Genomic DNA, 144,179 nt, shown 5'->3' with positions numbered 1-144,179 from the left:
GTTGAGGATCACAACCAACGAGATGAGATGAAAATGCAGAGGTGCAGTAATAGGAAAAGATAATGAGAAAAACGTGCCCCTAGGTCCAAGGCTTATGAAACTCCCAAACAATGCATGGATACATTAAAGGGCCCCTATCTCGGTGTGAAAATGTGAGCAAAGCGATAAGAAAGAAAGGCTATAATACGCATGTGAGGCTCAATGGGCTAGCAACGAACTATGTATCACAAAGGAATAACAAGGTAATGACTAACCGAAATGATGGCCACCCATCCTGCGACCATGGTCTCAAACATAGTACCTCTTTAGCTGATCCACATTGGTTGGCTCTGAGAATCGGTTTCCATCTAGATCCATCAACCATGGAGCGCCCTCTAGGGTCAACTCCCTGATGAAATAAGGTACGCTCTAGTTGGGTCTGAACTTCCCTCTAGGATCTCTGATCAATCCCTCGATGACTTTCAGAACCAAGTCACCTATCCGTAATGGCCTAGGCTTGACCCGCTTTTTGAAAACATAGGCCATCTTCCTCTGATATGCACGAACATGGTCGGCTGCTCTCAATCTCCTCTCATCTAGGAGATTGAGCTGATCAAATCGAGCCTGAGCCCAATCTGCCTCAGGAATCTATTGCTCTAGTGCTATTCTCAACGAACCCATCTCAATCTCAACGGGTAGCACCGCCTCCATGCCATATACCAATGAGTAGGGTGTGGCTCCTGTAGAGGTGCGGAAAGAAGTCCGATAAGCCCACAATGCAAATAGGAGCTTCTCTGACCAATCTCGAGAAGTCTCGACCATCCTCCGTAATATCCTCTTGATATTCTTATTCGCGGCCTCTATTGCCCCGTTCGTCTACGGCCTGTACGCAGACAACCTATGATGCCGGATGCTATATCACTGCACCAAGGTGTCAACCTCTGCCCTGAAATGTACCCCTCTATCCGAAATCAACTCATGAGGGACTCCATAGCGACAAATAATGTGTGATCTGATGAAACTAGCGACTCCAGATGATGTCAATCTCGTATACGAAGCGGCCTCCACCCACTTGGTGAAGTAATCGATGGCGACCAAGATGAACTCATGACCACTGGAAGATTTGGGATAAATCTTCCCGATGATGTCGATACCCCATACTGAAAACGGCTAAGGTGAAGTCAGTGCGTGGAACTCTGAAGGTGGCACGTGAATGAGGTCCCCATGTATCTGATACTCGGGACATCTCTGGACAAACTGGCAGCAATCTGTCTCCATGGTCAACCAGAAGTAACCGGTCCTCATGATCTTACGGGCCAACATATGTCCTCCCATATGTGGTCCGCAGACTCCCACATGAACCTCTCTCATCACCTTATCGGCAGAGACTCTGTCCAAGCACAATAATAACATCCCATCAGCTGATCGTCTATATAATGTCTCACCACAAATCATGAATCGGGTGGCTAACTGTCTCAGTGCTTTCCTATCCTTGGCCGTGGTAGCCTCGGGATACACGCCAAGTCTCAGGAAGTGATATATGTCATGGTACCAGGGCAGACCATCGTCTATCTCCGTATCCTCAATCAAACAACAGTACGCAGGAGTAGATCTCGACTCGATCAAAAATGGGCGAACAATGGCATCAACAGGAATGTCAATCATTGAAGCCAGAGTAGCTAAGGCATCATCAAACTGGTTCTGTGCTCTAGGCAGATGGGTATATCTCAAATCATCGAATCTCCCGACCAGTAGCTCAAAATACGCATGGTAAGGTCTAAGCTTCACATCTTTAGTCTTCCACTCGCCCTGAATCTGTCTCAATACCAGATTAGAGTCACCAAACACCTCCATCTGTCTAATCCCGAGCTCGAGGGCTGTCTCTAATCCCAAGATACAAGCCTCATACTCAACAATGTTGTTCATGGCAGGATGTCGATCCGAGAATGCCAAACGAACAGATATGGGAATGTGATCACCATGAGGGGATATCAACAGGATGCCTATCCCGTATCCAGAATGGTTGGCTGCACCATCAAAGTTCATGCGCCAACCTGATAGACTAGTCACATCAGCGACATCCTCGTCCGGGAAGTCATCATCAATGGCTCTACCGTTGGAAACCGGTAAAGAAGCTAGATGATCTGCGACAATGCTCCCTCTGATGGACTTCTGAGTGACATAATGAATGTCAAACTCAGTCAGAAATACCAACCATCTCATGAGGCGACCGACCAGGGCGAGCCTATCAAACAAATATCTCAGAGGATCTAGATGGGATATCAAGTGCACTGAATACTCGGTCATGTAATGTCTCAGTCGGCGAGTGGCCCAAACCAAAGCCAAGCAATAGCGCTCAATCATAACATATCTCGTCTCGTAGTCTAGCATCCTCTTACTCAGATAATAAATGGCTCGATCCTTGCCCGAATCATCAAGCTGAGCCAACATGCACCCCAACGCCACATCGGAAACTGATAGATATAGGAGTAAAGGACGACTTGGTGTAGGAGGCGCCAAGACTAGGGGTGACAATAATTACTCTCAGATTCTCTCGAATGCACACTGACACTGATCATCCCAAACAGTGGGTTGACTCTTCCTCAAGAGTCGGAAAATGGGCTCACAGATGTCTGTCAATCTGGCGATGAATCTGCTGATGTACTGAAGTCTACCCAAGAAGCCTCTGACCTCTCTCTTTGTCCTCGGTGCAGGCATGTCCAGGATAGCTCTGATCTTATCTGGATCTACCTCTATGCCTCTCTCACTAACCATATACCCCAAGAGTTTCCCAGAAGTCACTCCGAAAGTGCACTTCTTGGGATTCAATCTCAATTTGAACTGTCGGATCCTCTCAGAGAACCTCTCCAAAGTTGCTAGGTGATCTGATCTGTCTATGGATTTCACAATCATGTCGTTTACATAAACCTCGACATCCCGATGCATCATATCATGGAAAAAAGTGGTCACCGCTCACTGATAGGTGGCTCTTGCGTTCTTCAATCCGAATGACATGACTCTGTAGCAATAAGTACCCCACTCGGTAATGAAGGACGTCTTCTCCATGTCCTCTGGAGCCATCAAGACCTGACTGTACCCGGAAAATCCGTTCATAAAGGACAACATCGAATGACTTGCCGTACTGTCAACTAGCATGTCAATGTGTGAAAGAGGAAAATCATCCTTAGGACTGGCCTTGTTGAGATCTCGAAAATCAACACAGACTCTCACATTGTCGTCTTTTTTGGGAATAGGGACGACATTGGCCAGCCACTCCGGGTACTCGACCACTGATAAGAATCCTACACTGAGCTGCTTTTTGAATCTCCTCCTTGACCTGAAAGCTCCAACGAGGATGCAATCGTCTCAACTTCTGCTTAACCGGTCTGGCATGAGGCAGAAGTGACAAACGATGTTGGACGATAGATGGATCAAGGCCTGGCATGTCCTCATAGGACCATGCGAAAACGTCCAAGTATGCTTTGAGCAACTGGATCAGGCTATCCCTCTCATCAACAGATAAATCTGACCCGATCCTCAACTCCCTAGGCTGATCTGCTATGCCGAAATCAACAATCTCCGTGTCCCCTATAGCAAGTGAAACTCTCTCATTAACGGGACCCGAATCGGAAGCAGAAGATGAGTCATCGTCTGAATCGTGCTGTGCAATCTCATTATCAATGTCAAAAATCTGTGATGTGGGTGAAGATGGTGCAGATAAATCAATAACATGAGAGACAGGCAAATACTCAAAGATGCTCAAATCCATAGATGAAAAGTCAGATACATAGTCATGACGGGAGACAAATCCCGATAAAACATCAAAGGAAAGAGGTGGGTCCACAAGGTCGGGCGCTCCCTCAACTAGGCCAACAGGGCCATCAAACAAACCATCAGCAACCATAATATCCTCGATGATATCCGAAGTAGGAGCGAACTGAATCCCCTCTACGATCTCGAGGACGGACACGTCGAAGAGATCAAATGGTGAAGCGAGCTCAGGCGGGGCTATCTCATCGATCTGGCTCAAGCTCATCGCGAGCATCTCATCAACGTACTCATCACGTGGCACGACTCTGTCCACTATGTCTCCGATCTCGGAAAAAGTCCCTTGCTCATCGATCTCATCCGGGAAGCAAAGCGTCATAAGACTCGTGCAATCTGGGGAGGGAGGAGCGATCAACGCAGAAGTCGAAGGGCCAGGGGCTCCGTTACTCAACTGTAACTGCTGGACGAGGCGCTGAAGCTCGGCCTCCTGGGTGGTGCTGAGTCCTCTGATGATCCGATCAGATGGTGCATGTGGCTCCGATGCCCTCACAAAGTAATCAGCTAGGCTCATGGTGTATGGGCGAACAGGATAATAAAAGGGCGTACGAGTCAAGTGAGCCCTCACCCTCTCCCTACGCAGTCACATCATATAACGATAGTCGGCCTCAGTGGGAATGAATCCAAGCTCGAATGGTACGTCGCGGTCCGGAAAGGTCATGAACTCACTAGACCCATGCTGATGCCACCCCAGACCCATACCGGGAAGATAAGACATGCTCCGCATAGTATCGAGCACCACCGTGCTGCTGTGCTGGTCGAAGGACATGGCTACAAAGTCTCGACAGAAATTCTCCATCTCCAGAGTCTGCACCTCGTCAAAGGTGAATCTGGTCAGAAAAAGATCATCATCAGCGTGACTAATCTCGAGTACAGGCTCAGTCGAAATGATCATATCCCCTACCGACTGCACCACGACGACCCCGCCATCATGAATAAACTTCACCTTCTGATGAAGGGAAGAAGGAATGACCCCAGCTCTATGGATCCATGGTTGGCCCAGAAGCAGGTTAAAAGACGTAGGAATCCTCAAAACCTGAAACACGGTGACAAAAGTGGCCGGACCAATCAGTAGCTCAATCTCTAGTGTACCCATGACCTCCCTCCGAGTGCTATCATATGCGCGAACGGTCTGAGTGGAGGGACCGAAGTCAGAAGGAGCATATCCGAGGGCAATGGCAGTGGCAAGAGGACATACGTTCAGGGCCGAGCCATTGTCCAGAAGGACAGATGAGACTCGACGGCTTGAACAACCAACAAATATGTATAGAGGGCGTGTGTGGTCCGAGCCCTCCGGTGGCAAATCGTCATCGGAAAACACGATACAAGAGGCTCTGCCAGCCGTCGTCATGTGAATAAGTCCCTCGGGAGTGGTCGTAGTGCTGACCCTGATCTGGCTCAAAACTCAAGTCAGTGCATCACGGTGAGTGCTCGAGGATGCCAACAGGCTCCAGATGGAAATACGAGCCTGAGTGTTCTATAGCTGTCTCAAGATCTCATCGTCCTCTGCTCTGACCTCCTTGGGAGCAGATATACCCTCAACTGGCCTAGCTGCCGCGAGGGGTGGCTGTCGCATCACTCTACCTCCTCGGAGAATATACTGAATGTCTGGAGTATGAGAATCATCAATGTGTGAAGCCTGAACCTCCTCAACATCTAGGACCAAGACGAATGGTGTCCGAACACTGTAGCGAGTAAAAGTTGGAAGATCAACAATGGTCGTCTGTAATGATGCCTCCTCAGGAACCAGCCTAAATGAAGTGGGCATCTGAGGCCTCAAGGTCATGCTGCTCATCTCATAAATATCTTCCAACTCTATGGGCTCCGGCTCTGTGTCATCCTAGCTTAACATGCAGATGTGGTCGCCTAAATCAGCAAAATCCAGGAAATGAATACCACCAGCCGGTGGAGGAACTGCATGCGTGGTGTGGGCAGGTAATGGGTTTTAGGTTACACTCGACTGACCCAAGTGAACCAAACCCCGATCGATCAAATCTTGGATGGCGTGCCTTAATGCGGTACACCTATCAGTCTCATGCCCAGGCCCCTGATGGTAGGCGCAATGTAAGTCCATCCTAAACTGAGGGGGAAGAGGCTGAGATGGTGGTCTCGGAGTGAGAGAGGCCAATAATCCGGTCTCTGTGAGCTTCCGAAGAGCCTGGCTCAACGACATGCCTATTTGGGAGAACTGTCTCTTCGTCCTCAAAGCAAATGGAGCAGAGGTCTGCTGAGCTCTAGGTTTGGGGTAAGAAGTAGCGGGTCTCGCAATGAACTGTGCAGCGTAGCATGGCTGTCCAGTAGTTGTATAAGAAATAGGAGGCCTCTCGATGCTCTGAGTAGCATAATAAGGCAAAGCCAATGACTGAGGCTGATATGTCTGATCATAAGTCGGGTGAGGTGCCCGTGGCCTTTACTGTTGAGGCGTGTAAGATGGACGAGCCTCGAGAAGCTGTGGGACAGGCTGATGATGCCTGAGAGGCCTCTGATTGGAGGAACTAATGGCACTCACATCTGTCGATCTCTGTCCTCCGAAGGGTTTCTTCCCCTTAACATCACTAGGGGAAGAATTTGCCCACAAACCTCTCGAAATGCCGTCCTCGACATCATGCAAAGCCAAAACCAGAGATCCAAAATCTGTAAAAGGTACCCCGACCACATGCCTGGCAATCCTCGACTGTAGGCTCCTCAAAATCATCTGAATCTGATCTCTCTCTGACGGTCTATCCACTATCTCGGCAATCTTCCCACGCCAGCGGGAGATGAATGAAGAAACTGACTCGTCTGATCTCTGCCTAAGAGCCTCGAGCTCCCTCCTCGATACGTCAACGATAGTATTAAATGCATACTGTCTCAAGAACTCTTGGCCCAGATCATCCCAAGTCCGACGACGTGATACATCCAAAGAAGCAAACCAACGCTGTGCAGCGCCACCCAAAGACATGGGGAAAAACATGATCATTTGAGCCCCGTCCAATCCATGAGCCTTCATGATCGTACTGTAAAGCCTCAAATGGATACGGGGGCACCCAATCCCCGTGTATCGCTCGATCTCTGGCATCCTGAACTTGGCCGGTAAACTGGCCACTGACACTCCATCAAAATCCTTTCAAGTAATGGCTCTGTCGGAAGTCCTCAACTGCCTCAACCCCTGCTCAAGCCTATCCATGCGAGCATGTGGGTCCTCTGAGGTCGGGGTAGGCACGGTGACGGGAGGCGGAGCAACCTCGGTCTGACTATGTAGGGTGAACGGCATGACCTGTGGTGCTGACTGATTGGGTGGTGGCACTGTATGGTCATACTGGGCACCATCTTGGGGCGGGACCTGCTGGGCCTACTGCCCATCTATCCTCCGGTCGAGGCTAGCTATAGCCTCCTGAATCGAAGCCATGGCCTCAGTAAACTGATCGACGGTGACTATCTATGAATCCATATCTCTCTGTTCTGACCTCTGGTTTGATTGGTCCGATACCTTGATCAATCTACCCTCAACTCTGATCCAAGAAGTCGAACCCAGACTGAATGTATCAATACTCCTACAACAGTGGAAATACTAGATAAGATACGGGGTAAGGGAAACTTCATAAAGAATGTCTATCTAATGTGTCGAAAGGTAGCCTGGAGGCAATCAAACTGATATCCAATCCTGAGCAGACATATAAGAGACTACTGCGAAGGTAACTAAACTTGTCACTACTGAATCGGCTCTGAAGGCTTACAGATGCACCCACGTGTTCGGGAAGGAAAATTCTAATTGAAATGTCTAAGGCTCAAACTACGTGGTCAAGGTGGCTCTAAAAGGAGATAGATGGACTTCAAAAGATCCCTAGCAGAAGTGACCGTACCCTCCGATGGTACGCAACCCTCTGCACGCCTCCGAAGAGGCGGGACGCTTCCATGCAAGGTGGTCATCACCTCCACACATGCACTACCTCGACATCCCAGGGGGTTTCCTATGGTGAAACCTCTCAGACTCTCAACACTCAATGGTCAACTAGAGTGCACAATGAACTGTGTGGGTGCATCCGATAACCCTAAGAAGCTAAAATGGGAAAAGAAACACACTGGTCACACAAATATCCATGAAACCTAGCTCCGGGCTATACAGGTCTTCAATGATCGGACTCCAATCGACATCGAAGTGCCGCTCTTCTCCAGAATGCTCCCGTGCATCGATATAGCCCGTTGCTAGACCTTACTCCTAATCTCTAGCTCGGTCAAAGAGCAATCACATAGAAGGTCTCACACTTGCAATAGTGAGAACCGGGACGAAAGGAATGACCGAAACCAAGAGAGTTGGAGGTAAGGGGATATATATGCGGCCCATAGAGATAGGCGACATGCAATCACACAGAAGGAGGGCAGTCATGCAACATGCAATCAAGCAGAGTACAAGATATATCAATCATGTCCACTCAAAAAGCTATGACTATCAGGATGAATAACGATACAAACATCATGCTCAAAAGACAATCAAGATAGTATGCAAGCTAGAGAAAACAACACAACAAGTCAAACGATATATAATAGTGAGCCTATGCATGTGAAGTGAGGAGTAGAAAGAAACAGAATCACTATACCAAGCAAAACAAGATGAACAATCTATGATAATCGACATGTCAATGTACCAAACCTATATAACAATGAAGCACAAAAGAAGCGACATCCTAAGTCTCAATCAAGATATTCAATCATATCAATGTCTCAGCACAATATCCAAGCATGCATCGAAACTCCCAATGTGCAATCAAGGGATAGGTACTCACTGATCGACTCGTCAAATGCCATGTTTGCTTCATCTTAAGTTTAAGTTTGACCCTCTGTCATCCCCAGCGGAGTCGCCATTTTATGGACCCCGCATTTCGGCTCATGCGCTTCCCACTCGATGGCTGACTCGATTTTTATTTGAAAAATTGATTTGTTGATTAAAAATGACTTGGAGTCGTCACTTATTTTTGTATTATTTTTAAAAGAGTAAACAAAATAAGAAATAAAACCCTAAGTATGACTCCTTATTTTTGGAAAAGGTGGTCTGTGAAAAACCGGATCGGGCTCGAGGGTCATGTTACTTATCAGGAAGGTACAGTATGGATCGTAGTACCTCTCTAAGTCCTTAAAGTCGGGTCTCTACTAATAGAACGAAGCCGACATGGCAATTAATGAGAAAATCAATGGATACCTAAGTCAAATCATGCATATGAGAATCGGAACATGCGTAGAGAATGATCAGGATGAAAGTGCATGCGTACCTGGGCCACGAGCCAAAATGCGCTATCAAGAAACAAGATTAGTACACAATTAATGAATACAAAATACAGTTCATGCATATCGGAGTGCAAAACGAAGATCAAGCAAAATACATTAAGCACAACAGTTGACAATCGAAAGAGATCAAACATAGGGCCCCCACCAAAGCCTAATTTATTACTCATGAACTAGTCTCACAAATTCCGTGTTTTAGAATTATGAAGAATTCACTAATGCTTATGTAAAATCAAGAAGAACAGAGGATTATTTAGGAACCGAAATGGAATTAAAACTATTCGAGTGAAAATTGGATTCTTGGAGCTTATTGGAAAATTGGAGTCTTGGGAATTAAATTTAAAAGATTAGAGCTTCGGTAATTAAAATGAAATTTGTCAGAGAAAATAAGAAATGAACTTTAGGGAATTAAACTGCAAGGATATAGATTTTGAAAGTTGAATTTGTAATAATAATAATAACAAGGAATGAACTTTGGGAAATTGAACTGCGAGAATATAGATTTTTAATAATAATAATAATAACAATAATATTAATAGTAATAATAATAATAATAAATGAATTTCAGGAAATTGAACTACTAGAATATAGATTTTTAATAATAATAAGAAATGAACTTTAGGAAATTAAATTGCGAGGATATAGATTTTTAATAATAACAACAATAATAATGATAATAATAATATTAGGAAATTGAACTGAGAGAGAGTATAGATTTTTAATAATAATACTAATAATAATGATAATAATAATAATAATAATAATAATAATAATAATAATAATAATAATAATAATAATAATAATAATAATAATAACAATAAATGATCATAATAATATGGATAAACAAAAGGGATTAAAAGGGCTTTGGAATTAGAAGGGCCTAAGGTGAGAAGGGCTTTGGAAATGGGTTTGGGACATTAGAAACGAATTGGGCTTTGGAATTAGAAGGGCTTAGGGTAAGAAGGCCTTTGGAAATGGGCTTGAGACATTAGAAACGAATTGGGCTTTGGAATTAGAAGGGCCTAGGGTGATAATAATAATGATAATAATAATAATAATAACAATGAGGTTTTGAAATAATAATAATAATAATAATGATAACAAGATTTTGAGAGTTGAATTAATAATAATAATAATAATAATAAGAATATTTTAAAAGTTGAATTAATAATAATAATAATAATCATAATATTTTAAAAGTTGAATTAATAATAATCATAATAATAATAATAACAATAAGATTTTTGAAATAATAATAATAATAATAAGGTTTTGAAAGTTGAATTAATAATAATAATAATAATAATAATATTTTAAAAGTTGAATTAATAATAATAATAATAATAATAATAAAAGGAATTAAAAGGGCTTTGAACATTGGGAGTTAGAAAGTTTCAACCAAATGGGCCAGCTTTAGAATGAGGCTTTTCTTTCCTTCCATTTTTTTTATATTCACGTTTGGGCTTGGGCTTCATCACAAGCCCAAAACCACTAGCTAAATCAACTAAACCCCCAAGCCCATTAGCAATCACAGGCACTTCCCATGTAACACTGCCACCTACCCTCCTCCTCGTTGCTGCCAGTGAAGAGCACCAGTTCAACGTCACTAGTGGGGGTCGCCTCCGCCTCCTTTCGCCTCGTAGCTGCTACGCATGGTCTAAAGAAGATGACATCGAACCACCGCCGCCATTAGCGCCATCATCACCAAGAACAATGTCACCGACATGGGTATCGGTGATGGGAAGAAAAAAATGGGTTTGCTGAAGGTAGCGGGTGCGAGTGAACGTCATGTGGGGTGTGTAATGAAAGGTGGTATTCATGTGCATGAGATTGGTAAGGTTGGGTGGTATAGGTTGGCAAGAAAAGGGGATGCATGACGAATATGTGGTGTAGGGAGAGGAAGGTGACGACATGCATGGAGGCATAGAAACTGACCATGGGTACACAACTCTCATAAACGTTAGCAAAGAATGGGTATGGGTAGCGTGAAATGGATACGACATGGAGATATATGAGAGACGGTGAGTATCGTTGCGGGTTTGGTGAGTTTGGGTGCATGGAGAGGCTACAAATCGATTACAAACAAGAACAAGCAACAAAAAAAATGAAAGCATTCCATAATCTCTTAATAACAACAAATGACAACAGAAGAAGCAAAGCATTCAATAATCTCTAAATACCTTGTAATGAGCGTGATAAAAAAAAAAAAAAAAAACTCACCGATTGACAGATCAAAATCCAAAAAAAAAAAAAAACCAACAATCGGGACTCCCCTCCAGCTCCAGTTTTCGCCCCTCTCTCTGCCAGAATATCCATTCTCAGTGTAGCTTTTCCTTCATTTCTCTGAAATCCCTTTTCCCGGCAATGTCCCCCCCTTTGTAACTCATTTTTTTTTTCTTTTTATTTTCCTGCCCCCTGTTCTCTGCCACCCTTGCTGCCACCAACAACCCCACCTCAATTCTTTCCCATCTCACCCACTCTCATAAAAATAAAAATAAAAATTCATACTAAATGGCACAATGCGAGCCCGGTTAAGGCCTTAGGCACCTAGCGTGGAGGGAAGACCATGTATAGCAACAACCCAAGAGGCCTATCCTAGTCTCTTGACTGTAGTGGTCATGCCAAAATGACTTCCCCATCCATCAACACAACAACAAGCAAGGGCTTTAACAGATTGAGGTCCGCTCAGCTCTATTAATTGATGACTGGATGACATGCTCTCCACACCCTTTTGCCCTTACATCATCAACTATGAGTCTCCAAGAAGGTTCATTGTATCGAAATTCACCACATATGACAGAACAAGTGATTCGTTCGATCACATCATGCATTACTGGCAGCTTATCACCCTTGATATATGGAGTAACGCGCTGTTATGCAAAGTCTTTCCAGCTAGCCTGCACAACCAGACTCTTTCGTGGTTCCACTACCTCCCAATGAATTCCGTGAATAATTTCTGAGATTTGTCTAAAGCCTTTGTGGGACACTACCTATGTTCGACACGACACGAACATAACATAAGTACCCTGAAAATTCTTAAAATGCAGGAAAATGAATCCTTGAGAGAGTTTGTGAAACGGTTCGGACATGCTGTGTTCCAAGTAGAGTCTTGTAGCATGGACGTTATCTTACAAATCTTCAAAAGAAGCATCTGTTTGGCAACAATGTTCTTCGAGTCTCTCACTAAGAAGTCACCATTAACAATGGACGACCTGTTCAAATGAGCAAACAAGTATTCCATGTTCGAAGACGACGTTCGCGCGGCTACACAACAGGTCCTGGTCACCGGTCGACTTACCAGAAACAACCATGCTAGAAGTTCTAAACCCTCAGTTCAACTAAGGCAAGCCGGCAAGGGGCGGGATGGTTAGCAGCAGCCAAGCCAAGCGGGCCTAACCCCCTTCAACATCTTGTATGACAAGTTTCTTCCTATGATTCGTGATCTGTTTGATTTCAGGTGGTTGGAATCGATTAAGACAAATCCGATGAAGCGGGACCGAAGTCGGAAATGTACCTATCACAAAAATCATGGCCACACCACGGAACAATGTAGAAGTCTCCATTACTTAGTGGAAAGACTAATTAGGGCTGGGCACCTAAAACAGTATGTTCGCACAATCGGAGGTCATTGGGAAACAACTCGAGATTTGGTTGCCTAAGCCCCTATAACTTCCGCAGCTCCTAAAGCTGTCATCAACTACATTCATGGAGGCCTCGTTGATGAGAAATACAGTTCCAACGAAAGAGGCAAAGACTAATGAGAGCGGCCTCTGTGAGGGAGTAGGTTTGCTCCGTCCAACACAATTTGCTGGGTGGGGGTGCATGCCCAATGGACAAGATAATCACCTTCTCTCCAATAGACCTCAACCGGGTCCTACAGCCACACGAAGATGTCCTGATCTTGACACCAGGGATGAGTAGTTTTGATGTAAGAAGAGTTTTGATCGATTTGGGTAACTCATTTGACCTTTTGCACATGTCGACATGCAGTCAAATGAGACTCCTACCATCTGCCTTGGAGAACCGTGAACGGATATTATCTGGATTCAATGGAGCCTCGACAACTTCCTTGGAAGACGTCATATTGCCCGTACAAGCTGGTCCGATCACCCAAAATGTGAGATTCTTGGTAGTAGAGGATTTGTCCCATTTCAACACCATCATGGGATGCATATGACTTCACAGTATGAAGGTCATTCCTTTTACATATCATCAAATGGTTATCTACCTCACTGAGGACAGGCATATCGACCTTTTTGGCAGTCAAGTGGCTACGTGCTAGTATTATCAAGTGGCGCTAGAGTCCAAACTCAGTGAGCCACGCTCGGAACCATTGAATACGGAGAGATAATAACAATTACGAAGCCCAACAGAAAAATATCTGCTGGTAGTTGACCCACTCCAATCCTTGCATCTCTTAGATAGTAGTGATCGTGTTACATATGCCAGTTCCCTCATAGCACCAAAAGAGTTAAAAGTACTCAAATGCGTGCTTCGACAGAACAAATATGTCTTCGCATGGACTCACTCTGATATGCCCGAAATCCATCCATCTATAGCCTCACATCGGCTCAACATCATACCTTTCTCACGACCCGTCCTCCAGAAGGTCCGACGCTTCCACCTAGATAGGCAAATGATCATCTAGTTCGAGGTGGACAAATTTTTGACAACATGGTTTATCATGGGAGTGGAATATTTGGATTGGTTGGCTAACGTAGTGGTTGTTCCAAATAAAGAAGGGAAGTGGCGAGTTTGTGTTGATTACACCAACCTGAACGACGCTTGTTTGAAGGATAACTTCCCCGCTGCCCTGAATAGATCAGATAGTTGACTCCACTACCGGACATGTGATGCTCTCTTTCATAGATGCATTCTCTGGGTACCATCAAGTTCCCATGTTCCAACCAGACGAAAAGAAGACAACCTTCATGATGCCACATGGGCTGTACTGCTATAGGGTCATGCTGTTTGAACTCAAGAATGCTGGCGCTACTTACTAAAGGCTGATGACATAGATCTTCAAACCCCTGATCGGTAGGACCATGGAGGTCTACATCGACGATATTATGGTAAAAAGAAAAACCTAAGGCAAACACTCCCAACACTTTGAAGAAGCATTTCACTTGTTGAGGGTGTACAACCTAAAACTCAACTTGGCAAAAATGCACATTTGGTGTTAACGCAGACAAATTTATGGGGTTTATGGTAACGCAAATGGGAATTGAAGTCAACCCAAACCAAGTAAGAGCCATCCTGGAGACGCCTACCCTGAGTAGCAAGAAGGAATTGTAGCACTTCATTGGCCTTCTAGTTGCACTAGGGTGCTTCATAGCCTGTTTCACAGACAAACTAAGACCATTCTTTCTCACATTAAGGGTGATTCATCCCCAATTGGTGTTCCTTTGATTCAATCCTCAGACGGGAGTTATCAACAAAATTTATAAACCTAATTCACCATATACTAGGGTAGCATAGCTAGCACAGCATAGTGGTTCTAGGATCGTCCACAGAGATGGGTTTTCATTTCACACCTGATATTAGTTTAAAGAATTGGATTGGTGCTTTTTCTTTTACAAGTTAGTTTTAAAAGAAAACATAATCTTTGGTTTGAAAAAGGTTGGTTTTAAGCTAACCAAAAATATAATCACTGATGGATTTTCAGGTCACTAGGTTCAAGTTCCTTATACAAAAGAGAAGATTCCGGATCTTTTCCTCGCATCGGGGATTTAACCTATAGTTATCCTCCCAACCGGTGTGTTACAGTTGCTTCCCATTAATGGTTTCAACGCTAAATCATTCTCACAATACATCTTGCAATGGCTCGTACCTTTCACCTAGCATTTGTCATTTAAGGTGATCCTTAACCTTGGATTACCCTTTAAAAGCTCGCAGGAAATAACTAATGGATGTCTCCAAGGAGTCCAAAAGCTTACCAAGTGTTGGCTATTCTAAGTAATCCTACCTTTAAACCACCTCCCAGAGGCTCGCAAGAGATAACTAATGGATCTCTATGGACTGAGTCCGAAAAGCTTACCAAGTGTTGGCCCAGGTGATTATAAGGGATTTTAAGTTAACTAAAAATATAAAAACCATTAACGGGTCACAACTTCCTTTTCATTAAAAACTGAAACAAGGAAAACTTCTACTTTTGTATCTGGGTCCCTTACCTAGCTTCCTTCCGTCAAAGAAATGAAAAGCCTAGCCACTCATCCTCTGAGAAAACATCATCAGAGGTTGTTTGGTTAGAAAGAAAAATACAATCAAAGTGAGTAGGTAAAACAGAGCAAAGCTCTATATATTTCTTACTAAAAATGTACAAGTGATCCCTAAGAATTTATTCCGAGATTCTGAGATAGATATTACAAAGAGATATCTTAAGATATATAAAGAAAGATATTTTCAACCCCTCAATTAGATATCCTAAATATCTTAAAAGATCTTCAGCTAATTACAAGGAGAGAATAGATAATTACACAAAATATCTTAAGGTAAAATCTAACGGAGTCGGTGCAAAATATCTGAAGATTACATGAAGGTTTCGCAAGTGAGAAATGGAGCTGCGAAAATTTCGCAAAAGGAAAAGGAGATGCGAAATTTTCGCAATGCTGAAAAGGAGATGTGAAAATTTCACATGTGGTGAAAGGTAATGTGAAATTTTCGCAAGTGAAAAAGGTGGCTGTGAAAATTTCGCAAGTGGTGAAAGATGATGCGAAATTTTCGCAAGTGAAAAAGGTTGCTGCTAAATTTTCACAAATGGTGAAAGGTGATGCGAAATTTTTCAGTGTTAGATTCCTCCTCTGATTCTCTTCCTTGCACACTTGATTGATTTGGCAAAGACTTTAAAGCTCTATGTGGATTCTTCATGTAATTTAGCTTCAATCTTGCTTTGCCATGGATTACACCAAGTTCTCCCTCATTATTGTCTTGTTTTAATGATAAAAAAGCTATCAAAAACATCAAAACTTGCCAAAAACTGATTAGTAACACTTGCAAGGGTCCTTAATGTGTCAATTGAGTTAAAATGTAATAAATACTATTCAAAAGTGTTTAAAAGAGTTTATAAGAATTTATGAAAGAGCACTTTTTGTGTAGTAATCAAAGAGGGGCAAACACGAACGGTTGGATGGACGAATGCGAATGGGCACTCGACGAGGTCAAACGTTACCTTGCCCAACCACCCATTCTGAGTAGCTCGCAAACTGGCGAACAACTCTACATGTATTTAGCCGTGTCAGACTATGGGGTCAGTGCTGTTTTGTTTCGCCAAGAAAAGATAAAGAACAGAGGTTCGTCTACTATGTAAGCAAAGCGATGGTTGACACGGAAACTTGGTACTCTAAGATGGAGTAAACGACCTTAGCCTTGAAAAACGTTGCCCAAAAGCTCCGCCCATACTTTCAAGCCTATGAGGTGATTGTACTTACGAATCAACCACTCAGAAGCATCTTGCATAAACCAGACCTATCCGGAAGAATGCTAAAGTGGGCCATAGAGTTGAGTGAGTGCATAATCAAATATTAGCCTAGACTGGCGTTGAAGGGGCAAGTCATGGCTGAGCTCTCCCAAAATCCATCCCACCTAACAAACTCCTTTGAAGAAGGGTGGTGGACGCTTCATGTGGATGGAACATCTAGGGCCTCTAGTCCCAAGGTAGGCCTAGTTTTACAATCACTAATCGAGAAGCTACTAGAACAGGCTATTCGGCTCGGGTTTCCTATATTTAATAACGAAGTTGAATATGAGACAATTTTGGCCGAACTGGACCTTGCCTTTGCCTTAGTAGTGGATAAATTGAGAATATACAACGATTCTCAACTAGTCATCGAGCATATCCAGAAAGAATATGAAGCTAAGGACGAATGCATGGGTCGCTATCTCATACTAGTACAAGCTGACTTAGCAAAACTAAGTGAATGGGTCGTTGAAAGAGTGCCCTGAATAGAAAACTTAATGGCTAATGTACTAGTCAAAATTGCTGCTACTCTTCCTGTAAAGGAAGCCATGTTACTGCCCATCTACCTCCAGACCACATCCTCTATTGCGACTACGTCAATATGTAGTACTGTTGAGTCCAACGTTGGCTGGATGCACGACATCGTGAGGTATCTTCGGACAGGAGAAATACCTGAAGAAAAAAAACAAGTGCACAAGGTTCGGGTGCAAGCTACTCACTTCACTCTTATCGGAGACTGCCTTTACAGGCGATCTTTTGGGAGACCGTACCTCAAGTGTTTGGGTGATTCAAAAGCATAGTACGTTCTAGCCGAGCTTCATTAGGGCGTATGCGGTAATTATGCAGGTAAACGTACCTTAGCACACTGCGGTCACACGTAGGGGTATTATTGGCCCACCATGAAGAGAGATGTTGAAAACTATGTAAGAAGGCATGATAGGTGCTAGAGGTACGCTCCCATTCCTCGTATTCCATTTGAAGTTCTCAATCTGAACACTAGTCCTTGGTCGTTTGCATTGTAGGGGATGGATATAGTTGGCCCCTTACCAATTGTAACTACGTATAAAAAATTTATGCTTGCAACCATTGATTATCTCAGCAAATGATGCCATTTTTCTTCATGCAATACTGATAGCCGAATAAGAACATGTCGTCTACCTGCCTCTAATACTTCCTCTTCAACTCCTCCTTCTGAGCAGCAAACCTCGCTTGAAGATCCTCAATTTTCTTCTTTAGTAGCTCATTCTTCTACTCAACTTTCTTACATTTAGCCTCATCCGCCTTCCTCTTCTCTCTCAGACGACATGCCTCAACATTGGCCGCCTCTCTCTCATTCTTTGCTTTCTTTAGCGACTCGGCCCTGACGACAATAGCCTCCCGAGTGGCAGCAAGCTCGCTCTTTGCCTGTTCTATCTTGGAACGAAGTTCTTCGCTTCCGTCCATTTATTGGGCGAGGAATGCCCTCATAGCCTCGACAACTTCCAACCGCTTGAAGAGTAGAGCGTGCTGTTGCATTAGATTGCAGATGTCGACCACCACTTAAAACGACAGAAGGAAAATGTTAAACAATCAGAAGCTAGGACATCATAAACTAAAGGGAGACAAAACTTATCACTTTGGCCATCTCAACAGTTGTGTAATCCTGCATAGTCCGGATATGGGAAACGACAAATTCTAGAGTACCTTATGGAAGTCAGGTTGCATAGGAGATAGAAGGATTGTCGTCTAGATCCACCGTGACCTGCTTAGTGAGCGGGAAAAAGTCCCCCATATTGGTCACAGGAGGCTCAACCTCAGTGAAAAAAAAAACCTGCTTCAACAATTCGACCATTTCCTCCCAATTAGGAGCGTGAGGTGCCTGAGGGCGTGGAGAAGCATAAACGTCTTTTCCATCAAGATCATCGTTGATTGGGACCAGACCAATGGAAGCCCTGCCTCACTCAGGGCGGGCATCTTTCCCAATAGAAGACCTCGCGACCGACAGACGACTGGGCCCTATAGCATTAGCAAAGGGCCTTGGTGGTGGGAGAATGTCTGGAAAGGGCGCCGCGCGGGGTACCTCCACACAGGACTTCTTGGCAAGGGGATGGGAAATTGCAATGGATTCAGAGGTGCTTGCGCTGCCTTTCTTTGAAGCCGGTTCGTAGGTTCGCTGCCATGTCTTCCTCTTCATTTGTCTCACAGATGATACGATACACTACTTGTTCAACCTCTATCTCCAGTGTAGACCCTCCATTTTATCATCTTAGCAAATGTGACATTAGGTGTCTTCCCATACTTCTCTCTTGACTCGTTGTCATCCCTTGATGGCCTGTTGACACTTATATTAGTTTCATTTTCTAAGCCACCTTTAGGGACCCTCTGTTGAGGGACTCATTCGAACCCACATTGTGACCTTAACTACCATAGACCCTCCATTTTGTCCTATTAGCACATGTCCTATTACGTGTTCACTTGGTATTTTACAACAATTCCCTAGTGGCCCATTACTACTCATGTAGCTTATCATTTCTAAGCCACCTTGGAGACTTTGGTTGAGGGACTCATCTGACCCCATTCTAATTCTAGGCAGCCTTAATTGAGACTTAGGTTTTTTCCTTGTTAGGCCCATTTAGGTACACTTGGCCCATTAGGCCCCACCTTAGGTCCATTTAGGTATACTTGGCCCATTAGGCACCACCTTAGGCCCATCTAAGTTCACTTAGACCCACTTAAACACACTTGGCCCACTTCGTTTGCCCTAGCACACTAGGACACACCCTAGGTCACCTGTAGACATTTTTGCATGGTTTGCATGGTTGCATGATTCGTATTTTCGCATAGTTGCATGACTCGTATTTTTGCATGGTTGCATGACTCATATTTTTTGTGGTTACATGGCATGTATGGCTTGCATGTGGTTGATTTTTATTTTCATTTTTTTAGGTGCATGAGTTAAATTTCTTTTGATTTTCAATTTCATGATATTTATTGATTTTAATCTTTATTTTATTTTATCTTTATTTTATCTTTATTTTTATTTTTACCTTTATTTTATTTCTTGCATGAGGAAACGGTTGCCAGTTTTTTGGAAAGAGGATCACCAAGATTTTTGACAAAAGAAAGTCCAAGGCTGTATATGAGGTGCAAATATATATTAAGGATATTCACGCGTCAAAGGGATTCTAGTTCTAAAAGGAAAAAAGATTTAGAGGGAAAAATGGAACTCTCCAGATTTGTGGCCGCCCATAAGGTAAGAAGGGGTATCATTCACTCAATATGGGAGGTTCAGATTTAAGTGGAAACATTAGAAAGGACTCACCATGAGTGGTGCGGCCAGAAGAATACATGGTTATATTGACTTTTGGATATGAAAAGGAATTGGAAGTTGAGTGGAGTTTGATGGAAGGTGTGGCATTGATGTTTGGATATGGGAAAGAGACTTACACGTCACCTAGGAAAAAGATAGAGATCATGGGAGATTTTTTTTTGGGACGCTAACTGAGGCTTCAAGCCTACAACTTAAAAAACAGAAGATGAAGAAAATGTGGTGAGACATTGAATCCTAAAAATCCTTTAGAATGCATTGGAGGGTTCAATATCCAAAAAACCATGCTTGAAAATCTTCTAGGATGTATTCGAGGCTAGCATTTTCTCTTGCTTGCCTCCTCATTCAAACCAAGGCTTTCATGCCCGCCTACTCTTTCTTTCCTCTCTTCTCTCCCCTCTCCTTCTTCTTTCATTTGCCGTCGGGGACTTTGCGGATATGCCGCCAAGCAATTCTCTGATGATCAGTACGACTGCGATTTTGAGAGCCATAAGGCATCATCCTCAGTGGCAAACATTGATGAGTGGAAGTGGAAACTCAGCCTGCTATCACGCAACGAACAAGATCAAGAGATTGTGTCCAAAGATAAAAAAGATAGGAGAGACTATGAACAGATTTCTAATCTTGCCAACAGGACGGGTCTTTACAGTGAGATATATGGAAAAGTGGTGGTTGTGAGCAAGGTTCCACTACCCAACTACAGACCAGATCTCGATGATAAACGACCATAGAGGGAGGTAGTTATCCTACTAAGCTTGTAGAGGAGAGTAGAGGGTTTACTTCAGGAGCATCTTGATAAAATGCAGTTGAGTTCTGGAAAAGTCGGTGACTGTTCTGATGATGCCAAAGACAATGGTGGGTTTGAAGATGTGAATCCTGAAGATAAACCAAACTCTCTCCTAGATGGGTCTGTTATGGAAAAGATAAAATGAGAAGAATAACATAATAGTAAAAGAACATACAATAAATGAATACTAATAATAATAACACTAATAATAATAATAATAATAACACTAATAATAATAATAATAATAATAATAAATAATAATAATAATACTAGTAATAATAATAATAATAATAATAATAAGATAAGATCCCTAAGCACATGCAATTTTCTGAAAATAAATAAGTAGATGAATAAATAGATAAAGCAAGAAAAATAAATAAATACCAAATGCACGTAAACAATAATCTAAATATTAAACTAAAACACAAATAAAAAATAAAAATAAAAATAAAAAACCAAAAATATCAAATTAAATCAAAATCAAGCCAAATACTCTCCTAATCTCAAAAATCAAGCAATAAAGAAATCAATCTAAGGGAATTAAGCCAAAAAAAAAAAAAAACATTTAAGTAACCTAGGTGAAAAAGTGCCTAAGTGGAAAATGTCAAGATGAACTAGGAGTGTACCTAATGGGCCAAATGCATCTAAATGGGCTTAGGGTGCCAAAGTGGGCTTAAGGTGGTGCTTAATGGGTCACTAGAGAATTATTGTAAAGTTTCAAACGAACACGTAATAGAACATGTGCTAGTAGGACAAAATGGAGGGTCTACACTCTGGGTGAATCAGTTGGCTATAAAGTTCGATAGGAGGGAATGAAATGAAAAAAATACCCATATACTTTTCTGTACCAGTGGTATTTTACTTCGACAGTTGTTAAGCGACCCCAACCTGAATGGTATAACCCATGATTTTTTGTTGATGAAATTCATGAACGAGGCATGAATGAAGATTTCCTATTGATTGTGGTGAAGGACCTTCTCCCATGTCTTCGGGATTTGAGATTGATTTTAATGAGTGCTACTCTTAATGCTGAGCTCTTTTCTAATTTTTATGTGGAGCACCAACAATTCACATTTCGGGCTTTACATATCCAATGAAAGCCCACTTTTTGGAAGATGTGTTAGAAATGATAGGATATAAATTGACTTCATTCAACCAAATTGATGATTATGGCTAAGAGAAAATGAGGAAGACTCAGAAGCAGCTAGTACCAAGAAAAATGAAAAACAAGATCACTACTCTTGTTGAGGGTGCTCTTACTAAGTCAAGCTTTGAGAATTATAGCTCTGGAGTACGTGATTCGCTGACATGTTGGACGCTTGATTGCATGAGATTTAATCTTATTGAGGCAGTTTTATGCCACATATGTCGGAAAGAACGACCAGATGCAGTGTTAGTATTCATGATAGGTTGGGAGGACATTAGTTGTTTGAGGGATCAAATTAGAGCTCATCCCCTCCTAAGGGATCCTAATAAAGTTCTGCTGCTTACGTGCCATGGTTCAATGGCAACTTTTGAACATAACTCATATTTGAAAGTACCGCCGTAGTCGTCAGGGGGCACCAACAAGCCGTGCAAGGTCGACGTGGTGGTGTCTGATCAGTTTCCGGCGGGTCTTAGGGTTCTTGTTGTCGATGATGACGTCACTTGTTTGAGGATCCTGGAGCAGATGCTTCGATGGTGCTTGTATCATGTTACAACTTGCTCCCAAGCCACTATTGCTTTAAATATACTTCGGGAGAAGAAAGATTGTTTTGATATTGTGTTGAGTGATGCTCGTATGCCTGATATGATCGGCTATAAACTTCTTGAACATGTTGGGCTGGAAATGGACCTCCCTATTATTATGATGTCTGCTGATGGAAGAACAAGCGCTGTGATGAGAGATTGTATGCGATTATTTGATTAAGTTTGTTCGAATTGAGACACAAAAGAACATATGGTAGTATGTGGTTAGGAAGAAGACGCTCTAAGAGGATTTTCTGATTAACGCGCACAAGAGCCACGCATTCGGGAGGGGTATCAACGACACGAGGTAGGTAAGTTCTCGTTTTAATTTTGATTTAATTTAGTTTTAATATATATATATATATTTTTTTAATTTGGATGTGTTTGTGATTTTAATTAATTAATTTTGTTATATAAAGTTCACTTTTAATTCAGTTTTAGTTTAGTTTTAATTTATTTTTTAAATTTGGATATATTTGAGATTTTGATTTGTAAGTTTTATTAATCTTGTTAGATAAAGTACATATTTTTAATTTCGATTTAATTTAGTTACAATTTATTCTCTTAATTTAAGTGTGTTTGTGATGTTAATTCCTTAGTTTAAATATTCCTTATAGATAAAGTTCACATTTTTTTAATCCCAAATTAGTTTATTTTTAATTTATCTATTAGTTTAAATATGTTTGTGATTTTAATTCATTACTTTAAATAATTGCGTTAGATAAGATTTATATTCTGAATTAATTTAGTTTTAACCTACCTTTTTGTTTGAGTGTGTTTGTGGTTTTAATTCCTTGGTTTAAATAATCCTATTAGATAAAGTTTATATTTTTAATTCTGAATTAGTTTAATTTTAATTTATGTTTTAGTTTAAATGTGTTATTGATTTTAATTCATTAGTTTAAATAATTTTATTAGATAAAGTTCATGTTTTTAATTATGATTTAGTTTTGTTATAATTTATTTTTTAGTTTGGATGTATTTGTAGTTGTAATTTATTAGTTTAATTAATCTTGTTAAATAAAACTCATTTTTTTAATTATAACTTAGTTTAGATTTAATTTGGTTTTTTTTTTTTTACTTTGAGTATGTTTATGATTTTAATCCAATAGTTTATTTAATCCCATCACATAAAGTTTATGTTTTTAATTCTAATCAAGTATAGTTTCAATTTTTTTAGTTTAGGTGTACTTGTGTGTTTAGCCAATCTTATGTTAATTCTTGATTGTTATGCTCAATTTATGTACTTCTTGAATACTGGTCATTAATTTTTGGTGAATGTCTCATTAGCTTATTTTGATCTAAGTTTGAATAGTTTATTACTCTGATAGTCTCTTGCCAAATTCACTTTTCAAAGGCCATTGGACAATGGTAAAGATTGACCGCCATTCTTACCACTTTAGTTTGCTTGGTTGTCAAAAATTTCACTTTGTGAATTCGTTTTCTTCTGTTTTGCTTGGTATTTTATTTCTTATGTTTTTTTTTTTTTTCAAATTAATTCCTTTTATTTTAAAATCAAATACTTTTCTCAAAAGACCTCTTTGAAAATTCTATTTTAAAAATAATTCATTTAGAGTCCTTAGAATCAAAATCTCATTTTCTTAAATAATATGCATCCATGTTTTGATCGGTTCACATCTTTATCTGTTTTCAATAAAAACTACGGTTTTGAGTAAGACACGAATCCAAGCTAGTGATCTTAAATAAATGGGATAATCCTAGGCTAAATTCGTGTATATCAATTAGGGAATTGGTGAAACCCCTACATAAAATTTTTTTTTTCAAAACTCATCTTTTCTGTCACATTTTCTATTTGTTGTAATCATATTTATTTATATTTTTTTTTTTAGGAATTATACACCAGATATAAGTGATAATTAATGATTTCGTATACTCTTGATCATTTTTGCTATGTTATTTAGATACTGAACATGCTAGGATTCTTTCTTTTACTAATCATTATTATAACTTTGATCTAACCCTCATGTCTTGAGGAAGCCCACTATATGTTATCTATGCTATCTAGGTACGCCCTTTATCACCCACTTTCTAAATTCCGTGAATATGTTTGTCGTTGTGAACTACGCCTATGTTTGATAGTGCTTGGGTGTATTGATATTTGTTTCATTTTTCACTATTTTTGATAAAGTGCATGTTGGATGATATACTATTTGAACTAACTTTAATGTTTTGTGACAGCGCTTAAGAAGCAGTCCAGGTACACTAACTCTAGCAAATACTATTAATCTTCCCCCCTAGCAACAATAGTCTCCCCTAGGAAGAACATCAAAACCCCACTTTCTAGACCTCGTAGCATCCATTTTGTACCCAAAAAACCACAAACTCCAAAAACAGTCCTAATACAACAAACAAACCAACAAAGCAAGAAAAAGAGGGGCAAGGATGCAGAAAAAAGATAACTCACCAAAACTGGCAAGAATAACCTTTAGTGAAGGAAGAGTTCGCCTGAAGAAGGCCTAAGAAGTAGCAATAGTGACGCGACGGAGGGAAGACAGCGATCGGAGTTGCAGTAGAGAAAATGTAGAAGGATAGAAGAAGAAGAATAACTCCAAAAGTGAGAATATCCAAAAAGTAACCCAAAGGGTCTGGAATCCCCTATTTATAGGGGACCAAAACCTTAGGGATCCCAAAAGATAAGCCGCCTAGAAGCGCAACCCGAAGTGACGCACCGCTTGACAACGACCTCGGTGAAATCGACCCTCATTAAAACCCTTAAGCGACACATGTCCCACAAACATTGAGGTAATTCAAAGAGACATTTTTAACCCGTCCACCTCTGTTTGGATAGAGGTGCACGGGTTAAAGGGGGCATTGTGGGGGCCTTCCATGTGTTAGTCCATGTATCACCCCTCTCAGCACTGTTCGGATAACTGAAACAGAGCCCGGAACCTTCTATCTAGACCACATAGGCATGTGGCAAATGACACCAAACTCCTTAAGCGGGCAATGTCTTCCAGCCAACCTTCAAGTCCCCCTCGCTGCATATAATTATTCCCTTCTAACATTAATGTGGCCGATGGGACCTTCCTCAATCCTACGTCCAAATCAGTGGATTATCACACACTGCCTCATATTTCCAACAAATTGAAATGACGGGCAACTACATCATGACGCACCATCTGACAATACCTACTAGCCGCCCTAAACTATGATGATTGTCTTGCCACCTACAGGAAAGTCATCATTACAGTAAAGGTCAAAGTGCCTACTTAGCACTACAATAACTTCCTCCTGAGCACTATAAAAAGCACTTTTGAAGCATAACCTAGGTATGCACGCTTAAGTTGACTTGTTCATTCTCTTCTCTAAATGTTTTAACCTATCTGTGTTTGACTTAACTTTCGGAGGAGCATGCCCGGACCATCTATCCAGACATCATTCGTGTAGGGAAGAAGCTTACTTAGTCTCCCATTGCTGGGTAGAAGCTCTCAGTGACACAACTTGAGGAGAATCAAACTCTAGTGGACCTTATGTCAACATTTAAGGCATTTTGTAATTAGTTTCCATATAATTGAACAATTTACCTTTTAAAATGATTTAATAGTATAACTTAATTTTTGTAAAAAAAAAAATTACAAATATAAAATAAAAGAATATTTCGTTGTTTTAATTCTTTTAAATGTCAAAGATTAGAAACATGGTTTACACACTTACGTGAATATAATTTATACATGCATATGAAATTTGCACCATTGGATAAGGATATTACACTAATTTTACAAAGCAAATATATTAATTATACAAAAGGTGTATAAAACTATTCTTTGTAAGCGATTTTAATCGATTTTGAACAATTATGATTTTTTCATGTCATCTAAGGACTGCATACTCTCGTGTCATACATTCCTTCATCACACATTCATCTTATATATTTTAGTTAATTTTGACAATTTAAATACTTATCTAATTAATGATATTTAGGAAAAAAATTTGGTTTTACATCTTCCACCATTTTCTTAATTAAACCGTCTGAAATAAGACACTGAAGCAATCACCCAAGCACGCCACATTCTGCCACGCCCATATATCATATCAACATATTCAATTAGACCTCGTGTCATTGTTCGCTTAGAGGTGAGCCGTTTTGCCACTACACAACTTGGAGTGCTTTAACGACCATAGCCTTGGTTTGATTTTACCTATTCTTCAACATTCTACAATTTTTTCTAGACAAAATAATCCATATGAAAGCTACGAAAAATTCCCCCTTCCAAAACTCAAGCGAGTGGGAGACAGTTAACCAAGCCTACTTTTGATACCTGATAGAGAGAGAGAGAGAGAGGAGACAGTTAACCAAGCCGAGTCCCCCATAGCCTTTGAGATGAACTAAAGGCCTCTTTAGTTAATCCCAAACTAGAAAAAATAATTTTGACACCTGATAGAGAGAGAGAGAGAGAGAGAGAGAGAGAGAGAGAGTAGCAACATGGAAAACAAGCCTGGATCAAAGGGATTGCCCCCAGAATGATCACCCATCACGATGCCCGACCATCTCAACAACTGGATCTCAAAATTACATTGAACGTCTCTGAAGAAAGTTCTAGGTTCCAAAAGAGGCCCTTCCCACTTTCACGAATTACAATATCAGCCAGCAGTTTACAAGGCTTCCCTCATAGCTTTTACCCTTACAATACCTGTATCACTTCTGGCATACCTTTTGCAGACACTGGGATTAAAAGCAGCACCTCTGATATGGTATTCCTATAATGATTTCCAGCCTCTGTTTTCAATGTCAGATGATTTAAAACACCGGAGGTTCTTTCTAAAGAATTCATGTCTTGGATAGGAAAGTTATATGAGATACAAGCAGTAATCAACGTAGTGGAAAACAACTTGAAACTTCTCCCCCTTTTGCGATGCAAGTGATTTCTGACCAGTACTAGAAAGAACCAATTCGGGTATTCCTATTGACAGCTTAATAGTAGCCAAGATGCTCTTCAAGGGGAATTGTCTCCAAATGCTTGCCATGTTTTGCATCCCCAATTAGGAAAATCTTTCCTTAGGAAGATTGGAAAACTTCTGCCCTGCGCACAAAGAACATGTAGCACCATAATTCTTGATATTGGAAGCCACTATTATATCTTGTCTTCTTACCAAGAAATTGACTGACATCCCTTCCACAAGACAGAAAAGAGACCATCACAAAGATCCCAAAAAGTGATATTCCTCACAAAAGGTAAAAAGACAGCACTTGCGCAAGTAACTTTAATGGAATACCTCTGATACTTCCAGAATAGGCCACCTTAGCCTTTTCCAATAATAAGTTCTGCACTGCTGCTAGTTATCAATTTAACAGTTGGGGAATCTATATAATATTCAGCACAAAGCTAAATACAGGATCATTCTTCCATGTACTTGATTACAAAACACTGATCCACAAAAGGATTGGTAGCTTTAATGATCCATAAAATTATTTGAAGATTGAAATTAGGGTACACACACTAGGTTAGACCCAGAATGATGAACACTGAACTTAACTATTCTCTCGTTCTTCATGTATAGATAGGGATGAACTAATACAGATAGAAACAAACTAACCCAGGTTCAGCGGCTGCCTCATCAAAGAGAATTATGGATCAAGGAGACACAAGAAGTTCCTGTTCTTATACAGGAGCAGGCTCTGCAATTCGCTTGGCTTCAAGAGTCTTCTCATACTCTTCAATGGATTTGAAAAGTTGCCTTTCCCAAATCCTCCACACCCAACCTTCTAGGATACCACCTTCCCTTCATCATCCTTCTCCATACACCCTAATCTCTGAATTATCTCAATAAATATTGTGGGCCTGCACAAAAGATACAAGCAAAACCAATTAATCCAGCAATATAATGCAACTCCAGAAATATGAGTTTTTTTCTCCAGTTCTTGCCATAGCTATCTTCAAAATGGGGCAGACAGCCTCAAAACACTAGGTATCCAAAAGGGGTGATCAATTATCAACTTAAGATTAGTTCTAAAAAAACAAAATGACAGAGATAAAAGAGACAAAAGATCAACTTTTTAGGGTCTCCCTTGTGCATTAGATTTAGATTTCTTTCCTCCTGAATGATGTTACTGTATCAGTTTAGAGGCTCCTCTCCCATCCTCTGTTTCTACCCATTTATTCCATTTCATCTCTCTGTTGTTGCCCCTTTTACTTTAACAAAAAAAAAAAAAAAAAAATGAAGGAGAAGAAGAAAGGGGAAAATGGTAAAGCCTAGATCCCCTGCATCACCACTCTTCCAACACAAGGATTTAATCAGAATTTCCTGAAACAATAAATATCATTTAATTGGAAAAGAAAACAAAAAGAAAAAACAAAAAAGGTGAATAACAACATATATGGGTTACGGGCATACCTATCACCCAAAGGGTTGGTGAAAGTCTGGAGCAAGGTACCTTGATCATCCTTATCCACCAAAATCCCCAAGTCCTCACAATCTTTAATTTGATCATCTGTCGGCACATCCCTAGCCCTCTTCTTCATATTACGGTAGTAAGTTGGTGGTGGCGAGGGCATGAACTCGAAGCGCCCAACCCCGCTGCGCCGCCTCATCTCCCGCAGTGTCCTGCAAATATCGTCGCTCATCAGCGCCAAATGCTGCACTCCAGCCCCCTCATTGTGCTCCAAATTACGTCTGTATCTGACTCTTTCTCTTTGTTCCAAACACCGGCTCATTCAACCGCAGCATCTCATTGTTGCTGGCTAACACCACCGAGTTCAGCCTACTCTCGCTAGTTCCCACGTCCTCCGCCGTGAACTCTGCCAACTCGTGATATCCATTTAATTGCTTCAAGTACGCGACCACCGGCGCCAGCTCTGGCACGTTACCCACAGTGTGGTCCACCCGCCGGAGCCCCAAGTCCACGGGAAACGACGATCCTTCGTCCACCCATAGAGATGGACCTTGGAGATCACGAAGGAGCCACCCATCGTGACCGGAGGCGACATCGGCCTCGCGCTGTGAGCGACGCTGGTATGGAATGCGCCCTCAGCGTCATTGAAGTCGATGGCCTCGGCGTTTTCTAGATCTCCGGCGATGGATGGAGAATAAGGTGCGGTAAAGAGGAAGTTAAGGTCGCCGGAGTGAGTAAGATAGGAAGCATGGATAACGTTTCCAGTGGAGTTATCGGACTTGACAACAATGGGCATGCCCAAACCCCAGGAGAAGCGGCGGGCTAGATTGGTGGCGTCGGTGGACCAGAACTCGATATGGTGGAACCGCTTGACACTGAAACGATCGGACATGGGGTTGGTGTGCACGAAGTTGGAGAAGCCCGCCAGCTTGAACCTACGCCGTTGTCGCTTGTTTTTCCCATTTCAGTGGCGAAGAAAGCAGTCGCGCGTTGGTCGAAGGCAGGTGTGGACCTGTGGCATAAGAGGGTGGATATTATAGGAATGAAGGAGTCCAGGGAAGGAAGGGAACTTCTGGGCACGTGTTATCAGTGGACTGGTTTAGCCTGTTTGATGTTTCAATAGCTTATGCTTTTCTCAATTACGACGATTCAACTTTTTAAGTACATAACAATGCTGTCAAAAATACAAAACATAATGTTTTTGAAAACATGTTTTAATTTCCTAAGAATTATTGTAAAATATTTTCAGAATTTTTTTAAAACGAAAATTGTTTTGTGAAAAATTGACAAAAAAGAAGAAGCAGCAGCATACGGTATAAAATAGCTTAGTAAATATTATAAATATAAAAAATACTAATATAAGTAAATTATTATTATTTATATCTTTGAAATGAAATATAACGTATGATGTAATGACCCACACCCAACCATCTAGATATTGTCCGTTTGATTCAAAGGCTTTAAGGACTTGCACCCATCAATCAACTATGTAGATATGTTCAAAGGTTTTAAACTGCATGTTTACATAATTAAGGATTAGCACCCAACAGTGTAGATGTTGTCTAGTCTAGAAGGACTCTTATGACTTTAAAATTCATCTACTTTAATTAAGAAGAGTTCATACTAATATAATACCAATAACTTCCTCCCTTATTCGATGTTGAATATCACAAACATTCACCATGTAGACATAATGTCCTCGTTGTTTTCCATGGGTTTTAAGGCATGACATAAAAAGTATGATCTACATATTTTGTTTTTTTATTAAACTATAAATTATTATAAATGGATATATTTTTATATTAAAATAAATTATTTAATTAAGCATATTAGATTATTTTATTAGATAATTTTAAAATAAAAAATACAATTAAAAAAAATGAACAAATGCATTTCAAGTATAATATATAAAAAAATATAATATAATATAATATAAATATAATTTTGATTATATTTTTTTTATTAAATTTTTATAGTAGTGAAAACTCAAAATCAAATAAGGTTTTAATTTTTTTTTTTTAAGTTTTCATTTTTCTTAATCAAAAGCATTTTAAAAAAAAAATAAAAAATAAAAACCGTTTTTAAAAAATATATTTATCTAAGTTCATATAATGATCAACTAAACTTAACTAAAAGAAAATTCATTTTTACAAAAATAAGAATAAAGTTTAAAAATTTATTCTCATATTCACTTTTATCAATATTTTAATTCACCTTTTTGGAATATATCATGTTTCACTACTAATCCAATCATGTTTTCATTTCTTTTATAATGTACTAATCCAAGTTGGGTTTGGTTCCCTCAATAGAATGAGTTGGGATAAAACAAGATAAGATATATATCTTAGGAATCATATGTCATTAGATAGTGTATTCATATCCAATGATACCATTTTTAATTGAATATTTGGATTATATATATATATATATATATATATATATATATATTCTATAATATCATTTTCAATTGAATATGATACCTTTGAATATTATATTAGTATGTGTATTTTCTATAATATCATTTTTAATTGAATATAATATCTTTGAATATAACATCCGGAGGAATTATTTTAGAAAGTAATATATTTAATGAGATATATTGTCATATTTATGTTTAGTTTATAAAAAGAAAAAAAAGGGAATGAAAAACTTATTTATGATTAAAATATCTAGAGTTTATAAATAAAAATATTATATTATATTGATAATTATTATATTTGTGTTTTTAAATTAAAATTTTTTATTTCACTAAATGATAATTAATATAGGAAATTATAAAAGATGAACAAAATAGGCAAAAAGAGTGAAGTTATGATCCATGAAATATGTATACCTTGTATCTTAATATAGGATTATTATATCTCATATTAATATAAGATGATTATATCTCATATAGGGGTGCAACTTAGGTAGGTTGACTTTACATAGCTCAACATTTGGGCAAGTTTAGGCAGTTATTTTCAATGTTATGATTGAGTTGGGGTCATGGTTCACATAGTTTGAACCTAACCTAACCCAAACTTGAGTTAATATTTTTATAACATTTATAATGTATATTATTCTATATAAAAATATTTATTTATTTTTTAGTTTTTTAAAAAATATCAAATTAATTGTATCATATATTTTTATTTTTATTTTTATTTTTTAGAACAATATATAATTTTTTTTTTTGTTGCTATCTTGAAAATTTTCCGTAATTTACTATTTAAATTTTGGTATAAATATAAAGATTTTTTTTTCTTTTTTAAATATTATGGATAGCATACAACCTAATTAACCTAAGTCTAACCCAATCAACCTAAGTCTAATATCACAATCTGAACTCAATTTGAACTTAGAGAAATAAGGATAGGTTGAAATTGAATTGAATACGTCAAGTTAGAATTCAAGTTGGATGGGAGTTGAGTTGATTATTTTTTAAGTTGGATTGAGTTTGAATTAACTATCAATTCGACCAACCTCCCTAAGTTACAACCCTAATCCCATAGGAGATATTAAAAAAAATACATTATTTTATCTCATTTCAACCATAGGCAAGACATATTATCTCATCTTTTATTTTATCTCATATTATATATGAGATATAACATAAATCACATGCTATATCCGAGACATGAATTAGAAAAAGAAGAAAAATGGTCTCATTTCATTAGTGGGAGGAAAAAGACAGTAGACGTCAAACCAAAGAAACACATTGGGAACCATCTTCCAATAAGCAAGTAAGAAAGTTGTAATTTAAGTAATGCTAAATACACCCATATTTTATTTTTTCTTCTCTAGAGAGAAAATATTAGTTTTACAAAAATATAAATATTCTTCTATTTTTATTTTTATTTTAGGTTTTTATCATATTAGATACTAATAATCCTTATAAAAAGAGTCAAACTTGGTATAAAAACAAGTTGATGGAGTAATTGCATATGAACATCTAATATTTATTCACCACAATTCAAACTTGGTATAAAAACAAGTTGATGGGAAAATTATTAATTAGGAATAAGAAATTTATTTTATTTTTAGATTGTTTTTAAAATAAGAATAAAAATTAAAAATTGATTTTCATGAAAACCACAATTCACTTTTTTCAAGATTTTAACCCTTTTTTATATAGCTATGATTCACCACTAATCCAATCATGTTTTCTATTATAGTGTGTACTAAATACACATAAAAGAATTAGAAAATGCATAATAAAGAGGATTTGGAGGAAGAAAAATGGTCTCTATTAGTTTGATTAATAGTGTAATAATAGTAATGTATTGTGGAGGAAGAAACATCTATGTAATGGAAAAGTTGGTATCAGAGCTTCTTTGTGTATTGTAGTATATTAATTAGGAAAGGAGATTGTTGATTCAAATTAATTTTCAGAGTACCGAACTATCTTACCCCATTTAAAGTCTGATTATTTTTGCTTGATTTATTTTGCATCTTCATTTAGTCTGCCTATTTGATATGAATTAATGTATTTTATTTCTTATCCTCCTGGTATATATAATATAGATTATGATCATGTAAAGGAACTTAATAATAGGTTGTATGCTCAACGTAAAGAATTTAGGGAAACTTGTGATAAATTGCATAATTTAAGAACTATTGTAAAAGATTTAACCACTGTATAAAAAACCTAACATCTCTTAAATATTTAAAGGAATACGAGGTAGCTATACAAGAAGCTTTTGACGAACTTTTTGCTACAGAAACTATAATTAAAAGAGAAATTATAAAATATTATATTGATAATTTATATGCTAATTCATCTAATTAGAAATATTAAAAACTAATGAACCCTCATCTACAAACCCAAGAGGTAAAACAATTAAATTTTTTAGTAGAAACATAATTAAAATTAACAAACGTAGTCTTACAAGAACATAGGAAACAAAATCAGGAAGAAAACCAAAATAATATTAATCAAAATAATATAGATTGTTTAAAAGAGATCCAAAAAAGACAAATAAAATCCATAGAAAAACTAAACACAGTCTTAGGAATTAGAAAAGAAGCTGGAAGACTTTAAGAACCATAACTTGCTAAGAAATAACCTAAATTATATTAAAGGACAATTAGTTAGAGAAGAAAAATTTGTTAGAAAGGAAATAGAACAAATACAATTAGAACAATAAAATTTAAGAGAAACTTTAGAAAAGGTTAACCAAAAAGTAGATAAACTTTTAAAACAAAGAAATATAGTATCATCAAAAGGAACAAAAATTAAATAACCTTTTAAAACAATTTGAAAACTTCAGTTTAGGAGAAAAACCAGTAATTAGAACAGAATGAAAAAGAAATCCTTTTGAACCAAAAAGTTTAGCAATAAAACCATGGAAATAGTAGAAGCAATAAACCCCAAAGATAATGTAAAAGAATTTATTGAAGAAAAATTAAAGAAGGCAGTAAAAGAAGTAACACCTTACAAAAAACAATTAGTTCAAAATGATTATATAACTAGATTTTTAAACCAACATACTATAAGTTCAATAGGAAATATTGTATATTTAGATTTAGTATCTCCAGAAACAAAACATAAATTATTAAAAAAATAAAACCAATAACTATATGCATCTAGGAATAATAGGACTTCATCGTAAAGAAATTGGAGCACTTATAAATATTAACCTTTTAGATACTAGAAACAATACAATAGGATGAACTCTTTTAGCTAGCGCAGAAGTTAATATGAACCAAAATTATGCAGTCATTGGCTGTATACCTCAATTTTGTATAGATCTTAAGGAATTCACAGAAAAAATAAAAATAACTGTAAATACTAAAGGTTATGATATGGAATTAGGAAGTAAGAACCTTAGCATAACTATAGGATTTATAGGAAAAACCACCAATGCTTTAAGTTTAAAATGTATGATGGAATTTGATGATATAGTAAAAACCTTTGGAAGTAAGACTGTAAAAATGATAGAAGCAAAACCCGTTAATATAGATTATTTGTTTGGACGAGAGTGAGAATTACCCCAAATAAATAAACCAGTAATAAAATATCCAATATCTAGTAGTTTATATGAAAACCAAGATGGAAGTGCAAGTATAACCTTTGGAAATTATAAAACTGTAAATATAGAGGTAGAGTCAGATAGTGAGAAGGAAACTGTAAATGTTATACAAGAAGATATTTTACTAAACATTGAGACAGTAGAAAACCTATACAAAAACTCAGAGTTAGTCAATATAATGTTAAAGGAATTTAGTAACCCAACGTTATTAGAAGAATGGGTAGATCAAGAAAACTTTGTTGATATAATGTGTAAAAACTACACTGATGAGCAAATAATAGAACAACTTTATAAAACCAACTTGATAAAAAAACTGGTAGATATAGAAATAATAAATCAATTTACTATTCAACTAAAAGTTAAAGATAACATAGAAATAGTCTCAAATGAGTTAGTAAATACAATAAATGAAGAAAAAGAATTTGTAAATGTAAAAAATGAAATAGTAAAGTATAATAAGTTGTATAGTAAGCCAAAAGGACCTCAATGGAAAACTAAAACAGAACCTTCTAGTTCTTTGCAACTAATATATGAATATGGAACAATATTAGATATAGATAGTGCACAAGATCTTAGGAAAACCATAGAAAATTAGGAACAATTGTTAAATTCAGCAGGTGTAGTAGTATCCTTTGAAAACCAACAAGAAATTTATGAATTTTGTAAAAGTACCCTTAGAGGAACTGTATTACAATTCTTTAGAAACATGGAATAAGAAAACAATAGCTATTTTCAAGAAGTTAGAAATAATTTTAGCATATCTGTATTTATAAATTTAATAAAACTATATTTTTTAGGAACAACTCAAGAAGATGTAAAAGAACCCACAATATATCTCCATAAGTTAAAACAATTGAAGTTATGTAACCTTTCGTATATAAGGTAATATGAACAAAAATTTAGGAAATATGCAATCCTTGCTAGAATAGATAGAACCCCTGAATATTTAAATAAATATATATTAAAAATACAAGGACCCGTAGGATTGAGGCTATGGAATGAATTTACAACATCCAAATATAAAAACTCTCCTTACATAGGTGCTAGAATAGAATTTGTAAAAAATTGGTTAGAAAGAGAATGTGTAAGTATAGGAGAAAGAAGTCAAATAAAGAAACAAGACATAAATAAACAACTTTGTAGAAAATTACATATAGGAGAAAACCTAGATATAGGATGTAGAGAATATAAGTTTAGAAAACCCAAGAAATATAATGAAATTTTAAGAAGAAAGTCAAGAACCTTTTATAAAAAACGACCGTACCAAACAAGATATAAAAAACTTGGAAAGTTTTGGATAAAAAGAAAAAGACAGTGTAAATGTTATTTGTGTGGTTAGGAAGGCCATATAAGACCTGAATGTCCTAAACTTAAAAAACCATTAAATGAAATAAATAGAAAAACCCAAGTAAAAATAAACCTAATAAATGAGTATTAGGTAGATAGTGAAGAAGAAGAACTTATTAGTGAATTAGATTTTGAAAGTGAAAATTCAAGTGTGTATAGTATAGATGATAGTGAAACTGAAAAAGAAGAAATTTGTATGATCATTGAAAAAGAGGAAAATCAACCTAAGAAAACCCCTTTAAATTTAGAAAACCTTGTACAACCTTTAGAAAGTAAAATAAAACCTTATAATATATGGGAAGATTTACAACTAATAATTAAAGAAAAAATCTCAAAAGAAGAGGAAGGCAATTGTTCAAACCCTAAAGAAACAGAAGAACCAAAAAGTCCTGTAAAAGAAATAAAAGAACCACTAAATCCTGAAAAAACAACCATACAAACAATAGAATAAGTAAATATGGCAAATAAAGTTAAATCTATTATTTTTCCAACAACAATTAAATTAAAAACCATAGAATTAAAGGTAGACACAATGTTAGATACTGGAGCCAGTAAAAACCTTTTATTTGAAACCTTAATACCTCAGGAGGACCAGCAAACATTAGTTCAACCAGTATATTTCAAACGTACCAATTATAATTAATAACATAACCTTAGTGTTACCCCAAACATATCTTGTACCTACTATAAGTTTATATCCTTTTATTTTAAGTTTAAATTTTGTACATTCTTTTCAAGGAGGGATAACAATACAAAATAACCAAGTCAGTTTTCATCCTAAAACCACAACAATTGTTTATACAAACATGGAAAATGTATTAAATAAAAATCATAATGTAACATCTCATCAAATTAACAAAGTAGAAGCACAAAAGGATAGCATAATTAATGACTACTCGGAACAATTAAGAAATGCAGATAGATTAAAAAACCTTATATTAGAAGCAGAAAAAATAGGAATCATAGGATAAGATCCACAAAAACATTGGAATAAAAATAAAATAACTTGTAAAATACCAATTAAAAACCTAGATTTAACAATAAAAACAATAGATATAGCATGTAACCTTATAGATACAAAAGAATTTAAAATCCAAATAGAAGAACTGTTATAAAATAACCTCATAAAACCAAGTTTCAGTCCCCATAGATCCTCTACCTTTTTAGTTAGAGGAAAAACTAGGATGGTTATTAATTATAAAAGATTGAATGATAACACATATGATGATGCCTATAAAATTCCAAATAAAGATTCTTTAACTAATTATATTCAAGGATGTAAATACTTTTCTCAGCTAGATTGTAAAAGTGGATTTTGGCAAATTAGATTAGAAGAAGATAGTAAACCATGGACAACGTTTTCATGTCTTTGTGGATTATATGAATGGAATGTAATGCCATTTGGACTAAAAAATGTTCCTCAGATATTCCAACGAATGATGAATAATATTTTTGGTAAATATTCTTTTGTTCTAGTATATATTGATGATATTCTTGTTTTTTCATATACTCTTCAGGAACACATAAAGCATTTATAATTTATTTTTGAAAAACTAATTAGTCATGGATTAATAGTAAGTAAAAAAAAATTGAAATTATGTAACACCTAAATAGAATTTTTAGGATTAGAATTAGAGGATGGACAAATAAAATAGCAAGATCATATAGTACAAAAAATAAATAATTTTCCAGATAAACTCGAAGACTTAAAAACCCTTCAAAGTTTTTTAGGATTATTAAATTATGCTAGGCCATATATTAAAAACCTTAGTAGATTAGCTGGACCCCTTTATAATAAAACAAAAAACACAGGGCAAAGATATTTTAACCAAGAAGATATTAAACTTGTACAGAAAATAAAAGAACTTGTGAAGCATCTCCCAACCTTACATTTACCCTTAGAAAATGAATATAAAATAGTTCAAACTGGTACTAGTCAAATAGGATGGAGAGGTATACTTTTAGCAATAACTAATATAGGAGAAGAAAAACTTTACATATATTGTAGTGGAACTTTTAATGATTATCAAAAGAACTTAGTTCTATAGACTTAGAATTTGAAACAATAATATTAGTCTTAGAAATTTTTTAATTATTTTTAAACCAAGAACAATTTACTTTAAGAACTGACTGTGAGAATATTAAAAAATTCTTTGAAAACAAAAATTCTTTAAAACTGTCCACCAAAAGATGGATAAAGTTTCAAAACTCTTTAATTGGTTTCAAACCAAAATTTGAACATATTAAAGGAAAAAAAAAATAATATATTAGCAGATTGGTTAAGTAGACAAATAATTAATAATGTCAATAATACTAATGATTGATTTTATGATTATAGGAACATGGCTCAAAGAAAACCCACTAAAGCTAAAACCTTTCAATATGGAACCATATGTTAGAATGAAGTGTTGAATCCAAATTTGAGGTTTAACTCTTTATTTTCTCAAAACATTTTTGAAGAACATAAGGTTATTGTAGATAACTTTTGGTCTCTAAAATTACATAGTTTTTCGACCAAAATTTAGAATACGCTTATGGAAAAACTGTGTCAGCTTTAGCCCAACATTTACAAAACCTTCAAAACCAATTGATTACCTTAGAAACCCAAAAATTTCAAAACCTTAAAATCCAAGAAAATCAGGAAAAACTGATAGAAAATTTGAAATCCAATACAGTGTCAACTAGCTAAACCAGTTGTTAGAACAGTTAACCTAAAGTGATTAGTTTAATTAAGAAATCAGCTATTCTGACTGAACAATATGAAAAACTTGTTGTTAAAAACCTAATTGGAGTTGATAACTACTCTTTAGTTGAAACTTTTTTTTTTTTTTTTTTTTTCTGCAAACCCAATATAACAAAATTTTTAAATATCAAGAACTTTTGTATAAACATTTTAGAACCAAAAATGTCGGGATAAAAACAGGGTATATGGCATATCATGACCCTGAATTTTTCTTTGTTATATATTTAGCATATATAAATATGTCTGTTGTAAATAGAGAAAATTTTGATTTAGTACCCTAGCCTCATGGATCAGGGAATTTTAAAAAATGTTTTTATGAACCATATATCTCAAATCCCTGAAAATTTCCCAGAAAAATTGAAAGATATTTCAACTTATCTTTTTAAAACCGAAAAACAGATAGACATTTCTTTTGAAACCATTCCACCTTTATTTCAAACCGATGGATCAGTAGCACCAACCTATCACCATGTATATATAAAACACAATAAAGAACTACTCTTCCCTCAACAAGAACCAGAATGGGAAATGACTCGTTCGAATGAATTTTTAGAATTTTTTACTCGCTTTAAAGCTTTTCAAATCTATGATCTTAGACCAACCCGAAATAAATTATTTCATCTTATTGGTGAAACAAAAACCATGTCTATATGGAGAGTCAAACCTTTAGAACACATCATTGTTCCAAAACCTTTTATTATTTCTGAAGAATTGAATTTTATAACCGAACTCAGTGTAGATATACCAGAACCATCTTCTTACCTCAGCGATGACGCATTATTTTGGAAAAACCTAGACGATGAAAGTTATCATAATTTGCAAAATGCAATGGAAGGATGATGTCCGCAATGACGACATTGAAGCAGTAAATGCGTCTTCAACTACAAAAATTTAATATAGCGGCACAAGCTCAGAAGCAGTAAAGCCATTTACAAGCCACGTATTATGCATGTGATAGAAAAAAGAAGAAAAAAACAAGAGGAGAAAGTGGAAGAAGTACCAGTTGGATGGTAAAAGAAAACAAAAGTCAAATCTCATAAAAAAATTTACCATCTTTGTATTTATTTTGTAGTTATTTTGTACCAAACCTCTGAATACCTTGTAAATATTTTTTCTACCATCCATCAATTGTCTCAACGACTTAAATTAAATTAAATTTCACCTGTCACTTGTAAAAGCTTTGTCTATAAATTAGTTGTAGTAGAAGAAAGAAATGATGGGTGTCCCTATGTCTGAAGGAGAGTAGAAAAAAAAGTGTGAAAAGTGAGAGCAAAGTATCAAGTGGAGCAATCATCTGTATCTTGTAAATCTATCAGCAATAAGAAAGTAAGAATTTTCTATTAAATTTCTGCTTTCATTTAGAATTTATTTTATTTTGTGTATTTTTCTTACCCTTAGGGAGTAAAAGGGGTAAAAAGGTAAAGTAGGGAAATGAAAATTATTTGAATTATTTTTTAGTTTTCTTTACTAGTTAATACATGCAATATACATGGATCCTTTTTATATATAATGTTCCTGTCAAGATTAAAAACAAATAAAATCGGGTTATTTAGAAAATTTTGGGTGAAAAATCAGGTTTTAAAACTAGAGTCTTTAGTCTTAACCCTTAGCCTGTAACCCGTTTTTGTCCAAAAATTGGTGTGTTAAGGAGACTTTGTCTGGTCAAAAAAGGGGTATTACCTTGACACAAAGTGATGTTTTAAGATTTTGATTTTAGTTACTTGAATTTTTGAGATATCCGATTTCAAAAACTTAACTTTTATGCATTAAATGGTTTCATACGTTTCATACTATAAACTGAGAAACTTAGCTTTTATGCATTAAATGGTTTCATACATTTCATACTATAAACTAAGAGCTTTAAGTTTAAAACATATTAAAATAATAAGTGTTTGAAAATGTTTATATTAAAATAATAATTGTTTGAAATGTTTATATTAAAATAATATGTATTTGGAAATGTTTATATTAAAATAATGAGGATAATAAATTCATTTACACTCTAATTGAATTTAAAACTTTAATGAACGGAGATTTCAAAACCTTTGTCATTACCTTGACTGTGTGCCAACAGCAAACTGTTGTTGCAACTGATGTTGATGGGAAAAGTTGGTATTTTTTAATAATTTATGTTTTGTTTTTGGAGATACTAAATCTAAATATACAATATTTCCTATTGAACTTATAGTATGTTGGTTTAAAAATCTAGTTATTTTAGAATTTTGAACTAATTGTTTTTTGTAAGGTCTTACTTCTTTTACTGCTTTCTTTAATTTTTCTTCAATAAATTCTTTTACATTATCTTTGGGGTTTATTGCTTCTATTATTTCCATGGTTTTATTACTAAACTTTTTGGTTCAAAAGGATTTATTTTTAGTTCTGATCTAATTACTGGTTTTTCTCCTAAACTAAAGTTTTCAAATTGTTTTAAAAGGTTATTTAATTTTTGTTCCTCTGATGATACTATATTTCTCTGTTCTAAAAGTTTATCTACTTTTTGGTTAACTTTTTCTAAAGTTTCTCTTAAATTTTGTTGTTCTAATTTTATTTGTTCTATTTCCTTTCTAACAAATTTTTCTTCTCTAACTAATTGTTCTTTAATATAATCTAGGTTATTTCTTAGCAAGTTATGGTTCTTAAAGTCTTCCAGCTTCTTTTCTAATTCTTAAGACTGTGTTTAGTTTTTCTATAGATTTTATTTGTCTTTTCTGGATTTCTTTTAAACAATCTATATTATTTTAGTTTATATTACTTTGGTTTTCTTCATGAATTTGTTTCTTATGTTCTTGTAATACTATGTTTGTTATTTTTAATTGTGTTTCTACTAAAATTTTTAATTGTTTTACCTCTTTGGTTTGTGGATAAGGGTTCATTAGTTTTTAATATTTTATAATTAGATGAACTAGCATATAAGTTATCAATATAATATGTTATAATTTCTCTTTTAATTAGGGTTTCTGTAGCAAAAAGTTCGTCAAAGGCTTATTGTATAGCTACTTCGTATTCGTTCAAATATTTAAGAGAGGTTAGGTTTTTTATATCAGTGGTTAAATCTTTTATAGTAGTTCTTAAATTATGCAATTTATCACAAGTTTCCCTAAATTCTTTACATTGAGCATACAACCTATTATTAAGTTCCTTTACACGATCATAATCTATATTATATATACCAAGAGGATAAGGAATAAAAGACATTAATTCATATCAAATAAGTAGAGTAAATAAAGATGCAGAATAAATCAAGCAAATATAATAAGACTTTAAATGAGGTAAGATAAAGTTCAATACTCTGAAAATTAATTTGAATCTACAGTCTCCTTTCCTAATTAATATACTACAATACACAGAGAGACTTTGATACCAAGTTTTCCCATCAACATCAGTTTCAACAACAGTTTGCTATTGACTATAATTTATTGATATGTGAATTTTTGAGAAATTGTTGGAATATTTTTGGTGATTTTATGGTGGAAAAATAATCATGTTTGATTATTGGAAATTATTAGAATGTTTGGAAAATTATAAAATTGTGGTATAAGTTATAATTTATTGATATGTGAATTTTTGAGAAATTGTTGGAATATTTTTGGTGATTTTATTGGGATTGTTGGAATTGTTGGGAAATTTTGGAATTGTGATATGATTGTAATTCCAATGATATTGGTAATACATATGAATGAGAGTAATTAACCTAATGGCATGCATTTGCATCATGGTTGTGTGAAGAAAGGATAAAAACTATGAAAAGTGCATGAAATGGCAAAAGAAAGAGAAAAATGAATAGTGATGAAAAGTAAAGGCCCGTGTGAGGTGAATTAAGAAGGGAGAGAGATCCCTATGGTGAAAGACCCAAAATTTTACCCCAGGAAGACTCTGAATGGGGAGTTTATTTGGGTGTGGACGCGTATCATTCGGTGAAAGCCCGAGAACGACAATGCATTGTATAAGTGTGTCACACGTTCATATGCATTTTATTTAATTGTTGAATATTGTGGAATTGTGTATAATTATATAGATTAAATTATGTGGGTTGATCAATGTTGTTGAAATGCTTCTTTTATGTTCTTTTGAAACTTAGTAATCCCCATTAACCCCTTGGGTGTTAGGCACCCTACTGGGCAATATGGAATGCTCACCCCTTCCTTTTTACATATTTTTAGATGCAAATATCACTCCTAAGGATCCATAGGTGGGGTAGGGAGGACTTCAGGATACCCCTGGAGCGGCCTAGTGGAGTGTGTTGTATTTATTGTGTTTGTGGTTTTGGGGCTTGTTTTAGTAAATTGTGAACTATGAATTTGTAATGAGTCTCTATTTTGATTAAATTGTTCAACTGTGAACTTTTATTTTTGGACTATAATGATAATTATTAAATCTTGTTGCTTTTGAGTAGTGATTGGGATATTGTTAGTTGGTGAGAACTCTAGTGTGATGTATGTGTAGAAAAAAAATTTTTCATAGTGTTTTGGTTGACTGCCAACGTGGTGTAGGAGGAATCCTTAGGGTTAAACCTTTGACCTGGGGTCATGGGCCAAATTTTGGGTCGCCCACAATTTGGGTCGTGACAATAACCAACCACATGCAATTTTTTGAAAATATGCAAATAAATAGATAAATAAATAAAGAAAAATAAACAAATAACTAAACAAATAATACTAAATAAAAATAAAAAAATAAAAAAAATAATCAATCAAGTACATGTGAGTATTAAAAATGCAAATAATTCAAACTACATAAGTCATATAGGAATTACCTAAAGGTGACCAAAATAGACCAAGGTACATCAAGATGGGCCAAAGTGTGCCTAAATGGGCTTAGATGAATCTAAATGGGCCTAGGTGAACCCAAGTGAGTTGGGTACTTAGTGGGCCTAGATAAACTTAAGTGAGTTGGGTACTTAGTGGGCCTAGATAAACTTAAGTGAGTCAGGTAAGTCTAGATTGGCCTAAGGTGGGATTAGATAAGCCTAAGGTAGGCCAAGGTATTCCTAAATGAGCTATCATAGAAAGAAAGAAGGAAAATCCTATATCTAACTTGGAGCTGTCAAGGGTCATAATGAGGGGCTAGATAAATCCCTCAATCAAAGTCTTTAAGAATGGCTTAAGGAATTAAGCCACATGAATAGCAATGGGTGCCGGGAACTATTGTGGAGTATTGAAAAAACACTTAATAGGGCACAAGAGAAGCACAAGAATATACCTAGTATCTTATGTGCTCGAAGGACAAAATTGAGGGTCTACAGGTGCCCCAAGCAAGTGGAGTTGCTAGACAAGTGTTTCTATTTTGTTGAAATGATAAGCCCATTCTTCTATCATAGTTTGCATTGTGCAGTTTAGTAGAGGAGTTGGAAGAAGAATCATGTAGAGTGTGTAAATAAGGTTTTAAATCTTACTACATTTTGATATCGAAAGTAATTTAGATGGGATATAAGAGCTAATATATATAATTATTAAATGAGAGAGATAAAAAAAAAGTAAATAAAAAATAAATTTAAGTTGAATCATGTCCAACCAAATTTGTAGTTTTTTTTTTTGCTACTATTATTATTATCACAAAATGATTTTAAAATATATAAATGATTAATTTTTATTCTATTTAGATTTATTATATTTAAACTTGGTACTTTTTAATATAAAATCAAATAAAAAACTTCAAAGGGTAAAATATCTTTGGAATTTTCATTTAAACATGTTTTTTTTTTCATTTTTCATTTTTCAGTTTTTATGATTGAATAAAAGTGACAAACCTTTGAAATTGCATGTTGAGCAACACCTTTGCATCAAGTCAAAAGGCCTCTAGGTTAATTATATCCCTCATTCCCTCTAGAGTCCAATGTGAATGCAATAGTTGGTATGGAATGCAAATAAATCATGTCTCCTCATTTCTAGGTCATTATGCAAAATAGAACTATTGAGATAACCTGACATGTATTATTTATGATATGCTATACACAACTTATTGAATCTTAATCATTTGTGTGACATGAAGCTCATGCACCATATGTGATACAAACCACCATTAAAAAAAAAAAAAAAAACTTGATCACTAGTATTATAAAAGAAAAGGTTTTGGTCTATAAAACTCAATGCAAAAATTAAGAGGTTTGTAAGAACACATCAAAAGATTAGCAACAACCTACACAAAAAATAAAACAAGAAAAATTGTGACTAGTCTCAACAAAAGCACTTCTCAATTTATGAAACACTTTATAGTTTATACTGCCAGTCACAAAACCACACAATTTAATATTATCTCAAGAGAACTTCATCTAATCTTAGAAGAAATTGTCATAGTCTCCATTCAAACAATCTTAAGTTCCCTTTTTTGTTTCCTTAGCTTTGTACTTCATGTGGAACTCCATATGTGGCTCTCATATGAATCTAAGAAAAGGAATACATTTCAAAAAGTTTTAGATAAAAATAAGAGTGCTTCTCCTCATCAAGTAATAAATACTTCAATCACACAATATCATCTTATATGCAACAATGAAATAAATTAGTTGAACTTGAAGTATTAGTACTTAAATCTAATAATGGTTCCTATATGAATAAAAGAGCAAGCTTATACAATAAAATCTAGGACTTATATATGTATAGAATTAAACTAAAATCGAATTAACATTTCTAATCATTCATCATCCAATATTTATTCTTATTTAGATTTAATTTGAATATATTTATTCTCAATAATTGGAGTTATTTTCTAGTTTTCAATCATCCATGATTCTACTAACATGTTAATGAGACAATTGATGATAAAAAGAAATAAAGTGGGCATGAAATTCATGCACATGAAAAATGTATTACTCATGATAACAAAGATAGTATCCATGGAAGAAAAAGGTAGTACTCATACAGGAAAAAAATAGTACCTATATAGATAAATGTCATACTTATCTTTGATGACACCATGAATTTTCTTCCATTCAACAATGGAAAATAAAAAGGTGTGAGAGAGACATATTCAAATATCTGAATTGTCAAATATTATTTGTTTCCATTTTCAATTGTATACCAACGAATTTTTCATATTAGTCAAACTTGGGAATAAATGCATTTACCTAGACTAGAGATATCCTCTATGCTTCATGATATATAAAACTATCTCTACGAAAGTCTAAATAAACTACCTACCATAATAAATCATTTCACATTCTCTCAGTTTTACAATATTACTTCATAATTGGTTCAAAAATTAGATTTTTTTTTTTTTGTGAATAAAAAAAATCAAGGAACACTGATAAATTAGTTTTTCCTTTTGAAAACATGTCAATCTCCTATTGGCATACAATAGGAAATTAATTCAAGTAAATTTTTGTTTATTTAACTGATGCAATTAGTTAAACTTTAGCCTTCACAGCAAGAGGGAAATCATACGTAAACTAATTTGAAACCTCTAAAAAACACCATTAATTATAATACAAAAAAGGTCTTAATTGCACATGAGTTCACTAGATTAATAAAAAGAAAACTTTGAAGAACATATTACAAAGAATGGTGTATATTGCATTCAATTGATTATCCTATACCATGATAATGTTATAAAAATTAAATATCTTTATCAAAATGACTCTAAAAGGATAAAATATCAGCTCAAAAAGTAATTAACAGGGAAACTATTATGTAATAGAATTGAGCATTCAAGGTACTACTACATTTTGAAGTAGTGAAGTTAAATATCTGAACTCTAACTATCAAAATGATTCTAAAAAGTTTGAAACCCGGGACAAAGAATTGTTCAAATCAACATCTAAAATCAATATGTGATGGAGCGACTAATTAGCTATAGTCCTCAAATAAGACTCAACCCTTTCTTAACTAATTAGGCACGACCTTCCTACATTTTCTTTTCTTGTATTTGTTCTTAGATATTACCACTCTAGCTCTCTAATATGGTAGCAACCAACCAACCTTAAAAGGAACCACGACCACCATAAATAGAATCCTCATTTTCTTTCTAGTTTCCCCAAAAGGGATGTAATGATAAAAAAAATTTTCATTTTGTTGAAATTTATATATAGCAATCATAAAAATTATATAAACATTACATAAAAAACAATAAACTCAAAGCTCTTATCAAAACTTTCCAATGATGTAGATGTAGAACCTAGATAATTTCTTTTAATAAAGCTTGGTCTATTTACCTTCCTTGGAGCATCACTTTTTCCTAGTGAGTACGTGGGAAAAGAGTCCTAATCATGGATTAATACTTTGTGTTTTTTTTTTTTTTTGGTTCAACTCCAAGACAAGAAAGGAAAATAGAAGAAAAACATGGGTATATGCACAAACCTTAACATGTCTCTCATTCACTTTGAGAGAATGAATATTAATAAAAAATAATCTCAATATACAAACCAATTATAGAGAACTAAGTTCAGAAGAATAAACACACAAAATGAGCATAGATAATACCCAACATGAAACAAACATCATGCATTCCAAACCACTATATCTTGGGGCTATTGTGTGTTGCATAGTAGAGTACTCTACGATAAAAGTTTTGATAATGTACATCTTCTATTAAATAGTTGATAAATTATCAAATTGATACAGGCTTGTAATATCATTCGACTTCACTATTAATTACATACCAATCATATGGTTTCTTGCATAAGCTATGGGCTTCATGCTAAATGGAAAATATTAGAAATTTTAATTCTTCTTTCCTAAGAGGAAGAATAGGTTGAAGAATGAGTATGCTCAAGATTTGGAAACAAAATATTGGTAATAAAACAAGTAATGAATGACTCTCTACATCATACAAAACATATATTTATATACAAATCTTTATGTTTAACCTAATAAAATTTCAAAAAAAAAAAAAAAATTACTTCAACATTCATAAAATATAGAATACTTTGGCTAAAAACTTAAGTCAGAATATTTGAAAGTTTTTGTTCAATTGCAAAACAATTGCACAAAAATATCATCCCAAAACCCAATTAAAAATTACATAGACACCATTTTTAAATTCATTTTATTGTGAAATAAGATCTCTGTTTTTAACCATTACTTTTGCTATTGAATAACTTGGAAAATATTTGGCATCTTGCATTTTCTATTCAAGGGCTCTAATGCATTTCTTACAGAGACTCAAAATCTCACTCATTTCCACACCAAAACCAATTAAACTATCAAATCTCTAAAAAAAATATAGTGAAAGAAGATTTTTTAAAAAGAAATGTCTCCACCATACTAAATTGTGAAAGACACCAAATCTAAATCCTCATAAAATCAACTATAGGTACAAACTCAATCTCAACAATTACTACCCAACATTAACTAAAAACATGAAATCAAACGGTCAATCTCTACTATTCTGAATTTTGAGAAACTAAGCACCAATATTAGATCCCCACACAACCAAAATTTGAACCCAGACTCAAAATCTGACTCATTACCACACCAAAATAAACTAAAACATAAAATTAAAGCACCCGTCTCAACTATCCTAGGTTTTGAAAAAGTTAGGCACCAAAACTAGATCCTCATAAAATCAAAATTCCAAACACTTACTCTAAATCTCACCAACTATAACACCAAAAGTAACTAAAAATACAAAACTAAAAGCACTAATCTAACCTATCTCAAAACCTAAAGAAAAATTATATAAAAACACAAAAAATAAACCATACAAATTCCTAAGGAAAATGATAATAAACCAAACCTTAGAAAATTAAACAATATACCAGAGAAAAAAAAAACAAATAGCATAGAATACCTCTAAAATCAACTAATTCGAGTTGAAAATTATTTCAACAATTCATACCTGAAAAGAAATCAACCTTGAGAAGTTGAAAAAAATAAATCTATATTAAATTTAGTTGCGATTGAAAACAATAGCAAGTAATAAACTTAATCACCGATGAAAGATAAAGAGAGATAGAGAGCAAGTAAGAATATTGAAGTGTGAAGAATGGGAACCCTAAGAAAGACTTTGTTGGTACAGTGCCAACCGGATAGAGTTCGTCTAGCTTCTCTAGAGTCAAACGGGCTTCTTCCCTGTACAAAAAAATGTTCGGACAGGTGGTTCGAGCACGCCACTCTGAAGCTTAAGTCATAAAAGAAATAGGACGGGTCTAATTCTTTCCAATGACTCCGTACACGCGTACCTTTTTCATACTTCTCATGGGGTTTTTATAGAACGGATGGCATCGTTGTCATAGCGTTGATGGTGCCTTCATGTCTTTTCTGTGATGGTCGTTGCCATTAAGGCGAAAATCAGGCCTTAGCAAGAGAGTCAATGTCATTATCTCTACGTGGATTGGGCAATCATACCAAACAAAATCCGCTAACTAGTATCATTTGTTGGCTGTCAAGTAAGAATCTCGGACCATGTAGTTGACTATACATTTATGTTTGTCAATGTCGCAGATTGCACGTAGCAATTAATAGACATTGACTTTCAGGCATAAATGTCATCTTGGCCATTGCTCAGGCACTGGATGTGATTATACATCTGCTCAATGCTTGGAGTCTCCGTCTATGTTGGTTAATCCATCTGGAAATCTCAATTGACATGGTCTATCCATTCCGTCTGGCTCTTAGAAAGAAGAAAATCTATTTTCTCTTGCCTCAGACGAAGTTTGTTTTGGTTTAGATGAATGGCTCTAGACGGATGATCTGCTTACCTTGGACGGACCAAGGGTTTTTGATTTGGGGGAGGACACGTGAAGGGAAACCCCCTACAATGCCCCTTTAATCCGTTTGCTACTATTCAGTCAGGTAGTCGACGGGTTGAGGCAAAATGGATTAATTGTCTTATTCAGGTTATTTGGGCGCTTAGGAACACGTGTCATTTGGGACTACAATGATGGGTCACATTAATCAAGGTTGGTTGTCAGGCGGCTCACCTCTTCAGTTGGATTTGGGAAGCGTTTTCAAGAGGCTTGTCCTTTGGAATACCTAGGGTTTTGGATCCCTATAAATAGAGGGGTTCCACACTTTTTGAGTCACCTTTTGGCCTTTTCCCACTTTGGAGTTTCTTTGCCCGCGTTGTACCTCTACCACCGCTATCTTTACCACCGGTTGTCCTTCACCTTCCTCGTTGTCGTCCTTAGGCTTGCTTCTAGTGGATTTCTTCCCCGCTAGAGAGCGCTCATTCCTGACTCCGATAAATTTTCCACTGCTCATTTTTCTTTCTGTTTATTGTTCTTTTTTGAACCGCGACGATGGTTGTTTGGTTAAAGAGAAAATGAACACCTTGGCGTCTAGATTCTAGGGTTTTTTTTTAGTGTTTTTGCTTTGGAAATGATGATTGTGTTGAAGGTCAGACTTAGGGCTTCTTAGGTTCCCTCTTTTGCTCTTATGTTGTCAGTGCATTCGACGTTGGTTCATGTTTTTTATCCTGTTGTTGTCGCGTTGGGATGATGAGAGCGATCATTCCTCTGTTTATTGGCTAAGGGACTTACTTTGCAATTTTCGGTAGCCAATCCGTCTAGGCTTTGGAATTTTGGTCTGTCTAGGTTTCTTGTTGTATTGTTGAGGCAACGTTGAATGACGAATCGGTCAGGTGATCGATTCTAATAACTGCGTTGTCCAGGACAGGTTTCCACACGACCTAGTTCCACTTGGCATAATGGCAAGAGGAGTCGTTTCTACCAACAGAAGGCCCTAACAAAGTTGACGAAAAAACACTAGAGTCGGGCGCCTTAGACTAGAGCGTCCAATTAGTGTCCTATCTGAATAGGAATTTCAGGCTTGTTTTCATATCTGAGACAATATCCCGATCCAACTAACAGACGGCGAGGCTCTATCTTCAGCTGATCTTCCTAGCAACATAATGTATTTTACCAAGGAAAAATTCGTCGTTGGGCTTCGTCTACCTATCCCTTCTCTTTTCAAGTCATTCTTTCATTTCACCTAAATCCCTCAAACTTTTCTTTATCCGAACATTGTCCTAGTGTTGATGGGGTGTAGTGTGTTGGACATGCTCTTCTAGCTGGATCTCTCCTTGTTGGAAGTCTTGTTCGTTTATAACGTTAAGATGAGCCAGAAGGAAAGGTTTAGCTTGTCTACCCATATTCCTTCCATCTAGTTGGTAACTGGTCTTCCAGATTCATGTAAAAGTTAGGCAAAGGAGCACGTCCTAGTTTCTAGTCCTAAGACTGATTCGTCTGAGGGACCAAACAGAGTCTTTTCTCCATAGCGTTCGTTAGAGATTCCAAATAGGATACGCTTTTGTTACTTTCCTGTTATCTTGTAGTTTTTTTTTTTTTTTTTTTTTGCTATAAATTTACTAATGGCCTCTCTGTTTGTGTAATACAGGCAAGAAGAGGTGAAAACATCTTGTAGAGTGGGTGAAAAATGCTTCATTCACCCGGCTTAACAAGCTATTTGAGATTGACGTGACTAAACGTTCTTACAAGGTTCTTTTATAGGACAAGAACTTGTTAGCGCTGATTGACAATCCCAAGTCGTTCATCATCCCCGTATTCCATCATATTTGGTGCTTGGTGAACACTTTGTGCTGAAGGATTTGCCCTTTTATGAGGTTGCTCATCTAGCATATTTTGAGGCACGCCAAGCCCATTTAGTGGAGCGGGAGAAAAAACATTAGGAGGGGACATTGAGGTAGGCTCCAATTGCTATTCACCCGTCTTCCAGTTTCGTTGTCCATCATCCAACTCAAAAGAGAAATGAACCTTCTTCTCATCATCTCCGTAGGGTCAGGACTCCACCTCTTGCATCCATGTCTTCTTCATCAGCTCCATTTTCTTCATCATTTTCATCTTCTTCATTTTCTAGCCACGAACCAGAAGCAGGGGTTGATTGAGTAGTGCCCCCTATTATTTGTGAGGAAGAAGAAAAAGAAGAAGATATGACTTCTAATTTGAAGGTCGGATTTCTTGAGAGGCAATGTAAGCGCCTGTCTGAATCCATTGTTGTCAATCTGACCCCCTCCAAGAAAGCTTGTCTGAAACCTGCTTCAACTCCTTCACCTGTGCCAGTACCTTCAACTACTGTTGCGGCCGTCACTATTGAGCTAGAAGAAAAACTTTCATCCGCTGATGATATTGCTTATCATGAGACGAGAAAACCCTTTGTCGTCCTGGACAACCTTAGCTAAGAATCATTCGAGTATATGACTTCATCTCCTCCCCGTTCGAAGTCAACCTATGTCCCCAACCGGGATGAGATATCTGAGCTTCTGAAGTGAATCTCTTCCTTCACTAAAAGAGAGTCCCCAGTACAAAACATGGGGGTGTTCTTTCTAGCTACTCAGCTGATCCTGATCGAGATAGACGATAATCCCAGTCGGTCCTTCACAACATGGCTTCCGTACGGTACTCTGGACATCGCTATTGCCCGCATTATCCATATGCAAGACTACACAACTTTTGAAATGAAAAAAATGTAAGCCGCATTATCCATCTGCTTATTTTTCCTTAGCCTCTCATTTTAGAACAATTTCTTTGTTGCCCTTCAGGTGATAGCCGAAGTCCAAAACCTTATGTGGTAGCGCACTCACCTTTTCTATAGGTTGGAAGCAATCGAAACCATGAGGGCATATGTTGCCCATACCATGAACGGGAATGAGGATCTCATTGCCAACTTGGAGACGACGAAAAGTGAGGTGGCTGCTGCCAGGAAGCTTGCTGAAGAATGAGTCGATTTGTTGAGGAAGACCAAGGAAGAGAATGAGGCAGTTCAGGCTGAAGTTCGTCGGTTGGCTAAAGAGAAGGAAGTTATGGCGGTTGACGAGAAGAATGCTGAAGATGAGGCAGGAACTGTAGGATCTCTGATGGGGATTTGCCGCTCAGAAGGAAAACTTGGAGGCAGACTACCAAAAGTAGGTGGATGATGTTTTTTTCTACGACTATCGGTGTTGTATGAAGAAGCATGGCATCACTTAGGATACTCTCAACTTCCCTTCCGATGACGAGGACATGTTTCAGGAGGCGATCCCTTTAGCGGGCAAGCTTGATTCTTTTGTATTTATTTATTCTGGCCGGTTGTGGCCTAGACTGCTAAATCTGTAAATAAAATGAGTGCTTTTATTTATTTGAATATACTTTCTTTAGCCATTTGTCTCTGATATATTATTTTCGTAAGCAAATTTTATTGATAGTACTACTTTAAATTGGCTACATTCCATGGGTGAAGCAAGGGTACTCCCGTCTAGTGTTTGAAGATGGTATGCCCCTGAGTCTCCAGCCTTAGTTACAACATATGGTCCTTCCTAGTTAGCTTGAAGCTTTTCGGCCCCCACTTTGGCTGTGTTCTCGAAGATTCTTCTGATGACTAAAGTTCCTAGCAAAAAAAACCATGGTCGTGCCTTTTTGTTGTATCGAGCGATCGCCCTCTAATGGTAAAAAATCATCCAGATAACCGCGTATCCTCTCATTTCATCTGCCCAATCCAGTTGTCTTATGAGTTCTTCATCATTATCCCTCTGATCTTGCACAACTGTTTTGGCGGTAAGCATGCCAATTTTAGTTGGAATAACAACCTCCATCCCATAAGCAAGGGCGAAAGGAGTGGCTCTTGTTGGTCGTCTGGATGTTGTTCGGTAGCCCATAAGAGTCCGGGCAGTTCATCCACCCATTTTCTTTTTACACCTTCCAACATTTTCTTCAGTGCATTCAATAGGGTCTTGTTTGTCACCTCTGTTTGTTCGTTGCTTTGAAGATAGCGAGGCGTTGAATATAGGTTCTTGATGTTTAACTCCGAGAAGAATATTCAAAAGACAATACTGTCAAACTGTGGCCCATTGTCCATAACAATCGTTCGTGGAACTTCGAATCGGCATACGATGTTTTTCTAAACGAACTTAGAGACATCCTTATCTTTGATGCTGGCATAGGCTTCTACTTCCACCCTCTTGTTGAAATAATCGGTTGCCACGAGCAAAAACTTCTTTTGCACTACTGCAATAGGAAAGAACCAACTATGTCCATCCCCCACCGTGTAATCGGCCAAGGACTAGTGATCGGGTTGAGCACTTCTAAAGGTACACGGGGAATGAGAGTGTGTCGTTGACACCGATCATACCTCTTAACATAGCTTTCAACATCCCGCTTCATGGTGGACCAGTAATACCCTTGTGTGTAGGCGTGGTGTGCCAAAGTTCGTTCGCCTGGATGATTGCAACATACACCTTCATAGAGTTTTGCCAAGACATATTTAGCTTCCGGCTCGCTCAAACACTTTAGGTATGGACCTCTAAATGATCATTTATAGAGCTGGTTATTAATCAAAGTGAAAAGTGTTGCTTGTATGCGGAGTTTGTGTGCTTACTTCCCATCTTTTGGTACTTCCCCGGTGTGGAGGTATTTCACAATGTCATGCATCTAGCTAGAGTTCGCTTCACTAGTATTGCACATTGGTTCAGGTGTGATTGAGGGCGTGGCTTTGAAGTAGACAACCAATATTATTGCTTCTTTTATGAGGAGAATGTTAGCTATTCCGACCAGTGCATTTACCTTTTCGTTCTCATTTTGTGGTACTTGTCTAATGACCCATTCATTCAATTTTTTCAAGCGATATTCCACCATGGTGAGGTAGCGAGTCATACATTCATCTTTTGCTTCATACTCTCACTAATTTTTTTCCAACAATTAACTGAAAGTCGCTTTTGATTTCTAGCTTGGTTGCAACCAGCGTTAGGGCAAGATCTATCCTGGCTAGGACAATTTCATATTCTGTTTCGTTGTTGGAGGTAAAAAAGGTAAGACGAATAGCTTGCTCCATCAATTCCCCAGTTGGTGATTGTAGGATCAAATCTACTTCGGATCCGAACACTCTGGACGTTCTGTCTACATGCAATGTCCACCACTGCTCTCTAGGGTGATCAGCTGGATGTGCTTGTTTTTTAGGGAGTTCAGCTATAAAGTCAACCATAACTGGTCCTTTCAATGATAACCTTGGTTGATACTTGATTCCATACTCACTCAACTCGATGGCCCATTTCAACATTCGTCCAGACAAGTCCAATTTGTGCATGGTAACTCGGAGTGGCTGGTTTGTGAGTATGGTTACTTGATGAACTTGGAAGTATGGACAGAGCTTTTGAGCGACATCCTTCAATGCTAGAGCAATTTGTTCTACCTGGGAATACCAAGTCTCAGCACCTACCATTGCCTTGCTTACATAGTAGACGAGCATTTACTCTTTGTCTCGTATCTAACGTAACAGGACAACACTGATGACATAGTCTAATATGGCTAAATACACATAGAGTTCTTCTCCAGAATTAGAGTTTCTTAGAATGGGTGGTTCAGTGAGGTAGCACTTGATTGGTCCAAATGTTTGCTCACATTCGTCCGTCCAACTGAACATGTTTGCCCTCCTAAGTGTGAGAGAGAAAGGTCTCAGCTTGTCTATGAAACAGGCTATGAAACGTCCCAAAGCTGTGAGACAACCCATGAGACATTGTAACTCTTTTTTTCTATTTAGAGTGGGTGTTTCGAGGACGGCTTTCACTTGAGTCGGATTAACTTCAATTCCTCTTTGGGTTACCATAAGCCCTAGAAACTTCCCTACATTGATGCCAAAGGCACACTTAGCTGAATTGAGCTTCATGTTGTATGCTCGCATCAGACGGAATGCTTCTTCCAGGTGCTAGGCGTGCTCAACTCGGGTTTTGCTCTTTATAATGTAGACTTCCACAGTTTGGCCGATCAGGGGCTTGAAAATTTTCATCATTAGCGTCTGGTAGGTAGCACCAGCGTTCTTGAGTCCGAACGGCATGAGTTTGTAACAGTACAACTCTTGTAGTGTAACAAAGGCTGTCTTCTCCTCATCTGGCTGGAACATGGGGATTTGGTGGTATCCGGAGAAAGCGTCTAAAAGGAAAAACATCTCATGTCTGGCAGTGGCGTAGACTATTTGGTTTATCCAGGGTAAGTGAAAGTTATCCTTTGGACATGCGTCATTTAGGTTGGTGTAATCAACACAAACTCCCTACTTTCCATTCTTCTTCGGAACTACTACCATGTTCGCCAATCAATCCGAATATTTGACCTCTTTAACAAATCTGGTTGCCAATAATTTGTCAATTTCTACTTGGATGATTTTCTGCTTGTTCGGATGGAAACACCGAACCTTTTGCAGGACAGTCCACAAAGTAAGTGAGATGTTAAGTCTATGGGAGGCCACAAACGAATGAATCCCCAACATGTCCAAGTGAGTCCAAGCGAAGATATTCTTGTTGCGCTTGAGCATTCTTTCTAACAACTCTAATTCCTCGTGCGTAAGCAGGGAGCTGGTATATATGATTTGATTTATGTCGTGTGAGAGGCGTAGTGGTTGAAGTAGATCAGCTGCAGATGGATCTTTCTCCGCGGGGCTCAGTGATTGTTATTGCTCCCTTGCGCTTGAGGATTCAAGGCGCATTTCATCGCCAGTCAGGTGTCCAGCCTCTAATATCACTTGATAGCATTGGTGCGTAACTAGCTAGCTACCAAGTAGATCAACCTGTCCCTCTTTTATGAGGTAACCCACCATATGATGGTACGTAGAGGGAATGACTTTCATTCTGTAAAGCCATGCACGCCCCATGATAGCATTGTATGGGGACAAGTCGTCGACCATTGAGAATCGCACATTCAGGGTGACTAAGCCAGCTTGGACGAGTAGCACACATCACCTAGGGAAGTCATTGTAGCTCCATTGAACCTGGACAACAAACGCCTTGGGTTCTCTAGGGTGGATGGTGAGTAACCCATCTGCTTGTAAGCTGACATTTGCAAGAGGTCAACTGAGCTACCGTGGTCAACCAGAATCTTTCTCATGTCAAATTTGCCTACCTCTAGTGTTAGAACTAAGGCATCTTTATGTTGTTGCAGTACTCGATTAGCATCTACTGGAGGGAAGGTAACGATGTCGTCTATAGGGCATACACTCACTTCCAAAATGTTGCACTAAACGGAATTAAACTGCTTTCTTACAAATGTCGTATGGAGTAACTTTCGCCTTTGCCGCTTAAAATTGTGTTTGTCGTCTACTGGGCCTCCATGTATGTAGTTGATGACAACTTTGGGAGCTTTCGGAGATTGGATGACTACCTCTTGCAACGTCTCTCTTTGCTCGCCAGTTATGCGGACATACTATTTTAGGTGCCTGACCTTGATTAGTTTCTCCATCAAGTAATGGAGACTCTTGTGTTGCTCGATGGTATGGTCGTGATCCTTATGATAGGGGCACCTTCTATTCCGATCTCGCCTAGTCGGATTTGTCTTGATTGGCTCCAACCACCTGAAGTTTGACAGGTAGCGAATAATTGGAAGGAGTTTTTCATAAGAGATACTGAGGGGGTGAGTCTCACTTGTTGTTACTATTGGCTAGCCCGCCTCTTGCTAGCTTACCTCAAATGGTTCAAGGGCTTAGAACTCCCCGCTTAGGTGTTCTTGGTCAGACGATTAGTGACCAAGACCTGTTGAGAAGCTGCTCGGATATCGTCTTCAAGCATAGAATATTTATCCACCCGTCTAAACAGGTCGTCCATCCTTATATCTAGCTCTTTGCAAGAGACTCAAAGAAGGGTGTGCCCGGGTTTATACTTCACTTAAAGATCTGCAAAATGGCATCCATGTTGCAGGATTTTACTTGGAGTACTGCTTGCTCGAACTGTTTCATGAAGTCTCTGAGCGACTCATTCTCCTACAGCTTGATGTTCTACAGGGTGCTTATGTTCTGGTTTTGGCGATAAGAACACAGCTTCTGAGATATCCTGGAATGTGTTCACAGAATTCGATAGGAGATGGTGGAACCATGATAGAGTCAGGTCATATAGGCTGACCGAAAATACTTTGCACATCAGTGCATCATTCCCTATGTCAAGGGTCATGAGCTACCTGAAGTGCAAAATATGGTCAAACGGGTCACTCGTGTCGTCGTACATTGTGAACTTTGGCACTATGAATCCCCTGGGATGCTCGTAGTTGATGATATGGGGGCCAAACGGGGTGGAGAGCATGTCATCCAGCCGTTGATTGATTGAGTCTAGTGGAGCTCACGTCGCCAGCACTTCAGCTTGCTGCCTTGGTAGTTGGTAAGGTTGTTCTAGCGTAAGTGTCACAGTTGGGAGACCTAGATGGGCTCTCAGAGTTTTTGACATGCGTGATTACCCCTTCACGCTTGGCGCTTAAGGTACTAGCTTGGCTTGCAATGCATCTGATAAATGTGACCTTCTGTCGTGCCTCCTTTTCCTAGATACTCGGGTAGAGGTTGTTCCTTCATCCGACTGCATCTGGCAATTCGATGAAGACTCCTTCCTGGACTATCTTGAATAACTACTAAAGGAGAACTTTGTGCCCCCGGGGTAAAATGCCCCAATAGTTCGCCTAAAAGTCATATGTTGGCTCTAAGTGTGCTGACTTTGAGAGGGGCCTGCTGCGGACATTTGAGCCCACAACTCCTCATTCTCCTCTTTAAGTCGTTTCATTTGGCAGAGCAAAGTCCACATTTGCCTATCATTTTCTTATTGGCATATTTCCATCATTTCACGTCATACAAAGTAATCTTCACTACCCATCAATGTTTTCAGAACCGGACCGGTGATCGAACCGGAAAAGTTACCGGTTCACGGTTCACTAGTCGGACTGGCGGTCGAACCGCTATCAAACCGCTATCGAACCGGTGACGTCATAAATATATAATTTATATATTATTAAAATTAAAAATAATTATAAAAATTTTAAGATATATATGAATAAATTAAACATCAATAATATTATTTTATATCTTTGATATTATCAAATTAAATCATATTAATATTTTAAATTTTATTAAATGAAATATGTATAATATTTAAATGTGAATATATAAAAAAATGAAAATTTAAACTAATTTCATAATTTTTAAAAATATTATATTATTTTTATTTAATATTATAAAAAAATTTAAAATTTAATATATATTGTTTTGTTTGGCATATTAGTTAATAAAACACATGTAGCCGAGTGGTGTCTTAGGTGTACTATAGTTAAAGATTGGTCCAAGGTTCAAATCCTCTTGGTGGAGTTTTGTTATGTTTTTTTTCATTGATAATGCAATCCCACATCGGAAGATGAGAAGAACAAGGAGTCAAATGACTCCTATAAAAGCCATCCTCAGCATTGGCTTGGCATGGTCTTGTGGGCTCAAAAAAAAGCCCACAGTAATGGGATTGGGCATGTGGGTTGTGTCATAAGACAGGCCCAACATGGAATCCTTCCTTTCATGCTTACAATGAGAGGGTAATGTTTTTATTTTGTAATTTTTTTTTTAAAAAAATTAAAATTATTTGAATCTATCGGTTTCCTTGGAACCGGCCGGTTTGTCCGGTTCACCGGTTGAACCGCCGGTTCGAGCGGTTCAACCCCGGTTCGATCCCCATCCGATCCAAATGACCGGATCGGACCGGAATGGTGACCGGTCGACAGTTGGACCGGTCAGACTGGCCGGTCCGGTCCGATTTTTAAAACATTGCTACCCATGGCTAAAAATTGACTTCTGGAGGGTGTCAACACCTTAGTTCTTTCATTTCCCACAAACGACACCAATGTTGGTGCAGTGCCAACCAGATAGAGTCCGTCTAACTTCTCTAGAATCAAACAGACTTCTTCCCTGCACAAAAGGATGTTCAGATAGGTGGTTCAGGCACACTCTTCCAAAGCTTAAGTTAGAAAAGAAATAGGGCGGGTCTAATTCTTTTCAATGTCTTTATACGTGCGTACCTTTTTCATGCTTCTCATGGGGTTTTTATAGAGCGGATGACACCGTTGTCATAGCGTTAATGGTGCCTTCATGCTTTTTCTGTGATGATGGTTGCCATTAGGGCGGTAATCAAGCCTTAACAAGAGAGTCAATGACATTATCTTTACACAAATTGGGCAATCATACCAAACAAAATCTGCCGATTGGTGTCATTGCTGGCTGTCGAGTAAGAGTCTCAGACCATATAGTTGACTCTGCATTTACATTTGTCAATGTCGTAGATTGCGCGTAGCAATTAATAGACATTAACTTTCAAGCGTAAATATCGTTTAGGCCGTTGCTCAGGCACTGGATGTGATTATCTGTCTGCTCAATGCCTAGAGTCTCCAGTTATGTTGGTTAATCCGTCTGGAGATCTCAGTTGACATGGTTTGTCCATTCCGTCTGGCTTTTAGAAAGTAGGAAATCTCTTTCCTTTTGCGCCAAACGGATGATCTGCTTACCTTGGACAGACCAAGGGTTTTTTATTTGGGGGAGGACATGTGGAGGGAAACCCCCCACAGACTTTATTTGGAGTTTTTAAACGTTTTCCCTCCAAAGAACAAAAGAAAGGAAAATTTTGGGCAAAGACTTTTTATTAGGTTCATGGGTTTTATTTATAGAGAGATGAAAAATGATTAGGAAGAAAGAAACAACAAATATTAGGTGTGGGGTTTTTTTTTGTAAGTTATTTTATTATTATTATTATTATGGCTATGTAGCAACATCTATTTGGCAAATAACATAAACTCAAAGTGTATGAAATACTACTTATTTTGGGATTAGATAACAAACTTTAAAATATGCAAATATGAGTTCTCATTTTCCTAATATTTCCATATCGGCATATGGAAATACACATTTCCCATATATATATATATAGTTTAATTTTTGTAGTTTGGATTATTTTGGAAAAATATCATCTTTTTGTTAGAGCGCCCAAAACATCTTTTGTAACATAAATTTGAGAGGAAAATCAACCAAAAATTCAAAATGGAGCAAACCGACTAAATTCACATGAAGTCACATGTCAATAGGTCTCCAAACACATTAGAACTTAATCAATTATTATAATCATAAATACCTAAGTAAAAACTACTAGATGCAAGATTAAATCACGCACTTTCTTCACAAACAATTAACCAAAAATTGAATTAAACTTAATTAGTACCTATAACCATTCAAAAGTGAGAGATATAATAAGAGCAAAATCATCCAAGGTAGTTGATATTGAGGACATCAACTTACCATTCAATCAAAGAGATTCAATTTACAAACTCAAGTAGTTCATTAATTCATACAATATTTTAAATTAATTTAATATTCATTCAATTTGAAAACAGTTCAGCCAAATTTCTGTTTAACATGGTAAAATGTTGATTTTTTAAAGCATAACTTAATTGAATTCCCTTGATTTTTTTCTATTTTCTTTGAACTTTTTTTTTCAGTACAAGAATATTCTCATTCTTTCAACATATTTTCATTTAAGCATAGGTAAGCCTTTTCCAAGGGGGTTTCCCAGTTTTTTGTAAGTCACACTGTCACTTGGTTTATAATTAAACCAAGGTATCCCTTTTCACTTCAAGAAAAAAAAATCTTAAATAGTTGAATTATATCAAATATTATATGACAAATTTATTCAAAGTAGGCATGATCATGAATTCCTAAATTCTAAATTTTACCCACTAAACAAAGGAGTTCCTATCAACTAGATACTATAGAGAATTTTATTAGCATATCATATCAAACTCCTTAATTACTTAGTAAATAGATTCCAATAACAAACTAAAATGATTCTAGGGATAATAGATAGAAGAAAAAACACTTCAAAGATAGTGTAATCAATAAACTTACTCAAGTCATTTTTGAAAAAAACAATATATCAAATAACCAACAAAAATTTATCAAAATAAAGGCATGTAATAGATAGATATTAATGAAAATATCAGTATTTCAATTTTACGGATATATTGATTGATATATTTAAAAAAAAAAATCAATAAGCCTAAAATGAATCAAAACTTATGAAAATATTGAGAAAAACTCTAAAAATGATATAATAAACAATAATAAATATTTTGAAGTTGTTTTATAAAAAAAATCATATATGTATATAATATAATTAATCATATTTGATAATAATATTGTATACGTCGATAAAAAAATGAATTTTATAAGTATATATTTATTATTAAATTACATCAAATGTTATTCAACAATAATATTGTGATATTTGATTATAATATATCTCATTTTAAAATTATAATCCATTTAATTTCAATTGTATTAAATTATATAAAATAAATGATGATATATACATAAAATTTTTTCATATTAATATTTTAAATATTTAATTAATATATAAATGATATAAAAAAACTATTAAGAAAATTATAATGAGAGGTTTATATTTTTAGTGATCAATTAAATGAAATTTAAAAATAAAATATTTAGAATTAATTTGTTTATTAAAATATTCTTTTAATATTTTGTTTTATGATGGTTTTACTATATATTTATCTGGTGCTTTTTATTTAACAAATGGGCAAATTAGCCTAGTGATCGACCAACGTTCAGGGCTATGATGTTTTGGGTTTGGGAAATTATCCGAAATTTTCATCGATGTCTAAATCAATGATCCTAGGTTCTAAACTCAAGACCAAATATACTCCCTTTAACCTCATGACCTAGACTCTAACACACTAAAAATGGACTTCTAAGAATAAAATATAACATGATAATCCTAAATACTCTTAGGTTATGTTTGGTTCCCGAAAAATACTAAGAAAAGAAAAAAAATGCAAAGAAAAATGATTTTTTCATGTTTGGTTGTCATATGAAAAATATCAAAGAAAATCAAATATAATTAAAACTAATTAAAACCTTATATATTTTTAAATTATTTAATCTTTATATTAATGAGTTAATATAAATAAAATGAATTTGAAGTAACAAAAAAAATAATTTATCAACTTTTAATCTATTTTTTTATTTTCCTTCACTTTTTCTTTCCTTCTACTTTTCCTTTGTATTTTCTTTCCCTTGCATTTTCCTTCAAATTTTATGGGAACCAAACATAGCCTTAAGCTCACACCACAACATTACGGATAAAGGTAAGACACTAAACCAAGACCCTAGGCTTTAGAACAAGATATGTTTAGTGGAAAAGGAGGCTCTTAGAGATTTCTTAGGAGAAGTCCTAAGAGAATTTAAAGGAATGACTTTTAAATTGACCAAACCTTTATTTTGGAGAGCAACAAGATATTATGTCTTAACCTAGACTTGCCTAACCTCAAGCAATATGCTTACTTGACTCTTCCAAATAGACTTAGTATGAGATCTTCTCCCTTTCTTTGTGTTCAAGACTTGATTCCCAACGAAGTTGGAATTTATTGAAGAATGTACTAGAGAAATACTTTGGTCATGTCCAGATTTATTGAACGAAAGAAGTATTAGTAGGAGTCTTCTCTTTATTCACATAGCCAAGGCTTCTTTTATCCCTAGAGGACTTCCCTTTAATAATGATTCCATTCAACATCTTAATCCCCATGTGAAAAATTTAAATTTTAGAGGCCAAGTCTTTTGTCATTCTTCTAATTTCTAAAGATAGAGAATTATTTCTCAAATACAAATTATGTTCATTCTTTATAAATTTTATCTTGTTAAAGAATTTTATTTTATTTTTTCACTTTTCAGGGCAACAATTTCATTAAGCGGATTTGCTCTTAAATTTAAGTAAGCCATTTACGACATTTATTTTTAAAGATGTATTCTTCACATTTAACTTCTTCGCTTTAATTTTCAAACTCTCCTCAAACAGGGCCTTATATAAGTCTTCCAAACAATCAAATTCACACTTAGAATTGTCATCATATTTGATATCATCCAAAGGTTCAAATCTACATTTATAAATGCAAAAAAAGCAATATAATTTTCATTTTGCTCATATTTGCAATTTTTTCTATCTCAGGATTCACCATCACTTAAATTGGCATCGCTTCGAGGGGTCTACATAGCTTTTAAATTAATTTTGGGACTAGGACAATCTATAGCCATTGTCATAGTCCTCTGTAGTTAAAACATTTATTTTTCTTATTCTTAGGGCTATGTTTGGTTCCCAAAAAATTTGAAGGAAAATACAAGGGAAAGAAAATATAAAGGAAAAGCAGAGGAAAATAAAAAGTGAAGGAAAATAAAAAAATAGATTAAAAGTTGATAAATTATTTTTTTTGTTATTTCAAACTCGTTTTATTTATTTTAACTCATCAATATAAAGATTAAATAATTTAAAAATGCATAAGTTTTTAATTAGTTTTAATCATATTTGATTTTCTTTGATATTTTTCATAAGACAACCAAACATAAAAAAATCATTTTCCTTTACATTTTTTTTCTTTCCTTAGTATTTTTCAGGAACCAAACATAACCTAGATAGCAGACCTTTTCTTTCCTTGGACCATGTAAGAATTTATCATCCGATTGAATCTTCTTGTTCCTAGATGCTCCATAGGAATCCATCACTATTTCTTTCTCTACCGGGAAAGGTTCATTCCGAGTCACAAAGAGTAAACTTTGTTTTATTTTTTATTATATATATATATATATATATATATATATATATATTGTTTCTAATGATGAGAAGAGTTTTTTTTTAGAACTTTTTATTTTTCTATGGTCAACCCTTTTTCCCTTCTCAGAGTATGCACTTTGAAAATTCTTTTTTTTTAAGCCTTCATAGAATTTCTAAACTTCTTAGTTACAAAGGCAAAATCATCAATAGTTAGAATATTCTCAATGGATATCTTAAGCTTGCTTATTTCGTTCTTAGAATCTTCATATGTTGCACTTTATGACTTCTGAGAACTAAGTAGAGACATCTTATATGTTTATTGGAAGCCCACAAATTTTTAAGTCTTACAATTAATTAGGCCCTTACTTTCCGTGGAAGTCCTTTTCCTTGACTCTTTTTTTTTTTTTTTTTTGTATTTTTATTATTATTATTATTATTATTATCATTTAATCAAAGTTGAGGAACTAATACCACACCATGTAAGTATAAATGATTTTCTTTAAGGACCTTTCCTTTCAAAATCTGGAATGATTCCACAAAATATCATTCGATTCCACCAATTCCTAGAGCTTATGGAGACTAGCAATATTGGGATCTAAATACCTTCAATAACTTATATCATATCCGTTCAAAATGGTTTCAAGCCCAATTAATTCTAAACAATTATTGGTATTGAAATTACTGTCACTTATCATACAAATTGAGTAAAATTTTTATACCTAAACAAAATACAAGTTGTCACTAGGAAATCAACCACTTTCTCTATCTCTTTGGCCATTCAATTTTTAATATTATGTCATCCACTAATTTATCAACAAAAAATGCCAAGTATAAAAGTGACAACAATTGAAGAACGATTACATTAAGACATAAAATGCCCTATAATTTACAAGTAGTTTACATGGTCTTTCCAAGAGAAACATATTGGATGCTTAAGGCAAGACATTCAAGGGTAATTCAAGATACAACTTTCTTACATATCTATATATGTGTGTGTGTATATATATATATATATATATATATATATAATATATATATGTGCAGCTTTGGCAATCTTCAGTGGATATTGAAGAGAGGATCTTGCTCGTCCTGAGGATTTTCGAGAGCCTTGATATATTTCATAAATGAAGCTGCAGCTTCTTCCCTTTCTTCTAGCTGCCCCAATTTATCAAATACCATGGCCATCAAGTGGAAAGCCTCAGCCGCCAATTCATGATACTAAGCAACCACAAGCATTGTCATCCCATTAATGACTACAATGAAATTCTCCATCATAGAACAAATGCATACAGTTACATATATGTACAAGAAGATAATACAAATGGAGAGAGAGAGAGGACATGGCCCCAAGGTATTTTAGAGGTTTTATCTTTTGACAGAGACCAACTACAATTACAAAGGGGATAACAATTAAACACGTATTCCTTTTCTGCACGAGATACCTGTTAGCCCTCAAGAAATAGTTTTGACAGTGAAATATGTGTAACTAAACAAGAAAGCATGCAAGCCCTTCTAAAATCTACTATATGCAATCAAATGTTTGTTTTATCTATGAGACTAATCAATCTGTGACTCATTGACATGGATTTTCTTGCTTTTCTTTTTCCATGTGGAACCAAATCTAATACATAGAATCATCATTGAATGCTCAATTTTTTTATGTGATATTTTTAAGTCTGAAATTGATTCTGTCATCCTAGAACATATGATTATTTGAATCCATTTTGGCTGGTCCAGGAAGAAATGCAGATTTATTTACATGCAGTGATTTGATAATCAATTCAAAACCCATGTATCCTGATCAGAGTGTAATGAGTTGACAAAAAAAAGAAGCAATAGCACTAAGGGATTGAATTTTAAAACACTCCATTAGTTTTGAGAGATTTGAAAGCACAAATCTAAAACTATGACACACATTCATGCTTTTGTTGTGTATAATTTACCATCCTTCTAAATGGAAAATGTTCTTCCCATCATGTATACAACATTGCTAGGCAGAAAGTGGTGATTGGATGTAAAAACTTCTACATTTAATGCATCTAATCACCACTTACCATATAAGTAGGTAGTAAAAAATGTGATAAAAGTGGTAGAAAGAACAGTATTAATCTTTATGAACATGGATTGTGTTTCCATGGTTTTTGTCCATAATTGTGTAGCAAACACTATGCATTAATTTTTTAAAATCTAGAATGGCTCTTCCAAGATTTTGCAAGAAAATTTGTAAGAAATAAGAAGTCTCTAGCCAAGCAGTGGCAGCTCATCGAAAAGGATGTAACATTAGAAGTTAAAACCACTGCAAAGTTGAAGTTCCTCTTATGTTTCATGGATCATCATAATTAGTTAACAAAGATGAACCTTAAGCTCAGAAGAAAAAACTACTGAATCAAGAAAAAAAGCACGTCAACATATCAACTTCCAAATTGTGGCTAAACTAAATAAAGGAGCATATTTGGACAAATCAGATTGTTGGCTGAGGTAAACTTATTGAGCTTGTTATCCACAGGTACTGCAACCAAATTGCTATTCTAAACTAGCAATGAACATGCTATCACATAAATCACATACACAAATGGGTATGAACAAAAATATCTTTAGCTAATACAAATGTGTAAGCATTCTTACTCTCAAACTCAGTTATTAACTTACCTCCAAAACTTCAAGCTCTTCAGTAGCTTGCCTTAAAGGATCCAGCACAACCTCAGAATTTTCAAAAACTGGCATCAATATTCAACAGGCAGAGAGACAACAGATTAGAAGCTTCAATAAAGGAGAAATACAGAATCACAGCACTGGTTAGCCGATTGTCATTATCACTTATTTGAATATGAAACCGAAATCCTCTTTTAAGATGTCCATGTATCCTGTGCTATTTGAACAACAATTTCATGAAACAAAAAACTATTCAAGTCATAGCTTTAGCTTTAGGTTGAAATTCAAAAATAAAAAGTGCATAAGACTTTAGTTTGATATACAATGTAAAATTGCAAATGATACACCAAAACCAGCCAAGTTCAATGGTGTTTCTGAGGCACAATGGCAAAAGCTGTTCCAATGGCCACCAACCTACATTTCAATATCAACCTACGTGACACTCAACTCCCATGAGTCATTAAGTCCAGTGTGCTGTGAACTCACAGAGGTGTATGTGAATAAAATCGCTTATAGCAGCAGACAAATAATGAGCTAAAGCCAGCTACTTAAAGATGGATGGCTACCAAATCATAACAAGTGAATTATCTGAACCTCATGAATTTGCTCCACCAATAGTTGTCATCGATGAAGTTTGATCATGTTCCAAATATCCCATCTCTAACATTGTGCACATTTATCACTTCAAGCTGTCCTTTGTGTGTCTGCATTATTGTTTTGTTAGAGTAGCAAAAACAGAGTATCATATTATAGGGTGATAATGAAGTACTGAATCTTGCTGGATCTTACCACAACCTTTCATTGCTTTAGGAAATCTCTGTTGATAGGTATTGCTTTAGGAAATATTGTAAAGATTGTTTTATCATATCATGTACAGATATCTAATTTTGGGGATTTAATCCTTGATTCATGCAAAACTATATTTGCAACATGACTTCCATAGTTTTATCCTATCAGAGTATTACTTTCTATTTCCAGTATTCCTCAAAGACCCTTGCCAATTGCCAAAAATGCTTTTCTACATGGTTGCTCAAGGAAAATGTCTATATAGATTGTCGTTATGGCTTAAATTTGCCCCTGCTAAAGGTAACATGTGTAAGTTAAAGAAAAGTCTATATGATTTAAAAAAAAGTTTAAGAGTTCCATGTGATTTATTTAGCCAACGGTTGGCTGAAGGAACACAAGGATACAAAGACAATTCAACATACCCCATCAGATGCCTAACAAGGACATACTAAAGTTTTCATATTTATCAAAGTGATTTCATTATACTAGGCCAGTGTGCATAATAAATGAAGGCACTGAAGAATTACTTAGCCAGAGATTGTGATCAAATGCATTGAGGACCTGAAACATTCCCTTAAACAGAATAAAGTTGCTAGGTAGAGGCAAGATGTATTTACATCAGAGGAAAAAACATATAAAGACAAATTTTGGGATGTGAACCTCTGGTACTCTAGTTAAATGAACTCACTGGGTTAAGATGATGAAAGCCCTTTTCAATTGATGTTGTTAAGACATTTGGGTCAAGTTCCTATTCATCCAGATAGTGGTTATCCTGCCAGTATAGTGAGTCCATTCATGCACTGTCCAAGGGCAAAGCACTTGGAGATTGTTTACGATCTGGAGGAAAAAATCTCATGTTAATTAAGCATGGATGAATAATCATTGAATCATTTTTAATTGCAAACTAGATCTACCTTGGAAAATTTTACTCTTGTTGGAGGGAATCTAGTGGCAATGAAGAGCCGCAACATTTGGTTTCTGTTAGGTCCAGTGCTGAAGTTGAGTTCAAAGCACTAGAAAATAGGTGTGCAAATTCCTTTGGTTAAGAATTCTGATCAGGGAGATGGGTGTCACTTCTCAAAATGAAAGGGAGAGACTACTTTGATCACAATCACCTACTCATAGCACAATTTAACATGACTGGGAAAACACATTGAAGGTGGTAGACATATTGCAAAAGAGAAATTAAACTCCCATCCATTTTTGCACCATATGTAAGGACTGGATACCAACTAGTAGCTATCCTAACAAGGGATACAGAGTACATCAGTGCTGCTATTTGATTGAGTTGTCTATCAGACTATGGGTACTGGTAACCATGCTGCGTGCCACTTTAAAAACTAAGCCAACTTATGTGGTGCAACCTCAGGGCTTCAGTCATACTATCAAGCCCAATCTAAGCATTATTTGCCAACTCTGGGTCTGACCTAGTTAATGTGCTTATATCCTACATTAATAATTCTATACAAAACATGAGGCTTGGCTCAAGTCATAAAGAAATGGTAAGGGGTGTGATTTTATTGGCAAAGACCAAATCTCTTAATCTTCTTCTATATGTATCAAAATACAATATTTATATATTGATATACAAGCCCTGAGCACACTCAAACCCCAGATGGCCACCCCTGCATGAGACATATGCACCTCTGGATGTGACCAAATCTCTTAATCTTCTTCTATATGTATCAAAATACAATATTTATATATTGATATACAAGCCCTGAGCACACTCAAACCCCAGATGGCCACTCCTGCATGAGACATATGCACCTCTGGATGTGACCTTGCTAAACTTCTATAACCTATATTAGCTCATAATGACTTTCAAGCTTGACTAATAGAGCTTTATAGATAGAGGTAAGGGGCCCGCTTCACTTTTGTTGTGTGGCTCTCTGCCCTACCACCCCTGCTTAGCATTCACTTGTGATATTTTACCAAAATTCCAGATGTTGTGGTATCCTAATTAATTAAGCAACTGAAAGAAAGTCTGATAAGGTCGAAGCAAATATAAGCTTCAGTGCACAAAAATCAATATCAGTAGTAAAAAGACCTTCCCTAAGAACTGAAATCAAAACCTAATGCACCAAAAATAAAATTTGTTAACATTATAATAACAATACTAATACCAAAAGAAAAGAAAGAAAGTCCACTTGCACTTAAAAAAATGTCTTATCAATACCATCAGAAAATATCAAGTACCTGAGAAACTAGGATTTGATAAATAGCATTTTGCTTCAGCAATATAGGCCCGAGCACGAAGCTCCAAACCTCCATGACCAAGAATCATCGGAAGAGCCCCCTGTACAAGGATTGAAGCCCTTTCTACATGGTTTGATCCAAGCAAGAGCCACAACTCAGCTAGTGTGAGAGTGGCTGATGCTTTGAGAAGATCCAAGTTAAATGACTGGCAAAATGAAAGGCTAGCCAATGCATACGGAAGGCCTAAAACAGCATTGCCTGATTTCTGAAGACGGGAAAAAAAGGGAAAAAACTACAATTATAGCATTTGAATAGAAGAAACAAAGGAAAAACATCTAGCAGATCTCTTCAAACAGGACTCAGACATGAAAGAGACATTGAATATTCAACTGATTCCTTCAGGGAATTCGAATGCAAATTTTATTCTTATAGATGACTAATAAAAATTAAAAATAAATTATCTCCCCTCCTTGGAGGAGCAACTTGGAGAAGAAAGTGATTATTGTAATGTTTTAATTTAAGGTCACAATCTTATAAAGTGGCATATATTGGTTGCTCCAATGGCAAAAGAGAAAGGGGATTGGCGATGAATTAACATCTCCAACACTAGTGTTTTGTTCCTTAGAAAGACCATGCACTTTAATTATTCATGGAGAAAATAGTTCAAATATAGCTTCATGAGAACTTGTTGAGGAACGTGATCCAAAGATGGAAAAACATCCAAATCCCTATCAAATAGCACAGGGTAGATGACAACTCTATTTTGATGAGTTCTCTTTATCTAGTAATGTTTAAATTTAGTAATAATTTTAAGTCATCAATATGGTGTTATGTTTTGCCAATGAAAGCTACTCATATTGTACTTGGAAGACCATGGCACTATTTTGTAAGTTACATGAATAATCAATCATGATTTTTGGATTAGTTATGATCTCTGGATTAACCAGTGTACTGAGCAGATTGATGCAAGTCTCAATATGGGTTTTAATTGTTAATATTAAAAAATACAATAGTATACACACAGTTTATATGTCTATTGGTGGTTCTTCAGGACTCATGTGAGTGTAAGAAAAGTCAATGCTTGTGGATAGATGTCCAAGCATCCCAAATGGCCACACAATGTACATTCTCACAGTATATGGATACCTGCTCATGGAGGACGTCAAGGGAGTTCTCCCTATCCCCCTTCAAACAAAAAAGATATTCCATTCCTTTGCTCAATCTAACAGCACAAGATTCAGAGTAAAGCCATCATACAAAGAATCAAAGAGAGGAAAAGATTACAAGCACTAAGCTTTGTAGGTATCTGCTGCTAAGTAGCAGCCAATGTTGCTAATCAGTGTTCTGAGTACCCTCTACATCTTTCTTAAAGACTTTGATTCCCAGTAAAGTCACATAAAATACTGTGTATCTTGATGGCCAAGGCCAAGGATCTTGACATGGCAATGCTAACAATGTTTCTTTCCAACTCTTTTTCCTTTTATATGGGTAATGTTCACCCTTGATCACAAAGGTTCCATTCAAACCATTAGTAATCCATTATTTCACAAGTTGAACAAGCAAAATAGAATAACTGTAATCACCTTTGACACTAATCAGAGTGTAGGTAAACATTATCACTCCTTTGATAGAATACAACAAGATCACATTAAAGATGCCACATTTTAATTTAAGAAGTTGCTAGATGGAAAGCTATGTGGTAAATTTAGCAGATGGAATAAATTAGCTGTATGCTAAGAAGTTTTGTAAAATGGAAAATATTGAACCTGGCCAAACTGATTTGCTGCAAGCAATGTATGAGCATGGCAAAGGCTTGCTTCTGTCTTCAGTTCCATATCCACACCGGTTACAGAGGATGCCAGAACTCCAAGTTCATCGCATACTTGTTGGGCTAGTTTCAGATGTCCCCTGCTTGTCAACATAATATTAAACAGAGCTAATGCAGTTGCAACAAAGTGGGGTCCATATACTGTGCTATCTAAACAGTCATGCAAATTGAATTTCATAACCTTACAGGTGTAAAGCACACTCATGGAGCAGCTGCAGTTTTAGTAACAGGATTCGTGACTTTGAGATGGAACAAAACTTCTCCTCCACTAGCTTAAGAGCAGCAAAGGCCTCTGTGCAGAAATGGGGGGGGGGGAGCACTTGTGAGCAAGCATGCATGAGAAAGAGAGAAGGAAAGAGAGAGAGAGAGAGAGAGAGAGAGAGTTCTTACATGTATCATAATATATATATATACGTATATAAAAGTCAACTTCCAAGAAATAATGACATTTTGTAACTTCACAAGAATATTTGAGTGGAAAAATAAAAATAGAAAAATCAAGCAAAATAAGTCAGCCAAAGGACTATTTGCATATAAAGGGCCCACTCATTCAGCAAATGAGTGCATGGAAGATAACAATTCGAAACTGAACACCATTTAACAGATACCAACAGTAGGAATTCATATTTAAATAAAACCTAAAAAAGAAATCAGGCCAACATCATGTTGGAACAGCTACCTTCAGAAACATACTAACAGGTAAGTGATTTAGTATAAACAACCTTCAATAATGCTGGGCTATGAGAAGAATGCAGCATCGTCAAAATCTTGTTTACAGCCTGAAATTTTTTTCCTTTTTTTTTTATAGGTAAAGATAGGTATGTATAAATTAATAAAAGAAACAAGTACACCAAAGTACACAAGACATATATAAGGGACACATAAAAGAAAGGTCTTAAAGGAGAAGTTACAAAAAACACCCTTACTCTCAACAAGACCCTACCCAATCCACAAAATCAATCATTGCGCCTTCTCCTATGTACATGTTAACCCAAGCTAAAGATTACAAAGAAATGAATGTTTTATCTTCTGATCAATCTATTCCTTGTTTTCAAAAGCTTTTGGATTTCGTTCCCTCGAAATTATCTAAAAAAATGCAAAAAGAAGCAACTCTCCACATCTTCGTCCTTTTCTTCCATACAAAGGAGTTATGTCAACTTAATAAAGTAACTGTATAGATATTGTCCGCTTTGAGCCTAAAGAAGCTCTCACTTCTTTAAAACGTGTCTACAAGATTAAGAAGAGTTCATACTTATATAATGTCAAGAATTTTCTCCCCTATCCAGTGTGGGAGATCACAAACACCCCCCCTCCTCCCTCCTCCTTATGTAGACACAATGTCCTCATTATATCCCATGGGATTGCAGGACCAAACAAACCCCCACATCAAGGTTGGGGATTGACTTTGATACCATTTGTAATGACCCACATCCAACCATGTAGATGTTGTCCGCTTTGAGCCCAAATGGGCCCTCACAGCTTTAAAACACGTCTACAAGATTAAAAAGAGTTCATATTTATATATCTTTAATTGAAGAAGAGACTTGCAAAAACTACACTAAATAAGGCAATCCAATAATCAAAAGTAGTTTTAGTAAACTAGTCTTTGTCAAAAATTGCTTTTTACAAAGAAAAAAGGTTCTTGTCCTTATTTTAGTGAACTAGTCTTCAAATGGAAATAAAGAAAAAAGGTTCTTGTCCTGATTTTAGTAAACTAGTCTTCAAATGGAAATAAAGTTCATCAAAACAACAGCGCACAATAATCACTTTTAATAACTTAATGCAATCGAAGTATAAACGTTTATGTTTTTTGGTGTATCAATTGTAAAGTTGTAAAAATGAAAAGACATAATATCTAATGAAAACTTTTTAACCGCTTATAATCTTAGACTAAGTAGTAGCTATCAATAGGGACCAATGGACGATGATTTCCAAGATAATAAAAAATAAATGTCAGAATGTGATAGTTAGATACAAAAGATACAAAGAAATTTAAAACAAGTAACTAAGACAAATATGGAGAGTTTTATTGAGGCCAATATGGTTCACCATCCATGAGCCTTCAAAGAACTTTTTGTGGTCAAGTTCTTTCACCGTGTTTTTGGCTATATACGAGAAGTCTTTTGAGTTAAAGCCACTAAAGAGTTAAAAAATCCCCCCAAAAAAGTTATAAATCCAATTTACTTTAAAAAAATATTTCATATGGATATTTATGACTTTTACAAATGGATAAAACTACCCACCTATTTACCTATCTTGAGTCTTATAGTAAAAGAGAAACATTTTTCTCTATAGCATCATCTTCTTCTACTGCTGCATCTCCTCAATCCTAACCAACAAGTAGGGAAATGAAAAAATAGCTTTCTCTCTAATATTAATTTGCAATTTAGAGATGAAATTATTTACACAAGTCCTTTGGTTTTGCATCATGAACAGTGTACTTCTATCTTTCTTGTACAATCATATACAGACAGTTAACACTACCTCCCTCTTACTTGGACAACCATATACAGGTTTTTATAGGCAAATATTAATCATATTAACAGCACCTAACAAAAGAGTGCACTTAAGTATACATAGTGTCTGCAAAGGCACCAAAAGGCCATACCAAGTAGGGGGACACAAAAAACAACTCCCCCACACTACATAGATCTCAGCTAATCAATAAAGTCCATCAAGGACACTGAGTAATATCTTATGTATACTCTAATCCACTCAAAAAAATTTGACATAAAAGGTTATTTGATTGCTTGAACCATTCTTTCAATATCCTCCAACGCTCGCCTATTTCTCTCTATCCATATGATCCCAAATAGGCATAAGGGAGTAACTCCCTTAGCTTTCTTCCCCTTTTTCCCAATGAAGAATCTATGCCAACTCAAGAGTGCAAACTTTACCGAGGAGTGCATTAGCCATTCTATTCCAAATAGAGCATAAAATAGTTGTCACAAGATGACTACTTCCAAGAAATAAAGGATGTGATCAACCATTTCTTCTTCTCCTTTGGAAATATAGCATCTATTCGACATCATCAATCACCTCTTTTTGAGTTGTTCCAACATCAATATCCTTCCTCACACAACTTCCCAAGCAAAAAAGTTGACTCTTGATGGAAACCAAGGATTCCAAACAATTCCGGAAGGGAACACCTTTGTACTTTCATTAGATAAATAGGAGTAGAGACCTTTAATTGAAAACATACCACACTTTGAGCTGAGTCAGACCATTTTATCTTGTATGTCCTTATCAATTGACTACAATTGGAATTTCCATAAAATAAGGCACCACCCCATCTAGTTCCTAATCATGGAGCTGTCTTGAGAAACTAGGGTTCCAACATTTCCACTCCCCTCCTACTCCCACACCTCAACTACACATGGATCTTTGGCAATGGCTATGGAAAACAAAGGAAGAAATGTCTCTCCAAGGGTTAATTCGCCATAACACTTATCCTTCCAATATTTCACCATCCGCCATTCCAAAATTTCACCCTAAAAGCACATAGATACAACCCATAAACTTAAGATGTATCCTAAATGAAAAACTTTTTATATCACTTGCATTTGGTATCCTAAACTTAAGATGTATCTTTGAATTTTAGAGAGAATTCAAAGAGACTTTTTGTGAGGATATTTGGGAGATAGGAGAAAGATCCACTTGGAAAAATGACCAAATGTATGTAAGGCTAAAAATTGTGGAGGATTGGGGTTAAGAAGACTAGATAGTCTCAATCAAGCTTTGTTAAGCAAATGGTTATGGAGGTTCTCTATCGAGTGTGAGAGCTTTCAAAGGAAGATCATTTGTGGAAAATTCAAGGAGTTGGAGGAGGTGGGGGGGTTAGACTACTAAAGTATGGAGGAATTCCTTTGGGATGAGCCCTTGGAAGGACATTAGAAAAGGGGTGGGAAGAGTTCAATGTCAGAACTTCAATCCGTTTAGGAAATGGTAATCGTACAAGTTTTTGGTGGGACAATTAGGCAAAGGACTTTAAGCTAAAAGATGTCAACCCTACTTTTTTTAGGATAGCATCCCTAAAAAATGTTATAGTTGCAGAATTATAGAAAACAGAAGGGGACGAAGGGGGGTGTTGGGAGGTTCACTTTAGAAGACCCTTCCAAGATTGGGAAGTAGAGGAGGTAACCCACTTTTTGGGATTTCTTTACCCATTAAAGGTGTAAGAAAGTGATGACACTTTATGTTGGAAAGAAGGGGAATCTTCAATATCAAGTCTTATTATTGTTCTTTAAGGATGGAGAATAATGTAGTCTTTCCTGGCAAGGAGATTTGGGGATCCTATGCTCCTCTCAAAACTTGCTTTTTTGCTTCGGAAGTTGTTTAGGAAGGAGATCATAATTGTAGATACTTTAATGAAGAGGGGATGGTAAATGGTTAACAGATGTATTCTATGTAAAGATAGTGAAGAATCAATCAATCACATTTCGATTCATCATGCCCCAAGACAAAAGAGTTATGGACCTTTTTGTTAGCCCTTTTTCGATTGGCTTGGGTATTCCCAAACTCAGTGAGAAATCTCCTCCTACAATGGAAAGTTAAGGGGATTGAAAAGAAGAAAAGAGTAGTTTGGTGTTTGGCTCTCATTTGCTTATTTTGGTGCATTTAGAAAGTGTGGAAATCCTGTATGATTTGGGGGGTGATTTAGAGGATATTGTGGTAGAAGATTGAGGCCCCAATTAGATCTGATATTTAGGTTAAATGTTTGGTTTAATTTTTATATTTCCATATTTTGCTTTCTGTGTATATGTTAAATAGGGACCCAATTATGTAAAATATACACGATTGAATATACAATTGTATTATTCTCAATTTCTACATGGTATCAGAGCATGGATTGCTCTAAAACCTTAATCAATCCATGGCTGCCCAAAAATGAGGCAGCCATGAGTCCAATCAATCAGCAACCCATGAAAAAGAGTTGGAGATAATTTCCTCCATGGGCTCAGCTGGTGCATTCGACAACTCCCCACTCCATCTTACCGTTGAAAAATAGAACAATAAAAATTACAAAGAATGGGTACATGCAATCAAGCTTGTTATTGACGAAAAGGGAAAGCTCGGGTTTCTTACCGGTAAGACTCGATGACCATCTTCAACCGATGTAGCAGCATCCCAAAAACGGCGGTCTGAAAACTCCTTCATCACCTCATGCTTGATCAACTCCATGAAGCTAGCTATCGGAAAAACGTACATGTTCATCCCGACGACAAAAGATGTGTGGGATGCGATACGGGAAACATACTTCGATGCCGAGAATGCTTCCTAAATCTTCGAACTCAAGACAGATCTGGCAAATGAAGCAAGGAGATCGAGAAATCACGGAATACTACATCGAGATGCTGGGTTTATGGCAAGAACTCGATCTCAGCTACGAAGAGGAATGGGAGTGCACGAGTGATAGTGTGCAATTCAAGAAGAAGATGAAGAACGAAAGAGTCTTCAAGTTCTAGCAGGGCTAAACCGCGAGCTTGACGACGTTAGGAGTAGAGTTCTCAGTCGCCGATCGTTGCCCTCCATCCGAGAGGTCTTCTCTGAGGTGCGACGTGAGGAGAGTAGAAGGAAAGTGATATTGTGGGAACATATCACTTCTAGGCCCGAGGCTTCAGCACTTGTAACCCGTGGGCCTCACGTTGGATCTAGCCCAAGACAGTCTAAGAGGACTTATTATGAGCATTGTAAAAAAACGGGTCACACTAAAGACACTTGCTGGACTTTACATGACGAGCCCGCGGATTGGAAACCCAGACAACCCAATAAAGCCCATAGTCATCAGGCCTCCACCGAAACCCAGGCAAACAAAACACCCACAGAAAATCATCAATCAGCTTCTAGTGTGGGGTTTAATTCCGACCAGTTTGCGAAATTATATGAGCTTTTTTCTAATTTCCAAGTCTCTGGTAATCTTCTACTACTCTGTCATCTGGTTCTTTAGCCCACAAAGGTACCTTTCTGACAGAACTTGGAACCACGTCTCATATTTCTCCCTGGATTATTGACTCTAGTGCATCTAATCATATGACTAATGCTCATCATTTATTTTCTACATACTCTCCTTGTGCTAGTAATTTAAAAGTAAAAATTGCAGATAGTACTTTATTCCTAGTTGCTGGCAAAGGGAGTATTAGTATTTCTGAGTCTATTACTCTCAACCCAATCCTACATGTTCCTAATTTATCTTGCAATTTAATGTTTATTAGCCAGTTAACTAAGCAGTCTAATTGCTCAGCTAAATTCCTACCCTCTCATTGTGTTTTTCAGGACCTATCATCAAGGAAGACGATTGGCAGTGCTAAGGAAGTAAGGAGCTATATTACTTCGATAAAGCTAATGTGAGTGGATAATGTCCTCCTACTGTTTGTAATTCTGCATCTAGTCCTAGGGAAAGTGAACTTTTGTTGTGGCACAAAAGGATGGGTCATCCTAGTTTTCAATACTTGCAACATTTATTTCCTTCACTATGTTCAAATAAAGCTTCAAGGGATTTTCAGTGTGAAGTGTGTGAACTTGCCAAACACCATATTGCATCTTTTCCTAAATCTAAGTATAAACCATCCATACCATTTACTTTGATTCATAGTGATCTATGGGGACCCTCACATACCCCTAATAGGACCCATAAAAAATGGTTTATTACTTTTATTGATGATCACACTCGCCTATGTTGGGTATATTTGTTGACTGATAAAACTGAGATTCGATCAATCTTCATGAACTTTCACTCTATGATACAAACTCAGTTTCACACCAAAATTCAAATTCTTCGTACTGATGATGGTACTGAGTATTTCAATCACTCCTTGAGCACTTATCAACAAGAAAATGGTATTATCCATCAAAGTTCTTGCGTTGACACCCGTCAATAAAATGGGGTTGCATAACAGAAAAATAGACATATTCTTGAAGTTGCTCATGCCTTGTTGTTTCTCACATGCCCTCACATTTTTGGGTTGACTCCATTTTGACAGCCACATACCTTATTAACCAAATGCCTAGTCGAGTCCTATCTTTTGTCACCCCTCTCCAGAAATTCCAAAAGTTTTTTCCCCATGCTAGACTCGGTGCACATCTTCCACTTCGTGTCTTTGGGTCCATTGTGTTTGTTCACGCTCACACACCAAAGCAGAACAAATTGGATCCCAGAGCACTTAAATGTGTCTTCCTTGGCTACCCTTCCACACAAAAGGGCTACAAATGCTATGACCCAATTTCACAAAAGCTATATGTTAGCCTAGATGTTACATTCTTTGAGCATACTCCCTACTACTCGCTTCAAGGAGAGTCTATGAGTGAAGCTAGACCACCCTTAACCTTAGACTACCTCGATGTTGCTGTGTTCAAATCCACTCCATACCTTATATCTACCCCTTCGCCTAATACAGAAGGACGCTTGAACTCAGGGGGAGATACGAAAATACAAACAAATAGGGAAACACTTGTCTACTCAAGGAGGCCAAAATCGAAGTCCAATGAGAGACTCACCTCCGAAGCACTAAAAAAGTCAGAACTGATGATAAGTTAAACCCCTCAGGAGTCTGGCTCCAATTCTGATCGGGTAACAGATGACTTACCCATTGCTCTTAGGAAGTAACCTCGTTCATGTACTCTCCATCCTATCTCAAAACTTGTGTCTTATAATGTTCTTTTTGCAAAGTGTCATGCTTTTACAACTAACATTGATAGAATCCAGATTTCTAAAAACATTCAAGAAGCCTTGGAGATTCCAGAATGGAAAGAGGCAGTGATGGAAGAAATAAGGGCATTGGAAAATAATGGGACTTAAGAAGTGATGACTTTGTCAAGAGGTAAGAAACCAGTGGACTGTAAATGGGTATTCACAGTGAAATACAAGGCGGATGGCACAGTAGAACGATACAAAGCCCGTCTAGTTGCAAAGGGGTTCACTCAGACCTATGGCATTAACTACACCGAGACATTTGCATCAGTGGCAAAGCCGAACACTATACAAGTTTCTTATCCTTGCCAGCAAACCTAGACTGGCCACTCCATCAGTCTGATATCAAGAATGCCTTTCTAAATGGTGAGCTAGAAGAAGAAGTGTTTATGACGCTACCACCAGGGTTTTGTAAAGAAGAAGAAGAAACCAAGGTATGCAAATTGAAGAAATCTCTGTATGGTCTCAAGCAATCTCCAAGAGCATAGTTCCATAGATTTGCAAAGGTAAAGATCTATACAAATGCAAATTGGGCAGGATCAGCATAAGATAGAAGGTCTACTACCGGCTATTGTGCCTATGTCTGGGGAAATCTAATGATATGAAGAAGTAAGAAGCAGAGTGTAGTAGCCAAAAGTAGTGCTAAGGCTGAATTCAGAGCAATTGCATAAGGTATGTGTGAAGGACTATGGTTGCAGAAATTGTTGGAAGAACTACACATTACAGTAGAGCTCCCCATCAAACTCTATTGCGACAACAAAGCCACCATTAGTATTTCTCATAATCTTGTTCAGCACAACAAGACCAAACATATAGAAGTGGATAGACACTTTATAAAGGAGAAAATTGAGAAGGGGACGATTTGCATGACTTATATCCCTACAAGGGAACAATTGGTAGATATATTCACCAAGGGGTTACAGAAATCTAGCTTTGAAGATTTTATTTGCAAGTTGGACATGATTAACATCTATGATCCAACTTGAGGGGAAGTGTGGAAATCTCATATGATTTGGGGGGTGATTTGGTGAATATTGTGGTAGAAGATTGAGACCCCAATTAGATCTGATATTTAGGCTAAATGTTTGGTTTGATTTTTATATTTCCATATTTTGCTCTCTGTGTATATGTCAAATAGGGACCCAATTATGTAAAATATACACGATTGAATATACAATTGTATTATTCTCAATTTCTACAGAAAGAGGGCAATCGAAGGACTTTCGAAGATAAAGAGCTCTCCGACTAAAGTTCAAAGAACCTATTCTTTCGCACACTTTTTGAGTAGTCTAGGGATTCTTTGGAATTGGAGTTCCCCTCTATGTTGAATTTCCTAGATAATCTTTATTGTAGTTAGCGTTGCTTTGTTTGTTAATGTAGAACTTCTTTGTTTGAGGTGTGCTTTGGGTTGTTTTAGTGTATACTGCCTGTATACGTAGGGCATGCCCCCTCTTCTTTGGTTCTTCTTGATACATGCCCTTGTTATCTATAAAAAATAATTTTACTTTGTTAGCCTTTCAACTGTTCTCAAAGTTGATAGGTAATCAATAGCAACTTATTACCCAAATCTTGCATGGTGAAGACACTAAAAGTATATTATCTAAAAACAAAATTAGGAAATCATTATCATTGATTCTTTACGTAATTGCTTAAGTTGGTATTCATGCTTAATAACTTGTGTTGATATTCATGTTTATATTTACGTTCCATAATCTTCTTTGACATAAATAAGAAATTAAGGTGTTCTAAATAGGTACTTTATGAATCAAAAGGATGAATTTGATGAAAAAGAAGTTTATGCACTTGTGGTTTTCAGTCTGCTGAAACTTAAAGAACTTCATATTCAAGGAGCCATGTAGGAAGTTGACGTACAATGGGAGAAAGTCCATCAGGGATACACTGAAAAATGTCAAATGAAGAAACACATACTGAAGAGCCTTAATAGAACATTGAAAAATAACAACATTTAGAATGGTAGTCATTAAGTAGGTGTGAACAAGCAGCTACTTTTACGGTACTTGGACATAATGTAGGCAAAAAAATAAAATATTGGTTCAAGAACAATTCCAGCACTCAAGCGAAACCATCTTCAGGCCCTCTTCATCTGAAGAATTTGTAAGTATATTCTGGAAATCCTAAGCACCAGTCATACTTTAAAGTCAGAGGTGAATTACTTAATAAATATGGTTTTCTAATCATATTTGATTGTTTGATGCCAAAAGAACTAATTTGATGATTCGGATTGTAATGGTGCAATCGATGGGACAGAGGTGAATTTATTAATACATATGATTTTCTCAATCATATTTGATTGTTTTATTCCAAAATAACTAATTTGATGATTAGGATTGTAAAGGTGCAATTGATGGGACACACATTCCAGCCATTTTTCCAATGGATGAGCAAATATCATTTATTGGATGGAAAGAACATTGCAGCCCAAACATGCAGTCAACGTGCTCCTAAAATAAGGATATTTAGCACCAAACAGACAGAAAGGTACTGCCTTCCCGATTTTCATTTTGTTAATCAAATGAGGGAACCCTGAGTTGTTTAATCTGGCCCATGTTATCGAACATGCTCCAAGTGCTCAAAAGGCAAGATGTTTAGTTTTATGTCAACTGCTTAATTATCCATACAGAAAACAAGTAGACAGAATAATTGCATGCATGGTTATGGATGACTTTATTAGGCAACATGCAATTTCTAATGAAAAATTTCAAATGTACAATGATGATGAAGCATGTACCTGATCAAGAATTGAATGTCATATAACACTAGTGGGTAGATGTACCTAATAAGAGAGCTTTGCATGATTGCATTGCTAGTCAAATCAGGGTAGATATTGATGTGTGCTCAAGTATTGGATTAAATTTGGTATCTCTCTAAAGTTTGTAATTTGAGCAAATCTGAGTGCCTTATGTTTAGAATGTGTGATTTTGAACCTTTCTTATTCATGTCATGTTGGTAAGTTTGGACACCTTATGATGCTGGTCAATTTGAATTCCTTGTATCTATTATTCATAATTTTACTAAGTACTTGTTTTGTTGCATTTTACAACATTTTATAAGCAAATGGGAGTATCGCCATGTAAACAGAAAAAAAAATTAAGAAATAAAATTTCAGAAGTGTTATTGTCAAGTCAAATATTAAGTACTTTTAACAGCTATTGTCACCAGACATAAGTTCTCAAAATTTAGTGACCACACACCAGCAAATCTCTTTACAAAATGTTTTCTATGATTAGACTATTCAGACAGGACTTCAGTAGAAGTTATGAATGTGCCAAATGGGCCCCCAAAACTCCAAGTAACAAACAAGTTCTTGGAACAATCCACCTTTTAGAAGAGATGCAAGGCTAATTAAGAAGCATTCAAGAATTTAATCTAACCTCTGTGTCCTTTAAATACTGCTAAATGTTGGATAAGCATTGTATATGCTAAAGCAACATCTTCTGAGCTGAAGAAGCCAAGGAAAGGATTAATCATGTCAAATAAGATAGTGTGGAGGAAAAATAGTAAAGCAAATCTCAGAATTCATACCAGGACGCATAAATCTCATGATATTTTATATCATAATTACCTTGAAGCATTGGCAAAGAAAGTTGCATAAACCAGTGCATTGATTCGAGCAAGAGGGGCACTGAAAACAAAAGGGAGAAAAGGTGAAAAGGAGCATCAATTAAACTAGGCAATTCCTCATACGAAGTTCAAGGATAATGATCAGCCGTAATTGAACATAGTAAAAAGCACCAAAGGATACCATGAAATCCCAAATACACCTGACCAAGAAGCAATAAGAATGAAACCTTAAAGGTATTTGAGGGGGTTAACAACAGTGTAGATGCATCTGTGTTTAGTGACAAAGCATTACAAATTCCATCCACTTCTTCTATATGATAAAATTAACATAATACACTAACACAATCTCAATAGTTACTTAGATTGGAACTCTTAACCAACATAAACAGCCTCATTGGACCCTGATTGACCCATAAATGATTTAGGCCTATCCCATTACAAAGCAATGAAAATCATTACAACAAAAGCCCAAATTCTAGAATTTGAAAAAAAAAAATGGCCAAAAGACCTTTTAGAGAACAAACTTCAAACACACACCACACACACGCAATATGCAAGATTGGAAAAATTATATGAGATCCTTCCTCAATGGTGACTTAGAAGAAGTGTGCATGGAATTTCCTTTAGGTCTTGAGACTAAGACAAACATTAACAAAGTTTGTAAACTTTAAAAAATAAAAAATAAAAAATAAAAACCCTATATGGTTTCAAGAAATCTCCTCAAGCTTGGTTTGATTTTTTTACCTAGGTCATAAAGAAGTTTGGTTACTCCCAGTGTCAATCTGATCCTACTCTGTTTGTAAAACACACGGTTGAGGGAAGAACTACTATTATCAACGTTTATGCGGATGACATAATCCTAGCCAAAGATCATGAGGAAGAAATAGGCAAACTCTAGAGTTTTGTTTTCTCTTTGAGTTTGAAATTAAAGACCTGGGGAATCTTAAATATTTTCTTAGGATGGAAATTGCTAGATCAAAAATGGGTATTGCAACCTCCCAACGTAAGTATGTCCTAGACTTCTTGAAGAAGACTGGGATGCTTGATTATAAACTTGCAGACACACCTATGGACTACACTACTAAACTAGAAACTATCGAAGGAAGTGCTCCAGTGTATAAAGGGAGATATCAAAGACTTGTAAGGAAACTCATCTATCTTTCTCACATAAGACCAAACATTGTTTTTTCAATCAGCATGGTTGGCCAATTCATGAACAATCCAATTGAAAAACATATGAAAGTTATGTATCATATTCTAAGATATCTCAAAATTACTTCAAGAAAGACACTCTATTTCAAAAGAACGTAGAAGAGAAACATTGAAATTTTTCCAGATATAAACTAAGTTGGCTCCATGATTGACCAAAGATCAACCTCAAGATATTGTACCTATGAATGGAGGAATCTGGTTACTTGACAAAGTAAGAAATAGTCTGTTGTAGCTCGGAGTAGCACAAAAGCAGAATTTAAAGCTATGGCACATGGAATCTGTGAGGGAATGTGGTTAAAGAGACTCCTACACGAGTTAAAAATTAATAGAAGATTCTATGAAGAAGTTTTGTGATAATCAACTTGTTATAAGTATCACTAAGAACTTAGTTCATCATGATCAAACAAAGCATGTGGAAATAAATCATCATTTTATCATTGAAAAGATAGAAGAGACAATTTCATTGGTTTACACTCCAACAACTCTCCAAACGACAAATATCCTTCTTACCAAGGCACTTTCTAGAACCAACTTTGAAGACTTGAGATCCAAGCAAGGAATGATCAACTTTACAACCTAACTTGTGGGACGTGTGGAAATCCTTATGAAATCCAAAATACACAACTGTGTGCATAATTGTGTTACAACTACAGTTGTGTTATAGTTGTATCATAGCTATGTCATAGTTATGATATAATTGTATTTCAACTGATATAATTATATTTCCTATTCTAATTTTATTTCCTAATTTTATGACTTTCTCTCCTAAAATCAAGGATTAGATTTCTTTTATAAGGCAAATGGCCTCAACCATTCATGTATAAATATCGATACAATAATTAGTTTGAAAATAAGAGAAAAAGAAATAAGTATTTTTTTTTCTCCCTCAAATTTCTTCATAAAAAGTTTTTTTTTTTTCTTCTTTTTTTTTGGATATGTAAAAGCAATTGTATTAAAAATGCCTCAAAAACACCCAAAGTATACATGATGTATACTACTAGGCCAAAAAAAAAAGGAGATATACATAAAAATAAAAAAAACAAAACAATACAATACTCTCGTCTTACTTACAACCCAGCTAATCTATAAAATTAAATTAAATTAAAAAAAAGACAACAAACTAGACCCAAAATGTACCCTAACCCACTTCAAAAACATGTACATAAAAGAGCGTAAAATAACATGGTACATCAAATCAGAATCTTCAAAGGCTCATCAATTTCTCTCCTTCCACAAGGTCTAAAATAAAAACAAATGAGCTTCTTTTTAGGCCTTCTTTCTTTTCTTACCAACAAAGGCATCTTGCTAGGTAAGAAAGGCATCCTTGATTGAGAAAGGCATTACTCACTATACATCAAAAAGGGCAAAGATAACCCTAGCATGATTACATTAAGACAGTTAAGGAAGAGATGGTTTGTTGACTACTTTTCACCTTTACACAAATAGCATCTGCTTGGAAAACACCAACCCCTTTCCAAGCATTTTAGTTGATCCAGAGTTAGAATTTTTTCCCAAATTGCTTTCCAAGCAAAAAAAAAAAACTGACTTTCATCAAGACCCAAGGATTCCACACAATGCTTGTAGAGAATCCTTTTAGAAAGCAACTTGCTAAAGAGGAGCAAAAGGATTTAACTGCAAAGGTGTCTCCCTTTAATACTACCAAACCATGACATCCTCAACACCTCCTATGATCACTTGCCTTAACAATCTTCTAAGCAACTCTTCCACCTCTCCCAATTCTCAATCATTTATTTGTCTTGTGGACATTGGATTCCACCAACCCACTTCCTCAACTTGTTTCTGCATTTGGTCTACCCAAGCTTCTTTATCAATGGCTATTAAAAACTGTAGAATGAAGAAGAACTAGAAAGTAAGAGAATAAATTTCTTCTTTAATCTCAATTTGTACATACCCACATATTTATACAAATACTCCTAGAACAAAAAATAAAAACTTTCCTAACCTAATTCTATCAAATCCCCTTGATTACGGGATTGTTCTAATCCTCTCCTTAATTATAAAAATATGTAGTTATAATCTTTTTTAATTACATTCTTCCACACTCCCCCTCAAGCTAGTGAATAGATATTTTTCATTCCCAACTTGGATACACTTGCTTAAAACATTGTACTACTTAAACCTTTGGTAAGTATATCTACAAGTTGGCAGTCAATAAATACATAAGGAGTATAGGTCAACCCACTATCTAGTTTCTCCTTAATAAAATGTTTGTCTATGTCTATGTGTTGTCAAAGGACAACTTGATGTTCACACTTCTTTTTTCCTTATTTTAGCCCACACTTGCTATCCACACTTCTTTCCTTATTTTAGCCCACAATTGTTTCCTTATTTCTCCATTTTATTATTCTATATAGTTAGCATACATTATTTGACAGATTATAGTTTACATGTATAGGGCTAGAATCATGCGGGAATTTATTTGCTTTTATTTGCTTTCCATGTATAGCATCCTTGTAAAGTCTATATATAATATACAAAACTCAAGGCCAAGGTATTCGGTCATTCACACAATATTTTGACATGGTATCAGAGCAAGGTTGCTAATTTTTCTTCCCTCAAATTCTTTTCTGTCTTCTCGATTTCGGAGGTGCCTCTCGTGCCTTTCGGTCAAGTCTGTATTGATTCGTGCTGCACCCAACCACAACCATTTTTCTCAGTATTTCTATGGCTGTCGTGGGTCAGTTTTCTTCTAGGATTTTTTTTGGTCCATCCTTTTGTCTCGAGTTCTATTTATTTTCTATGGATTCCGCATCTCTGTGTGTTAAGTTTACAGGCACAAATTATTCTACTTGAGCATTTCAGTTTGAACTTTTTCTCAAGGGAAAAGACCTTTGGGGTCATATTGATGGCACGGATGTTGAAAAACCATCCACTTTTGACAAATCTCAGGATGTTGGGTCTTCTCCTTCATGGGCTATGCTTGATGCACGCATCATGTCTTGGCTTCATGGTTCAGTGGAGCCCCATATTGTCACCCACTTGCGGCCCCATCGCTCCGTTCAATATATGTGGGCTTATTTGAAGAAAATTTATCATCAGGATAACGATGCTCGTCGCTTTCAGTTAGAACATGCGATTGTCATGTTTCAACATGGTAGTCTTTCCATCCAGGACTACTACTCGGCATTTCTGACTCTTTGGCATGAATATGCTGATTTGGTTACAGCGGATGTTCCTATTGCCGCTCTCTCAACTATTCAAACTATTCACGTGACTACCCGACGTGATTAGTTTCTTATGAAACTACGTCCGGAATATGAATCTGTCTGCTCCTCTTTACTGAATAGATCTCCTGTTCCCTCTCTTGATATTTGTTTTGGTGAGTTACTTCGCGAAGAGCAACACCTTAGTACTCAAGCTATTCTGGAGCAATCTCATGGCAATTCCGAGACGACGACTGTAGCTTATTGTCACAGGATGCTTCAAATGACCCTCCTCATGGGCTTATATAGGAGGAGGGAAGCTTCTAGAAACTCCTGGAGCCATCTACACTAAGCCATTGGTGGGAAGAGTGTGGAAGGTTCTAGAGATGCCTAGAGATATCCACACATCTCTACACTATGGTGGAAGGCATGAGAGGAGTCCAAGGCTTTCTAGAGACTTCTAGGAATCTCTTGTATATTCTTGTACATAGGGTTGTACATAGAATAGGGTAGGATGTTCTAGAATATTCTTGATTTGTAAGGAACCCTTTAAGGTTCCAGAGAGTTCCCTTGGTGCCTATAAATAGGTGAGGGCCTCATTTGGCCAAGGCACCACCCAAATCACTTCCTAACCAAGCAAGTGAGCATCCAAGCACTTGTAAAGGTTTTCTTGAGTTAGTGAAAGCCTCCATTCTTTCAAGAGTTGCCTACCAAGCTTCTTAAGCTTTTGAGTCGCGAGTGTCTTAGCCGAGCGAGCTAAGCATTGGGGAGCAAGGCTGACTTAGCAAGATCAAGCGTCTTGGCTTGTCTAAGTGCCGCACGAGCTTAGTGAACGACTAAGTCCGTGACATTATGCTGCCCAAGGACGCGGACCACCTATGCATTCTAAAAACTTGCAGTGTTTCTACTGCAAGGAATATGGGCATATTGCTGCCACTTGCCCTAAGAAGTTTTGTTCTTATTGCAAGAAGAAGGGTCACATTATCAAAGAACGTCGTATTCGCCCCCAGAATCGTCAGGCCCAAGCATTTCAGATTTCGGTTATTGTCCCTGTTGTAGCAACTTCTGCAGCACATGACTCTCCTTCAACTGCATGCTTTGTTCCTACACCTCCTTGCACCAGATTACTGCACCCCAGAAATGGTGCAACGTATGTTAATTTCAGCATTATCAGCAATGGGGTTTCAAGGTAACAATTCTACTCAACTCTGGTACGTGGAGTCGGGGGCCTCTAATCACATGACTAATAATCCCACCGCTTTGTGTCATGTTCGGCCCTACGCTGGTCAATCTTCCATTCAGACTGCCAATGACAGCTCTTTGCCCATAGCTGCTAACGGCGATGCCTCTTCTAAGTTCACTGATGTGTTTCTTGCTCCTCAGCTTTCCACAAATCTTATTTCTGTTGGCCAATTAATTGATAACAATTGTGCTATTAATTTTTCTGGTAATGGTTGTGTTGTGCAGGACCAGGTAATGGGGAAGCCGATCGCGAAGGGACCTAAAGTGGGGCGTTTGTTTCCACTATTTTTACCTATTCCAGATTTTTCTCCACTTTCTTCTATTAAGCCTTTTGCTTGTAATAATGTTTCAGATCTTAGTATGGTATGGCATCGTCGTTTAGGCCATCCCAATACTCAGATCTTATCTCATGTATTGAACTCTGATTTACCTGGTAATAAGGATCGTTCTTCTTTATCTCTTGAGTGTGATTCTTGCAAACTTGGTAAAAGTAAAACTCTTCCCTTCCCTTTGCATGCAAGTAGAGCATCTCACTGCTTTGATCTTATCCATAGTGATGTTTGGGGACCTTCCCCGGTTAGTTCATATGAGAAATTTAAATATTATGTGACTTTCATTGATGATCATAGCAGATTTACTTGGGTCTACTTTCTTCGCTCTAAATCTGAGGTCTTTCGTACTTTCACTGAGTTTTTAGCGTATGTTGACAATCAATTTTCTACTTCTATTAAGACACTATGCACAGATTCCGGTGGTGAGTATTTGTCTACTGAGTTTCAAGCATTCTTGGCTTCTAAGGGTATTATTCATCAACGTTCATGTCCCTCTACTCTTCAACAAAATGGAGTTGCCGAACGCAAAAATCATCATCTTCTAGATGTGGTACGTACTCTCTTGTTAGAATCTTCTGTTCCATCCATGTTTTGGGTAAAGGCTCTAAAAACTGCTACTCACTTGATTAATCGTTTACCTTCTCAAGTCCTACATATGGAGTCTACCTATTTCCGCTTATTTGCTAAGCAACCTAGTTATGATCACCTTCGTATTTTTGGTTGTGTATGCTTTGTTCATTTACCTCCTCATGAGCCACATAAATTATCTGCTCAATCTGTTCGATGTGCTTTCTTGGGATATAATATGTGTCAAAAGGGATTTGTTTGCTATGATCCTACATTACATCATACACGTATTTCTAGGAATGTTATTTTCTTTGAAAATCAACATTTATTTCCTGTATCCCCTTCTACTGTGTCATCCTCTTCTACTGTGGTCCTCCCCTCCTTTGAGCAGCAGTTCTCAGATCTTCATCCACTCAGTTCTCGCTTTCAACCAGGTATTGTGTATACAAGACGCTCACGCCCACAGTCTCTTTCAGTGGCTCACCCAATATCTGATCCTACCACGCTCTAGATTCAGTCAGTTGCAGTACCTCCAGCACTTTCAGTATGTCGCTCTTCTCGAGTGTCTATACCTCCAAATAGGTATGGATTTCCCTCTTCCAGTTCTGGCAATTCTATCTCAACCCTTACTGCTGCATTGTCCAATTTTGATATTCCCACATGCTACTCACATGCTGCCAAGCATGATTGTTGGCGATAAGCTATGCAGAAAGAAATTGCTGCTCTAGAGGCCAATCACACTTGGGACATTGAGCCCTGTCCTCCCACTATTGTTGCTCTGGGTTGCAAATGGGTTTACTCAATCAAGGTCTGATCTGATGGAAGTTTGGATCGTTACAAAGCTCGGCTTGTTGCACTTGGGAATAATCAGGAATATGGTGTCAATTATGAAGAGACCTTTGCTCCTGTGGCTAAAATGACTACTGTTCGTACGATTCTAGCTGTTGCTGCTTCCAGTGATTGGCTACTACATCAGATGGATGTAAAAAATGCTTTTCTTCATGGGGATCTTAAAGAGTGTATTTATATGAAGCCACCCCCGCCCTCTCCGACTTCACATGTGTGTAAGCTTCGTCGCTCTTTTTATGGTCTCAAACAAGCTCCGAGGGCCTGGTTTGATAAATTCCACACCACTTTATTACAATTTTCATTCAAGCAGAGCAAGTATGACAATTCCCTGTTTCTTCGGAAATCAGACATGGGTATTGTTGTTCTTTTGGTTTATGTTGATGATATTGTGATCACTGGTTCCGATTCTGCTTTACTTGGTCAACTCAAAACTCATCTCTCCGAGTCCTTTCATATGAAAGATCTTGGGTCTCTCACATATTTTCTTGGTCTTGAGGTGCATCATAGTCCCTCTGGTATTTCCCTCAATCAACATAAGTATGCAAGTGACTTGGTGGCTATAGCTGGTCTACAAGGGCTACTTCTGTTGATGCTCCCATGGAATTAAATGTCAAGCTTCGCAAAGAGGAGAGCGACTTACTTGCTGATCCCAGTTTATACAGGAAGTTGGTGGGTAGCCTTGTCTATCTCACCATTACTAGACCGGACATTTCTTTTGCTGTACAGCAAGTCAGCCAGTTCCTTCAGACTCCTTGTCATCTTCATTTGGTTGCTGTCCGTAAGATCATACGCTATATTCAAGGCACTTATACTCGTGGCTTGTTCTACCCTGCAGGCAATTCTACCCGCCTTGCTGCTTATAGTGATGCTGATTGGGCTGGTTGTGCGGATACCCGTCGCTCCATCACTGGTTGGTGTGTGTTCTTAGGTGATGCATTGATATCTTGGAAAAGTAAGAAGCAAGACAGAGTCTCTAAGTCATCTACGGAATCTGAGTACCGGGCGATGTCTCTTGCTTGTTCTGAAATCATTTGGCTTCGAGGTTTGCTTACGGAGTTAGATTTTTCTGAGACCGATCCTACACCTCTACATGCCGATAATACAAGTGCTATTCAGATCACGGCCAATCTTGTCTATCATGAGCGCACAAAGCATATTGAAGTGGACTGTCACTCTATTCGTGAAGCCTTTGAAGCTCGTGTTATCACTCTTCCACATATTTCTACTAACTTACAAGTTGCTGATATCTTCATCAAGGCTCTCCCTCGTCATCGACATTGCTTGCTAAGTAGCAAATTGATGCTTGTTGATCAACCTGCATCAATTTGAGGGGGGCTGTCAAAGGACAACTTGCTGTCCACACTTCTTCTTTCCTTATTTTAGCCCACACTTCTTTCCTTATTTTAGCCTACAATTGTTTCCTTATTTCTCCATTTTATTATTTTGTACAATTAGCATACATTATTTGATAGATTATAGTTTACATGTATAGGGCTAGAATCATGCGGGAATTTATTTGCTTTTATTTGCTTTTCATGTATAGCATCCTTGTAAAGTCTATATATAATATACAAAACTCAAGGCCAAAGTATTCGGCCATTCACACAATATTTTGACATGTGTTTCATTCAATCATGTTGCACTAGATTATGTGCAATACTAATTGCACATTTATTATCGTAGTAAAGTCTCATTGGATCATCCCATTTAATCTTCAAATCTTCCAAAATGATCTTCAACCATAGTAGTTCACAAACTCCTTGAGCCATTGTACGAAATTCTACTTCTACATTGGACCTTGCCACTAAACTTTGTTTCTCACTTCTTCATGCTACCAAATTCCCACCAAAAAAGGTACAATACTCAATGGTTGATTTTCTGTCAATCACAAATCTAATATAATATGCATTTGTATATGCTTCAAGTACTAGTACTAAGTTTGGTTTAAATAGGATGTCATTTCTTAAAGATCCCTTAAGGTACTCTAACACTTGGTCAGCAACTTGCAAATGAATCTCTTTTGGACTATGCATGAACTGGCTACTCACACTCATAGCATATGCTATATTCGATCATGTGTGAGAAAGGTAAATGAGTCTTCCTACCAAGCACTGATACAAAACTCTATTGACCACAACATCTTCCTCAATCTCTCCAAGTTTAAGATTAGGATCTATTGGTGTACTTATTGGTTTATACACCAACTTCCCTGTTTCATTAAGAAGGCCAGTTACATATTTTTGCTGATAAATAAAAATTCTCTGCTTAGAATGTGCAACTTCAATTTCTAGGAAGTATTTCAACCTTCCAAACTTTTTAATCTCAAACTCCTTGGTCAAGCATCGCCTCAAAGTCTATCTCTCATTTTCATCATTTCCTGTCACAATGATGTCGTCTACATATATCAAAAAAGTTATGACTTCCCCTGAATCTGAATGTTTGATGAACAACATATTATCTCATTGACTTTGTCTGTATCCCATGTTTTTCATCACTTTAGCAAACCTTTAAAACCACGCCCCTGGTAACTATTTTAGCTCATATAGAGCTTTTTTTAGTTTATACACTTTTTGAGTGGCTAGATCACTTCCAAATCCAACAAGAACTTCCATATAAATCTCTTCTTTCAAATCTCTATTTAGAAATGCATTTTTGACATCAAACTGTTGTAAATCCCAGCTATAATTTGCCACCAATGATAACAAAACTCTGACTATGTTCATCTTGGAAACAGAGTAAATGTCCCTAGATAATTCATGTCATATGTCTAAGTATATCCTTTAGCCACCAATCTCACCTTCCACCTCTCTAATGTCTCATCTACTATATACTTAACAATATAGACCCACTAGTCTTTTTCCTACAGACAAATCTACCAACTCCCAAGTTTTGTTTTACTCCAAGGCCTTCATTTCCGCATTCATGGTTTGTCTCCAATTTTCATTAGATAAAGTTTTGAATAAAGTAGTAGGAATATGAACATTGTTTAAACTTGTAAGAAAACTCTTATGGGATGGAGACAATGTTTCGAATGGCACAACATGGGAAAGTGGATACAAGGGACGTTTAGTGCATTCCCTCATTCCCTTCTCGATGGTAATAGGTAGGTTTTGGTCTATTGAGTATTTTAGATTGAAGTTCTAACTCGGTTTGTAAGGGAGGATGAAAGACTATTACCTCATTTCCAAAAGTCGATTCGGATTCTTGGACTTGTATAAGTCGAAAAACTGCAACTTTCTTCCTTGAATACACTTTGCCAATCATTTTATTCTCAAGAGTAGGCTCAATGGATAACTCGGGTGACTCAAATTCAAAGGAGGGTACAGATGTTGGATTAAACACTTTAAAAGGGTTAATATGATCAATGAGAGATATAGATACTGGATCAAACATTTTAGGAGTAAAAAAAGGATCAATGAAACAAGAATCTCGATCCTTTAGCTTCCTCAATGGAATTCTCCCCCTGAAGATAAGGAGTGGGAAAATAAGACTCACTTTCATTGAAAGTAACATCAGTTGAGACAAAAAAAAACAAAAATAAAAATTAGATGATAGATGGTAACACTTATATCCCTTTTGAGTTAACGAATATCCCACAAAAATACATTTGATTGCTCTTAGGTCCAATTTTCCCCTGTTTGAAACCTAAGACTTTGGAAAGTAATCGGTTTATGAGATGTGCAGTGGTTAGGACGGCTTCCCCCCAATATGATTTAGGCACACGTTTTTAAAGCAAAAAAACTCATGTTGTATCAAGGAGGTGACCATTTTTTCTCTCAACAATTCCATTTTGTTGTTCGATGTTTACACATGATGACTCATGAATCATACCTTCATGATGAAAGTATGGAGTTTGAAATAATCTCTGGCATTGTCCAATCGAAACCTCTTGATAGCAACACTAAACTGGTTTTTTATCATGTTATGAAAACTTGGGAGAATAAAACTCACATAAGATTTATGTTTAAGTAAAAAGATCCAAGAGGCCTTAGTACAATCATCAATGAAGAACACAAACCAGTGAGCCTTAGATATATTTAAGACTAGAGAATGACCCCGAATATCACTACGAATTAAATGGAAAGGCTCTGAACTCCTTTTATTACTGATTGAAAAGGTTAAATACTTGTGTTTGGCTAGTTCACATACCTCACTGTGAAAGCTCTCAACATGTAATTTCCAAAACATAGAAGGAAACAAGATCTTAAGGGTTCTAAACGATCGATGTCCAAACCTACGATGAAGCCAAATTTTTTTTCTTAAAATGCTCAAAAAGAAGATATACGGATGATTTGCTTGGTGTCTCAAGGTAATCAAACACATTTCGTTCCTTAGCAAGTCCAATCATCTTTCCCCAAATGTTGGTCTTAAAATACATAATGAGTAGGGTAAAAAATCACATTGCAACCCAAATCTTATGCAAGTTTTTATATAGAGACAAGATTAGTAGACAACTTTGGAACATGAAAAACATTTCTAAGTGTGAGTATAGGACTAATTTGGATGTCTCCTACACCTACGATAGTGATTAATGAACCATCGATTGTGACTATTTTCCTACTGCTTGGACAAGAGTTATAGTTGTTAAATTGGCATGATGAATGAGTCAAATGATCTATGGCACCTGAATCTATAACCCATGAGTTGGCAAAGATTTCATTCGAGACTTTTAATCCAATGGGAATATGAGACTTACTTAAAAATGCTAATGAGTAGATACTTGAAGGTTTCTCAAGATTTCCCAACAAAATTCTCAATTTTTCAATCTTCTCCTGATTGAATCTACTTGGTTTTAAGGATTTTTCTTCAACTAGTCAAATAGAAGACAAGTGTGTTTGTCCAATATCCTTCTAATTGCCCTCCATTGTAAATAATTGTCATTCCTTCAGATTGAGTAGTGGTTTCTAATGCCTTTTACCTTCTTTTTTTTTTTTCATTTTTCTTTTCATTTTTTATTTTTTATTTTTTTTGCTTTAAGAAATAAAAACAAACTTTCAAAAAACTCTCTTTTTAAAATTATAAAAGAAACTTAAGGGTTTAAATAACACGTTGAGTCATGTTATAACCTAATGGACAGTGGTCTTTAGTTTTCTTCGCGATGAGTTTGCAATCTCTGATTGTATCACTCTCTGGTTGTATTGGCAGTGCAAAGATGACAATGGCCTCTAATTGCTTTCATGATGGGTTTGCAATAACTGTCACAAGGATGGCGATGAAGATGGCTGAAGTGATCTCAATGAAGATGGCATGAAGGCAAGGCAAGGTGGAGACAACAATGCAAGGGCAAGACGACTACGACACTAGGGCGAGACGTCTAGCAAGGTTGAGTGCAACAACGCAATCTCTTATTAAGGCTTAGATAATAGTGTGAGAGTTTTCACTAGTGTCGATGTGGGATAACGACGGTCGCAACACTGTCTTTGGAGGTCTAGCACTCTCAGCAATCATGGAAGTGCATCGAAGGTCCAACACTCTTGATTTCCAATGATATCTATAATGCAAGGAACACCTATAGTAGTCGGTTGCTCTTCATGATATACGTTTGCACTAGCGACAAGAGCAAAAGATGGAGAAATCTTAGCTTGTAGCAATAACAAGAAAGAGATTCAATGTGAGGCGAAGACATCACATGCAAGGCTCGTTGTCACTAGTAAAGACAACAACAATGGTGTGATTCAGACGGAAGGAAAATTCCTAAGGTCGACAATGAAGGTTGACTATGATTTCCAACTCAACAATGAAGGCCAAAAGAAAAAATTCTTCTCTTCCCAGATTTACGATCCTAAGGCTCTAATACCATGTAGAATGAAGAAAAACTCGAAGGTAAGAAAATAAATTTATTCTTTAATCTCAATTTGTACATACCCACATATTTATACAAATATTCCTAGCACAAAAAATAGAAATTTTCCTAACCTAATTCTATCAAACCCCCTTGATTACGAGATTGTCCTAATCTTCTCCTTAATTACAAAAATATACAGCAATAATCTTTCCTAATTACATTCTTCCACAAAAACAATTCTAGGAAAGCCACAGCCAAGGGATCCTCCCTATACCACCTATCTTTCCAAAACCTCACCCTCTTGCCATTTCCTACCTTAAAACCAACCTTCTTGTTGAACTCTTTCCACCCACTTCAAATCACCTTCCAAAGGCCCACCCCATATCCTTCCCTTGAAGCTTTAGAACATCATCCCCCCTCTTCCTCTCCATACTTCCTTACAATCACTTGTTTCCAAAGAAGCTCATTCTTATAAGCAAATCTCCAACACCATTTCCCAAGAAGGGCTTTATTCAAAGAAGATAACTTTCTAACACCCATAACCCCTATCCTTTTTATCTAAGGCAACTATTGACCTTCACTAGGTAAGGCCTTCTTTTGAACTCTCCTCCCCTACAAAGGAAGTCCCTTTGAAGTTTCTCCAATTTAAGACTCACCTTATAAGGGATTACAAATAATTTTTCCCATTTCAAGAAATTTTTACCATTTAGTGGATATGTTGCCTAAATATTCTTCAACTTTTCTATCAATGATGAGTTTGTGTTTTCTATCACCATTACTTTGGGATTAGATTCTTAAACGATTTCAAACATTATAACTTTTTGTTTTAAATGGATATCAAGTAAACAAACAAAATGTATACATTAGGTTTTCAATAGAAATGTTGAAGTGAAGGGACAACAATAAAAGAGTAAAAGAAAAAGTCAAGTAGGATCAGCATAGAAGGGCAAGAAAGAAGCTTGAAGGGCGAAGGCATAAAGCCATAGAGAAGAAAAAAAAAAAGATTCCTAATGAGCATAGTGCTCTAATACCATGTGAAGAAATCAGAATATTTCATCTCTCCAAAGTGTTACAACCCCAAGCAATATATAGTACATTTAGTAGTTTACAAGCGCACAATTCTAGGCTAGAAAAATAAAAGTAGATTCTATCCTATCTAGAATATTAAATCCCTATAATTCAAGGTTTATTTCTATCCTAATTTGAATCCTTAAAAATTAGGGATTATTTCACCACTAAAATAGCTTAATCTATGTTAATAATATATACAATTACACGTAATGCTCTATTATGGGAAATCAGGTTTTTCACAATATGTAATTTGACAATTATTTTTTCCTGAAGTTCTATTAAAAGCTCTTCTAAGGGGGAGACATGCACTTTCTTAAAGGTGGTGTATAATTAAGTTGGAAATGAATGGCATGATCTATGAGAATATGAAGAGGGAGGTAACTAAATTGTGACAAAATGTCTACTTTTTCACATCTCTCAACATGTTAATTGCCAAGGAGTTCATTTGAGTTACTTTTATCATCATTTTACAATATTAGAGTGCAATTTGTCAAGGAAAGGGCAGTAATCCTTAAGATTTGACCAGGAGCTGAAGCAACTAAAGTGTTCAGTGAATTATTGTGGGTTAGGAAGGGCACATGGGGGAACCAACCTGATTTAGATGAAGCTTTGAATTTGTTGTGGAATGTAAGGGGGGCAAATGATTGTGAGAAGAGAAAGATGATAAAGGTTGTTATTAAATCTCAAAAGACAAATTTAGTTTGACTACAGGAAACCAAAATCTAAGAGATGACCAATCGGATTGTGCAAAGTCATAGGGTGGGGGGATGTTTAGAATGGGGGGGTTGTGAACTCGAGGGAAGCGGCGGGCGGGCAGGCGAGGGGGGTGGTGGTTGTGGTGTTTTTGGACAACAGGGTGTTATGGCTGTTGGAGCTGGAAGTGGGGAATTTTCAGTTTCTTGTTGTTTTAAGAACTGTGAGGGCGGCTTTTGTTGGAGTTTTACACGGGTTTATAGACCCACATTGAAATTTGATAGGGACAGATTTTGGAGTGAGTCGGAGACCATCAAAGGAATGTGGAGTGACCCCTGGTGTGTGGCAAGTGATTTCAACATGATTAGATTCCCCTTGAAGCATAATAGAGGAGGCAAATTACCCTCAACCATGAAGAGATTTTCAGAGGTGATAGAGGATTTAGAATTGAGGGACTTGCCTCTTCAAGGAGATCTTTTCACTTAGAGCGGCGTCTTAAATAATCGAAGATAGGGTGCGGTTATTGGAATCGAAGGATGGAAATTTCACGATAAAGTCTCTTTACAAAGCCTTAGAGCCGGACTCATTAGTTTTTTCCCCAATGAAGATAATCCGGAACTCTTGTGTGCAGCCAAAAGTAAGCTTCCTTGATTGAGAAGCTTTGCAAGAAAAAGTTCTAACTTTGGACCAAATTCAAAAGAGGGGTTGGGCTTTAACAAATAGATGTTATTTTTTGCTAAGCGCATGAGGAATCCATTGACCATCTTCTCCTCCATTGCGAAAAGACGAGATGTGTAGAAGTTGTTCTTTACTTTGTTTGGAGTGTTTTGGGTGTTTCCTTCCTCAGTTAGGGAATCTTGGGTTAGAATGGGTCTTTTGTGGGTAAAAAGTGTAGAACAGTTTGGAAAGCGGGTTCTTTATGCTTATTTTGGTCAGTTTGGAAGGCAAGGAATAGAATTGTCTTTAAAGACGGTGTGTTGTCCATCCAAAGGCTGAAAGCTTCTTTTGTTTACTTACTTTGGTTGGAGACTAAATTGTTTATAAAAGTTGGTCCTTCAACGTTAATTGATTTCATTGATTGGGTGGGTTCCTGTTGAGGGAGGGGTTGTTTTTTGTAATTCTTGTTGGACAGTTTTTTGTTTCAGCTGTAAGGGGTTGAATGTCTCTTACCTGTACATCTTGGGCTGCTAATTTAGCGCTTCTTTGTAATATAATACTTATCAAAAAAATCATTAGAGTGCAATTGGTCTCTCAGTTTTCTGAAGCTTAATGTCAATGGCTTTTCCTTCAGCAATTTGGGACAGGTAAGCATTAGCAAACTCACTCATATGGGTGTGATTATTCGATCTTTAGTGAAACTGCTTTCCGTACTTGAGGGTCTCAGCATCGCAAGAGATTTGAGTGTCACCAATTTACTGGTTAGGGGAGATTCATAGGGAGGGGGTCTTCGAGATTCAACCATTTTATGCAGAGGATAGTGGATCTTGGTGGGGAATTTGCATGCTCCTTCCCATGAAAGCTTAAATTGGCAAATCAGGAAGCCTTTAGGTTGGCCAAGAGGGGAGCCAGTTCTGTAGATGACTTTATTGGAGATTTCATGCACACTTGAGCAGGATAACCCAAAGGTTGTCTATTGCTAGGATTTGTGGATTCTACTTGAGTTTTGGCATTTCCTACTTCCAGGACTGGTGTGTTCTACTTGAGTTTTGGCCTTTCCTACTGCTAGGACTTGCCTGCTCTACTTGAGTTTTGGTATTTTCCACAGCCAGGTATATATATTCCTTCTAGGAAGGATTTCTCACCCTATGTTATTTTGTAAAAGTTCTTCCTTTTATCTATACAATGTAAGCACAGGTGCTTATCAAAACAATATGTCAAAGACTATAAAAAGTTAAATTAACCTTAAAAGCAATGAGTAAAACTAACAGAACATAATCAAAGATCACCTTCCATATATCTCCCATGCAGTGGCCCAGAGAAGGTATGAAGAACCCAATAATTGCAATACAGATCCAGGAATTGAATTTGGCTGTGCACAGAAATTGAAAGCATTGGAATTGGCTCCAGATGCATTCTCTAGAGACAAAACTAATGAGCCCATTGGTTTTTGTAAATTCTTAAGCCATGCTGTACTGAAGGCACCATCAGTTATCATTATAGAACTGTCAGTGCCAAATTCACTAATCAAATGAGAACTCAGCCGCAGTTCCTATAACAATACAACAAAAAACACAAAAAGCACTGATAGTTAAACATCAAATTTATGAGGATGCTATGTTGAACAATATGGATAGTAAAAGCTCTTCACAAGAGATTTCACATTACCTTGCAAACATTAACTGGGCATGTCTTAAGCTTCATGGAAGCTTTGGGACCAAATGACAGCAACGGTCTTTGCACATGCTGCACAAGGTTATACAATAAATTGATTTTTTTTAATAATAATTTCAACCTTCTCCAAGGAAAAATTATGATATTCTCACAATGTTACGAACAAAAGACAAAAGAAACAGAACTTCAGTATTGTGTTTTCATATTAGATTTTTTTTTTCTTTTTTTGGATAGGCAATGAACTAAAGGCACATAACAGAAGGGGACGCAATACTAGCACACGGGAGGTATACAAGGCACACCAAATCAAAGAAAGAGAGAAACAAACAAAGACTCCACCTACTAATATTTCCATATCAGAGTTGATAATATTAATGCTGCATTAATGGCTAAGCTGCAGCAATAGTTCATACCATTTGAAATAGACCTATTTTCCTCAAGATCAGAATTGCATGCCATATAACAGAATGACTGCAGTCACCAGGAAAAGAAATAATAATAGGGGTTCATTAAAAGAACAAAAAGTTTACAGTAATTCATATTCTTACTGTTAAATCAAATTTAGCCATTGCAAGACGATTTGAAGCCATTAATCGTTTTAACTTTAAACTATCTGCTCTCTTCAAAGACCTTCTCAGAAGCACAAACAACTGTTGCTGTATGGACAATGAAGTTCCTATACTGGTCACAGGTCCATATGATGATCCAAGAATCCCAGTTGTGCTTGAGATGCCAATTGCAGACAGTAGGTTGCAGATAGCTGCTAAAGTGTAGGCAAGACAAGTATCATTACTTTGCTGCACAAAGAAAACACCTCTAATAAACACCAATCAAAAGGTTAAAATATATTAACCTCTTAATAAAACATAGAAAAAATCAAGAGGCTTCTTAAACAAGTCAATGAGATAATAACATGTATGGTTCAAGATAAATGTTTTTCCTTTTTTTCTTTTTTTTTTTCTGGAACAGAAAAACCATCTTCATTTATAATAAAAAAATAAATATAAGAAGGACAAGCAATCCTTTAAGGATGTACAAAAAATGTTATGAAGTAACCAAGTGTCAAGCTCCATAAGGGGTAAGAAATACAAAGAAGATAAATATAGCCCACTCAAGGGAAAAGAAAGTCTCCAAAAAAGGAGGTCAAATGCTTAGCTCCTTGTTTGGCTAACTGACCTACAACTTGGTTGCCTGAACGGGGAACCCAAGAGAGGGGGCAACCCAGCTAGTTGACAACATATATGAAATTTACACAAACAACCAAGTTGTAATGTTTGAGATGGGACATAGGGGTTTGATTAAGGACAATACACTTCATATTCTTCCTTTTTTTTTTTTCTTTTTTTTTTTTTGTTTGAGAAGAGAACTGCTCCTTTTAATATTAAAGAAATGACTAGGGAGAAAGACATCCCTCCTTGAGAAGCTAGAACATAACAGGTGACAGACAAAATTACATCCAACCTCAAAACAAAACAAAAGGTCAGGAAGGGTAAAACTCAAGCTTGAACCAGCCCATCTTTTTGTCAAACCATCCACCTTTACATTGCCCCAACTATGAATCAATTGGAAATTCACATGCATGGAGATGGCATGTCTTCAAACATGAGCATACCTCCAACACTACCTCATGCTTTTGCACCAATAAAAAATGGAACAAAAATAAAGTAACCAGAAGATCACTAGAATGAACAATCTGATTTTTGCCAGGGAATAAGTGACTGGAATGGCTTCAACACATTAAAATATGTTAGATTTTCACAGGCATTATTGTTGAAAACAACTAGTGAAAGTTAATCCTAGACTTTCATTAAGGCGTCAAAGAGCCTACTCCTTAGGAAGTTGACATTTGATGATGACAGGAGATTCAGCAGTAGCCACTGTTGTTACAGGCAAAGAGATGTCTGAAGGAACATCCATTGGCTGAAGAGGATTCCTACATTTGCACTTGCAGAACTTTGAATGACTCAACAGCAACACTGAATTGTCATATTAGTTGAAGTACATTATATCATCAAGTTGGTCCTCATATTTGTTTGGCTAAAACTCCACAATTTCAACACATAATAAACAAAAAATGGACCAATTTGTTTCCCATTCTAGAGAAAATTTGTCTTGCATTACTAGTAATTCAGACATTGCACCCCAATTTTCAGGTTTTGAAGAAACAAAGTAGTCCAATCATCAATCTTCTTCTTAATATGAATTTGCACGCATGTGATCTATCAGTTTGGCGAAAGAGTATTTGTATGCAACTTATAACAGTTCGAAAAGCTTACCTGTTGAGAAACACGAACTGCTTCAGTTAAAACCTGAAAATTGTCAAGCAGAATAAGTGTCAAAAAATACGCAAAATGAGAGGATAATAGACTTTGAAGAATTTCTGAATTCCTTTATTGATTTTTTAGGTACACACCATACACATATATATACACAAATGACTGAATAAGAAAATATCAATCTAGCTTGATTCTCTCCTAAAATTAGGAAACTGAATCATCCTAAATGATCTCTCCTTTTTTATTCCTAAAATACTTTCCTAAATTAAAAACCTAACTTTGAATGCCAAATTTCAACACTCCCCCTCAAGCTGGAGAATATATATCATATAATCCCAGCTTGCAAGTTAAGTCTTCGAAGTTAGGCCTAGGTAAAGCTTTGGTGAGGATGTCTGCGGTTTCGTGCTTGGTAGGAACATAGTTCAATTGAACCGTCTCACCAGTCACCTTCTCTGTGATGAAGTGTCTGTCAATCTCAACAAGCTTGGTCCTGTCATGATGCACAGGGTTCTTTGCTATGCTTATAGCTGTCTGATTATCACACATCATCAGAAATGGAGATGAACTCGTTTGTCCCAGTTCACTAAGAACCCTTTTTATCCAAATCCCTTCACAGATTCCCTGTGCAAGAGCTCTGTACTCAGCTTCTGCACTACTTCTGGCTACAACTGATTGCTTCTTACTCCTCCAGGTAACAAGATTTCCCCAGACAAAAGAACAATATCCAGAAGTGGACCGCCTGTCAATGATGTTTCCTGCCCAATCCGCATCTGAGTATACTTCAGTGTCACGGTTCTCTGTCTTTCTGAAGAATAGACCTTTCCCTGGTGTCTTTTTTAAATATCTAAGAATCCTGTAGACTGCTTCCATGTGTTCCTCAGTGGGGCTGTGCATGAATTGACTTACAGCACTCACTGCAAAGCCAATATCTGGCCGAGTGTGTGAGAGATAAATCAAACGCCCGACGAGCCGCTGATATCTCCCCCTGTCAACCGGTGTACTTTCTTTCTCGATACCAAGTTTCTTCTGACTATCCATAGGAGTATCAATTGGTTTGCATCCAAGCATACCGGTCTCCTTAAGAAGATCGAGTATGTATTTTCTTTGAGAGACTACAATTCCCTTCCTTGATCTAGCCACTTCCATACCAAGGAAATATTTCAAATTTCCAAGGTCTTTAACTTCAAACTCTTCTGACAAATACTTCTTCAAATTCTGTAATTCCTCCATATCATTCCCAGATAGAATAATATCATCAACATAGACTATCAATATGGCCATTTTCCCGGCATGAGACTTCTTGATAAATAGAGTATGATCAGCCTGACCTTGTTTGTAGCCCAGCTTCAGGACTGCTTTTGTGAATCTATCAAACCAGGCTCGGGGAGATTGTTTAAGGCCGTACAAGGATTTTTGAAGTTTGCAAACCTGATTCTTTGCCATACTTCCTTCGAAACCAGGTGGTATTTCCATGTAGACTTCCTCTTCTAGGTCACCATTTAGAAACGCATTTTTTATGTCCAGTTGTTGCAAGCACCAATCTTGATTGACAGCCAATGAGAGAAGAATCCTGATAGTGTTCAGTTTTGCAACAGGAGCAAAAGTCTCCTGATAGTCTATCCCATAGGATTGTGTAAACCCTCTAGCTACCAAACGAGCCTTGAATCTCTCGACTGATCCATCTGCTTTGTATTTTATGGTGAAAATCCACTTGCACCCCACGGGCCTCTTCCCAACCGGCAAATCTGTGATAGTCCACGTCCCATTCTTCTCAAGTGCATCAATCTCATCTTGTACTGCCTTCTTCCATTCTGAAATTTTGAATGCCTCTTGTATTGTGTTAGGAACTTGAGTATCATCAAGAGAAGTAGCAAATGCTCTGTAAGATGGTGATAGCCCTTCATATGTAACATAATTCCCAATTGGATGATCTGTACATCTCCTAACACCCTTCCTCAATGCAATCGGCAGAGTAGAATCATCAATGCTGGGAATTAACACCTCTCCAGCCCTATCCTCACCTATGTTCTCTTCAGGAAGACTTGAATTGGAGTCAATATAATGGTCACATGTTGACTGTGATCTGTGCTCTAATTCCTGTCTTTTCCTCCTCCTTATGTAAACTTGTAAGTTCTCATTAGCAAGTTGTGGGGCTATAGGTTGAATAGGCATGGGAGACTGGATGGTCACAGGAGAAGGAACATTTGTGTGCTGGGCTGGCTGGACTGATGACGGCATGGGTGTGGACAACTCAGTGGGCGCGAATTGGGAAGGATTTGGTGACTCTGAGTGAAAAGAAGGTACACCCTCAAGAAGAGACTCCCAAACTTGATGTTCATTCATGCTCTCCCCCTGAACATGAGATTTGGGATAGAAGAAGACATGTTCAAAGAAAGAGACGTCCATGGTGGTGTAAAATCTTTTGTTGGTTGGAGAATAGCATTTGTACCCTTTTTGGGTTGGAGAATACCCTAGGAAAATGCACTTATTCGCTCGAGGAGCAAATTTGCTACGATTTTGAGGATACACATGAACGAATGCCGTGCAACCAAATACTTTGAGTGGTATATCAGAAGAGGCTGCACGGGTGTGAGGGAATTGTTTTAAGAAAAGTTGACGTGGGGATTGAAAGGTAAGCACTCTGGATGGCATACGGTTAATCAAATAAGTAGCTGTGAGAATAGCTTCCCCCCAGAAATAGTTTGGAACATTAGAGGAAAACATAAGGCACAGGGCAACCTCCAAGAGATGTCTATTTTTGCGTTCAGCCACCCCATTTTGTTGTGGGGTGTCAACGCAAGAACTTATGTGGATAATGTCGTGATTTTGAAGATAAGTACTGAGACTACTAGTAAAGTATTCCTTTGCATTATCTGACTTGAGGACTTGAATTTTGGAATTGAATTGATTTTGAACCATAAGATTGAAGGTTTGAAAAATGTGCCCGACCTCTGACTTTTCTTTCATAAGAAAAACCCATGTTACCCGTGTATGATCATCAACGAATGTCACAAACCATCGAGTGCCAGAAATATTTTTTATCCGGGAGGGACCCCACACATCACTATGTACTAGAGAGAAAACAATCGAAGGTTTGTATGGGATTTGAGGATATACTGTTCGAGTATGTTTTGCAAACTGACAAATTTCACAGTGATAAGATGCTGGATTTTTATTGATAAATAATTTGGGAAACAATTTTGCAAGGTAAACAAAGCTAGGATGACCAAGGCGATAGTGTAACATTATAATCTCACTATCTTTATTGACCTTAGAATTTGACACAGAATTGAAAGACTCTAACATACTCTGAGACTGTACGCAACTTGCTTGAGAGACTTGGTTTGAGAATTGGCCACATGAGAGGAGGTAGAGCCCGGAACACAGTTTAGCACTGCCAATCATCTTCCCCGATTTCAAGTCCTGAAAAACACACGAGTTTGGATAAAATTTAGTAACACATTGGAGATCACGGGCCAATTTGCTAATGGACAAAAGATTACAATCCAAGTTTGGAACATGGAGGACAGAGTCAAGATATAAGTCTTTAGTAAGTTTTATAAAACCTGTCCCGGCAATTTTTGACTTTGAACCATCAACAATATGGACGGATGAATGACCATTACTTGGCTTGTAATTTTGAAGAATAGCAGCATCTCCTGTCATGTGATCAGAAGCACCTGTGTCCACTATCTACGGCTTCATTCCTCCTCGATTAGCAGTGAAGGCTACACCGGTAGTACTACCACTGCCAACTTGGCTTAATAGTTTCTGTAGCATCTCCATCTGCTCTTTGTTGAATGGACTCGGCTCGGGAACAGATGTGCTCTCAGAGTTTGCAGCCACGTGTGCTCTGCCATCTCTGTCAAACCGTGGCTTTGGTTTCCAATCAGCCGGTTTGCCATGAAGCTTCCAACAAGTCTCCTTATAATGGCCTGGTTTCTTACAATAATCACACCAAGGCCTATCTCGTTTCTGACGATCTCCACCACTACTATTAAATGACCGAGCAGCAAGGGCAGAGGCATCCAATGTTGGGCCAGGTTGCTCTTTGGATCCCATCATCACTTTCTTTCTACTTTTTTCACGCCTAACCTCTGAAAAAGCCTCCCTGAGAGTTGGCAGGGGTTTAATGCCCATGATTCGGCCTCTAACATCATCCAATTCCCTGTTTAGTCCTAGGAAAAACTTGAACAGTCTCTTTTGTTCCACAATTTTCCTGTATGTTGCTGCATCATCAGAACATTTCCATGAGTGAGTTTCGAATAAGTCAAGGTGCTGCCAATACCTTGTGAGTGTGTTGTAATACTGAGTAACTGTCTGCTCTCCTTGGCGGAAGTCATGTAGGGCTGATTCAACCTGAAAAAGTTCTGAAGTATTTTCAGAACTTGAGTAAGTTTCTTTGGCTGTATCCCATATGTCCTTTGCAGTCCCAAACAGCAAGAAATTTTCACCTATGTCATTGTTCATGGAATTGATAAGTCATGACATGATCATGCTATTTTCAATCTTCCACTTCCTGAAACCCGGTTCTATAGTTTCTGGCATGGTTGCTTCTCCAGTGAGGTACTCATCCTTTCCTTTACCGCAAATGAACAGCAACACAGATTGTGACCACTGTAAATAGTTATGGCCATTTAATTTGGGTCCTGTGATGAGAATAGGAGAGGAATCACTGCCACCAAGGTTTGGAATTTCAGATCTGCCCCCTGATTCTGGTGACGTGACGCTGGATACTTGTGATGATGTCATTCCGTATTTTGTCATGGACCGAAAAGGTAGAAAAACACTTCCCAAGGCACGTGCAGGGATTAGAGTTGAGAAAAAATAGCCGGAGGACGTCGAAAAAACTGATCGGAGGGCCTGCGGAGGCAAAAGAACCCCAAAAGAGGCACGTGCGGGGCTCGGATGGCAGAAACAGGTACGAAGGGTGGCTGGTCGGCGTCAGGCGAGCCTGGAGTAAGAGGCGCATCGCCGGAAAGTGGCTCACGCGCCGACGCGTGAGATGCAGTCGCCGGCCGGAAAAACACGCGTGGGCGACGCGTGGATGGTTTTCTGGCTCCGGTGCTTTGGGAAAAGTTGGAGATCTCCTCCAGGCGCTCATTGCGGTGTGAAAAAAACCGTCGCCGGAAAAGTCGCCGACGGTGAATGTTTTCTGACGACGATTCGACCGACAGGAAAGCATTTTCTCCCTTGGCTCTGAGAACAAGGACTGATGACCGGAATAAGAGATGGCCAGAGAGAGAGATGGTCGGATTGAGAGATGGCCAGAGAGATTTGGCCGGAATGAATGATGGCCTGAATAAGAGGTGGCCAGAAGGGATTAGGGTTTCAGAAAACTAGCTCTGATACCATGAAGAATTTCTAAATTCCTTTATTGATTTTTTAGGTACACACCATACACATATATATACACAAATGACTGAATAAGAAAATATCAATCTAGCTTGATTCTCTCCTAAAATTAGGAAACTGAATCATCCCAAATGATCTCTCATTTTTTATTCCTAAAATACTTTCCTAAATTAAAAACCTAACTTTGAATGTCAAATTTCAACAGACTTGAAAGAAATGTGGTCAAAATTAGTGGAGTAAAAGAGGGAGGGAACAACCCTCCACATGCTTACCTCTAAAGCCTGCTTAGGATGCCCAAAGTGAAAATGCATCATTCCCAAACATAACAAAGCAATCTCATATCTTCCAAAACTATTGCTAGCAAATGAAGTAGGTTGAACAAAATCAAATCCTTCTGCCCCTGCACTTTTGTGCCATCACATCTTAGATTAGTTCGTTTACTACAATAATTTTCCTGCCCAATATTTAACTTTTTTTATAGGCTGCCCAATATTTAACTTTAATCAAAATATAACTTCTCAAAAATAAAATGATATGGATATAAGATAAAGTGCATACAAAACATAAAATAAAAAATGATAATGATAATGATAATTAATTAATTAACTTAATGACCTATTCTTGATGAAATATTAGAAGTTAAAACAATACACCACCATCAATCATTGATTGAAAGGAAGGCCTTGGGTTGGAAAGTAAGCTAAACTCGAAGGTCGCAACAATGAGGAAAAGACAATGACACTTACCATCTGAGAAATGAATCAGCTGATAAATTCCAAACTCTTCGAACACATGAATCAGTTGATAAAATCTCCTAGTGCAACCAACTTGACCTCTCAACAAATGACCATGTAGCTTCCACCATATCTTCTTAATATGTCATTTCTTACCATAAAAAATACACTTCAATTTTCCATTCTTATAAATGAGCTTGTATGACCAATGTTGTAAAGGTAGGAGGCAGCCTTGAGGAGTTTTGCCCAAATAAGGCAAAGTATAAGCCTCAAGGCGGAACAAGGTGTAAGCCACAACTCATAACCGAAAAAAAAAAAATCTTATTTGGCCAAGTTTTTGAGAACAATCCTAAAAAAGAATTTCTAAGAATAGTTCTCAATTGTTTTTGGAAACAAGATTTTGCTTAGAAACTCAAATATGGAAAACAAACAAAATTTTTCTTAGAAACTCAAATATGGAATACAATATTCTCTAGTTATTCTCCACATCAAATTAATCTTCCAAAATCCAACTTTCTTTTATTGCTCCATTAAATAGTCTTCAGCACCACTGTCACTATAGGATCCTCCAAGGAATCATCATGTTAATGTCCATCCATCCCTTGCAATGGTTTACTTTCTTTATCTAGCAATGATAAAATAATAATTATATATGATACCAACCACTACTGTTGTCAGCAACTCCTCTATTTCTTCTTCTCTATCTCTTTCTTTTTCTTCCCCCTCCCCTAAGAGTTAATGGAAGTCAGCTAAGCCCTTATTGTAAAAAGTGTAACCTAAGAACTAAGACTTAAAGAAATATAGATTGAAAGACTACAAAAGCAAACAATCCATTAAAACCTATTGAATATTAAGGCTTAAATTTTTTATGAAATATATATTCCAAAAGTCCACAAAAACCCAAAACTCATTAACAATGAATATTTGAGACCTAAGCATCAATAGTCTTAAGCTTGTATGACCTATAAAAAAAAAATAGTCTCAAGCTTGAATACCTCAACAAAATCAAGCTTAAGCCTCAAATTATCGAAGTGTAAACCCCTAAATTTGTCTTAATCCATTACAATGTAGGCCCATCAATCTCGACCTAGTTGAGGCTCATTTTCCCTAAGCCCATTCACTCTTGGCCCCTTGTACACCCATTCACGCTTGGCCCAATTTAGGCCCTCTTGCTCTAAGCTCCAACATTTTTATTTTTATTTTTATTTTCATTTTATTTTTATTGGTATTTTTTTATCTTTTTTTTTTTTTTGTATTTTACCTTTATTTTTATCCTCAATGTTGTCTTGAACTTTCAATTTGTATTTTTGCATTCAAGAGGGAAAAAAGATGATCAAAAGTTGAATTACAAAAGGGAAAGAAAGGGTGAATTTAGGATATTAAATTTTTATCGATGAAAGAAAAGGAAGGCTTTTTTACTTTTGGAGGTGATTAAAAGAATTTGAAAATAATTTAAAAAGGAAGGGGAAACATATTTTTATCAAAAACAAAAGATATATTAATTATGAAAAAATTACAAGAGAACCCACAAAATACACAATATGGATCAAAGTAAGGCTAAACACCTCCACTATACAAAGAAAATGGTACACAAAGGTTTAGGCTGCATAAGGATATACAAAGGTAACTCCTCTCATTGTTATCCACCCCATTTCAATTACAATAGAAGCCAACTAAGTTGAATAACATTGACTAAAACGCCTCTTAAGGCAATGGTACAAGAGGCTTACAAGGAAGAATAGAAGTGAAGTAGATCCCACAATATCTCTTCTGTTCTTCACTTTTCCTAAGCTGCACAATTCAAAGTGTAGTGAGACAAGTGATTTGCCAATGGGTCTAAGCTCTGATAAAACTAGCTAAACCTCTAAATAAGATGGTCATCATGTAACATATACTACAAGGCGAAATCCAATCCATCTTGGCTAGATTGAAAAGCTTGTGTAAAAGCCCCAATGTTAACGAGAAATGTAGAAAGAGATGGTCAATCTATTTTGTATTTCTTATGCATAAGATGCACCAATGAGGACTAAGGAACTTGCAAGGTCATTTCAACTATAGCATGTCACTGGTGTTTACCTTCTTGTGCATCACTAACCAAGTAAAAGTCTTAACCTTTGATGAGGCTTTTGATTTCTATAAAAATGTGGCTAGAAAGATCAAGATTGGATTTGAAAAATTGAAAAGACAAGAAAAAGGATTTTATTGAGAATAAACCTGAAAATGATAAAAACTAACCTCTTGAATCTACAGAAAATGGAGACAAGTGCACAGGAGTGAGTGAGAACATAAGTCTTTTGAAGTCTTCAATTTCTAGATCAGTGTGATTACAACAAAGGCTAAGGTTCCAAGAGAGTGAAGAGGAGTTAGCAAGGACAATTGATATAGTGAGATTTTTCACTATGGTAACTCTATAAAGACTTGGTAATTGTGAACACAATGGTTGATTTCCCCACCACAAGTCTTCCCATAAACAAATTCTGACATGTCACCCACCACAAAGCAAGTGTATGGAGAAAAGTCTTAAAAAACTTATGCAATGGTCTTCCAAGGACATCCATGTGACCATCTAACTAGAATGTTTGTGTCCCATCCATTAGGATATGTCTAATAAAGGCTCAAAATAACCCCATGCCAAAGTGAAGAAATTTCCCTAGGGAACCTCCAGAGCCACTTCCCTAACAAAGCATGATTTCTCATCGACAATCCCTAGAACTCCAAATTCCTTTGGCCAACACTATGTCCCAACTAATAAGATGTTCTTTTTTACCCTTCCCAATCCCCGACTAGAGAAAATCTCTTTACAATTTCTCAATCTTTAAAGCTACTAATGTTGGGATCTTGAAAAAAGATAAGAAATAGTTAGGGATATGAAACAAGCAACATGGGATTAAAGTTGTCCTCCCCCTAGGTCTTTTCTTAAAGACAAAAAGGACTTTAATTTAGAGCCATAGCTCATGGTATATGTGAGATGCTATGGATGAAAGACCAATTAAAGGGGTGGTTGCACTTTAATTCTATGGATTCAATGAAGCCTTTTTGTGATAACAAAGTTGCCAATAGCATTGCCAATAATCCTTGTTTAGCATAATCATATTAAACATGTCAAAGTCAATAAACATTTTATCAAGAACAAGTCGACAAAAGGATTAATCTATACTCCATGTGTGAAGAAAGAGAACGAGCTTACAAATGCTTTAACAAAAGAAGTGTAACAAAATTTTCATTTTTTTTTCTTGATAGGTAAAGAAAACATAGATTAAAAAGGGAAACGTCAAAAAAGCACACCAACATACACAGGAAGTATACAAAAGGTGTCTAAAGTACCTTTAAAAAAAAAAAGAAGGACAACAAAAACAATACCGCTCAACAAGACCCTATCTAATCCACAAAATCTACAATAAAAGAAGGGCTAAAAGCTATAAACAATTTGGACCACACCCAAAGATGACAAAGAAAATGAAGTTTAATCCCTTGGTCAAAAAGTTCTTTTTTATCAAACATCCTATTGTTGTTTTCCTTCCAAATTGTCCCAAAAAGGTACAAAAGAGCAATCCACCACACCTTTTTTCCTTTTCCCACCCGCAAAAGACTTGTGCCAACTTGAGAACATCTCTCTCACTGAAGAGGGGAGCACCCAAGACACACCAAAAAGAGAAAACAGATGATGTCATACAACCTTTGTCTTGTCACAATAGATGAGAATGTGATCAACCAATTCTTCCTCTTTTCAACAAAGAAAACATCTATTCACCATGGACCACCCTCTTCTCTGAATGTGATCCAAAGTTAAAACTTTATTCCAAGTAGCCTCCCATGCAAAGAAGCCACCTTGGGCAGCACCTAAGAGTTCCAAATAACACTTGTTGGGCACTTGACAAGTTGCGCATTTGAGATATCTATTCTCTAACTTTGGGGGTGTGTTATCAAATGTTAATGGTATATTTATAGATCTCCAAGCTTTAGACTTTCTATATTAGCTTTCATATTTGACCCCTTTATTTTAGGGATTGATTATTATGATTTCTACAAGTAAGGAGCAGATTTATAGTTGTTGTCTTTAGCTCCTTTATTTTAGAGATCTGATTATTATGACTGTTGTAAGTTTAAGAGCATATTGTAAGGATTTGTTTTAGATTCTTCCTTGTAAAGTTTTTTCCAAATTTCCTATACATACTTATACAATATGTGAAGTAAATACACAGAAATTTTCTCTCAAAATATGCACAATCAAGCTCTTCTGCATAATTGCACTAAGCCTGAAGATATATTAGGAAATCCTTAACATACAATTAAGATTGACAATTTTTTCTTCCTCAAATATGGAGCAGAGAATCAAATCACCCATGAACTGGAAATGCAAGCTTTTACATGTTATATTCACATGTAATCTCACTCAAATTTGATGGGTAGTTCAGCAAGTATAACAATAACAAATTAAATAAAGAGCAAAATGTTTGATATTCACCTATAATCAAAGTAGCAGTGAAGATTCTCCAATGAAGCAGGATAATCATTATGATAAAGGTTATTCACGTAATGCAAGAAGTGAACCTGCATTGATACCAACAGGGAAAATAATGAATTTTAATGTTCATATAATAGCAGTTACACCAATGAGTTTTCATACATAACCAGAAAACAGCATTATCAACTTCAGTATGAGAGGTACTTACCAAAAGGAAAAATAATAATAATAATAATAAGTAAGGTAACTTACACGATGTAATTCTGGTGCCAGTTTCTGAAGCTGCCTTAGAATAGATTCAAAGGCATTTAAAGGAAACGACTTGCTATGCCTGCCACAAAGAAATTACTTGAGATTCTATAATATGATGCAGTCTACAATGCACTCAACTAAACAATCAGAAAAATTGCAAAGACAAAATAAGTCAGCAAACAACTAACTTCTCAATGGCATCAGCTTGCTCACATAAGTATCCTTGTATCTGCCAGTTTGTACGTAGGAATATCCCACCATTGGGATCGATACCTCTCAATGTATCTTTCTGTTGAAATTTGGCATTCAAAGTTAGGGTTTTTAATTTAGGAAAGTATTTTAGGAATAAAAAAGGAGAGATCATTTAGGATGATTCAGTTTCCTAATTTTAGGAGAGAATCAAGCTAGATTGATTTTTTCTTATTCAGTCATTTGTGTATATATATGTGTATGGTGTGTACCTAAAGGATCAATAAAGGAATTCAGAAATTCTTCATGGTATCAGAGCCAGTTTTCTGAAACCCTAATCCCTTCTGGCCACCTCTTATTCAGGTCATCATTCATTCCGGCCAAATCTCTCTGGCCATCTCTCAATCCGACTATCTCTCATTCCGGTCATCAGTCCCTGTTCTCAGAGCCAAGGGAGAAAATGATTTCCAGTCGGTCGAATCGTCGTCAGAAAAACATTCACCGCCGGCGACTTTTCCGGCGACGGTTTTTTACACCGCAAGGAGCGTCTGGAGGAGATCTACAACTTTTCCCAAAACACCAGAGCAAGAAAACCATCCACGCGCCGCCCACGCGCGTTTTTCCGGCCGGCGATTGCATCTCACGCGCCGGCGCGTGAGCCACTTTCCGGCGACGCGCTTCCTACTCCAAGCTCGCCTGACGCCGACCAGCCACCCTACGTACCTGTTTCTGCCATCCAAGCCCTACACGTGCCTCTTTTGGGGTCTTTTTGCCTCCGCGAGCCCTCCGATCAGCTTTTCCGACGTCCTCAGGCTATTTTTCCTCAACTCCAATCCCTGCACGTGCCTTGGGAAGTGTTCTTCTACCTTTCCGGTCCATGACGAAATACGGAATGGCATCATCACAAGTATCCAGCGTCACGTCACCAGAATTAGGAGGCAGATCTGAAATTCCAAACCTTGGTGGCAGTGATTCCTCTCCTATTCTCATCACAGGACACAAATTAAATGGCCATAACTACTTACAGTGGTCACAATCTGTGTTGCTGTTCATTTGCGGTAAAGGAAAGGATGAGTACCTCACTGGAGAAGCAGTCATGCCAGAAACTACAGAACCGGGTTTCAGGAAGTGGAAGATTGAAAACAGCATGATCATGTCATGGCTTATCAATTCCATGAACAATGACATAGGTGAAAATTTCTTGCTGATTAGGACTGCAAAGGACATATGGGATGCAGCCAAAGAAACTTACTCAAGTTCTGAAAATATTTCAGAACTTTTTCAGGTTGAATCAGCCCTACATGACTTCCGCCAAGGAGAGCAGACAGTTAGTCAGTATTACAACACACTCACAAGGTATTGGCAGCACCTTGACTTATTCGAGACTCACTCATGGAAATGTCCTGATGATGCAGCAACATACAGGAAAATTGTGGAACAAAAGAGACTGTTCAAGTTTTTCCTAGGACTAAACAGGGAATTGGATGATGTTAGAGGTCGAATCATGGGCATTAAACCCCTGCCAAGTCTCAGGGAGGCTTTTTCAGAGGTTAGGGGTGAAGAAAGTAGAAAGAAAGTGATGATGGGATCCAAAGAGCAACCTGCCCCAACATTGGATGCCTCTGCCCTTGCGGCTCGGTCATTTAATAGTAGTGGTGGAGATCGTCAGAAACGGGATAGGCCTTGGTGTGATTATTGTAAGAAACCAGGCCATTATAAGGAGACTTGCTGGAAGCTTCATGACAAACCGGCTGATTGGAAACCAAAGCCACGGTCTGACAGAGATGGCAGAGCACACGTGGCTGCCAACTCTGAGAGCACATCTGTTCCCGAGCCGAGTCCATTCAACAAAGAGCAGATGGAGATGCTACAGAAACTATTAAGCCAAGTTGGCAGTGGCAGTACTACCAGTGTAGCCTTCACTACTAATCGAGGAGGAATGAAGTCGTGGATAGTGGACACAGGTGCTTCTGATCACATGACAGGAGATGCTACCATTCTTCAAAATTACAAGCCAAGTAATGGTCATTCATCCGTCCATATTGCTGATGGTTCAAAGTCAAAAATTGCCGGGACAGGTTCTATAAAACTTACTAAAGACTTATATCTTGACTCTGTTCTCCATGTTCCAAACTTGGATTGTAATCTTTTGTCCATTAGCAAATTGGCCCGTGATCTCCAATGTGTTACTAAATTTTATCCAAACTTGTGTGTTTTTCAGGACTTGAAATCGGGGAAGATGATTGGCAGTGCTGAACTGTGTTCCGGGCTCTACCTCCTCTCATGTGGCCAATTCTCAAACCAAGTCCCTCAAGCAAGTTGCGTACAGTCTCAGAGTATGTTAGAGTCTTTCAATTCTGTGTCAAATTCTAAGGTCAATAAAGATAGTGAGATTATAATGTTACACTATCGCCTTGGTCATCCTAGCTTTGTTTACCTTGCAAAATTGTTTCCCAAATTATTTATCAATAAAAATCCAGCATCTTATCACTGTGAAATTTGTCAGTTTGCAAAGCATACTCGAACAGTCTATCCTCAAATCACATACAAACCTTCGACTGTTTTCTCTCTAGTACATAGTGATGTGTGGGGTCCCTCCCGGATAAAAAATATTTCTGGCACTCGATGGTTTGTGACATTTGTTGATGATCATACACGGGTAACATGGGTTTTCCTTATGAAAGAAAAGTCAGAGGTCGGGCACATTTTTCAAACCTTCCATCTTATGGTTCAAAATCAATTCAATTCCAAAATTCAAGTCCTCAAGTCAGATAATGCAAAGGAATACTTTACTAGTAGTCTCAGTACTTATCTTCAAAATCACGGCATTATCCACATAAGTTCTTGCGTTGACACCCCACAACAAAATGGGGTGGCTGAACGCAAGAATAGACATCTCTTGGAGGTTGCCCGGTGCCTTATGTTTTCCTCTAATGTTCCAAACTATTTCTGGGGAGAAGCTATTCTCACAGCTACTTATTTGATTAACCGTATGCCATCCAGAGTGCTTACCTTTCAATCCCCACGTCAACTTTTCTTAAAACAATTTCCTCACACCCATGCAGCCTCTTCTGATTTACCACTCAAAGTATTTGGTTGCACGGCATTCGTTCATGTGTATCCTCAAAATCGTAGCAAATTTGCTCCTTGAGCGAATAAGTGCATTTTCCTAGGGTATTCTCCAACCCAAAAAGGGTACAAATGCTATTCTCCAACCAACAAAAGATTTTACACCACCATGGACGTCTCTTTCCTTGAACATGTCTTCTTCTATCCCAAATCTCATGTTCAGGGGGAGAGCATGAATGAACATCAAGTTTGGGAGTCTCTTCTTGAGGGTGTACCTTCTTTTCACTCAGAGTCACCAAATCCTTTCCAATTCGCGCCCACTGAGTTGTCCACACCCATACCGTCATCAGTCCAGCCATCTCCTGTGACCATCCAGTCTCCCATGCCTATTCAACCTATAGCCCCACAACTTGCTAATGAGAACTTACAAGTTTACATCAGGAGGAGGAAAAGACAGGAATTAGAGCACGGATCACAGTCAACATGTGGCCAATATATTGACTCCAATTCAAGTCTTCCTGAAGAGAACATAGGTGAGGATAGGGCTGGAGAGGTGTTAATTCCTAGCATTGATGATTCTACTCTGCCGATTGCATTGAGGAAGGGTGTTAGGAGATGTACAGATCATCCAATTGGGAATTATGTTACATATGAAGGGCTATCACCATCTTACAGAGCATTTGCTACTTCTCTTTATGATACTCAGGTTCCCAACACAATACAAGAGGCATTAAAAATTTCAGAATGGAAGAAGGCAGTACAAGATGAGATTGATGCACTTGAGAAGAATGGGACGTGGACTATCACAGATTTGCCGGTTGGGAAGAGGCCCGTGGGGTGCAAGTGGATTTTCACCATAAAATACAAAGCAGATGGATCAGTCGAAAGATTCAAGGCTCGTTTGGTAGCTAGAGGGTTTACACAATCCTATGGGATAGACTATCAGGAGACTTTTGCTCCTGTTGCAAAACTGAACACTATTAGGATTCTTCTCTCATTGGCTGTCAATCAAGATTGGTGCTTGCAACAACTGGACATAAAAAATGCGTTTCTAAATGGTGACCTAGAAGAGGAAGTCTACATGGAAATACCACCTGGTTTCGAAGGAAGTATGGCAAAGAATCAGGTTTGCAAACTCCAAAAATCCTTGTACGGCCTTAAACAATCTCCCCGAGCCTGGTTTGATAGATTCACAAAAGCAGTCCTGAAGCTGGGCTACAAACAAGGTCAGGCTGATCATACTCTATTTGTCAAGAAGTCTCATGCCGGGAAAATGGCCATATTGATAGTCTATGTTGATGATATTATTCTATCTGGGAATGATATGGAGGAATTACAGAATTTGAAGAAGTATTTGTCAGAGGAGTTTGAAGTTAAAGACCTTGGAGATTTGAAATATTTCCTTGGTATGGAAGTGGCTAGATCAAGGAAGGGAATTGTAGTCTCTCAAAGAAAATACATACTCGATCTTCTTAAGGAGACCGGTATGCTTGGATGCAAACCAATTGATACTCCTATGGATAGTCAGAAGAAACTTGGTATCGAGAAAGAAAGTACACCGGTAGACAGGGGAGATATCAGCGGCTCGTCGGGCGCTTGATTTATCTCTCACACACTCGGCCAGATATTGGCTTTGCAGTGAGTGCTGTAAGTCAATTCATGCACAGCCCCACTGAGGAACACATGGAAGCAGTCTACAGGCTTCTTAGATATTTAAAAAAGACACCAGGGAAAGGTCTATTCTTCAGAAAGACAGAGAACCGTGACACTGAAGTATACTCAGATGCGGATTGGGCAGGAAACATCATTGACAGGCGGTCCACTTCTGGATATTGTTCTTTTGTCTGGGGAAATCTTGTTACCTGGAGGAGTAAGAAGCAATCAGTTGTAGCCAGAAGTAGTGCAGAAGCTGAGTACAGAGCTCTTGCACAGGGAATCTGTGAAGGGATTTGGATAAAAAGGGTTCTTAGTGAACTGGGGCAAACGAGTTCATCTCCAATTCTAATGATGTGTGATAATCAGGCAGCTATAAGCATAGCAAAGAACCCCGTGCATCATGACAGGACCAAGCACGTTGAGATTGACAGACACTTCATCACAGAGAAGGTGACTAGTGAGACGGTTAGATTGAACTATGTTCCTACCAAGCACCAAACCACAGACATCCTCACCAAAGCTTTACCTAGGCCTAACTTTGAAGACTTAACTTGCAAGCTGGGATTATACGATATATATTATCCAGCTTGAGGGGGAGTGTTGAAATTTGGCATTCAAAGTTGGGGTTTTTAATTTAGGAAAGTATTTTAGGAATAAAAAAGGAGAGATCATTTAGGATGATTCAGTTTCCTAATTTTAGGAGAGAATCAAGCTAGATTGATTTTTTCTTATTCAGTCATTTGTGTATATATATGTGTATGGTGTGTACCTAAAGGATCAATAAAGGAATTCAGAAATTCTTCACTTTCATATGGTGTGCAAATGAACTAGCTTCTCCAGTTTTCTCTCTGTGCTTGAATTTCAGTTCAGCAGAAACCTCAATATCTGCATCCATATGTAGGTTTGCACATTCATACTATTGAAATTACATCATCATGCAAAACATTAAATCCAAAAGCAGAACCAGAAATTTAAAACCAAAAAGCCCTTGAGATCTGGTTCAAGTGACAAGGATTTGGATTCGGTTGGGTTGGGTTGGGTTAGGAAAGCATCAACAATTACCCCTTTGATCCTCATGAAAGAAGGAAAAAGGCAGTAGGGATGGTTCCAGGTTCAATTCCATGTAAAGAAAAAAACAATAATAGTAAGAAAAAAATTAAGGAACATATTACCAATCAACCATCAAGAAAGGAATTGAAAACTGAAACAGAAGAGAATGTCCTAAAATACAACCTGATATTAGAAGCTAAAACGGATTGCATTTAGACTTTAAAAAGGTTTTGGCTGTCGGAGAATATTACCAAATAAGCACTAAATGTTGGGAAAACAATATAGAAAAGATTCAATCATGATATTCTATGTTACTAAGCAGCTTATGACATAGTTTCAATAGACATTCAAGTATTCAACCCTCTAAAACTCACCAAACCATTGATTACCAGGACATTGTAAAACTTGCCTAAAGTGTCACATTTCATATTACTCCCTCATCAAATTCTAGAGAATTCAGGAGAGCACATTTGCATTTTTTTACCATAAAATTGTTACTATATTAAATATTTATTCCAAGAATCTGCTTTACAGGAAGAATGGTCAAAACAAATATATTTCGATGAAAGAAAAAAAAATTCCAAATCACCATTTTTTTGGTCTTTGCAGAACACAAGTATAGCATATCATGGGAGTCATATATTCTGAACTGCCAAGAGGTGCAGCCTCTTGCCATTCCATGGGGCTTGTCCTAAGCCTAGAAACTTCCGATGTTAGTATCCTAATTGAATATAGAAAAATATAAGAATAGAATATGGAAAGTCCAAGAAGAAACTAAGAATATTAGCTATCATCAATTTCTTCAACAAATATCAGTCTCACAATAGATTGTTGGAAAGAAACTTTCAAGATTTCAGTTTTGTATGAGTTATATATTTCTTCCACCTTGGTTATTTCTCCCGCAACTCAAGGCCTATGTGAGGCAATCATATCTTGTACCTCCCATAGTAGCAGTGATTATCACTCTTTGCCACTATCCTCTTCAACACATCATCACCATATCACATCATGGCTATCAATTTTGTGGAAGAATGTAATTAGGAAAGATTACAACTATATAATTTTGTAATTAAGGAGAGAATCAAGACAATCCTGTGATCAAGGGAATTTGTTATAATTAAGTTAAGAAGGTTTCTATTCTTTGTCTTGGGAATATTTGTATGAATGTGGGCCTATACAAATTGAAAATAAAGGAAGAATTTCATTCTTTTTATTCCTTCCAATTCTTCATCTTCTATATGGTATCAGAGCCTTAGGTTCATAAATCTAGGAATCAAGAATAAAAGGATTTTTCGACCTTCATTGTCGAGTTTGAAGATCAAAGTTGACCTTCATTGTCAACCTTAAGATGTTTCCTCTTGTTTGAATTGTGTCATTGTTGCAAACACAACCTCACACTAACAAAGCAAAACCCAACTGCGAAAGCAGTTAGAGACCTCAGCAAACCCCTCGCTTTCACCCTTTTGTCTCAGCCTAGTCGTTGCCCTTGGATCTTCCTCACCATTGGCCTTTTCTCGACCTCACACAGCCACCCTCACACCATCACTTTTGCAAACTCATCGCAAAACAGAAATCAAATCATCACCATCATCGTTGTCGTCGTCTCTGCCAACAACAACAATCCTCATACATAGCCTCTCTGCCTCACATTGAGTCTCATACTCGTCATTGTTGCAAATAAAGATCATGAACACATTGCGAGAGGAACAAACGACCCAACAACCACTGTTATTCTTGTGTCATCAATGATATCGTCGGAAATCAAGTTCCCACCAAGAGTGTCGAACCTCCAACACAATTGTTATGGCTGCCGCTATCCCAGATCGACACCAACATGAGCTCTAACACAGCTTTGAGCTCTACAAGTGGTCTTTGGTGGGTCATTTAACCTTCAGAGAAGCTCTTTTATATTCAAAAAAAATGTTTGAGGTGTCAAAAACCCTCGCTATCACCACTTAGTCTAAGGCAATAATAACTAGTCACACCACAAGAGAATTACAGAAAATTCAAGTGACATACAGACTTAATGGGAAAAATTATTTAAAATGGTCAAAACTTGTTCATACTTTTCTAAAAGGAAAAGGGAAATTAAGTCATCTCCTAAAAATTAGACCATAGAGAGGTGATTTGAGGCATGGGATGAGCAAGACTCAATGATCATGGCATGGCTATGGAACTCAGTGACACCTGAAATCAAAGTTTTTAAAGGCGAAAGCGTAAGGTGGGACGTTTTTGTGTTCATGAGGCGAGGCATAAGCCTCGAGGCGTTGAGGCGTAAGCTTTTTTAGCCTCACGTTATATAATTAATTAATATTTTCAAATATATAAAATAAAATAAAATAGCATAAATAAAAACATGAAAACAATTCATTAGAATTATAAATAAATAAAAAACATACTAGTTCCCTACTTTCACAAAAAGCCATAACAAAGTCATAAAATAGAAAATAGATTCAACTATACTAATAGTTTCAAACTTTAACAAAAAGTCATAACTAAGTCATGAAATAGAAAATAGAGTCAACCATAAAAATAGTTCTAAACTTTAACAAAAAATCCATAACTAAGTCATGAAATAACAACTAGAGTAAATTGTTTCAACTCAAATCCTCCTCTCCAAGGTCATCATCATCCTCATCCAATGTATCAATAGTAGGAAAATGTCCACTATCATGTATTCCCTTTTCATATAAATCTTCATCTTCATCAATTGGTGTCAAATTCAACTCCTTCTTTTTGCCTTTGCCTCCACTTATACCTAGCATAAAGTATTAATTAGGTGTAAATATTATAAGTTTTTTTATTAAATTTAATCAAATTTATGACTTCAATTTTTAAGTACTTACTTGGTACTTCATTATGTTTCCTTTTGTAGGAATGTGAAGAAACCATGTGATCCGATGATGCTTGAGTCTCTTGGGAGTTAGATGACACAACTCTAAGCATCAACACTGAATAACTCATTATCTTGAAGCCAACAAAGATCAAGGGGGAGGAGGGGATCTTCTATATCCGCAATCCATTCATCATCTGAATCAATCTCCTCTACCAAAATCGGATCAACATTTTGTTTCCTTTGTAGACTTCACTATCTCAATCTAGTGTTGTACCTTACATACACTAGAGCATTCAACCTTTGATGTTCAAGTCTATTTCATTTTTTTGCATGGATCTACAAATAATAAAAGAAACAAATTTATGTGTTAAAATGAAATAAAGTTCTCTAACATTGAAATAGAAATATATGTATAAAAATTTATAAAAATAGAAGTATTACCGATTCAAATGTGATCCAATTTCTTTCACATCCTGAAGCACTACAAGTAAGGCTAAGGACTCGAATAGCAAATTTTTGCAACTTCGATGTTGAACCCCGAAAACGCATCCACCTACTTGTAGGACTTCTTAATGTTCGAGAATCCATTGCAATACGACTCCCAAATTCACCCATTATTTGGTCATATGAGTTCAACTGAATGTCAGCTTTTAAACATTCTTGATAATCCAACATCCTATCCATGCGTTCAAATAATCCCTTCCTCACCTCATCAACATTAGAGAACTTATCTCCATACTGCAATTGAGGATTAAGATAATAACCTATTGCATGTAAAGGTCGATGAAGTTGCGGAGTCCATCTTGCATCAATTTTTCTCCAAATTGGGCCATATTTTCTCTCCACGCCCCCACAATTAAATGCAATCTTCTCCTTAGCTGAATCCATCAACTCATAAATATAACCCATGGTTGGTCTTTCCTTTGAATCAACCTCTCTCAAGACACTAACTAATGGAACAATGGTCTTTATGCAAAAAGCAACATGAGGCCAAAAATTTGGATCAAACAACACAGTACTTCGAGTTTTCACACCTTCTACCTTTTTAGTCCATGTGCTTGAACACCATTTTTTTGAGGAAAACATTTCTATACGAGCTTGTTTTTGCTTATAAAGACTTTGGAGAGTAAGAAATGCAGTAGCAAACCGTGTAATTGCTGAATGAAGAAGTTCATGATTTTTTGTAAATGTTCTCATCAAGCTAAGAACCCAAGTATGCCCATATATGAACTTCACTACTTGCCTAACTCGAGAAAGTGTAGTAGCATGAACATTTAGCTTTCCAATATCCTCCAACATCAAATCAATACAATGAGCAGCACAAGGAGTCCACCACAATCTTCTTTTTTTTTTCCATAAGCCTCATTCTAGCATTAACATAATTAGAGGCATTATCAGTGATGACTTGCACAACATTCTCCTTTCCAATTTCTTCAACCACCTCATCAAGATATTTGAACATCAATTCCCCATTTTTTATTATATCAAAAGCATCAATTGATTTCATAAACCAAGTGCCGGTAGAACTATTCACCAAAAAATTGATAAGACACCTACTCTTTCTATCTGTCCAACCATCTGACATAATTGAACATCCATATTGTTTCCAAGCTTTTTTGTGATATTCCATAATGATACTTAGATCATTCACCTCTTCTTTAAGAATCCATGTCCTCAATTCGTGCATAAAAGGAGACTTAAACCCGGGCCCAAAATTTGCAACAGCATCCATCATAGAAAACCAATAAGGATCATTCACAGTGTTGAATGGGAAACCTTTTGAATGCATAAACCTACCAATTTTTCTACACACTTCCTTCTTTTCTTCTTGCTTCCACTTTGAATTCAAAGTACTTTGTCTAGGTTGTAAAGTGGTAAATTTATCCATGGGTCCCCTAGGAATAGGTTCCCCACTCCCACTCCCTAATGTCCCTATTGTTTTAGACAAGGCACTCTCATGCATTGAAGTTGGACCCATACCAATTTCTTGGAGCAACTCATTTTTTTTCGTTTTTTGATCCTTAAAATTGGTCAATGCCTCTTTGCATTCCAATCTAGCATATTCACTAACTTTGTTGCATGGTTTCATACCATGATGAGTTCCGGCTAAGTGATGTTTTGAGTCTATTCACCCCTCCCGCGCATCTTTGATTGCAAAATTTACATCTTAAATATTGCTCCCCGAAAACTTCAATAACATACTTTCACACAAAATCTTTTCTTGAATTTTTCGAATCGGAGGAACTCATTATAAAAAAAAACACCAATAATAATATTCAAATTTCTATATAACAATATAATTGACTAAAAAATAATAACAAGACATAATTGAAAGGAATTTAAAAATGAAATACAAAATTTAATTGGTTTAAATTTAAAAAAAAAAAAACCAATATTGTTTTAAAGGAATTTAAAAATTATACACATAAATTTTAATTGGAATTTAATAATGAAATAAAGAAATTTTGGGTGGAAATTAAAATTAAACCAGAAATAAATAAAAAAATTTAAGCAGAATATTTAAACCAATTTACCAGAATATTTAAAAAAAAATGGATGAAAGGAGAAACAAATAACGGCTTATTGGCTGAGAGCTCCAATTGTTTAAAATGATTTAAATATATATATTGGATGAAGAGACCGTTTGAGAGTTAATTTGATATAAAAAATAAAAAAAATTAATGAAGAGTCGACTGCCGAGACAGACGAAGAGGGAGAAAACCATTGGAGATGAAGCCGAGAGGGGAAAAGAGATGAAGAGAGGGGAAAGCATGGGAGACAAAGAGAGGGAAATCGTGAGTTCACGATATACCTGGAGATGAACGAAAGGGATCGCCGCCTGAGAAGATGCACTACGATTGGTCGTCGCTTGAGGTAGGGTTTCGTTTTGAGCTTTTCTCCCAATTTGTGTTTGCCAAAGTTTTCAATCAGGACTCAAGTTGTTGTTTTAAGGATTACTTAGGTTTTTTTTTTAAAATTTTTGTTCATGGTCACATCAGCTCCCACAAAGCGTACGCCTTCTTCTTGGAGCGCAAAATGCGCAATCAAAGCACCCCTCACCGAAAAAGGCGTACGCCTTTTAGGAGTGGCATTTTGGCCCCGCCTCGCCCTAAGGCGCGCTTCAAGGCGCGCCCAAGAAATGCCTTTAAAAACTTGGCCTAAAATCATTGACACATGCATGTTCCTGACAACTGCTGAAAACATCTAGGATGCAATTCACCAAATATACTCAAAGGCACTAGATGCAGCCTAAGTTTATGAAATAAAAGTCAAGACTAAATCAGCAAAACAGGGAAACAAAATAGTCATTGAGTACACCAATTTGCTGAAAAATATATGGCAAGAACTCAATCACTATTGATGCATTGAGCCAAAATGTCCTAAGGATGCAACAATCTTGAAGAGTAATATCAAAAAATATCAAGTCTATAATTTTTTAGTTGGTCTTAATGTTGAGTTTGACCAAGTTAGAATTCAAATACTTCTCAAAAAGTTCTAGACTTTGAATAGATTACATCTATTATCCAACCAGAAGAAAGCAAGAAAAGTGTCATGCTTCAACCTCAAAATTTAGAAGACTCGACTATGATTGCCAACAAGGGAAGTGATCGAAAAGTAAGCATTGTTGATCATAGAAGCATTGGTCAGTAGGGTTCCAAATCGTGAAAACAAGGATAACTTATGATGCACTTACTACAAAAAGGCAAAACAAACACGAGAGCGATGTTGGAAACACCATGGCAAGCCATCCACATCTAGCAAAGAGCGGGGTCACAATGGAGGGTAGCAAAGGGATAGTGGGCAAGCACACTTGTCTGCTGTTTAACCAGTTGAAGAAACATCCCTGGAACAAGATGGATTCAATTAAGAGGAGATTAAAAAACTAAGAAATTTGTTAAGAACTCTTGAAAAACCCTTAGGTACCTGTTCACTGGCACTTTCAGGTAAGTATCCTATTTCCATTGGATTAAAAGCCTCGAATGAAACCTTTACCAATTCATAGGTTATAGATTCAAGTGTCATAGATCCCACAAATTTAATAACTATAACTCTTGTCCAAGCAATAGAAAAATAGCTACAATTGATGGTTCATTAACCACCGTTGCAGATGTAGGAGATGTCCAAATTAGTCCTACACTCACACTTAGAAATGTGCTTCATATTCCAAAGTTTTCTATTAATTTTGTCTCTATATAAAATCTTACAAAAGATTTAGGTTGCAATGTGATTTTTTATCCTACTCATTATGTATTTCAGGACCAAGATTTAAGGAAGATGATTAAACTTGACAAAAAATGAAACAAGCTACACTACCTTAAAACACCAAGCAAATCATTCATATTTTTTCTTTTTAAGTACCACCTTTTCAATGAAAAAAAAATCGGCTTCATTACCATAGACTTGGACATCCGTCCTTCAAAACTCTTAAGATCTTATTTCCTTCTCTATTTAGGAGATTAGATGTTGAGAGTTTTCATTGTGATGTGTGTGAACTAGCCAAACACAAGCGTACAACCCTTCCAACCAGTAATAAAAGAAGTTCAGATCATTTTCATCTAATTCATAGTGATATTTGGGTCTTTTCACTATCCCTAATATATTTGAGGTGCACTGGTTTGTGTCTTTCATCGATGATTGTACTAGGGTCTCTTGGGTCTTCTTAGTTAAACACAAACCTAATGTGAGTTTTGTTCTCCCAACTTTCCATAGCATGATAAAAAACCAGTTGTGTCAAAATCAAGAGGTTTCAATTTTACAATGCCAAAGATTTTTTCAATCAAGTTCTAACTCCGTATTTTCAACATGAAGGAATAATTCATGAGTCATCGTGTATAAACACCCCACAACAAAATGAAGTTGCTAAGAGGAAAAATGGTCACCTCCCTGATACAACACGAGCCTTTTTATTCCAAAAACATGTGTTTAAATCTTATTGGGGGAAAGTCGTCCTAACCACCACACATCTCATAAACCAATTACCTTTCAAAATCTTAGGTTTCAAAAGTCTCAAGACCTTTTCTCCTAATATGAAAACCACGAACCATCTCATTCCTAAAATATTTGAGTTTACATTCTCGGTGCATGTTCACAATCAAAACAGGGGAAAATTGGATCCAAAAGTAGTTAAATGTATTTTTGTAGGATATTCTTCAACTCAAAAGGGATATAAGTGCTACCATCCACCATCAAAACAATTTTTTGTCTCCACTCATGTTACTTTCAACGAAAATGAGTCTTATTTTCTCAGTTTGTATCTTTAGGGGGAGAATTCCATCAAGGAAAATAAGGATCAAGATTCTTGTTTCATTGATCCATTTCTCATTAACCTTCCCAAAGTGTCCAATCCAATATTTGTACCCTCCTTCTCTGAACTCAAGTCATCCATTAAGCTCGTAGTTGCTCTTGAAGATCGAATGATTGGTGCTCCTAAGGATCAAATGACTAGCAAAGTGTACTCAAGGAAAAAAATTGCAATTCCAATACCTATACAAGTCCAAGAATTTGAACCAGCTTTTGGAAATAAGGTAACAGTTTCTCATCCTCCCTTACAAATTGAGTTAGAACTTTAATCTAAAAAACCTATAGATCATAACCTCCTTATTGCCATTAAGAAGGGAACGAGGGAATGCACTAAACATCCTTTGTATCCACTTTCTCATGTTATGTCGTTCAAAAAGTTGTCTCCATCCAATAAGAGTTTTCTTACAAGTTTGAATAATATACATATTTCTACCATTCCATCTAAGGCTTTATCTAATGAAAATTGGAAACAAGTCATAAATGCAAAATGGAGGCCTTAGAAAAGAATAAAACTTAAGAGTTGGGAGATTTGCTTGCAAGAAAAAAGCCAATAGGATGTAAGTGGGTTTATATTGTTAAGTATAAAGCAGATAGGTCTTTAGAAAGGTACAAGACAAGAATGGTGGCTAAAGGATACACTCAAACATATGACGTGAATCATATTGAGACATTTACTCAGTTGCCAAGATGTACACAGTTAGAATTTTGTTATCATTGACAACAAATTATAATTGGGATCTATAACAATTTGACATCAAAAATACATTTCTAAGTGGAGACTTAGAAAAAGAGATCTATATGGAAGTCCCTCCTAGATTTGGAAATAACTTAACCACTAAAAAAAATGTGTAAACTGAAGAGAAAAAAAGCTTTGTACGAGTTGAAATAGTCTCTAAGGGTGTGGTTTGAAAGGTTTGTCAAAGTGATGAAAAACATAGGATACAAACAAAGTCAAGGAGATCATATGTTGTTCATCAAGCATTCAGATTTTAAGGGAGTTACAGCTCTTCTAGTGTTTGTAGACGACATCATCATGACAAGAAATGATGAAAATGAGAGACAAACTTTAAGACAATGTTTGACCAAAGAATTTGAGATTAAAGAGTTAGGAAGGTTGAAATACTTCCTAGGAATCAAGGTTGCACATTCTAAGCAAGGAATTTTCATTTCTCAATAAAAATATGTAACGGACTTTCTCAAGGAAACTAGGAAGTTGGCGTGTAGGCCAACAAGCACACCAATAGATGTTATAGATAGAGAGATGTATCAACATTTAGTAGGAAGACTCATTTATCTCTCTCACACAAGACCAAATATAGCATATGTTGTGAATATGATTAGTCAATTTATGCAAGGTCCAAAAGAGGTTCATTTGCAAGTTGCTAACAAAGTGCTACAATATCTTGAAGGGTCTTCAGGAAAGGGCATCCTATTTAAATGAAGCTCAAGACTTGTACTTGAAGCATACACAAACGCAAATCATATTGGATTTGTGGTTGATAAAAGATCAACCACCTGATATTGCACCTTTCTTGGTGGGAATCTGGTGACATGGAGAAGTAAAAACAAAGTTTAGTAGTTAAATCTAGCGCAAAAGCAAAATTTCGTACAATGGCTCAAGGAGTCAGTAAACTGCTATGATTGAAGATCATTTTGGAAAATTTGAAAATTAAATGGGATGGCCCAATGAGACTTTATTGCAACAACAAATCCGCAATCAATATTGCACATAATTCAATGCAACATGATCAAACGAAGCACATAGAGATAAACAAGCATTTTATTAAGGAGAAATTAGATAGTGGATTGATTTATACTCCTTATGTCTACTGACCAGAACTTGCAAATATTACCAAAGGTTTAAGCAATACAACGTTTCAAGCAAGTGTATCCAAGTTGGGAATGGAAAACACCTATTCATCAACTTGAAGGGAAGTGTGGAAGAATGTAATTAGGAAAGATTATAACTTTATAATTTTGTAATTAAGGAGACAATCAAGACAATCCCGTAATCAAGGAGATTTGGTATAATTAAGTTAGGAAGGTTTCCATTTTTTGTCCTTGGAATATTGGTATAAATATGTGGGTTTAGAATAATGGTATAAATATGTGGGTTTATACAAATTGAAAATAAGGAAGAACTTCATTCTTTTTATTCCTTCTAATTCAGCACTTTCATAATGGAGAATATCATTTCCATCAAAGTTAGAATCATAATTGCATTGTATTCACAAATCATAATTAATACAACCATCATCATGACAAAATCATAATCAATAGTTATTATGTGACAAATGAGAATGATATGATCTCTGCCAATGATCATTTATAATATCCATTTTGTAATTTAGATACAGCACCCACTTCCAACAATCATCGTAACCATTAAAAGCATCACTCTAGCTTAATGTCTAATTAATTACATAGGTTGAGAACATAAACTATTTCATAACTTACCTCATTAGAACTATTCTCCTAACTAATCTAATGGAAGTGACAATCATCAATAGTTGTTAAAGGAATGCTTAAAGAGTGCCTAGGCCTAAGAAACAACCACTCCCTAGTTATAGCACCTTGCTTGCCAAGGCATACACCTTGTTGAAAAGGCATACCTCATCTATTTTAGATTTTCTTTTTAAACACTTTTATTCTTAAAATTTCTAATTGTATATTGAATTTTATATGATCTCAATACCTTTTAGTTGAATGCATCTTTTAAATATTAGGAATCTTTGTTACTTTGATTGGATTTTGAATCATATTTTACAAAATTGATATGCATCCTATGTCGTGTTTCACTTCGCTCAAGTACTCACCTTATGATGCATCTTGCACCTAAGCCTTAAGCAAGGTTTGAAATTTCGTGATTTTTCGTCGAAATATTAGCAAAATTTCTCTTATCGGACAAGGCCGATACGATATTTCATACCGATTATTGGTTGGCCGAAATATCAACGATTTTTTCAGAATTTTGCCGAAATATCCACATTTCTACATATTTTTCATGAAATTTCCTGATATTTCAAGAAGTCAAACACCCTACCTCCAGTCAACACGCCCCAGTTTTTACGCTCCCTCCATTTCAATTTTTGTCTGCACCTGCCCTCCAATCATTCGCCTACAACCAGCCCTCCAGTCAACGCGCGGCCTCCATTTCAAATTTTTTTGCCTGTGCCCAACCACTACAAAGCTCAACATTTCAATTGTTTTTAGCCTACCTGCTACTGCCAAGACTCGAACCAAGCAAAAGGCTTGAGTTCAAATTTTACCACTGGGTCATCTTCTCTTTGTTAATATATATACATAATAAATATGTTAAAGTTCATTATTAAAAATAAATAAATTAATTCTAATTATGTTATTTTAAATTTTATTTAATTAATTAATAAATATATAAAACCCACCATTATAATTTTTTCACAAGTATTTTTTTTTAATATCATTTTTATAATAATTAAATATTAAAATTTCATATATGCATCCTCGTTTATTTTACATTATTGAATGCATTTGAATTAAATAAATTATAGTTTTAATATTAAATGTATTATCATTATCTCATTAATCATATTTTGAAAAATTACTATCACTTCACTTTTAAATTTTTATATTTATCCTTTTTAATTTTGAATGTTTTTATCTTAAAATATTAAAAATATAAATTTATTCAAGAAATACTAAAATATAAAAAATAATAATAATAATAATTAAGTACAAATATTTTATATATTAAAATTAATTTGATTAGATAAATAATAAATTATTAATACCGACATATCCTTGCCTACCGATATTTTTTTCTTTAACCATACCCATGTCAATTACACTTAAAAAATAACTTTAACATGTGTATTTTTATTTATTTTATCATTTTTTGGAGTTTCTCCAAATATTTTCATGAATTTTAAATCATTTTTGTATTACCGATATTTTTGTCAAAATACCACCGATATTTCTCTGATACTTCTGATATTATTGATATATCCGTGTTTACTGATATTTCAAACCTTGGCCTTAAAAGACTTTTGTGAATTAGGTGTGCCTTGCACTTTTTAAAACTACATCATAAACAAAGATTATTCCAAGATGATCAATATTATTCATTCATTAGTAAGTCCCAATTGATAAATTCAAGTTCTTTTCTCTCAATAGGTCTTCCTTGAATCAACTCTTAAACAAGATCCTAGTATTCAATCCAATTTAAAGATAATGATCCATTGTTCAATAATAAAAACATAAATGATAAGTCCTACAAAGAAGTTGTAGCAATTAGAACAATATCAATGCATTCCTCAAGGAACAAGGACACAAAATTTATAGTTATAACTAACCAATGATTGTGACATTTTAATACATACGTCTACACGGTGTTTTAAACAACTATTGAGGCTTACACCTTGAGGCTCGCCTTAAGGCAAGGCTTTACAAATTAGCCTTGAAGTTATAGCCTCAATGACGATAATTGAGGTTTAAATCTCAACCTCTTCAAGCCTATAGCTTTAAGGCTATATCCTTAAGGTTGTTAAGGCCTAAGCCTCAAATATCCAAAGGGTTTTAAGCCTTTATAGGCTTTTGATATATATTTTATTTTTTGTATTTTTTTTATAAGCTCTTTTGGTATATATTTTATAAAAGGCTCTTGAATATCAAACCGTGCTATTCAATTTTATTATGTGTTTTATCATCTATGCTTTTGTGGACTTTTGATATGGACTTCATGAGTTTTGTATTGGGTCTCAACTTGGTTAAAGCTTATATGAAATCAAGGCTTAGTTGACTTCCAATTAACCTTTTAAATGGGATGAAAAATAAGCAATTAACAAGAAAGAATAGGGGAATTGTTGACTATCCTATTAGTTGATCTAATATACAATCACTATCTTATGATTGATAGATAAGAAAAAAATACCACTACAATTTGGACTAGGTTCCTCCCATGAGTATTTGTGATAGGATGACTATCTCATATAAGAGATTCAAAAGCTCCATCCAAAAACCTAACCAACCAAGCAAGTGAGTTCTCAAAGCACTTGTAAAGCTTCCTTTGAGCAATAAAAGCTCCATTCTTTAAGAGTCGCCTACTACGCCTTCTAAAGCTTCCGAGTTGTGAGCATCTTAGCCTAGCAAACTAAGCATTGGGAGTAAGGCTGACTTAGCAGGATCAAGCGTCTTGACTTGTCTAGGCGACTTAACGATTGGGAAGTGTTCGATGTGGAGCGTTTTCTCTTAAGGTTGCAATGGAGGAGGGTTTGTAATGATGTGGAAGGCCAAGTAATTTGGACTAAGGCAAAGAACGGAAGATTTTCTGTTAAGTCTCTTTACAAGGAGTTGAAATTGGAAAGACTAAGGGATTTTCATGCAAGAGTTATTTGGAATTCTTTGGTGCCTCCAAGGGTGAGTTTTTTTGCTTGGGAGGCTATATGGAAAAAGGCCTTAACCTTGGATCGTATTCAGAAAAGAGGGTTCTCCTTGGCTAACAGATGTTACTTGTGTCTGGCAGAAGAAGAGTCTATTGATCACATCCTCTTGCATTCTGGGTTGGTCAAAAGTTTATGGAGCTTACTTTTTTCCCTCTTTGGGGTTTCGTGGGTGCTCCCCTCTTCAGTTAGAGAGGCATTATTGGGATGGTTTGGGCCTTGTGTGGGAAAGGAAAGGAAGAAAGTGTGGTTTCCAGCTCCCTTATGCCTTTTTTGGATTGTTTGGAAGGAAAGAAATAGTAGGGCCTTTGGAAATGAGGAGCATTCGATTCATGGGTGTAAATCGTTTTTCCTTTGTAATCTGTGGGCCTGGACTAAGGGTTTTTTTGGCTCTTGTCCCCCTTCCGTTGTAGATTTTGTACATTGGTTAGGCCCTGTTTAAGGGTTCTTTTCTCTCTCCTTTGTATACTACCTGTATACTCTTGGGTGCTTCCTTGAGGTGCCTCTTTTCTTTCAATATATTTCTCTTTATTCATCAAAAAAAAAAAAAAAAACGTCTTGACTTGTCTAAGTGTCGCACAAGCTTAGGAAGAGACTAAGTCCGTGACATAAGGCTCCTAATGCTCAAACAACCAGAAGCCTTTTCTAAACATACAAATGATCAGTTAACAAGATGAATATTTCTCTCTAAACTACCAACTTGCATAGAAAGTCTCTCTAGATCTTCTATAAGCCACACCTCACCCATATAACATATTGGCAAATTATAAAGAGTGCTCTTTAAGAAAGTCAATCTTCCTTCTTTAGATAAAAATTGTCGCTTCAAGGATGTGAACTTTAATTTGAATCTTTCCTCAACCAAGGCCTACCAAGGGCAACCATGAATGAAGCATCTAAAGGTAATCCTAAATACTTAGAAGGAAGACTTCCCAATCGAGACCCAAATTGACTGACCAATCTCTTTGTACTATCCACCTTACCAATAGGAATAAGCTCTTTTTTCTCCAAATTGATCTTCAACCCAAATACTTCAATCAAACATAGGAGAATCTATCTAAAATATGACAATTGTTTGCTACCCATGCCATAAACTAACAAGGCACCATCTACAAATAAAAGATAACATAACTCCACCTCCTCTCTTCCAACTCATTGTACCTTGAAACCCAAGATGAGGCCTCCCTCCACCACCCTTTGAATAAAACAACTTCTTGAAGAGCTATTGAAGTTCTTTGGCAAGGGGTAGTTTAGTTTTTTTTTTGGGGGGTAAAAGTCAATATATGTGTTTCATACTCTTTTCTTAAGGAATAAGACTAAGGAATAAGACACTATTTCTTTCTCACCCAACATGGTATCAAAGCATGTTTGATTTGGAGCCTTATGTCACGGACTTAGTCGTTTCCTAAGCTCGTGCGGCACTTAGACATGTCAAGACGCTTGATCTTGCTAAGTCAGCCTTACTCCCAACGCTTAGCTTGCTAGGCTAGGATGCTCACGACTCGAAAGCTTAAGAAGGCGTAGTAGGCAACTCTTTAGGAATGGAAGCTTTTATTACTCAAGGAAGCCTTTACAAGTGCTTTAGGAACTCACTTGCTTGGTTAGGAAGTGATTTGGGTGGTGCCTTGGCCAAATGAGGGCCTCACCTATTTATAGGCACCAATGGAACTCTCTGAAACCTTGGAGGGTTCCTTACAAATCAAAAATATTCTAGAACTCCCTACACTAATCTATGTACAACCTTATGTACAAGAATATACAAGAAATCTCTAGAATTCTCTAGAAAGCCCTGAACTCCTCTCATGCCTTCCAACATAGTGTAGAGATGTGTGGACTTTTCTAGACATCTCTACAACCTTCCATACTCTTCTCACTAATGGCTTAGTGTAGATGGCTCCAGGAGTCTCCAAAAGCTTCCTGGGCTCTATATAAGCCCATGGGGAGGGTCATTTGAAGCATCCTGTGACACTTAGCCCCTAAAAAGTAAAATTAAAAATAAAAGAAAATAAAAATTGCTACAATGTCATGCTACTATGATTTTGCCACAATGATCCAATATTGCTATAATAACCTCCAACACTAGTGCCTATGTGATTGGTTGTATTTTGTGAAGCAAGTATGGTGCAATAATGTGTTAGAAATGAAGGTTTCCTAACATCCCTTTTGTTCCTATTGTTAGTAATGTATTCTAGAGCTTAATTAATTCTATATTAGGATAAGTTAGGACTGCAGTATTAGTGCCTACTTCATAGGGTGATTTATAGTAATTATTTTTGTATAGTTAACTTCTAATATAGGACTCTTGTATATATATATATATATATATATATATATATATATATATATCAACATGGACATAACCTAAAAAAAATTCAACAAAATATACAAGTGAATTTTTTGTCCTATTTCACTATTGAGAACGCCTATATTAAGTGAAAGTATGGCATCTCATAGTAATCATGAATCTAAAGATTAATTGGGTGATGTGTTTACTAAAACTTTAGGGAGAAATCTTTTTTTGTTTTGTGTTCCAAGTTAGGTCTTAATGATATATGTCCTAGTTTGAGAGGGAGTGTTAAAAGAGTTATTTGGTAAGAGGTAGTTTAGTCTTTTCTTTTCTTTCTTTTCCTTTATTTTTACTTTTTTAGCAAAAGTCTATGCATATGCTTCATGCTCTTTCCTTGAGGAAAAAGACACTATTTTCTTTCTCTCACTTAACCTAACTCAATATCTCCATCACAAGGATGAAATCATGAAAACAATAGGGAGAAAGCGAATTCCTTAGCCTTAAAGCCCTTGAACTCTAAAAGAAGCATACAGAAGAACCATAAATCTAGACAAAGAAGTTCGTTATATGTATACAAACTTAAAACTGAAAGCAAAAAAAATCTCAATTATACGATCATAAGCTTTCTTAATGTTCAACTTGCACACACTCCAAGGTACCAACTTTTGGATCTCAAGTCTATACCTCATTGGCATAAGGAGTACACCAAATATTTGTCTTCTTCCCTAAAAGCATTTTAAAATAAGGAGACCACCCTTCTAATAGCTTTCTTAAGTATGTTAGCCAAAACCTTTCCAATTATACAAGCTTCCCAATAGACATTAAGACCTAAAATCTTTTATATCTTATGTTCCCCCTTCTTAAGAATTAGTACCAAAAAAAAATAGTTTTTTTTTCTTTTGATAGGCAAAATTAATATGATTAACAACACCTAATAAAAAGAGGGCATAGCAAAGTACATAGAGAGTATACAAAGGTGCCAAAAAGGCAATGGAAAAAAAACCTCTATTGCATCAAAAAGAAAATCATTTTTCGTGTTTGGTTGTATTATAAAAAATACAAAAGAAAATCAAATATAATTAAAATTGGTTAGAAATTTATGCATTTTTAAATCATTTGATCTTTATATTGAAGAGTTAAAATAAGTGAAATGAGTTAAAAGTAATATATAAAAATAATTTATTGACTTTAAATCTATTTGTTATTTCTTTCACTTTTTCTTTCCTTCTAACTTTTCCTCTTTTTTCTTTCCTTTGCATTTTCCTTAAATCATTCAAGAATAAACACAGCCTTAAAGTTCCATATCAAGACCCAGAATCTCCCTTTCATTTCTTTCCCCAAGGTTTTTTACTTAACCCCTTGTCTGGTTGCCAAGATGACAAACACAGAGAAACAAAATTTAACAACAATAATTAAAATGTATAAAATTTTGAATCCTCCTCGACTGAGACAAACATTGTACTACCCACAGTTGCCTGGAGATTTTTCTGGTTTCCCCACTCCCAAATATCAAAAAGAAAAAAGAAAAAAAATCCATGATCGGTTTATTTCCTTTTCTCACGTTTCCTAGAAACCAAAATCACCAAATAAAATAAAAATAAAAATAAATAATCGGAATGGAGACTAGCTCCAGTTCCCCCTTCCCAAATAACCAAACTAAGTTTATAATTTCCTCCGATTCCCAAATAACCAAAAAACCCAAACTTCAAAACCCTGAATACTTTCTTTTCCCACGGTTTATCAGGAACCAAACCCAACCATAAATCTCTAATCTTCAAAAATCAAACTGTTTCAGAACCAACCAAGATAGAAGTTGACCTTGGTGAGTGCGAGCAAGAACATGCCGAGGCAGTTGTGCTGAGCGACGGAGGAGAAGGGGAAGGGGAAAGGGAGCGTGATTTGAGCTGGAGGAGCGTAGATCTGGAGAAGCATGCACAATGACACTTTGTGCGGCGTTACGCTGAAACTGCCCGGCGGGTTCAACATCGCTGCCATTTCTCACCTCTGCTGCTCCGCTGCAACCTCAATGGGCTTTTCTAAGGTTTTGCATGAGAAACGGAGCAGACTTATTCCAAAGAAGAACCGCCAAACTGGAAATGCGGAAACACGAATTACATTTGAAAAACTATAAATAATTCCCAAAATAACAATATATATTATTCATAATTTTTATATTTTTAATTTGAAAAAAAAAATCAATTATTTCAACCGATATAACATATTTTTAAAAAATAAAATAAATTAAAATTATAATCACATTTTATTTTCTAAATTTTAATTATTTTCTAATATTTGATATTTAAAATTTTAAATTCAAAATGTTGTTTGACACTATTATTAAGATTATTTTATTAAAGGGGCTGTTGAACCCCACCATCCTAATTTTGCCACATTTTGACAAAAATGTCTTCAAAATAACTATTTTTTTAAACACGTGTAAATACTTAAAATAATAAAGGGCATTTATGTCAAAAAAATTATTACGAGGATTATTTCATCTTTTTAACCAATTCATTCATTATTATATGAATTAATACCATGGGTATTTGATAAACCAATTTCATTTCTTAAAATGAATTTATAAATTAATTTATGTCATTAAGTAAATTAAATATGTTTAATAAAATCATTTAAGACTTAAAAATAAAAATAATTTTAAATAATAAGAAAAACATTTAATTTATTCTTAATTAAATCCATATCTTTATTTTTACCTTTTTATCTTCATTTATCCTAATTACCTGTATAATCGCTTTTGCTACTCTTATCATCTTTATTATTACTCAACTTTCTCAACTCTAATTATAATTTATGATGATAAATATATCAATTTAATGATTTAAAATTAATTTTATTAAATAACCTTAATATTTAAAATAAAAATGAAATTATAGTGTCAATAACTTAAATATAATTTTATTTAAAGTCATCTTAACTTATTAAGTAATAAGGATTTAAGTTTTATCAAACACCCTTAGCACTCATATTAATTTTTTCCTCCAAGTAGCTCGATGTACAAATTCTAATAATTTAAAATACAATTAGTTTTCAAATAATATTTTTAAGAAATATAATAGTCATTTAAATTAGTATTTTTACAAGTATAAATTTTTGTGTGTGTTTTTTTCTCCTTTCTAGAGAATAAAGATAAAAGAAAATTGGACACTTATATTTTATTTCTTTATTTACTTAGGATTAAATCTATTTTTTGTAAATATTATTTAAATAAAAAATTCCATTGCTTTAACAAATATTAAAATAAAAATATTGCATTCATTATGTTTTCAAAATTTATCTTGGAAATATTTTACCCTAGGACAACATAAAAGAAACTTGAAACTAATTTGATAGCAAGGTTGAAAATCAAGGAGGGTGTTTAGTAAAACTTAATACTTATTACTTAATGACTTAAGTTAATTTAAGTTAAATTATACGTAAATTGTTGATTTAAAACTTATTACTTAATTTTTATTATTTGAGAAAATTAACTTAAATTTTATTATAAATAATCAAATTGACATATTGTGGACCTTCATTTTTCACGTGCGTTCCCACTCGATGGTACGATTTGCTTTTTATTGGTGAAAATTTGATATATATATATATATATATATATATATATATATAACTTGGAGTTGTCACTTATATTTGTTTTATTTTTTAAAAGAAAAACCTTAAGTGCAACTTCTAAAAGGAAAAACGAATTTGTGAAAATTGAGTTTAGATTTGGAGATTAAGTTACTCATTGGGAATGTACGATTGTGAGCCATAACACCCCTCTAAGCCTATATGCATATGGTTTCTACTAAACGAATTGAGAGAATTATGACAATTAATTAATTAATCATAGATACCAAGAAAAAGAATCACACAAATGAGTATGTATAAATCATGGTAAAAATCAAATTATAATAATAGACAAAATAAATAAAGAGAAAAAGATATGGCTCAACCTATTAAGTTAATTAAAAAAAAAGACTTCATTATTTCAAATGTCACAAAGCAATTTTAAGAAATTTTGAAAGAATTTAATTGCATTAAAAAAAATCGAACTAATGATTACAATTAGTAGAAAAATGTTTCAACTCATGATCGACAAATAATTTGATTTGTTTTAATTTGTATGCAATTTCTATTTTTAAGAAAGTTATTTTCACTTATTGTTGTTAAAAAAATTATTAAAAACAATTTTATTTACAAAAATTTTTACAATTTTATTTACAAAAGTATTTCACTTTAACTTTTATTTAAGAATTTTGTTTTACAAATTATTTAGAAAAAAACATTTTTTTTTTTTACAAATTTATCTACAAAGGATGTTTCAATTCAATTCTATTTGCAAGCAAATCAATTTTTATAATTTTATAGAAAACAAAAATTTTTACAATTTTATTTACAAAAATATCAAAATGCAATGCAATTTTATTAATACAAAAAAATATTATTAATAAGAAAATTATTTTCTACAAAATTATGTCAAAAAATGTTTCAATCCCCTTTTTTATTTACCAATAATGATTTATCATTTAATTTTATTTAAAAAATATTGAAAATAAAGGTTTTATTGAAAAAGTTTTACAATTTTATTAAAGCTTAAAAAACTTATTTTTGATTCTAAATTTATCATTTGTCTTTAAAATTTTGGAATTTATTAAACAAGATATCATAAGAAGAAAAAAAGAAAAAAAGTTCACCCAATTTTATTAATTTTTTTTACTTATTATTATTATTATTTTGATTCAATTTATTTATGATTTTATATTTTAATAAAAATGATTCTAGATGTATTATATATAAATAAGAAAGCAATAACAATTTCAAATATATATATATATATATATATATATATATATATATATATATATATATATATATATAGATATAAAGATTTTCAAAAGGAGATCTTAGCTTTATTTTATTTAATTAAAATAAGTTTTTTTTCATTTTAGGGAAATAATACATGTATACTTTAAAAAAAGGAAAACAACTTTTTTCAAAGAGGAAAAAAAAGGCAATAGTTTATTATTATTAAAAGAAGAATTCACTACGTTAAAATTATGAATTTCTATTTATTATTTTTTTAGTATGATTTTTTTATTTTAAAAAATGTTTTCAACTTTATTTATTAATATAAGAAAAACAGTTCATTAAAAATATCTCACAAACAAAAATATTATATTTTTTATTAACAAATTTGTAGAACAACATAAAAAATTAAATAAATAACAATAAAATAAACAATTAAATAAGAAAAGTAATTTATGCACAGTGATGATAGAATCTCTTGTTTACCAAATAAACAAAAGAGAAGCCTAACAAAGCAGAAGATATCTGCAGGATATCAATCAAAATAAACCAAATATACACAAACTCAAAACTATCATTTACATGCGTGACAAATAAAATCAAACCAATATATATAAATAAATGAACAAACAAGATAATTATATAAGTGATCTTAGCAAAGTCTCAAAAACCAAAAAAACCAAAAAAAAAAAAAAGAAAGAGAGTCGTTCCTCTCTCTCTTCTTTTCCCTAGTCATCCCCTTTTAATCCCAAATCTTGTCTCACTCCAAATCTGCTCAAGCCCATACCCTGTCTTCAACCATTCCACTTGCTTCAACCACCAAACATTGTGCATCATCTGCCTTTTTCCCACTCTCAATCAACCCGTGCAAAAAAAAATTTAAAAGGAAAAATGAATAGAATAAGATGAAGACAAATGCAACCAAAAACTAAACAGTAATAACCTCAAAGTAACAATGTAGGCCTAAAGCGAATCTAAAAATAAGTAAAATATAAATCCATGATAGGCCCAAACTTATGTCAAATTAACTGGAAACCCAAAATATTGTAATAGCATGCCTAATACAATTGCTTGAAGCCCACCAACTAATGTAAACAAAATCCGCAAACAACTCAAACACAAAAAACTAGTCACTATGTAAATCAACACAAGGGTTTTACTTCTTGTTTTTTAAACCCAAAAAATGAATAAATGTGACAGTCGCATAGGAAAATGAAGTTAGTGTCAATGTTTAGTGGACTAGGGATGGATGGTTGGTTGGGGCGGTGGCATGAGACATGGTGCAACGGTGATGGCCATGAGAGGTAGTGGTTGTTGAGATATTAGGATATTAGCTGTACAAATCCTTGTAATAATTATTTCCCATTCTTAGGTGATTACGCTTGATTATAGGTGGTCAACATAATTAACAAATATGATTGTATAGTTGTATGGCTTGATTATAGGATATTGAGTCATATATACCTTCTATATATTCAGTACGTGAACGAATGAAAAGTATGAATGAAAAAACCACCATTCATCAATTTGAAGTTGGTATCAAAGCCATGAAACTGAAATCTTGGATATTTTGTTTGTTTTTGTAGAACAGGTTGAAGACGACATCGTTTTGCTAGCGTTAACGGCGCTCTCGCCACTGCCTGTTTCAGATTTTTTGCAGCACATGAAGAAGTATCAGATCCCAATGTCATCAGTTTTTCATTTATGTCCAGATTTTCTAATTTGAACTGCGAATAATGAAGATCGAAACCGGCAAGACCAGTGGTCGGTAAGGTCAGCCGCTGCCCTTCCTTTGCGTATTGCTACAGTGTCGTCGCAATCAGATCTCTGACTATTGAATCCAGCAACATCACAACCTGGACTGGCCTAAAACTCCTCTGAATAGTGACATTGAGCAAATTTGTAAACCGTGGTCCTTCCTCTGGCGACAGTCCAGAGACACTCCTACATAAGAGTAGGTTCGACAAAGTCTTCAGACGGCAAAGCTCTGCCTACGAGGCCATAGTCATCAGAATACTGGAGTAAGAAAAAAGGAAAGAAAAAAAATGAGTGAAAAAAATACTATTGTTTTTCAATCTGAAGGTACTTTTAATCAAGGAATTATTTTGACTGAATCAAACTATGACATTTGGTCACAACTCATGGAGGTGCATATTACCGAATGGGAAAAAGTTTCCTACATTCAAGGTAAGACAAAGCCACCAAAAGAGTCAGAAAATGGATATGAAAAATGGTATGCTGAGAATAAAAAAGTGAAGAGATGGTTGTTAATGTCCATGAGTCCAGAAATTATGAAGCGTTACTTACGCTTACCCACCGCTCAAGAAATTTGGAGTGCATTATCAAAGGCCTTCTATGATGGAATCGATGAATTACAAGTTTTCACTTTGAATCAAAAAGCCTTCACTACCAAACAAAGCGACAGGTCTCTTTCTGAATATTATGGAAAGTTAACTAAGATTTTTTGTGAATTGGATCATCGGGATAAAGTGGTCATGAAAGGCCCTGATGACATTGCAACATACTGGAAATCCATTAAACGACAACGGGTGCACATCTTTCTTGTTGGATTGGATGGTGACTTTGAGCAAGTTCGAGGAGAGATTCTACGCAAAAATCCTCTTCCCGATTTGGAAGAATGCTATGCACTGATTCGACGAGAGGTAGTGCGTCATGCTAGTATGAAAGCAGAATTTGACAATCCTAACACCTCAGCTATGGTAGTTCAATAGTGATCAACCCAGAATTGGTAGGACCAATCCAAGACCAACCATCCTAAAAGAACCCCTAATATTGATAAGTCAACCTTCAAATGCACTCACTATAATAAGACTGGTCATACCAAGAGTCATTGCTTTGAACTTGTGGGATATCTAGACTGGTGGGATCATAATCGTAATCAATGGAAGAAGGATTCCAATAAAACCTTGACTGCAACTGTTGCCGAAATAAAAACACAGGCTAATGTTGCTGAGAAAGCCTCTACATTGGTAGCCACTACAGATTATGATGGTAAGGTTTTAAATACTTCTACACCTGTTATTAATAGTACATGGATAATTGATTTTGGTGTTACAGATCATATGACTTTTGATTCTAGACAGGTCTCACCCCTTAGACCTTCCTCACAAAAAATTATTTCCACAGCCAATGGTAACACAACCCCAATCAGTGGGGAAGGATCCTTAACTCTTACTGACACTTTGAATCGAGATTCTGTTTTAGTTGTTCCATCTTTAAATTACAATCTTTTGTTAGTTTCTCAAATCATTGTCGCCTTATCTTGTATTGTCATTTTTTGGCATGAATTTTGTGTTTTTAAGGACATCCAAACAAGACAGATGATTGGTTGTGGTATTAAGTGGGGAAAACTCTATTACTTAGACTTGTAGTCAAAGGATTCCAATAAGTTGCGACAAGCCTTGATGGCAGATGGATTTAAGGAGAAGAAGAAAAAGTCTGAAATTTGGTTATAACATCGACGTTTGGGACATGCTTCCTTTGGTTATTTAAAAAAATTGTTTCCTAGTTTGTTTGCAAGGAGTTATGTTTCTGGTTTCCGTTGTAATATTTGTGAATTGGTTAAAAGCCATCGTGCTTCGTTTTCCCTTATTTTGAATAAAAGCCCGCTTCTTTTTATGATTATACATTCTGATGTTTGGAGCTCATCCAAAGTCCCAACTTTGAGTGGATCGCATTAGTTTGTTACTTTTATTGATGATTGTACCAGAATGACCTGGTTATACTTGATGAAGACCAAAGATGAAGTGAACTTATTGTTTCAAAATTTTCATAAAATGATTGGAACTCAATACAATGCAAAGGTTCTGGTTCTGCGTAGCGATAATGGTGGAGAATATCAAAGTTCTGATCTTCAAAAATATTTGGAAGGACATGACATCATTCATCAGACTACTTGTTCCAATACACCCCAGCAAAATGGAGTTCCTGAACGGAAAAATCGACACTTGTTAGAGGTTGTTCGTGCTTCCTTGATAGTAGCAAAAATGTCAATATCTTGTTGGGGAAAAGCAATCACATCTGTCGCCTACTTTATCAATCGAGTACCTTCCCGCTATTTTGACTTCCAAACACCTTTCCAAGCTCTTACTAAAGTTGTAGTTGCCCCAACCGTCCCAAATCTACCTCCTTGTGTTTTTGGTTGCATGGCATTTGTACATCTACACAAACACCAACGCACCAAGTTAACTTCCCATGCATTGCAATGTGTGTTTGTTGGATATGCATTGCACAAAAAAGGATATAGATGTTACCATCATCCAACTCGACGAATGTTTATTACAATGGATGTGGTGTTTCATGAAGATTCAATGTATTTTTCATTTGAGTCTGAACTTCAGGGGGAGTACCATAAAGAAATTCAGACTCTCGATTATGATTATCATATCTCTGAGGAAGATGAATTTGGACAATCTGAACTAGTGAACCAGGAAGTGAGTGAATTGG

General features: G+C 36.2%; 1 protein-coding gene and 2 pseudogenes across 3 annotated transcripts; 1 reads left to right on the top strand and 2 right to left on the bottom strand.

The window, feature by feature from the left end:
• Positions 1–18,441: 18,441 nt before the first annotated feature.
• Positions 18,442–22,522, top strand: LOC117930255 (annotated as a pseudogene).
• A 5,118-nt stretch (positions 22,523–27,640) lies between these two features.
• Positions 27,641–49,926, bottom strand: LOC117930250 (annotated as a pseudogene).
• Positions 49,927–64,819: 14,893 nt separating this feature from the next.
• Positions 64,820–136,977, bottom strand: LOC117927538 (anaphase-promoting complex subunit 5-like). Of its 3 annotated transcripts, XM_034847086.1 has the most exons (17): positions 136,725–136,977; positions 118,824–118,903; positions 113,293–113,390; positions 113,105–113,183; positions 112,853–112,938; positions 107,926–108,058; positions 102,299–102,331; positions 100,571–100,819; positions 100,017–100,094; positions 99,638–99,900; positions 82,778–82,837; positions 82,587–82,654; positions 71,694–71,799; positions 71,446–71,587; positions 69,680–69,944; positions 66,692–66,759; positions 64,820–65,260 (listed from the first exon to the last, which is right to left on the bottom strand). In XM_034847086.1, the coding sequence occupies exons 2-17, from the start codon at positions 118,827–118,829 to the stop codon at positions 65,099–65,101; spliced, it is 1,896 nt and encodes a 631-aa protein (XP_034702977.1). In that variant the 5' UTR covers positions 118,830–118,903; positions 136,725–136,977; the 3' UTR covers positions 64,820–65,098. The 3 variants fall into 3 exon arrangements, with proteins under 3 accessions (XP_034702977.1, XP_034702984.1, XP_034702993.1); XM_034847093.1 differs by lacking the exons at positions 113,293–113,390; positions 118,824–118,903 and adding an exon at positions 125,599–125,748 and having other exon boundaries at positions 107,926–108,053; XM_034847102.1 differs by lacking the exons at positions 113,293–113,390; positions 118,824–118,903 and having other exon boundaries at positions 107,926–108,053.
• Between the last annotated feature and the right edge of the window lie 7,202 nt (positions 136,978–144,179).

Source organism: Vitis riparia, chromosome 2, assembly GCF_004353265.1.
Source record: "Vitis riparia cultivar Riparia Gloire de Montpellier isolate 1030 chromosome 2, EGFV_Vit.rip_1.0, whole genome shotgun sequence".
Taxonomy (NCBI): Eukaryota; Viridiplantae; Streptophyta; class Magnoliopsida; order Vitales; family Vitaceae; genus Vitis; species Vitis riparia.
This window is presented reverse-complemented; position numbering and strand designations above follow the sequence as displayed.

Coding starts and splice junctions, on each gene's coding strand:
- LOC117927538 (XM_034847086.1), bottom strand. Junction 102,332..107,925: donor ATCCTAAGCAGGCTTTAGAG/GTAAGCATGTGG, acceptor GACAATTTTCAG/GTTTTAACTGAAGCAGTTCG. Junction 99,901..100,016: donor GCCCAGTTAATGTTTGCAAG/GTAATGTGAAAT, acceptor GTATTGTTATAG/GAACTGCGGCTGAGTTCTCA.